The sequence below is a fragment of the Pimephales promelas genome, chromosome 18 (genome assembly GCF_988280905.1).
Source record: "Pimephales promelas chromosome 18, fPimPro1.hap1.1, whole genome shotgun sequence".
NCBI lineage: Eukaryota > Metazoa > Chordata > Actinopteri > Cypriniformes > Leuciscidae > Pimephales > Pimephales promelas.
In genome coordinates, this window is record NC_142786.1 from 10,682,118 (window position 1) to 10,823,208 (window position 141,091).

Genomic DNA, 141,091 nt, shown 5'->3' on the forward strand with positions numbered 1-141,091 from the left:
AATTAAAACGATCAAGTCCTTCTCAAAAATATCCGATTATGCAATAAACTGGAATAAATCTTCCATCCTCCCTTTACATAAAACCAAATGGGATGTGGCACCCTATCAATCACCTATACCTATATGTCATGATCACATCACTTACTAAGGCATTAAGATTTCCTCCAGACTGTCAGAGTTGGTAACACTCAACTTCACACCACTGCTAAAAAAAAATAGAAGACGATTTGCTCAGGCGGCTCAACCTCCCAATCTCCATAATCGGCAGGATAGCAGCAATAAAAATGACGATTTTACCGAAAATTAATTACCTATTCTCAATGATTCCAACCCACCCCACACTCACTTGGTTTAAATCAGTAGACTCCATTATAACTCGCTTCTACTGGAAAAATAAAACGCCAAGGGTAAAACTCACTACACTACAAAAGAGTAAGGTTCAAGGAGGACTAGAAGCACCAAATTTCCAATATTACTCAATGGCTAACCAATTGCAATACATATACAAATGGATTCACCCCACCAAATCTGATATTATATGGCTAGATATAGAACAATCACTATGCAAAGATTTAAATATAGCTGACATACCGTTCCTCACCAAATCAATCAAACACGCATGTTTTAATGCAGTAACTATAGCCACCACTCTGACAGCCTGGTGGAAATTTCACCAAATCACAAATTCTACACTAGCTCCATCTAATCTCACCCCACTATGGAACAACCGTGACTTTATAAGCAATAAGAAAAACATTGAATTTTCACACATGGGCGGAAAGAGGCATCACCCACATTAAGCATATTTTCAAATACAACACATTTAAACCATTTCCACAACTGGCCCAGGAGTATGGCATCGGGAACAACGAATTTCTAAAATACCTACAAATCAAATCTTCTGTCCTGACAAAAATAAACATCAGAGATACAAATTTAGAACTTCCACCGGTAATATCAGACTTGGTCAACATTTCCTCTCCAAAGAAACTGCTCTCTAAAATATACCAAATGATGTCAAATCAACTTCAGTCCATATACTTACCAACAATAAAATGGGAAAACGATCTTTCAATAGCCCCTGATGCCAACTTCTGGACCCAAATCTGTAAAAACATCTATCTCATGTCCAAAAATGCGAATCTTCAGTTAATACAATACAAAATACTTCACAGAACACATTACACAGGCGATAGATTAGCTAAAATTGGTTTCACATCAGAAGTTTGCACACATTGCAATCAAAATTCTACAGATACATACATCCATGCAACCTGGCACTGCACTCCAATCATACACTTTTGGGAAGAGGTCACACAATTATTATCCACTATTAGTTGTCTGCCACATCCCACTGTCGCCTTCCCTTTGCTTGCTGGGAGATCTCACAATAATCACTGATAAAACTATAAACTCTAAAATACTCCTCATAGCTCTAACCATCGCCAAGAAAGCTATCCTCATGAACTGGAAAACCAGAAATAAATTACACATTAACATTTGGAAAAATCTTATTTCAGACTTCATTGCAATGGAACTCGCATCTCCTCTTCATAATTACACATCTGAAACTGACCTCTGCCGTTTCGGACCTCTTACAGCTATGAATCCTCTCTCTGTTCTTAACTCCGACTCCTCCCACCTTCTTAACCAACCCACGAATATTTGTGCATTTTAATTGCTTGAACTTGTCTCTGTCATCATTGTTATTACTATCTTTACTGTTACCGTTATGATTACTATTTTCACTTGTATTCTTTTTGTTTTTGTTTCATTGTTGTAATTGCTGTTGTTGCTGTCTTTTGCTCTCACCGTTGTGATCACCACTGCCATCATCATTGTCATTTATTATTATTATTACTATTATTATTATTATTATCATCATCAATTTTCCCATTGTTAATGCTGTAGAATTAGAATGTAGAACTAGAATTAAGTGCATTTAAAAAACATTTAAAAAAACACGCCAAACACCAAGGCAGGCAAGACAGGCGAGAAGTGGTTTCAACAGGACAGCATCTCTGGCCCAATTTGAGACACTCTCGCACTGTACTCCCTCTTTTAATGCACTTTAGACATTGCACATAACACACACACACAAAAATAAATAAATAAAAAAATCAGTAAAATAAGGAAAAGATAGGGACTGATGAGATGTGGGGGGAGGTTATCTTATATTATATTATCTTATTTTATTATATCATATTATATTTTATACAGGATTGACAATGGCAATTGTTACATAGGAGGAAGGATGGAAATAAAAATCTACAAACACAATATGGGCAGTATGGTGGTAGTGGGCAGTGGGATGGTGATGGTAATGACAATGGTAATAAATAATAAATGGTTACTTTGTTTACACACACATACACATACCCACACTCACACCCGCTCACATACACACTTAGATCAAACACTTAAATCACGCTTGCCACTGCTTAAATCATGAATTTACAAGTTTTCTCACTACTGCACTATGTTGGTTTGTTTGTATGTATGTCTGACTGTTAAATAAAAAAAAACAACAAAAAAAAAAAACCATATATATATATATGAAGAGTTCAGATGCAAAAGCCTCTAAATGCCATTTGAAATTTTCTTCTTTAATGATGATTTTTATCAAACTTGTATATTTAAGTTAAATAATTTCACTTAAATTACAATTAATAGGTAATTATCATTGCCATTTAAGTGAAATTACTGAACTTAAATATACAAGTTTGATAAAAATCATCATTAAAGAAGAAAATTTCAAATGGCATTTAGAGGCTTTTGCATCTGAACTCTTCACATAGATATATATACACATATACACACACACATAGATATATATATACATACATATACTGATTGGCTTCATCACTGTCTCCTCTCCACCAGTGAGCTGGTGTGTGGTGGGTGTTTTGGCACAATATGGCTGCCAGGTGGATGCTGCACATTGGTGGTGGTTGAGGAGATTCCCGCCTTCTATGTAAAGCGCTTTGAGTGCCAAGAAAAGCGCTAGGCTATATAAATGTAAGACAATATTATTATTATTATTATTAATTCTTTTCCGTTGTAGTTTGCGATACGGTGGCCGTTAAGTGAACTACAGCCAGACACTTAATCCTTGTGCTCGCACTAGTGCACATATAACACACAAGAAGCTGAATGTGATTCAATGCCCAATATACTCACGGCGAAGTAGTTTTTCATTCTTTGCTTTGCAGTAAAAAGAAGTTGGAAACACCTTTGCAGCGATAAACTGTTAACGAACATCCCGAAGCGTTCTACCATGCTGAGAGAGAAGTTTAGATGTTTAGAGTATACAAGTATGCATTCCTCTCAATAACAAGATAAATACATAAAAATGACAGTGGTAAGAAAACATCTAGCATAAAGCAGCGAGCATCTGGTTATAGCGATTCACCAACAAAATATGTAATTAAGGGTGCGTTCACACATGTAGTTCAGTTTGCTTCGTCCGGATAAAAAAAATGTATCGGCTACCTGATTGGTCAGCTATTATGACGTATTGCCCATTTTGAGAAGGAATTTCCGGAACATCCAAAACAATGTTGTGTGCCGGGATAAAAGCTCTCGTTGTACGTGTGTAGCCTGCATGATGGTATTTTGAACAGCTAAGAACTCTTAAAGAGCTTATAAAATGTGTGAAGGAGTCAAAACAGCAGCAGGAATCCCTCTGTCACACACACAAACAAAACATCTGTTGCGAGGAGACGTGGTTCTGATGCCTGTACCTAACTGTGAAGGCAACAGAATGAAAAAAACTGATGAAAAAAAAAAAAAAACGTTATGCATGCGCATTCTGTCCTTTTTAGGGTCTCATCTTCCCATTTTTGGTTCATTGACATGTCTTTGCTCCATGTTGCGTTCATATATCATTCGAACCGCATCAGAGTTCATTTGGAAGTGGCTCGAGGCCCATCTTTTCAGCGCATCTCGATCGGCTTGTTCGGTGCGCACCAGGGTTCGGATGAGCAATCGCTCTAGGGTTCGTTTTAATCGAACCAAACATGTAAAGAGTGAACACACCCTAAATTACACTGTTATGAATATACATAGACATATACACTAGACCTCACCTTGGGGTTCTAAGCATGCGTTAAAACCGCCGCCATCTTGGAACAGGGGTCTTGTCATAGGAAGTAGCTAGGTAACGCTGCTATCTTTGCCTTTACGTCGAATTCATTGATGGTGGCGGACTTTTGCGCAGCGTATGATGTTCACGGATGAAATCTAAACTAGGAAGAATGTTTTTTTTTTTTTTAAAAATGTCTTTCTGGAATCAATGATAAATACATGTCTGACCGTTGGAACAAACCAAAAAAAACAAGAAAAATCGCATTCATGATGATTTATGGTGATTTTATTACCGTTACACCTGTGTCTACTACATTGACGCTGATGCATTAAAGTGGAGGGGCTCCCCTGTTTCAAGATGGCGGCTCTATTGACGCATTCGTTCCAATGAACTGCCGTAGCCAAGGTGAGGTCTAGTGTATATGTCTATGATGAATATAAAGTATGTTTGATGCTATAGACTACATAAATCTGGCTATATGAGACTTAGTTTACAGCCCCTCAACAACATGGCCTAGATGTTTACACATTATTGATAAGTTAAAAAAGGTGTGGACTATGAATTTTGTGATCTATAATTAGATGCAAACCAGAGGTTTATTGCTCCTAATTCAACTCAATTAATAGTAATAAAAATTAAAATAAATCAATACATATTATTTTTAAAACATTCAGTAAAACATCACTATTCACTAAAACTCAGCATTTAGCAAAGCTATAATGTCTGCATTTCAGTTTAAAACGTGCTTATCCAGCTACAGTCTTTAAGCTCCCAGTTAACAACCGGCAGTCTCAGTTAAACAATTAGTGCACTTATAGTGTGTAGGACTGTCTGAGACTACAGCCACATAACTACACATCACGAGCATTGGTCATAAAATTAAGTCCTACAATTAAAAGTTGAGGATAAGAGCGGTTTTAACGACCTCTGGACTAGTTCAGACTGGGCTGGCCTGTCTGAGGCTGTCTACAGACACAAACAGCACTGCCGAAATAATAAAAACACATGAACGAAAGACCAAAAACACTATTAAAGAGCCCACGGGTGATGCCTTGTTTTGTTGGCTTTCTGATTGTGATGATGGAAATAAGGGAATCATTTGTGGAGCATGAGTGCATGCGAGCGCGTGGAAAGAACAATGGAAAAGCCGCAGACGTCGGAGGACCAGCACCAGGACAGGAAGTCAGAGGGCGGTGAATGGGACTAATTCATTTGTACTGTTACTTCAACCTCACTTCTCCTTTTGTAAACATTACAAGCAATAAACGGTGATCATTTTTACATGTACACCTGTAAATCTTTGATTTTCTCGTTATAGCTAACTTATGCTAACATCTAAACCTGAAAGTGATGTCAAGTCCCTTGTCCTTACCTTACTGATACACACCGGCCCTTTAGTTAAACAGACATCAAACACAAACGCAGACTTGTTAAACACTCATATATAGGCGAAAGTTATAAATAGCAATATATCAGCGAGACAGCATAAAGGTCATGTTTAAAATACTCTCAGATTAAACTGCAGGGACAACTATATAAAAAAGCCATTTTTAGGCTGATTTCATCGAAAACCAACACATAAACACCGCAGTGGTATCAAAACTTTTTTCTTTTCGTTTGACCATCCCGACCAGCCTAACACAGTCACATTTGTGCAACCAACAGTGTGAGTTTGGGGTGTGAATCTTTGTCTCAAAGAGATGACAGTTTTTAACGTAATTAACTTCTTTATTGAGGAGAAAATAGGAACAAGAACATTTTTTGTTTAGAGGACATGGGCGAGTGTATGTGCCTAGCACAGATGGCATCGGTCTCTTTGTAGTGAGAGTCTCAACAGGACCTCTATAAAGCAGGAGACAATTAAGACGGCTCATTCTCAATACAGCACCTTTACAAAAAGACTATACAAATGTACATACATGCCAGGGTGGCTTAAAGCCTTTTGTTCAGTGGAAAAGAAATGGAGAACGAGAGAAATCATGGTTGGAATCAGGCAAAAATGATATAGAGATGTGAACATAAACTATTCAATGTGTGCAAAATCCAGAAAAAAAGAGGGATCTACAAATTTTCTGTAACAGTTTTCACAGTTTAGATTCAGTTTAAGCAAAACTGGCATGAATGAGGTATGTCTTATGGATCCTTTTTAGCAGCGTCTGATCAGGACCTAAAATCAATTTTGGCTCAGAACTGGGTTGAAGTAAAATGAAACGAAAACGCATGATTGTCAACGATTGCACGTAAATGTGTGATGTAAGGAAGCTTAGGTATTTGAGTAACAGTTTGAACCGGTCATACAGAACTAGTTAAAAATGGTTCTGCAAAGATTTGAATGTTAACATCAGGCTACAACCTAACAGAGTTATCAGACTTAATTAGCTTCAACGTACAACATCCCTTTCAAAACAGACACACATGCATATCAAAGCTGAACCGGCTTATCATAATGTTTGTTTTAACACACACAGAGTCTGGGTCACATTCACTTGAACCGGATTACACAGACCTATTGCACCCCCTCCTCTCTTAAGAACTGGAAGACGGAGGAAAAGTCTTTGTTAGAGTAGCCACCAGCACACATGGCGCGGAAGATCTGGTGTGCCAAAGAACCGAGAGGAATGGGGGTCCGAATACTGGTCGCAGTGTTCTGAGCAAAACCAAGATCCTGAGAACACAACATTGTTATAGTCTTTAATATATAGAAATAAATTATATATATATAATATACTCACACACTAAAAATACACATACAGTACATATAGCCATTTATAATAAATGCTGACTAATAAAGAATGTCACTATAATTTATGTTTGACTTATACTTGTATTTGTCATTCAATTTTAACAATATTCAGAAAAACAAAGTATTTATTGTATAGTGAGGGGAAAATAAAATACATGTTTATGGTGTTATAATGTTTCATTTTATATTAAATGGTATTGTACGTTATTTCTGAATATACTTATCTGCGTTTTATTTTTGATTTTTTTTGCAACAATGCATTTTTTTTCTTTCCGGGAAATACAGTGTATAGGCTTGCTGCGATAGTCTGTGTTTCCGTTGTGTTACACAGTGTTCAGAAGCACACCGATTACATCACTCGCCAACCGTGGCAATTAAAAAACGTAAACACGTCTGCTCAATAGACCTATCAGTAAGCCCCTCCCCTCAAATGCAGATGAGCCAATGGCAGTTGAGTATCAGTTTTGCACGGGGACTGGAACTCGGACGTCTTTAGGTTTCAGCGCCATAGAGAAACATTGGAAGATCCAAAGCTCTCATTGGTTTGGTGGTTTTTATGCTACAAAAATGGTAAAACGATATGCCTGGGATATTTGTAACACTGAATGCAGATATCCTGATGGGCAATGGAATTTATTTTATTCCATTTCCTAAAACCAACCAAGACAGAGGAAAATGTCTGCTTTGGATTAAGCTGCGTATTAATCTAATGATGTGGGCGCATTAACCTGGTTCCCTAAGGATAAAACCCCAATCCCAATGAAGACGAAAACATTCATTTTCTGGTTGTTATACTCTCATTAAGTTACAATTAAACTTAGTGAGTCCATGCTAACGTGCAAACCTTAATAGCTAACTGTTCTCATGTCATGTACAGACTGATCAACAATTCAGTGCCTCTCCATATTAAACTGGTTAAATGTAATTAAATCTAATCTGACCCTGCGGTATATATATATGAACAGTGTTGTTCATGGATGTTGTCTCCTGCGATCGTGACAACCGTGATCTCTTGCTTCCAAACTAATCTAGTTACACACCATATGTATTTTAAAATCTTTTATATGGCATATTTAAGTCCTACTTAAATGCAACAATGTAAGACAGTAAGCAACTGCTTGTTTGTCCAAGTTAGCAACAGTAACTAAGGGGGGGCGGGGCTTACCGATAGGTCAAATCACACACATATATATATATATATGTTTAAAAGAAAGAACAACAAAAAAAAAGCCTTCACTTACTTTAGCCATTAACAATGTGCCAAAGCCTCCCTGGTAGTTGTTTGCGGACGGCACCCCTTCCATTACACCTGGAACGGGGTTATACGTGTCGCTGGACCAACATCGCCCTGAGCTCATGTTCAGAATCTTCGCCAGCAGCTTCGGATCCAAACCCAGTCTGATCGAAAAAGAAACAGAGAAAAAGGTCAAAGGACAGAGGTCAGACAGACTACTGACCTTTAGGCTCAGGACTAGATCATCCCTAAGTGGAAAGTGGGCCTGGATAATACAGTATTGATATTTAACAGGAGCTGCAGTTCATCATTTTCCACTCTCTCGCTTGTTGTCCCCCACACAAATGCAGGGGTAATAAAACTCTGACACAAGCAGCTGTCTTATTAACTCACCCCCACCAATCTGTCCCCCTATAAGAGTAACCGTGGTGATTTCAGTCCTGCATTTAAAGTAGATCTGAGTGAAATGGCCCTTGCTGCTTTACAAATGATTGTGCACCTAAATAACATTGAATAATAAAGAAAGAAACTGACAGACAGCAAACACAACTATTTGTGACATTTCCTAAAGAAAATGGTTGCCATGATGATAAGTGTGTGGTTGCTAAGGCATTGTTAGGTGCTTGTTTACTGTCAAAAGCGTTCATCCTCATGTCTCTATGATGATATTACAAAAAAGTCATGAAGATTAAATAAAAATAAATGTGTGCCAAGTTCTTAGAAATATACTCTTTTGTCTTGATGTTGGTTTTTGATCTAATCACTCTAAACATATTGTTCAAGACATCAATTGAAAAACAATAGCATATTTACTTTACACTTTGAATATTATGAATATATTATGAAACACTTTTTTGAATATTTCATTTTTATACAAAATAAATCATAAATACACCCACACACACTCGGCTCACAGTTGCTCACGGCCCATGCGAATGCTCCACTCATTAACCACTCACCGGAAAAGCTAATTCCGTTCAAATAACGTGGCGACATGAAACTTCTATGTATTAGACTTGTTTCCGTTAGCAATAGCCCTTATGCGCTGTAACATGGTGTGTATAGCCGAGCTGGGCAATGCTGGTAAAATTACGCCACCCTCTCGTTTACTGATCCACTCTGTGCTATCTGCTCACATGCTCCGATAATAATAATGGCTTTGTAGGACTATACATTTTTTGGGATAATTGGTCATCTGTTAAATCTGATTCATAGAACCTAATAAAAATATATATATATTAATTTTTAATATGAAAATATTTTCTGCACAATTTTAGCGTGTTACTTTCAATAAATATGTTATTTTATTTACTGGATTGTATTTGAAATAAATCAGTATCATTAAAATGATTGAATTTCATTATTCTTTGTTAATATATAATTTCATTTCTCATTTCATTCTAATTTTAATACCATTATATTATAACCCTCCGCATTTAATATATGAAATCATTTTTAAAAAGTATTTTTGGTTTAGGTTTTTGGCCTATATTTATTTCGGCCCATAACTTTCATTTCTGTGCATCCCTAATACACACACACACACACACACACATATATACATACATATACATGTATGTGTGTGTATGTATTAGGGATGTTCACTGTTTGAATGTTCACTCAACATGAAATGAACTTGGATTGTGAGAAAGAGGTCGAATTATCTGATAACATAGATGATTTAATAGATTTTAAAGTATTGAAAATACTAAGAAATAATAAAATATTTAGACTTTGTCCCTATCATTATGATAGGGACAATGAAGATAGATTACGACAATTGACTTACTGTGGCATTTTCAACTTTATCCTAGAAATTAACTTTATGTGTTTTTGAATAAATGAAGAGTCAGAGAAAAAGAGCCCCTGTCCCTATCAGGATGATGAAGAGAAGAGGGATAAAAGAGGGAAATCTGCGTATGATGTGTAACTGGGCAAAGAGCTGCCGCCTCTTGCTTTAACAAGAACATAAATATGACCACATCAAGAGCATCTCGACACACACGCGTGTGCGTGCACACTCACGGCGGAGAGACAGTAAAGTGCGCTTTTTAGCTTTCTTATGTCTATTAAACTATGATGAGTGTTTAAGGGCAGTTATACAGTAACTCCACCTGTCTCTCATTCAGTGGGCCGCGCCTTCATATACACACACACACTCACATACACCAAGCCTTTTATAAGTCTATGCAATAATTAAGATACAAGGGCACACAGCTGTGCATAAAAAGTCTATTTCTTTCCCTTTTCTATTATTCCATCCATCCGTCTGTCTCACTCTGTCTGTTTTTACAGACTGTTTTGGGAAATGTAATCTCAATGTGTGTGTTTGTGAGCTATGTTGTCATTTGACAGTTGTTTTTGGGGGGTTTTAATGTCTGTAAACAGCCCACTGACTGACCTCGTATCAATCTCCTGTTCTCTCTCACTCTCCCTTTATGTCTGTGTCTCTCGGTCTCTTGGGGACAACCGGTGACATATGTTCAACATCGTCTCCCTCCTTCCCCCAGCTCACACTCATACACACACTCTCACACACATACACGCGTTCTGGGTCAGTGACTGAAAAGGTTACCGCCTCAACTGCAACCTGGCTTCTCTGCTAGAACACAAATCACTCTCTCTGCACGGGAAACGTGTGTGTGTGTGTGTGTGTGTGTGTGTGTGTGTGAAGAGGAAGCACCTTCACAGTTAAAATGTTTTGTATAGCACTCATCACTCTCTATAGCACTCATTCTTCATATATGGATATTATGCAAAGCATTTAAACATCAAATTTACATGAAAGAGTCACTTTCTAAAGACGCTTGGGCAGATTTGGAGTGTAAAGTGTTTGCAGGTTAATACCATGGCAGCGAGGGAAAGGAAAACAGATGTGAGAGTCTGGTTAAACAGGATGGGTAAATTACAGTTTAAGATTAAGGAAAGGAGGAAATAAACTAGAGGCGTTTGATGTTTGATCACTGCATTAGAAGGGGGCCCCATTTTGTTAAAGACTTATGTTTATACACTATGCCTCTTGTTCTCATTTCATCTTCATCAAACCCTGATGCTCTCAAGATTATAAACACAGTCTTATAAGCAAACACACAGAGGCCACAATTTTATTAATGTCTTTAAGAGGCAACAAACGAGTTTATTACCAAATGTCAATTATCTTTTTAAACATCTGTACACAGGCTGTGTGTTTGTGTAGTGGATGAACTTTCAAAGCCTCTCAATTTAGTGTGTATGTGGCATCATTAAAAAATAGGGCTCATTCTCAGTTTTAGCTACTGTTTGTAAAGTGTAGACAGCAGCATATGCATGCATAAGTGAAGATAGATGGAGAAAGAGCGAGCCAGCAAGAGGGGAGATAACGGTCGTTTGGGGACACTTCTTTTCCAAACGAAACATCACGCATGACTAGACACTCAGCATTTGTTGGGGGGGGGGGGGGGGGGGAAATAAAATGACTTTCTACAAAGAGGGAACAGTGTCCCATTACTCTTTTAAAAGTGTTAGAGGCAAATCAAATGTTTTTTTTTTTTAGGGGGTGGGAGGTTTGATTAAAATCATATAGGCCAAAATGTTGACACAATATGAATTCAATGTTGAATGAAGCACAGCAAACACTTTTCAATTATTGACCCAATTGGGTAACACTTTACAATAGCGTCCATGAGTTAACATTAACTAGTTGTTAACCAAGTTAACATAAACTAACAACGAAACATGCTTCTAAAGCATTAATCTTAGTAAAATTAATTTAAACTAGGGCTGTCAAATGATTAATTGCATGCAAAATAAAAGTTTTTGTTTACATAATATATGTGGGTGCACTGTGTATAATTGTTTTATTTATATATATATATATATATATATATATATGAAGAGTTCAGATGCAAAAGCCTCTAAATGCCATTTGAAATTTTCTTCTTTAATGATGATTTTTGTCAAACTTGCATATTTAAGTTCAGTAATTTCACTTAAATAACAATTAATAGGTAATTATCATTGCCATTTAAGTGAAATTACTAAACTTAAATATACAAGTTTGATAAAAATCATCATTAAAGAAGAAAATTTCAAATGGCATTTAGAGGCTTTTGCATCTGAACTCTTCATATACTGTATATATGCTTGTATATATTTAAGAAATATTTTCATTGTATTATATATAAATAAAAATATTTTATATATAAATAATATTTTTTTTTTCTTAAATATACATGCATGTTTGTGTATTTATATATACAAAATAATTATACACAGTGCATCCACATATATTATGTAAACACAAACCTTTATTTTGGATGTGATTAATCGTGATTAATCATTTGAAAGCCCTAATTTAAGCATTTACTAATGCATTATTAAAATCAAATTTCGTATCTGTAAATGTTATTTATCGGACCTGAGCTAACTTGAACTAACAATGAACAGTTGTATTTTTATTAACTAATGTTGACAAAGATTAATAAATACGTTAACAAATGTATTGATTATTTAATGTTAACTAATGGAACTTTATTGTAAAGTGTAACCACTTACTGTATTGACAAATAAACCATCGGATTATTATTTTTACACAAATTTCAGTGTTGACTGCATTCAACCTTGTAACCAAAGTTATTGTAAAATAAATATTTACAACAATTTTTCTCGAATTTTTGAGGAAGTTTGCAATCATGTTACATTGCATTTCTATTTAATGTATTACTTTAATGTATGTATTTAAATTGTATTACTTTAATTTTATACAAAATGAATACTTAATTTAGACGTCCTCCATTTTGGCAACAGGGAATCAAAACTGAAAACAAAAAACAATGCAGGATAAAACCAGAAAGAACAAAAGAAACTACATGAAAGGTGGACATATTTTTTAATATAATTGTCCCTAGTGAGAGATTAATTATTCATCCCTTGCAGCCCTTTGCTTTCCGGGGGAAAAAGAAAAAAATAAATAAAAATCATAATATCTTAGTCGAACATGAATCCTCTTTACATTCTCTATGTGCAGTTTGCTGCATGAGAAGACAGGCTGCAGTGCAGCATGGGAGATTTATGACAGTCAGGAACCCAAGGCATCTAAATGAGTCTGCATAAGTGTATATGAGTGTGCAGATGCCTACACCCCTCCTGATATCCCTGAAAAGAGGGATAACATCACTTGGTGTGTGCTAGATTTTAAGATTGCACTCAAGTGAATATGAAAACATATCTCATATACAAGTAAATCTGTTGAATCTAACCTGTATATGCTAGCAAAACTGCCTACCAATATCTTCTGTTATCATTTTACCCTCTTCTCACTTTAAAAATATATATTTTTAAAAATCATGTTCTGCATTCTTCAGTACTAATAAGAAAAGATAGTGCCTACACATTGCCACAGGATGTCTTTTAAATGGAACAAACTAAGAACAAACTCTTTTAAGCTTAAAAACAATAGGCACATGGCGATCTGATATAACAAACAATGGTGTCTGTCATCCCTGTTGTCAAACGTGGCGAACCGAATTTAAATGAACGAAAAAGAGATTTGAGAGCGGATGGCAAGATTTTCAGTGAAAGCCTCAAAGGAGCCACAGCACTAAAATGGAGCGATGCAGAGAAAGGGTCATTATTATTATTATTTTTTTAACATTTTTTTATTAACATTTTTTTTGTGCAAAATCACCGTAAAAAGACCCCTTAAATTTCAGTCTGTTTCTTACACAAAGTTATCATGTGGAAGTTTAAAGCAGCTTGAATCTAGAGCAGAGAACATTTGATCTACTTTTAAAACTTTTTTTTTTTCATTTTAGACAGCACCCTCATTCTCATTCTCTCTCTCTCTCTCTCTCTTTCTCACACACAAACACACACGCACACACATCTTCACCTAATTCCGAGGTTCATGGTCTCCGCTGTACCAATCATGCCAATTGCTAACAGCATGTTGTTGCAGATTTTTGCTGCCTGAAAGAGAAAATAGCAAAACATCAGTTTAGCCATAGAAGTAATTTACTTTAAAGGATTTGTAGTAACCTTTGGTCTTTTTTGTCATTACGTTAGAAATGTGTTATGTATAAATTAACACGAGGAGTCTAATGCCATCTAATAATATGCCACTAAAAAATGCCACATCTCCACCACAAAGTTGTTTTTTAGTATTAAATGAGTATATATATCTCATATCACATATATAATATAATATTATATCAAGCTACTATGAATACATACTGTAACTTTCAGAACTTAAAAGAAAAGAAGCTGCAAAAACTTTGACATAAAAAAGATCAACAAAACATTCCTAATGGTCAGTGTTGGGCAAAGTTACTTTTAAAATGAATGCATTACAATATTGCATTACTCCCTAAAATTTTTCATTAATTGCATTTCTTAGTAACTTATAATGAAAAGTAATGTATTATGTTACTTTTGAGTTACTTTTCTCACCTGGGCTGGGCTTGCTCGTTTGCTTTTTAATAACAAAAAAAAAAACGAAACAAAAAATTCTATTTTTGGCTATTTTTGGCCTCAGGCTGAATGAAATGGACATTATGGTTGTACAGTAGAGGCCGCAGCTCAAACAAACCTTTCTAGATTGCAGAACAATATGACGCAGGCGAAGAAAGCTCAATACTCTTCAGCAATAAAAATTGATATGTGATGTGTATCTAAAATAATTTCTGCTTATTAATATGGTTGAACTGGATCATCGAAAGTTCACAAATGCTTTGCTGCATACCTCGGTTGTAACGAGTGGTTATTTCAGTCAAAGTTGCTCTTCTATCAGTTTGAATCAGTCGGCCCATTCTCCTCTGACCTCTAGCATCAACAAGGCAGGACTGCTGCATACTGGATGTTTTTCCGGTAACACTTTATAATACTGTATCTTACTTACTGCAGAATTAATAAGGAATTATTGACGAACTAATAGGTAATTCTTCATTAACTACTTCTTCACTACTGTTAACTACTAAGGAAGATGAGTTAACTAATAAGTATGTAATATCATTTTATGATTGTGTTAAGTATCAGTTAGTTAATCAATAACTAATGAATTCTGTCATACCTCCTGAAGAACTACTACTAATTATCTACTAATTAAGGTTCAAGAAAAATAACTAAGAAGTAACTACTGAACAGTCATGCAAAACTAACCTCAGATTATTTGTATATTTTATATACAGTACTGTGTGTGTGTCTGTTTTCCTCAGCATAGAATGCCGTAAGTAAATTCATGTATTTGAGGCAACGACTGAGGGAAACTGAAAGTATTGGGAACTTTTTGAAAGTATTGGGAAGTAATTAATAAATAAGTATCAAATAATTCTGCAGGAATTACTTAGAAGCTGGAACAGTATTCTAAAGTGAAAATATAGGGAACCCATTAGTAATTAATAAAGAATTATCAAATAATTATCCAGGAATTAGGCTACTTATAACCTGAAACAGTCTTCTAAAGTGAAAATATAAGGAACTTATTAGTAATTAATAAATAATTATTAGATAGTCCTTCAAGAATTACTTAGAACCTGAAACAGTATTCTAAAGTGACAATATAGGGAACCCATTAGTAATTAATAAAGAATTACCACATACTTCTGACTCAAATCAAACTTACTGTAAAATTTTTTATTTCGTTTTAACATGTATAATACTGTTTACATTTAAACTCATTTAACAAACATTTTAGAATAAAAAAAAAATACTTGACTCCATAACCTGCCCATAACAGTGCACAGCTCTGAGAACAGATTTCAACATCTGATGTAAATAGATTTAGCTAGCTATAGGGTAACTGACATCGTGTCCTTGTATGTTGCTAAAATGACTTACAGCACAGTAACAGCACATAAAACAAAATGATTTACAGCACAGTAATGATTTTATGGATTAAATAAAACGTACACAAATCTGTATTTCGCTAAAGAAATGCACCAAATCGGCGGTGCTGAGAACTCTCCAGAGGAGGATGCAAATGCCCGCGCTCTTGTGTCACCAAATCACTGTCAAGTCAAGTCACCTTTATTTATATAGCGCTTTTTACAATACAAATTGTTTCAAAGCAGCTTCACATAGATAACAGGAAAACAATGTTATAATAGTATTGTTAAATTAAATGTTAAATGTCCCCAACTAAGCAAGCCAAAAGCCAATAGCGACAAAGGCGAAGAGAGGTGAAAAAGGCAACAGTGGCAAGGAACCAAAACTCCATCAGGTGACAGAATGGAGAAAAAAACCTTGGGAGAACCCAGGCTCAGTGTATGTGGCTACGGCGATATTGCCAAAACTTGAATGGTGCAAAAGAATTTTAAAATGTATAAGAACTAAGTATAATAATAAGGTGTAATATACATGATATGTTTTTGCTTATTTGCAGATTATAGCCTATAGGTAAATGTCTGCACTTATCTTTCTTATTAGTGCTGAAGAATGACAAACCGACTACAGTGTATGACTGTTAATTAGTTACTTCATAGTTATTTTTCTTGAACCTTAATTAATAGATAATTAATAGTAGTTCTTCAGGATGTATGACAGAATTCATTAGCTATTGATTAACTAATTGATACTTAACAAAATCATAAAATTATATTACATACTGATTAGTTAACACATCTTCCTTAGTAGTTAACAGTAGTGAAGAAGTAGTGAATGAAGAATTACCTATTAGTTCTTCATTAATTCCTTATTAGTTATGCAGTAAGTAAGATACAGTATTCTAAAGTGTTACAGTTTTTCCTTTTTCACACCATTCTTTGTAAACCCTAGAAATGGTTGTGCGTGAAAATCCCAGTAACTGAGGAGATTGTGAAATATCCCGACCAGCCCGTGTGGCACCAACAACCATGCCATGCTCAAAATTGCTTAAATCACTGTTCTTTCCCATTCTGACATTCAGTTTGGAGTTCAGGAGATTGTCTTGACCAGGACCACACCGCTAAATGCATTGAAGCAACAGCCATGTGACTGGTTGATTAGATAATCGCATTAATGAGAAATTTATCAGGTGTTCCTAATAATCCTTTAGGTGAGTGCAGTGTATATCTTCAGTGGAATTCTCAGGACCAAAAAATGTCCAATTGTGGCAGCCTTTTCGGTTCGACACCATTAACGGCTAAATTAATCTGCAGTCAGAGTTGTTTATGTTCATTATTATTGTAATGTTATGTGCAGTGGTGGAATGTAACGAAGTACAAATACTTTGTTACTTTACTTAAGTAAATTTTTCACGTATCTTTACTTTACTTAAGTAGAATAAATAGTGCATACTTTTTACTTTTACTTCGTTACACTTTGCAGCAATTATTATACTTTCTACTCCACTACATTTCTACAACTTCTGTTACTTTTTCATTACATTTTCTGATCAGTTTTTCCCCGGCCAAATCGTCCGTTCGTTGCAAGTTTGTCTCACCAGTGACGTTTGGTTGCCATAGCTACATCAACCCGGTCACACTAAATGCATCTCGCACGCATCGTGCAATTTATACGCGAAAATTAGTTTTTACGTGCATAGGAAACGCACCATGTGTTAGGATTATGGCAAGCAAAGAGGTTCAGAATTACACCATAAATTAATCGCGTTTACTGCCAAACATAGTTATTAACATATAGTAAGGATAAGCATGTGATGTGCATATTGCCTTGCAAGCTTGTCTCAGAAATGGTGACATTTTTTTCCACCACTATTGAACATCATTATACGAGTATTAGGTTGAATCAGTTAGAATTAAATGTTTTATTAATCATTAGAAAATAGACATTAAGAGAATAAATTGTTATGCAAGTACTTTTACTTTTAATACTTAAAGTACATTTAAAATCAGGTACTTTTTACTTTTTACTTAAGTATGGTTGTCATTGTGTTACTTCTACTTTTACTAAAGTAAATATTTATCTGGTTATTTGTACTTTTACTTAAGTACTGAAATTCAGTACTTCCTCCACCACTGGTTATGTGCTTTGAGACATAATTTAACACAGTCTCTCGTAACGCTGTGAATACTCTGCTCTGGCAATGAACGTTCATTGTGTTTTGGTGGAGGCATGGCTTTGGAGACTTTGACTGTCATGCTTTCACAGCTAACTTGCTTTTTCTAGCCTCTCCGAAGTTGCCAACCTTACCTTTAATGTCTTTAAGTAGAAAGTATACTGTCTTTGGCATTGCAGAAGATAGATCACGGTATTCTTTAAAGTAATGTTGATGTCACCATAACGTTACTACATTATAAATTACAGTCTAAAGGACATTAATGTTTGCGTATATTTACCTGTCCACTTCCCACTTGGCCACAGTATACTACTTCTGCTCCCATACAGGTGAGCAGCTCCTGTGCAGCATTATATTCCTCCTCGACCCCGCCTACCATGAAGGTGAGTTTAGCCAGACTAGCTGCCCCAACACCTGGACAGAACACAGTCATCATTACAAAATTTGCTAAAAATCAATGATAGCCATTTAATTCAGTGCTGTGGTGGAATCATTATATCAAGACGGTTATGTCAAGATACTACATTAAAATAAAACAAAATAAATACAACAAAATAATTAACAAGAAATATTCAATATATTTATGCTATTTACATGGTACTCCAAAGTACTTCTAAGAAAAGCATGGTACAAAAAAAAAAAAAAAAAAAAAAAGACACTAGTACAGACATGTTACATTTTCAAAGATCCAAAGATTTTTTTAAGATGTAATCATCATTTAATTTGTACACTTATTATATAGATTAGACACTTAAAAAAAATCAAAATCAAATGGAACTTGCTAATTTAACTAAAGCAGAACAGGATTCATTCAACATTGAATGTGTGTGTGTGTTTTGGGGCAGAGGAGGGTATTAATAAGCTGTCTGGCACCAGCGGGACAACATTTGAGTGTTTGCCTTTAAAAGCCAATTGTCCAAATCATCCTTCACAACTCTCTAAGGACAAGGACCCATTGTCCTCCTCCCCACAAACACATACTCTTGCGTACGACAGCTGTGCCTAAAGCGACACTCCTCCCCCTAAGTGAACACGCCCCCTGGGGTATGAGTGACAGCTCTAAGGGGTAATTAACTTTACACTTTATCATGTTCAATTAAGCGCCACGCCTTAAGATGACCAAGTGTGGCCAATCACGTTAAAGCGTGCCATGTTCTACATGGGAGGGGTGCTTTTAATGCTGCTGACATAGATACGCGTGTCCAGGGATTTGCCCGATTAGAATGCAATTAAAGCAATAAAATTGGCCAATTTTTTTTTTTTTTTAACATTACAACCTCATCTGCTGCATTAAAACCCTAAATACCCACATAAACACACACACACACACACAACAATCCAATTCATCCTAATTTATATCAAACACTGGATACAATGTGATCTGGGAGAAAAAAAAAGCATACAGTGCTTTGAGATGAGTGGTCTGTTTGTGTGTCAACACTAATGAATAGGCTGTTTATACTGAGAAGCTAATAATGTTGAAGTTAATTATTAAAGACTAAGAGAAAAGAGCTGATGCAAGATAGATCGAGTAAACAGGGGATGAAGAAAGAATGAGAGAAAGGAAAAGAGAGTTTATGACTTCCCCTGTATTGATTTTGCCTTACTTATCAGCCATCAATAATTCTCTCATTAGCTCAGCGTGTCTGTCATTTCCCTTATCCCTTATTCCCTTATAGTAAATGTGTGCGTATTTGTGTTCTTTGTTTATCGATAAACAAACATTAATATGCAGTTTTATCTTTTTAAAAATGTGCACACTATTAAAAATAAACTGATTTATCACATTAGCATATTTACAAAGCTAATAATAATCCATGTAAAGTCAATGCAGGAACAAAATGCAAACACAGAGGAATACAAAAATACAAATATCACACCAAAGGAGTAAAGTATAGTAGTTTATTACGTGGCTCTTTGAAATACATTCTGCATTCTGCAGTCAATTATGTATAATGTCTTCTAAACTGTGTTATTGAAACTGCAAAATAAATATTTCAAATGGTAAAATGTGTTCAACTGACTGACCGAGCATCTCTTATTGATAGCTGAAAACATAATCCAGTCAGCCAAAGTACTCAAGTAGAAAGTCAAATCGAAGTCTATAACAGCAAATACATAATGAAGAAACCCACATGAATGGGAACGCTGACAGAGAGACGTACACAGTTGTTTGTGGTGTTAGTTACCCCAAACTCTTTCCAGCATCTTAACCATTCAAAAAAGCCACTTAAAGCTTTAAGTACTTTTTAAAACACCAAAAACATTTAATTAGTACCACAGTTACATTATTTGTGGATATGAGCCTCTTTTCCCAGGCAGTGCAAGACGTTGAACCACCTCAACGAGCGTGTAGATCTCTGATCTTTTATTGTGTGTGAATAAAACCCCAATGCAACCTCTTGTCATCTTTCAACAAACCTCTAGAACTGCGGAGAGTAATAAAGACTCTAAATTACTAAATCATTTCTTTTTCCAGCCCACCCCAACAGACGCATACACACACAAACACACTTGCGATCTATCAGCTAGCCTCCTGAGCTGATCAATAACTTTTTCTTTTTGACTGTAAAAAGACCAGCATTGATTGCAAACAGACAAAAGGGATTCGAAAGTGATTGTCTCTCTAAACGACTGCGCTGGCAGGGCATTAAAGAGATCTCGAGAGAACATTCTAGGAACTGTTCTTATTGTGTTTCCAATACGAGAAACACCGCTGTAAAAACATTAGGCAAACCTCAATAAAATAGACGCTATATCAGAGGATGTCAATGATTCATTCAGTTTTACAATCAAACCTATATTTGTCCACATTGGATAATCAGGCCTATAAAGGCATACAGTCCTCATGCCACTTAAACTCCTCAAAATGAGTTTTCAAAAGCCAGTTTAATTTTTCCTCATACTGCACTTTTTATGATTTTCTCTCCCTCATGTTCCAAAACATTTCTTTCCCTCGTGTTCCAACTATAAAAACTATTGTTTTTGCATATAATGAAGACCATTGGGGTCCAAAACAATACTGCATGAAGAAAAAGAAAAGAAAAAGAAACAAACATCAACACTGACACATGGGGCATCAGGCTCCACAAGGCTGCACAATTTCCCCCCAAATTTTGTGATTAAATATATAATTATTATAAATATAATATAAAATTAAAATACATATTTTAAAGATAAATATAATAATTATATTGAATACATCAATACAAGTATGAAATCATATTTTTTGTGATTTTTTTTGTAGACAACAGACTATTTATAAGTGCTTCTCGTTACAAGTTTGGGAAGATGGTTGGCACGTTGTAGTCTTAAATGCGTGTTATAAGTGACTTAAAGGGTAAGTTCAGAAGGCTGGCTCACTACACATTGGGACAGTGTTGAACAACATCGCTGTATTTAAGGACAACATCAGAGGTAATATCTTTCTGACATTACTTGTAATATTATTTGAACATTTTGTTTGTTACATATAAGTGCTCAATTAAGCACTGTAAACAATTTAAAAATGTTAGCTAGATTATGTTCATTACCTGTCATGTTTACGCTGAAATGTAATGACATAATTAAAAACATAAAAACATTCCTGCTTCAGAACTTCTGGTTAAAGTGCAATGTGTAATATTTCTGAAGATCTATTGACGGAAATGCAATATAAGATCCATAACTATATATTTAATGGTGTATAACGACCTTACTCAATGAAACGTTATGTTTTAATTAGCTTAGAATGAGACATTTACATCTACATAACCGCAGACACCCCCTTCTATGAAGGTTGACATATTGTGACGTCTTGTAGCCGACAGCGAACAAACAGCATTACAGAAACAGTGTTCACACCTTGAAAGAGAAGCCGCAGGAAGCTAGAAGCTAGCCATAGACACCGCGAGAAGTGACTTTTCCCTTGTCAGTGGTGTAAAATATGTAGTTGGATTGTTTCATGTAACTTAGTTCTTCTCCCTCACTTTGTAATGGCTTTGACAATCAGCTGATTAGTACTATTGACCGTAAAACAGTAACGTTACAGGAATCATCAACCCGTCGACTGCGGTCGACAAAAAGATCTTGGAAGCATTTTAAGTCGATCATGAAGAGTTTTCAGAACCAGAGAAAGAAAAAAAAAAACCAAGCTTTTTATTCATTATTATTTATTAATTTGTGTGTAGTAAATGGTGTCTAGGGGGTGCGCGCGCTGTTACAATCACATAATTTTTGCAGTGCGCACCTTTGCGCTCATGAAGACGTGTCAAGTACGTATGCTTTACACTTTAACCAGCTCAGCCACAGCCCTAAAGCATAACAGCTCATATTACCCAGCTAAACTTTTACTACTCTGTTAGAAAAAAAATATGTAGTTGGATAGTTTCATGTGGTTCTTCTCCCTTGCTGTATCATGGGTTTGCTATGCACTGTAAAAATGAATATGCTTTATCTAATCAATAAAAATGTGGCAACAGATTACAAGCAATATCATTTATTAAATTGAACAAATTAGAATTGAGTAATAGTTAATACAATTAACATTCTAATTAATTCTATTTTGTACAATTTAATTAATAATATTGCTTGTAATATGTTGCCACAATTTTATTGATTAGATAAAGCATATTTTTTTCAGTGTGTGGGGAGAAATGTGCTGGTTACGTTTGCGAGACAATCGGCTGATTACTATTACTATATTATACATTAAGACCCTTGATCCTTACTTGACTATGGCTTTGTAAACTTTATCCATGATGTGGTTTATAATGGACTGTGGTTCAGAAACAGTGACAATATAACACACTCGTGGCTTACTTTGGCTATTCTCTGCTGTCTCAGACGACAATATGTTTGTCCTGTTTGAGCAACCATAGCTTCTTCAAAAGGGAGGGGTGAGCAGTGGCCTGAGACATTAGTGAAACTCGCAACCGAACCACTAGATGTCGCTAAAATCTACACACTGCACCTTTTAAGGGAACATGCTCCCTGGTTTTCACAGTGAATCATGGGAGTTTTTAGGGAGAAAACATTTCACTGCCCTGAAAGGATTCTGCGATTGAGACCACTCTTAAAAGGGCCAACTCGCTGGTCAATGTGCAGACTACTAGAGAGCTGTTACTGTTAGGACAGTAACCTACTGTCTCCACCTGCCCATTGTTAAATTATTCGTTTAGACTTGTGTATATACCCCCCATTTTAGATCAGTCTGTTCTTCTTGATTCTTGTTGACTACCTGTGGTTTTCTGTTCTTCTGCATATTTGCAGACTGATCTCATGAAATAGCGTGTGTATGCCACGCCAATTCGTATTTCCATTTTTGGCGTGCTATCAAGACGCATAATCGCCTTTCAGCGTGTTTATGAACGCCGTTGACTTAACGTTATATAAATATATGACTTACCTCAACCCCGTCCCTAAACCTAACCATCACTGGGGTTAATGGCATTTATGACTGTTCCCTTACCATCCTAGGAAAGAAAAAGATATGACTTACCTCAACCCCATCCCTAAACTTAACCGTCACTGGGGTTAATGGCATTTATGACTAGAGATTTGACTGCGTGTACAGACACGCGGAATGACGCGGACGTTAATGGCGTAGACATATACGCATACACGCGGATAGCTCAAAATGCGTAGAGATAACACGCCACCTGGCGCGAAAGTGGCGTATATGTTTACGCAAAAGTCATGATGTCATGTTGATATTTGTATGATCTCTTGAATATTTTGGTTTATTATTAAAAGATGAATTCTCGGACTTTGAAATTCTCCTTCGTTTGATTGAACCACATCTTCACAGAAGAACCGACCTTCATTATGAGCTCAATGGATAATTCAGCCCGCTCCCCAGAGGGATTCTTACACACCATATCTGGATAACAATCTATTCCATCTGAGTCAACCACTACGTCAGACCAGGTGCGAAAGTCAGCACCCAAGACTGTCTGGGTAGAAATTTTAGAGGACTTAGTCTGCGTGGAGTTGGGTCCCACCCTTGCCCTCAACCCTGAGGTAAATTTGCTTTCTACGAGCTCAAGTAATATAATGGACTCCCTGGTTCCCTCCTATTCTCAAGTCCTTTACCATCTGCTGGTCCTGCCCAGCTCCAGGTCACCTCAGTCTCCAGTGGTCCAGCCAAGCTCCTGCTCCAGTGGCACCATACAATGGTCCACCTTGGGCCTCCCAGTCCCCAGTTCCACCTTGGTGTGAGAATCCCTCCATCTCTGGCCCCATGCCTCCAACCAACAGGCTCCACCTTGACTCCATGCTCCCTCGTCTCCATAGTAGATCGCCATGCCACTGGCTCCGCAAGGCTCCCTGGTACCTCTGGCACCACCTTGGTCTGAGGTCGCCCTAGCCTTTCCACAGGATTCCAGGCCTCTGGCTACACCTCAAACCATTCGGCTCCCCCGGGCTCCACCTTCCAACACCACCGTTGTCCTGTGTCACTCCAGCTTGAATGCGGCCTTCTGGGTCCCCACCTCCGCCTCAGTCCCACAAGCTGTCAGCTCTGCCTTGGCCTTCCAGACCAGCAGTGTAACCCGGATTTCCCAGTCACCCAGTTTTTTAGTGTTTGCGCCTATCTGTTACCATAGTAATCTATTGTGTCCACTTGCCCATTGTTAACTTACTCATTTAGTCCTGTGTCTATATATACCTTGTTTAGTTTAGCCACACCTTGTTTAGTACATTCTTGTTGACAATACCTGTGGAATTCTGTTCTTCTGCATATTTGAATGATCTCCTGTATTTTAGTTTATTATTAAAAGATGAATCCACTTCCATGCTTCACGGTTGGGATGATGTTCTTGGGGTTGTACTCATCTTCCTTCAAACATGGCGAGTGGACTTTAGACCAAAAAGCTCTATTTTTGTCTCATCAGACCACATGACCTTCTCCCATTCCTCCTCTAGATCATCCAGATGGCCATTGGCAAACTTCAGACAGGCCTGGACATGTGCTGGTTTGAACAGGGGGACCTTGCATGGGCTGCAGGATTTTAATCCTTGACGGCATAGTGTGTTACAAATGGTTTTCTTTGAGACTGTGTTCCCAGCTCTCTTCAGGTCATTGAACAGGCCCCGTCATGTAGTTCTGGATTGATCCCTCACCTTCCTCATGAACATTGATGCGCCACAGGGTGAGATCTTGCATAGAGCCCCAGACCAAGGGAGATTGACTGTCATCTTAAACTTCTTCCATTTTCTAGTGATTGCGCCAACTGTTGTTGCCTTCTCACCAAGCTGCTCGCCTATTGTCCTGTAGCCCATCCCAGCCTTATGCAGGTCTACAATTTTATCTGATGTCCTTACACAGCTCTCTGGTCTTGGCCTTTGCGGAGAGGTTGGAGTCTGTTGATCAAGTGTGTGGACAGCTGTCTTTAATACAAGTAAGAGGTTCAAACAGGTGCAGTTAATACAGGTAAATAAGTGGAGAACAGGAGGGCTTCTTAGGCCCAGTTTACACGAGAACGCTCGCGGGTGAAAACGTAAAAATATTTTATCAGACGTGCCTTTCGTTTACACGACAACAGCGTTTTTGAGGCTCAAAAATGCAAAAAAGTGAAACCACCCTCCAGAGTGGAAATCTTAAAAACGCTCCACCGCCGCGTTCCCGTGTAAACGGTAAAAACGCAAAAGTCTGCTTGACGGTGAAAGTTGTACGCAGGTGCGTGGACTTGGTGTTGTTGTAGTATGCACTTCTAGCCGCCTGAAGTGCATACTACATTGAATTTCACACACTTTTGCGTCTCCATTTGCACGCGGATTTCCCACACAAAACACTCGTCTAAGCGCTGAATAAAAAAAGATGACGTAACGCCACTTTTGCGTTTTCTCTTCAGAATCGTTTCCGTGTAAACATAGCCTTAAAGAGAAACTAACAGGTCTGAGAGAGCCGGAATTTACTGGTTGGTAGGTGATCAAATACTTGCGTCATGCAATAAAATGCAATCGAATTACTTAAATCGTACAATGTGGTTTTCTGGATTTTTGTTTTAGATTCTTATATATTGTTTTACATGCCTAAAAAGGCATGATTGTATGTCACAGAAGAAAGTAAGTCATACTCACTATGAGGGTGAGTAAATTATGGCATTAGATTGTTATTGGCAATAGTTTATGTGAATTATCCCTTTAAGAAACCGTTTTGTATTTTTTGGCTTTTGATGCAGTGGGAATGCTCTAACTTGCGTAACAGGAACAAACATATTTACTAGCTTCATGTGGCTAAACCTTATAATTACAACCAAGAGGAGATATTTTCTCAGACAAATTAAAACTCCAAGAAAACTTAATACACTTCATTTTGTATATAAAAACACAGACACATGAGAACTTCACATGGATTTATAGTTTCTATGCCAGCAGCTCTTGTGGCATACTGATAGAATCACAGAGGCAAAAAAGTTTACAAGCCACCACACAAAAATGTAAACCTTCTCATGGTCACAAGAGAGTCTTGCACATACAGAGGCAGCGATTGGATAATCGTCATCATTCAGATAAGCAGGACTTTAATCACCACCATCGTAACCCACATCCATTGCATGCGACCACACGGTCCCTTTGAGTGTGGACAACAAGTGAAGAATGATCTAGAATCAATGCTCTCCCATACCAGAAGCCATCAGTGTATCGGCTCCTGGATGCTGATTAGCGGCCCTTTACACATGCTCCCCTAATAGTACCATCATCAGCTTTTTAAAAATATCCATAATTGAGGACTTAAAAGCTGCTTAATAACACTCATCTTTTACACACACATCTTTGATCCACAGTGACGGTTTAAAGTGTGTGTTTGGGGGGGGGATTGAATGACAGTTCCTCGACAGGGGGCATTAAGTGCATACCAGATGACGCCAGAACATGATGGACAGCTTTAATTCCCTTCTTAGTGTCAGTCATGTACAGATAATGCATCAGACTATACAGACATTGAAAGAGTTAGGCTTAAAATTGCTTGAAATGGTAATATCCGATTACTCTTTCCTGCTCAATCAGACTCAACGATATAACACAAACACACACACACACACACACACACAGTGCTATAAAAGTCCGAGTTAGACAGCTGCTATGGGTCTGTTTCCATCTGGAGTTCAGGACAGACACAGACAACCCCCTTCACACACGTCTCCCAGTCCCTGGCCTTCCCAGCGAGGATCTTGTTATGCTAATTTCTCTGTCACTCACCTATCTATCAGCCAGCCTCTTCCTCCCCCACCTGCTCCGGCCGACAGAGGGCAGAGATATTAATGAGTGCACTCAAAGAGCCCAAAAACGGCACGGGGAAAGCTGATCTACATTAGGACGTATCTGGGGTCCCACCTCTCCATGAGTGATGTTTCTGGTCAATCTAAAAAACAGATTTTTTTATTGTGAAGGGGCATCTGCTGTCCCATCAGGATAGCGAAGATACCGTTATGAGTGAGTTATTAATACTATCAGCAAACAGCTTAACAGACCCCATTAATACTGAATACTAAGAAACATGAAAAATCTTGTTAGATTCACACATATTTGAAAACAGAAATAAAAAAAAGGAGATGTGATATGCAACATATGCTGGAGCACATGCATACATATAATATTGTATAAACAATTTAAATATATATAACAATTATCTATCAAAAAAGGCACTGAAAACTCTATTTTGGCAGATATTTAGGGGGTAGGGACTGCCAAAAAGGTATTTGTGTGAAAGAAGAAATATCATCATTAGTTTGTCTGATTAACATATTTAATATTACTTTTCATGTTTAGTTATTTTTTATTTGCTATGTGTGAAAATGAGAAAGTTTATGATGAAAAGTCCCCCACATTTAATAGTCAAAACTGGTCTGACTAAAGTACTGATTTAAAACAATTGTGTAAATATCTTCTTCATGTCTGTTTGGTCACATGAGGGACTTAGTTGACATATTAACACATAAACTTGTAATGCATTTTGAAAGGACCATCTGAAACCCTGAGACTGTTATTTTCTCCTTTATTAGTGCTGATCTACATATTGGCTTGATGGGTGAAGGCTGTTCCATTGAGACAGCTCATGCATGCAGGCTGTTAGATCAGTGATAATAAATGGGAGAGAAGAAAAGAAGACAATTTCACACTTTCAGTGAGGGCATACATTTGAGACAAGAAAAAAACAAAGGGTAGTTTAACTGTTAAAAGTGAATATGGCCCCGTTAGTGACCACGTCAGATAAATATACATTATGACTTGCGTATGTTAGTAAATACCACACTGACTTGAGGTTAAGCACAAACACTACCCTACAAAATGCTAAATAAACAGATTCAACCCAGTCCCACCACACACAAAACTGTCACACAAACGCTCTCTCGCACAGAGGGTCGAAGTTTTCCCACGTGAGCTTCAGGGTGAGAGTGAGCAACAGAGTGGCCGCAATCTCAGCAAAAACCGAGGAATGTGGGTAATTACTGTTAACTAGCCGAGCACTTGTTAGACGCGGCCATGGCCACACACCCCACGTTTCAGAGAGTGTGACGTTAGCCGGGGGTTTGTTGTGGGTCCAATTCTGCAACAGCAGACAGTGAGGTTTGTGCCTTTGAGTTTATTACAAATCTACGCAAAAGAGGACAAAGAGAGAGAAAAAGAAAGAGAGACAGAGTTCCTTCGTCATTTTACGAGTGTATTATTTGAGAAACATAGCCTGACGGGCCAAACCTTAGTGACGCACAGAGAGAGGAACACAAAACCAAGAGTATAAAATTATATCAAAAGAAAATCAGCTTTAAAAAAAATACAACATGCTTTCACACACACTTGAAAATTCTCCTTTCCACAACAGAGACCTGATGTGAGAAGACAGGCAATGGGAGATTGCTGTGAACCGGCACAATGGCGTCATGATGGCTGGAGTGCCACCTTCTGGGCACTCTGTTTAGAAGTGCAGCTGTGTTTTCTAATGCGGTCTGATAAATGTTCCCCGTAGACCTGATAAAAGTGTGGAGGCCATAAAAACTAAAAAAATTGTTGTCCCGCACTATTGACACCTATTCATTCTCTCAGGTCATAATCTGTTTATCTGTACTATGTTTGGATTAATTGAATGCTGATTGCTTCATGCAATTTGTAGTGTTGTATTTTTGATCTGATAGCACTTTTAATGTGATCTATAAAATGCATTTGACATGATATCGCTTTATTTTTTTTGGTCAAATGAATGGGCAAAAAAGGGAGAGTTCATTTGTTTGAATTTCTATGGAACAGAAAACTATATATATATTTTTTTTAATTATGCATCAACGCAATTATGCAATTGGGACTGATCCAAATGGGTTGCACTTTACTTTAAGGTCATGTAGTTACATAGTACTTACTCAAATAATTTAATATTAATAACATGTTACTTACTATAGAGTTATGGTTAAGGGTTAGTTACTTGTAATTATTCATAATATTTATTCTTAATATATTATGCATAAAGCTTTGGAAATTTGAAAATTTGGAATTATGATGCAGGAGTTGTACAGACTACTTTTATAACTCTTTTTGTCATCTTTGCATGATTGTCCTCATTCACTTTTTATAGTTATTGGACCTTTCTCACAACTTCCCTATTTGTGCCCGGAAATACACAATTGCCGTGGTAATCTTCTTCCGCTCCGGTCAGAACAAATAGCGCAAGCAAATAGAAAGAGTTTTTGCGTACCGGTCTTTTTTGTTATTCCCAAAAGCAGCCATATCTGTTGTTTTCATTCCTTCCCTCAGTTCCCTGTTGATGAAATTCGACAGAAATGGATTCAGGCTATCCGACGGGATGTTATTGATCCTGTGATCTTTTCTACTTCTCATGTCACAATTCACTAACCTGCCATTGTTTATGTTTATTATTTATGTATTATGCTTTGTGTATTATGAAGTAGTTCCCTCCCCTCCCTTTTTTGTATATTGATAACATTTGGATATGCACGTAGTCTATATTCTCTTTTCCCCCGAGAGTTTTGCATGTTGCTTTTTTTGTCCAAAAAATAAATTCACTAACATGCCAGTTCATGTTCCACTTTATAAAGATCCCGGGCAATTTGTATGCCGCGTAATAAACACATAAAAATATACACCACAATATAAATAAGAACACACAACAGTAGGCTACATATAAATTTAAAATATTAAAGGTATAGCGGAGGATCTTTCTGAATTTTAGAGAAGACCCGCCTTCTCCAATTTTTTAAAAATGCACATGCACTCCCGAGAGGGAACGCCTATTACGACTTACACAATTATGTTGCAAATTATAAACTAACTCAAAAACATCCATAAAAAAAGACAAAATGTCAAATGCCCTTCCGTGTTTTATTTACTTATTATACTGATCGATGTGACTCAAGTGACCGAGGACTCAAGACATGATATGCAATGGAGAAGTAGCTTGTATGGTTAACACATTGGAATTATCGGAAATGAACACACAAGGTTTAAGAATATTTCAGCGTGATACCATTTACCATTTGGTCAAAAGGCTACTTTAGACAAATTGAGATGTTTACCATGTCTACGCGGTGCATGACTTGTGCCAGGGCTAGCATCGCTAATCATAGCTTACATTGACTTTTACTAGCAGTGATTTTAAATGGATTTCTCCAAATAGCATGACAAACTTTACCTGTCTAGTAAAATCTTCACAACTGCGGCATCAGTGGTGAGCCCAACCTGTGCTTTTAGCGCACACCAGCATGTGTAATATTCACCCAAAATCACTCTGGTCTTGTTTCTATTTTCTATAGCCTTTCTCTTCTTATCATACACTTTGTATACATTTTTTCCTATTTCGACCCTCAGCCATTTTCAAAGCAATGGCTGAAACCGTAACTCATCACACATACCGGTAATACACCTGAAAGCGAAGCGAAGCATTTTTTTACGAGCAGTTCATTCATACCTATGCAAGATCGCTGTGAAAATACAGACCGGAAGTCAAAACACAACGAGCACAATGCTGAAAAGGGGCGGGGCTACATAAGGTCTATACCATTCTGAGTATTTAACAATCTGATTGTACAAGGCATAAATTAATATTTGTATAAATTGTTCTTCATCTTTGATAGTTCTATAGCAAGAGCAGTGCAAAATAAGAGCCTAACTGTTGAATGACAGACTTCTTTTTGGTATTCACATTAAAACGCAGTTTATTGTAAATAATAGTCCCTAAATATATATAACTTTCCACATACTCCACCTTCTCACCTTTAAAGAACGTATATTGGGGAGAATGAGCTTCAGTTCTGAAATCAATAGTCATATCTTTGGTCTTAGATATATTAAGCTGCAGACAAGCATCACCACACCATTTTACAAAGTCATCAAAAACTGGACCATGACAAGTTTAAATTTTTTTCGAAGTTGTGAAGACTCTGATCAATTTTCTCTTCCCCGAGTATGTTTTTCTGATGTGTTGACGGTTGACAGGAACTTCGCTTCCACAACGATTACGTATTTCCGGTTATTGTGAGAAAGGTCTATAAGGCACACTATGCAGGAATTCCGTTTTTGTCAAACAACGCCCCCTAGAGTCACTGTGGAGAATGAGTATTTAATGATAGTGTCATAAACACCACTCAAGCAGAGCGGCTCTGCACTCACGGCCTGATACCACTTTGAAGCTGTTATATTAAGGTACAAATCTTGCATAGTGTGCCTTAAATAAGAGATGTGTTTTTGAATTCAACCTGAGCTCTCGTGTCCGCTGCTATCAGTGTCATGTACACATAGAATCTCTTCTGGTGGCATGCACGCAGTATTAACTCGGATGGCGCTCTTCAACCTATCGCTGTTGCGGAAAATCTCTATTCATTCCGGTGAAATCACAAAATAAAATGCACAAAAACTTAGAAAGATTGACTTATAAATCAATCAAAAAGAGTGCCAGGTCAGCATCACTGTTGCATCTAGTGGTGCTTTTTAGCTCGCGCCAACAAGTGAAAAGCCCAACTGAGTGGGACTCTTGAGTCAGATTCCCAACTGAGTCAGATTCTCTTTTCCTTTTCCTAGTCTCTTCCGACTGCGTTTTCTTTGCTTTTTTTCATCGTCGAGTATAACGTCTGAAATGGGCGCAAGCTAGGGCTGCACGATTATGACAAAAATCAGAATTGTCGATTATTGCCTTGCAATTATAATTGCGATTATTAATTGCGATTATCACAATTTAAATTGAATGATGTTTTGAACAGGTTTATGCCATTTTTCGAAGTGATTGCATGCAAATTGTTATATCAAAATAAAACGCCTGAAAACTCCTGAAAAACTTTCGATTCCTTTCCATGGTTTAAAGTAACACCAACTAACTTTTCCTCTTCGGTCACCCTACTGGTTGGAAACGAAATTGTCCATTGCCGCTGTCGTAAATAATTTAGCCTATCGTCGCACGCACACTCGCTGTTTACCCAGCACTGGCTTTAGAATGAACGATGTCCACAGACAAGGTAGTGTATGTTACATGATTTCATGAAAGGATGATGTATTGCAACATCAGAAACGAAGAAAAACAAAATAATGACTATTATAGTGCTTGATGTAAAGCAGTCGAATTTTGTAGTTCTTTTTGTGGTCGGGTTCCTACCCGAACCCCGAAGTTACATAGTGCCAGTAACAGTGATACAGACCCCGTCAGGCGACGGCAGGAGTGCCTTTCACCCTGTTACGACTTGATAAACCACTGATAAGTATTTGGAAACTTTATTTTAAGTAAACAATGTTAGATAGTGTTGCTTTAATGCTAATTATAATTATAATGTTACACTAACTAAAATGAAAACAATGGGGAAAAAACCCTTAAGATAACCTGTAAAAAAACACATTTTAAGCACACAGAATAATGTAAGTGGACTTTTTATAATTGTGCCTTTGAACGATTACATAATTGTGGCATCCATAATTGTAATCGCGATTACAAATTCGATTAATTGTGCAGCCCTAGCGCAAGCGTCTTCGTGCTTCATTTGTTGTTGTTGATGTGTGTGTGATGTCGTTGCCGTAAAACATATCATGATTCTCACAAGATTTGTCGGGGGCACTCCTCTCAAACTTTACTAGCATTGCTAGTTAAAAACTTATCGGCATCTCTAAAACGTTCCAGGATAGTCTTTAAAATTCTACTTTTTTGCTTCATGATTCACTTTTTTCACTTTATTTTGCAAAAAAGTTTTGTAACAAGTTTCTGGTCTCTCCATTTGGCTTCCAGCCAAAAGGAAAGAAGGATATAATGTGGGGAAAATGGCAAATCGTAACAGCTAAGATGTTAAGGAGGGATTAGATCACAGTCTAGTCCAAGGGCATGGACACATACACCCATTCACTTTTTTATAGCCTAGTCCAAACACAGGCTCTTTAAAATCTTGTCTGCACTACAGACGCCAATCAGTAAACATACATCCAGCAAAGCTTTAATGCCTGAGGAGTTTCCCCACTCACACAAGTTGTGCATCTTAAACATGTGCTTGTCCAGGGCAGTTTCTCAGCTCTTTATGGCCTTTTATCTACATGAAAGGCCCAGGCACTGGGAGAGCCAACATTACGGCTCCATCAAAGTGAAATCTACTGACAGCGCTGTCCTCCATACCGGCTCAGGCCATTAAGGGCCCTGTCACAGAGCCTTCCCAGAGAATCTGCATAATATAACTGCAGTGTGCTTGTGTTTCTGGAAAATTGTAGGTTTCTTTATATTAACTCTACAGAAATTGATTTAGCTGCACTGACACTAGAGGCTGGTTCACACTAAAAGACTTTTAAATTCTCAGATTATCAGATTTTCGAAACGAAACATGACGATAAACAAACAAAAAAGAAATTTAACAGATTTAACAGTTGTGTTCCAATAGTATGTCGAGTGCTGCAATCAATGTGACCAGGACAGTACATCACACACATAACAGATTAATTCACAAACAAGTCCCAACTGTGAGCACAGGAAATCTTGCAAAATATCTTATGGTCAAATGTGACTTTAGAGTAAACAAATATGGTGAAGAAATTTGGACTGTTTTCAAGAAAAATCGCTAGCTCCGTTAGCTCGCTTTCTGATTGGGTATCGTTTTGTTCCAGGTGACAATCTACAGAGGTTGTGCGCATTTGTCGTTGGGGTTCCCCCACAAAACAGGATTTCTGATTGTAAATTTCTACATGTTGGATATTCACAATTTGAGATCAGATATTCTTCCAAGCAGATTCAATCACTTTTAACACAGATCACACCACAAAAAAAGTGCCACTGTTCTGCAGAGTTTGGCTCCAACCCTAATCAAACTCTCTTCACATCTTGATAGCAATCATTCATAGAAGTGTTCTAAATATTTTAGAAAATGTCCATTTATCTCCCGTGGAAGTCTTAGGAACTAAAAATAATGTCCGTCCAATCATTGCATTCAGTCCGATGCAATGATACGATGTCCTACTTCCCTGTCAACATGTATATCCATACCTCCAAGCTCATGCGTTGCATTATAGACACAGTCACTGAGAGCCTCCTGAACAAAAAAACGAGTTTACGCTATGTTCATGCCATCATGTCGTAACTGTAAATACAAGATGGCAGCTGTGACGTTCTACTCAGACATGATCGCATCCTCAGACTTGGATTTTTTGTGTTTCTATGTCAACACTATCAATGGAGAAATTAATCTGCAGCAGTCACGTGGTACAAGTAAGAGCTCTGTAAATTGATTATGTTCATTATTATTCTAATTAGGGCTGTCAGTTAAACTCGTTATTAACGATTAACGACCAATTAACGACCTTTTAACGACCTTTTTGGCCTAGCAACCTTTGTAGCCTTTTTCACATGCTTTTGCAACAGGACGTTTTGTTGCTTGTCCATGGCTTCATCGACCAAAGCGCAAGCGGATCTAGCTAGACCGGAAACAAAACAACAGGCACGCCGCACACACTTGCTTGGGCTTGCGAGCCGGCCAAATAGTTGGTTAACGTTACGTTTTGAGTGGATGACGAGCATGAGACGCCGGAATGGATGCCAATACGATTCTGATTGGAAAGTTTTCTAGTTGCCAAATGGTTCCATTGATAAGACCAAAGTGATCTGTTCGTTTTGTCGTTGTGAACTGAGCCATCATCTTCACAGCACATCCAGTCTGAAATACCAACACTATCTCACGACCAATTCGTACGAATTCGACGCATGATTAAAAAGTGGCTAATTCGTACTAATTCGTACGACTTCACTCGTACTAATTCGTACGATTTGTCTAAACCCACGTGACGGTTAGGTTTAGGGGCGGGGTAAGGGGTAGGTCATTCGTACGAATTCATACGAATTGGCCAATTCCTAAAATATGTACGATTTAGCAAAATCGTATTAATTCGTACGAGTGAGGTCGTATGAATTGTTACGAATTAGCCACTTTTTAATCATTCGTCGAATTCGTACGACTTGGTCGTGAGATCGGGTTGGAAATACCACTTGATTGTGGCCGAGCACACACACAGCTGATGCGACTTCTGCGCCCCCTCGTCAATATCAGTACCTCCTCAGTATTTCTTTCACCCTTTTATTGACAGACAGTGTTACATTGTGTAAGAGATTATTTGCTTCAAGTCAGAATGTCAGTGTCAAATTGAACACAGTATATGCCAATGTTTTTTTCAATAAAAAAACATTTGCACAAAGCAAGCCGATCCACTTTTCCATGTTGATAAGAGCATTAAAATGAGAAGAAAAAAATAATAATAATGGGGCAAAAAGAAAAACAAGAGACATTTAGAATACATAAAAACATTATGCGACTAATTGTGATTAAATACAGTGGTATGAATAAGTTTTGGCACCCATGCTAAAGTTGCCTAAAAAGAGGAATAAAAAAATCATCTTTTGGATACTGATCTTAATGGAAAAATGAGGAAAACTCCAATCTTTAAGGACACCAATTTTCTTTGTGAATGAATAATGTATCATAAATAAATAAATGGTTTTCCTTAAAATACAGGGTGCATAAGTCAGGGCACCCCTATGTTAAATTCCCAAAGAGTCAGGCAGATTTTTATTTTTAAAAGCCAGTTATTTCATGGATCCAGGATAATATGCATCCTGATAAAGTTCCCTTGGCCTTTGGAATTAAAATAGCCCCACATCATCACACACCTTCCACCACACCTAGAGATTGGCACGGTTTTACTTCAGTTAGCCTAATAGCTGGTTTGATTTGCATTGAAAGATGATCTTATGGAAAGTACCCCATGCCAATCTCTAGGTGTGGTGGAAGGTGTGTGATGATGTGGGGATATTTTAATTCCAAAGGCCAAGGGAACTTTATCAGGATGCATATTATCCTGGATCCACGAAATAACTGGCTTTTAAAAATAAAAATCTGCCTGACTCTATGGGAATTTAACATAGGGGTGCCCTGACTTATGCACCCTGTATTTTAAGGAAAAAACATTTATTTATTTATGATACATTATTCATTCACAAAGAAAATTGGTGTCCTTAAAGGATGGAGTTTTCCTCATTTTTCTAATTTTGGCATTAAGATCAATATCCAAAAGATGATTTTTTATTCCTCTTTTTAGGCAACTTTAGCATGGGTGCCAAAACTTATTCATACCACTGTATTTTAATTGTTTGACAGCACTAATTCTAATGTTATGTGGTTTGAGACATGAGGTAATTTAACACAGTCCGTGATGAGGGACAGGCTCCGCTGTGTGCATTCGTGTGATTTGGAGGAGGGCAAGGCTTTGGAGACACTCTGAAGGGATCAAATGCTTTCAAAGCTAGCTTGCTATTGCTAGCTTCTTTGAAATTGCCCACCCTACCTTTGAGGTAAACAATTACAAACATAAATTCAAACATAAATGCGTACTAAAAGGGACTAAAATTAGTAAAGACATTTTAAAATTAACATTTTTTTTTCTTAAATTATAAAATTGAAACTTTCTGAGGCTGAGCTTACAGGTTAACTTCAGTGATGCTATATCTAACTGATCTTTAAATAGAGCATTAGCCATAGGAACAAACATCTAAAGCTTTCTATACAGGAAATCAAAATGAGTAACGAAAATATCCAAAATGACGTGAACAGACGATATGTACATATATCTGTAGCACATCTGTGAACCTACGGACCACAATAAATCCTAAATGACACGTGACACTGTAACTGCATCTCCAGCACTTCCAAGAAATCAAAACAACGTGATCTTGTCAATCAAACTCAGAAGAAAATTACATTGGTGGTAATAAGAGGTTGTTTCCAGATTGGTCATACCTCCTGACACCGGAGCATCCATGAACACTGCACCCCTCTTTTCAGCAGCAACAGCCATCTCCTTGGACACTGATGGGTCGATGGTGCTGGAGTCAATGAGGAGGGTGCCTTTTTTTATCTTCCTGAAGAAGAGGACAAAATCAAGGAACAGAAGTCTAAAAGCTTAGGAATATTCAAGCAGGTCTATTGTGTTTTGCAAACCAAATTTAGATGTTACGTTGGCCTATATTTTATGATGGATGGATGTTTTTTTTTTAGGATTTTTTTTTTCATCTGAACCGCTCATACCAAAAATATTAACTTGAAATACAGATGAGCATTCCAAGTAATGTCAGAGCTAAACATTTACTTGTCTATATATATATACTTGTCTATATTATATATATATATATATATATAATAAACAAATAATTTAAATAAATATTGTGTAAAATCATTTTGCTACCTGGCAAAAGCTTGGGGTCAGTAAGATCTTTTAATGTTTTTGAAAAAAAAAAGTATGCTAATCAAGGCTGCATTTATTTGATTAAAAAAAATGGTAAAAACACTAATATTGTAAAATGTTATTACAATTTAAAATAACTGTTTTTTTATATTTTACTTTAATATATTTTAAAATGTCATTTATTCCTTTGATGGCAACTCTACATTTTCAGCACCATTACTTCAGTTTTCAGTCACATGATCCTTCAGAAATCACTCTAATGTGCTGATTTGTTGCACAATAAACATTATATATTATTATCAATGTTAAAAAACAATTTAATATTTTTTTTGGAATGATACATTTCATTCATTTTGATGAATGTAAATGCAATTCATTTTTGGGATTATTTGATGAAAAGAATTAAGGTTCTTGCTAAATAAAATATACAGTCCTTTTAAAAAAACAACAACAACAACAACAACAACAACTGTATTGACCCCAAACTTTTGAAAGGTAGCGTATAAACCAGTCATCAGCCGTTAAAAAGCAAATGTTGGCCAACTACTAGTGTAGTGTTGTAAACTATTGCTCCAATACTATAACATATAATGTTCCTTTAGAATTACATTTTACATGCCTCCCCTCCAAGCTCATATTCTCCTGTAAAACACCACAGACCAGATTTTCCCAGATTTAAGCCTAGGAAACAATTCTTAGACTAAAGTTAATCATTATAAATAATCTAGACAAGAGCTGTGCAGATTCATATATGCAACTGAAACTAATTTTGCTATAAAAGTAGGAATAGAGCACTTTCTCCAATAGGTTAAAAATCAGTAAATATGGATTTAAAAGTTAACACTGCTGACAGTTTATTCAGAGAGGACGTACTTAAGGATGCCATTGGAACCTGTGTAAACCTCAATGACATTGGGGCTGGATGGTAGCATGGTGATGATGCGGTCAGCTTTATCGGCCACATCAGCGGGGGTATCCAAGATCTGAGAGGAAAAGCAGGGAAATTATTCTCATAGACTCATTCACAGATCTGTACAGTCTAAACATAAAGCAAACAAGGGAACGATGGTGATTTATTTTGTTTCGAAAGCATTTTGTGAGAAACATACACTTATACCTGTGCTCCTGAATCCTGAAGCTCTTTGCAAGACTCTGGGAAGACATCAGTAGCAATGACAGGATATCCATGCTTCAGTAAGTTTCTAGCCATAGGTGTCCCCATGTTGCCCAGTCCAATAAAACCCACTGGGGTCTTGGAGGCCATTGATCTACTACAAGATACTGAAAAGCCATACACAGAAAAAAAGTAAAATACAATCTTCTCTATTTAAACTAAAAGTCATAAAAGTCAAATAGTGTACCACAACGGCAGCAGAAGATGTTTAACATAGGGATGAATCAGTAAACATGTAAAAATCAATGTAATGTCAGTATATCAGGAGTCTAATCAATCAAATTAATATAATACAACATTGAGCACATCTTTGCTAGATAAACATACATTTATTTAACCATCACTATCAATAGTTTTTAAAGACATTAAAAAAAATGTATTGTCTAAATTTTAGACAATACATTTTTTTGAATGTCTTTAAAAACTTTTGATAAAATTACTAAATGAGGTGACAAAAAAAAAAGAGCAAACAGTGACTTGGTTAGTGTGCACAATGTCTGTTCACATATTTTGATATGAAAGTACTGTGTATGTTCACATAGTGTGCAGACTAAAATACAAATCAAATGTACATTTCCAAAGTGCTCTGTGCAACAACGTACATTAGCGGTGCTTTAATCCCTTTGCACTGTCAATTTAGAATGAATGCAGAAATAACATACCCAAAGTGAGCTCCACATGTGTATTGCTTCTTTTATAAAAAATCCGACCATTCCGCCACCCTCTAAACAAAGCGGCCATGGTTATTTCTCTTGACCTCAGAGCATTGACAGTGAACGAGTCAGGAACTCAGGGGGCGGGCTCTATGATTGACAGCACCATTCCTCCAATCACTGATAAGGATTTGTCGGCGATATATCATCCTATGGATATCATGCAGTCGAAGCAGTTTCTCCCCAAGTTCATCCTGCTACGAGTTGATACTTCTTAAAAGATTAAATATGGCTAGACTTTTTAAGCTTGCAATTAATAAATAAAAAAAAACAAAATAAATTTTCCAAGAACACTGACTGCACCAATAGTTTAGGGTTAAACGTGTACATTTCTTTAGTAATTTTAGTTATGTCTAATTTTAGTTATGTAAAATTTTTCTTTACAAGAAATTGTTGTTTGTGAGGTTAATATTCATAAATGATTTTAAAATATTTAATCCAGTATTAAGAAAGTAATGACAAATATTTTTTTTCATAAGACCTGGGAACTGTCATTTAAAAACAATCCCCAATATTAGTGTTTCGTTTTCTTATGGATTTTGTAAATGTCATTACTCACATTTTAGTGCATTAGATTCGTGATTTGCTTGCTTATCACCCTATTTTTTATATACACATATTCTTTATACGTATACTGCAAAAACAGCCGTACATATCTAGGAATTTTGAACTTAATCTAATTTCACACTAAATATATTAAATGATCAAAGATTGCATACAATGACCATTCCAAAACGTATTGGGTAATGATTGGCATTTTTCCATAATGTCCATGCATGTTTTGGTGAAGCAGTGTTATGTGTTTTGGTGAGTCGGACTGAAAGGATTCGTTTACGAATTGAACTAAATCAGTAAGCTAATATCAGAACATTTGAAGTGAACCAAGTTTTTTTTTTTAACCGGCTCCAGTCGGTTCCAGTCCGAAAGAACCGAATTTGCCGAAAAGAGTCGGACCCCCCAGTCCCGTCCTTATTTTGTTGGGGTTATTCACTAACCAATAGTAAACAGCGAATCTCTGTGACAAGGGTAAATAAACCAATCACAGTGCGCAACCGACCGGAAGTAGCAATGACGTTTCAAGATTCCCAAAACATGTTGACACCCGGTTCAGCAGCTACATGACAGACTCGCTTAATCTGCGTTGTCTTGCAATCTAACCAACAAGAGTTACAGATCTTCAAGTAAACATGGATTACAGGTATAACCGATTTATTGAGCGATGACTATAATATGTACATATAGCGATAATCTTGGAAATATATGATGGAATTGCATGCGGTCCATCTCGATGTATTTAGGGGTGGGATTGCAGTGGAGTGATTAAAACTCATTTTATCGGCTCATCCTTTAAAGACACCGGCAGTGATTATGTCGAATGATATATAGAATAAATGCTATATCATCTAACTTAGTATACTTCTAACTATCATAAAACCCGCAGTGACTTGATAGTTAGCAACATGATGCAAGTGATATGTATCTAGAAAGTGGCTTTTGGTTTAAGAATATCACGTTTTAGTAAGATCAAGAGTGAGTGTTACGTGTAATGAGTTCAGTACGCCTATGTCATTTTCTATATTTCTTTATTCGAGCTGTCATTGAAGTGAAAGGCCTGAACAGTGATGACATCAGCATCAGCAGCCACTGGCATCTATACAGGCCTTCTCGGCATCGCCCCATCCGGCCTGAAACAGGGCAGGTCTTCTTCATGCAGCTCCACTTAGGCCTGAACCAAATGTATGTCAGCTAGGAAATACTTAAGCATCTATAACATTTTTATTCAGTAGAATGATATATAGTTTATTGCAATTTGAGTAAGGCTTAACACACCATCATGAAATTTTCAATAAAAAAACTCCTCTAGCCTTTATAATATCATTAAACCTTCACGGTAACATCATGAACTAAATATAAACTTATGTGAATATCTCGGGAATTAAAATGAACCAGGAGAGATGTTATTTAAGCTTCATGTAATACTTGATATTGATTGGTTAATCACAACAAAATGTTTCCAAAAACTTCCACGGCAACATTGTTACCTTTCATTTAGCTGTGCCTGTGTTATGGGTTTTTCCATGGTCTAGAAGTAATGTCAAGCGCTGTCAAATCAATTATTCTCAGTTAAGCGCATCTAGCATAAAAGTTTGTTAAAAAAAAACAAGTATGTATGTATGTGTGTGTATATATATATATATATATATATATATATATATATATGTATGTATATATAGTTACACACAGGTTGGTTTCTTCAAGCATCTTGGAGATGTTACCACAGTTTTTTCATGTAATCCCAGACTCGATGGTGAGATCAGATCTCCATGTGGAGAATAATGTATGTTGTCAGACACCTTGTGCATACAAAACTATCTCTGGATTATTACAATTAATGGCAAAATTAATATTTGGAAATGTAAACTGATATTTCCTACTGACATTGGTAAATTATTTATATAATAACTGGCTTAAACTCATTTTTTTTTTTTTTTTGATGAAATACTAACATGCCAAATGACTTTTGCACAAAACTGTGCATACACAAACTTTTATGTTAGATGCAATTAATCACAATGAATCAATTTGACCGCACCAATAATTAATTTCAAATCAAATCAGTATTTCAAGTCCATTTTGTTATTTATTTGGTAAATAGATAAGTAATAATGCAAAAAAATAATTTTAAGAAAACTCCTTCAAGGTCATAGAGGTCCCAGTTGGGGTTTATTTTGCAATAATGACCGAACATTATCTCCGACCCTTTTATTATATTTTATTATATTATAATCCGACCCTTATATTTTGAAAGAGAAAATCTCAGTCTTCATTATCCCTTTGTGAGTTTTTATTCCTTCTTGTTTCAGATAGACCAATCACAGGCTTTCCTTGAGCACTTATGTTGTCGTCAGCCTGTAACACGGGAGTATCTGCAGGTGTAGGAGGAAGTGTTGTCATGGAGACATCCAACTTTGCCCATGTCATCTTCCAGAATGTTGGGAAAAGCTTCCTCCCGCAGGCAGCGCTTGAATGTCATTACACACTCACCTCTTTCATCACCCCACATCCAAAAGACTGGGTTGGCATCTTTAAGGTTAGTATATGTGTTATTTCATCCAAGTCCACAAATATCTGGTCTGTGCATGGCCTATCCGATTTATTTTCTCGCTCTTCCTTTTATGTTGAAATTTAATGTCGCACTTAATCAAGAGGAAATGAGTGCACGGAAACTTAACATCTTGTTAAGATACAATGACAGTTTATGACTCATGTTAAAAGCACTTAAAATGAACCAGATCTTTCCAGACAGCATTTAGAGTGGTGGGCTGCAGGGGAAAATGTGGATTGGAAAAAAGATGTTTAATCCACTCAATATCACTCGTTTTTGATAGTTAAAAGGGTTGCGGTGTGTGTGTGTGTGTGTGTGTGTGTCTGTTTGCATGCATATGCTGTTGTGCTGGATGCTGTTGCCGTTTGACAATTGAATCCTTCCTTATGCATTTTCTTTAGTATTTTCTTTAGTCATATTTGTGTATGCAGTAAGATCTATGTATAATTCATATTTAGATTAGTATTTAGACTTATTATAGACCATAATAAAAGCGATGGATAAATTCTGACAATATCTATGGACTCATATTCAAATAATCAAATAATGAGGAAATATAGGAATTATTCTCAGGCACGCACACACATTTAATACACGCCTTAACCTGTGCTTTGTACTTAGTGAACAACAGGCTCCCTCTAGTGGTATCGTGAAGGTACTTCTCTGTACAGACAGCGGTGAATTGCATAACAGTTTAAAAATTACTTACATTTTCTGTTAGCTAAAATATAATTAAAAGGATTGAGCTCGTTTTTCAATTAAAAAAAGGAAAAGTTCAGTTTTATACTATTTAATGGAATATTTTCTAATATATATTATTATTATATCTAAATAACTGTATTTGATATTTTTATTTGTATAGTTATAAGTAGCAGCTTTTTAATTTGTGCTTGTAATTTCCCTGTGAATGTTGTATAAAGTCTTCAGTGGTTTTAAAAAATGGGAAACTCAAACATAGTATTCTATGCATATTCATAGTATTCTAAACAACAAACATAGTATTCTTTATCAAGGAGGATGTTGAGGCATGTTAAATAAATAGGCTACCTTTAAGCAACTCTCAAAAATGCTGTGTAATCATGCATATACACATACATAGGTTTATGCACAGACACACACATACACACGCACTCAAACAGGTATATAATTAAGTTGTCGCGCACATGCCGAACATGTTCTTATGCACTTGATTTATAGTTATGTCAGCCCTCTTATTATTTAATTTATCATTGATCGGTCCTGTATGTACAAGCATGGCTTGCTTGAAACACACTCGGGTGCCTTCTCTCTCTCTTTCCTCTTTTCTTCTCTGTAATTAATAGGTGATTTCTTCACAGATGACTGTGTGCCAGATGAAAGCAGAATACTTTCCGTAAAAAAAGAGATTACAGATGTGATAAATTGTAATCAAAGTAAATGTCAAGTAGAGTTGTGAAAAATTATGAAGACAAATTGCTGACTGTGTGTGTGTGTGTGTGTGTGTGTTTTGTAACTGTAAGATATAACTGTATTTGGCATGATTATGATGGTGGATTACAATCTGTATTTAATTTCCATCATATTTTATTTAAAATAAGCAATAAAACCATATAATCACTCATTTGCGCACCCACAATGGGTGGTTTTGGAGGTGAAGATTTTACACTTGCTTCAAAGGCAGAAATGATGTAATCCACATGCACACACAATTTTTGAGTAACCACACAATTTTAGGCCCCTTTGAAGCCATTATAAAATTTTCACCTTTTCCCCGGTCTTTTTTTTCCATTACACCCTCCTTTTCCAACCTTACACACACGCACACACACAAACACACACACTGTGCCCCCTTTTCGCTGCTGGCTAATTAGTGCAGAAGGGAGGCTAAGTGTTTCCATTCCACCCTGATCTTATTGATGTATATAACCTATGAAATTGATATGACAGAAAGTATTAGGACTTTAGATCTCTCGCGGAGACTGTCTGTGTTTAATGTTTTGATAGCAAGTAATGTTTCTGTCTTTTTTCTCCCTCTCTTTCCATCTCTGTTTTGACTGAGTGTTCCTTCAACTTTTATATAGTCTGTGTTTATGTAGTTTCACATGTATTGTTATGGCCAAGCTAGTCTAATGAACTAGTCTTTGATTTATATGTTTTACTGTAACTGTTTTTTAAAGGCCTTCATTGGTCTGGTCACAGAAATTTTAGTTCTCACTTCATGTTTCCTGTGTGTGTTTGTGTGTGTGTGTTAGGTGGGCTGGAGCAGTGCACGAGACTACTATACGTTCCTCTGGTCTCCCATGCCTGAAAACTACACCGAGGGATCCACTGTTCACCGTACCATCATCTTTCAGGGTATGCACTCACACAAACACACCTAAAATCAATATGTAATGCCTTATACAACTCATTTTACTTCCATATTTTTGTTGAGAATTGATTGGATGGTCAAACTTGCTTTTATCTATCATTGTGGAAATAGGTGTTATAATTAATTACATTATGACTAAAAATGAGTTTGTTAGTTTAGTTTTTTTTTTCTTTTTGCAAGAAACCAAGTTGATTATTTGTATTGTTGTTGTTATTTTAAGTAAAAAGATGTAATCTTTTCATAAAGAAACAGTTCATCCAAAAGGAACTTTTTTTGTTTTGTTGCTGCAAGTAGCTTTTCTGTTATATGTTAGTAGGCCGATGTGTTAAAGGGATAGTTCACCCAAAAATTCTGTCAAACTCACCCTCATGTCGTTCCAAACCTGTAAGACTTTCGTTCATCTTCGGAACGCAAATTAAGATCTTTTTTGATGAAATCTGAGAGCTTTCTGCAGTCTCAATTGACAGCTATGCAACTGACACTTCAAAAAGTTAATGAAGAGATCGTAAAACTAATCCATATGAATTGAGCGGTTTACTGAAACTATCGCTTTATATGATGAACAGATTGAGTTTACAAATCTATTCAAGTCACATATCAGTTGTGGTTAACGTAAGCTCAAATATTTTCGCTTGACATGTGAGAACCAATGAGGTTCATTCTCGTGTGTTACGCAGCATGTTTGAGCTTCAGCAAGAACCAATGAGATTCATTCTCATGTTATGCAGCACATTTGAGCTTCACCAAGAACCAAAGAGATTCATTCTCGTGTGTTACTCAGCATGTTTCAGCTTCAGCAAAAACCAATGAGGCTCATTCTCGTGTTACGCAGCACGTTTGAGCTTCAGCAAGAACCAATGAGGTTCATTCTCGTGTTACGCAGCACGTTTTGAGCTTCAGCAAGAACCAATGAGATTCATTCTCAAGTGTTATGCAGCACGTTTGAGCTTCAGCAAGAGGTTTGTTTTCGTTTGTCAAGCAGGTTCGGTTGAGCTTCTGTTCCTGTCCCCTGATCAATGTTTATATGTAAATAAATGCCTAAATTCAATCTTTTCATCATATAAAGTGATCGAGTCACTTCGAAACAAATTGGACTAATCCGCTCTGTTCAAATGGATTATTTTTATGATCTCTTAATGAACATTTTGAAGCGTCAACGTTTCAGTTGCGTTGCTGACTATGGAGGGACAGAGAGCTCTCAGATTTCATCAAAAAAAAATCTTCATTTGTGTTCCGAAGATGAACAGAAGTCTTACAGTTTTGGAACGACATGAGAGAGTTATAAAGGACAGAATTCGCCTTTGGCTAAGCCACGTCCTAGAATGTAGATTGACCAATCACAGCGCAGCCAAGAACGAGCTCCCACAGAGGTCGGACACTTTTTCGCAGCGCTCCATTGATTTTCAACACAGGCGTCTCATACTTTTGGTCTCGGCAGGCTATTACCGTCGTAGTTTTATCAAAAATGTGGTTAAACATTGTGCCTCGGGCATTTGTAACACAGATACGCGTTTCCCAGAGCGGTTGGAGGGGGGTTCCCAAAACCGAAGTCAAATCCTGACAAGTGTCGTCTTTGGATTAAACTGTATGGACGTCCTCAGTCAGCTAAACCCCTCAAACATCAACAAGCACATCTTTTTTTTTACTTCTAACCTTACTGTGAAGTTATACTAGTTAGGTAGACCGTTTTATAATGTTTTAGGTTATGATTTCGGTTCTCATACCGGTTGTTGATACGCTAGCACACGCTGCTAATAAATACAACATTATACTCGTGTAGTCCGTTTGCTTTGTAATAACGATTATAGAAGTGAGTAGAGACCTACCCAGTTTTGCATGAACAGTGTTGCTCCCTGATATTGTTAGTCCCAGCCTCCGTCTCGATTAGGATCTTCAGTGGTTCATTTTTTGAATGTGACCGGTAACATTATGCTTTTGCCTCTAGCCTATTTGGATGCCTTGTTGTTTCTTGCGTTTCACCTGTACGTCTTGAATATAGCCTCCGAACGCATATTGCAGCCCCTTTTGCCCACTTCTATCGGACACTTTATTTGCTGCTTCATAAAAGTTTGATAACATTTCAGTTATCAAGTTAGGAAGAGCTGTCACAGCTGTAGCAACAGTAACTAAGGGGGCGGGGCTTAGCCAAAGGTGAATTGTCCTTTTTGGGTGAACACTCTCGAATATTTTGAATTTGGACTGCAGTACCCGTTTCAACCACTAGCAATCAATACTACATAATGCCTCTTTGTTTGACAGTTGGTGCTAAATTAAACTTTGATGTTTTTTGTTTTTTTGGGGGGAGATTTAGTGTTTTATGTTTTTCTTTGTTTTCAAATGGCTTTTTTGTTGTTAGTTAGAGACTATATTCAGGTAGACAAACTGGATAATCAAATACTCTGGATGGTGTTTCCTAGGTTATTACGTTCCCCGTAGTGATGGTGAGTTTTATCAGTTCTGCTACGTCACACATACGGGTGAGATCAGAGGTGCGAGCACGCCGTTCCAGTTCCGCCCAGCTACGCCCACAGGGGAGGAGCTACTGACAGTGGAAGATGAGGGGAACTCGGACATACTGGTTGTGACAACAAAGAGCGGACTACTTGAGGTATGCAAATCACACACACAAGAGTGCAAACCTTTGCCCTGTTCCATAGTGAGGTACTTATTAGAGTGATTAAAAATAAATGACATTCATAACGACAATGAATATATTCATAAATATTTGTTTGGTTCAGTAGTAAAAAGCATCGATTAATGGTGTGTTCACACTTGTTAGATAACTTTGCTTGGTTCGCTTCCGGGCCAAAAAAACACACAAAAAAAACATTTAGTCCTGATCCGCTTGGAGTTCACATTGGCATTTTAACACCGAACCTAAAGATACCGAACATAATAGCTTAGGGATATGTTCACAACCTGATTGGTCGGCTTTTATTATCTATATTTCACGATGGAAGTTACCGAACATCCACAACAAACTATGCTGTGTGCTGGGATAAATGAGCTTGTTGTGTGTGTTTAGCCTACATATGATGGCATTTTGACTAGTAAAGGAGTCAAAACAGTGGCAGGAATACCTCAGTCACACACACAAACAAACATCTGCTACGCGGTTCTGATGCCTGTATCGAACTGTGATGGCAACATCACAACTATTACAAAAAAGCAGGTATGCTTAAGCATTCTGTCCTTTTCAGGGTCTCAGCTTCCTGTTTTTGGTTAGTTTACATGTCTTTGGTCCGTGTTGCGTTCATATTTCATTCGAGTTCGTTTGGAAGTGGTCCGAGGCCCATCTTTTCAGCGCATCTTGGCCCGCTTGAACAGATTAATCAAACCAGAGTTCATTTTAATTGAACCAAACATGAACACACCCTAAAAAGTACGATTACTATCAACATGGATTATTTTAGCCATCATTTGTGTGTTCTTATTGTTTATTACAGTATCAAACTTTATCTTATCAAAAATGAAGTTTTAAACATTATCCAAATAAGTTGAGTTCTTTGTGGCGTGGAGAATTGCTGACTTTGAGTGTCCAAATCAAGTCATCTATCATGTAGGTCGCAAGTCAGCTCACTAGTTTTTGGAACAGATCTTGTGAGTGTTATTTTTTGGCTTACTATCTGTGTTTGTGAGCAGCAGCGTGTGGAGGAAGTTCAACAGGAGTGCAAAGAGCTTCAGAAAGCACTACGCCTCCTCACGCAGGAGAGAGATCAGCTCCAGGAGCGGCAGAGACAACAGAACCAGGTACTAAACACACACTCGCATATAATGGTGGCCAGCCAATGAAGCAGCAAAGATGGCTTGCACACACACAGTGTTTGAGCAGCATATAACACACCAGAGATCACAAGTTCAAGTTATCCGCACATCAAAGCACTCTCCTGTGTGTGTATGTTCACATTTGTGCTTCAAGACTTTCTGTCTCCAAGTGTAAAACGCCTTTCTGTTTGACTGACGGTGAACTTACTCCCACAGAGCACTTTATCTTATCAGATAATGGCTGTGCGTGTCTCTGTGTGCATTACTGACCTTCCCCGTAAAGTCGTGTGATTTATCCATACGTAATTCTGATGGTGCTGTGGATGATTTACTGAGAGTAAGAGAGCTGGGAGTTTGAGAAACGGAGAGAGACAGAGAAAAGCTGACTTGGGCAACTGTTATCATGGCGGTGCCATGTCGACCACAGAGGGTAGACGTGACGTCAATCGTGAACACACAGCCAGGAGTAAATGTCCACCAAAACCACTCAACTGAAAGGAGACCTGCCCATTCAGTGGGACAACAGCAGCCAGTCACGCGATTTTCTCTCTTTTCCTCTCTCTGTCTCTCTCATCTTCGGTTTTTCATACTTGATTTGGTGATATTTAAAGGTGCTGTAAGTGATTTCTTTTTTGGAATGCCACACATAACATGTGCCTGATAGACATTGCTGAAAGGTGTCCGGAGAATTTACAACTGTCTTTTGGGACAGCCTAGTGCTTTGTGAAAATTTAAAAAAATTGTCTTAGAGGCCTTTCACACAGAACACATTTTTGCTATTAAAAAAGAGAAACGTTTGGTAGTGGAAGGTCTAGCTCCACGTTCTTAGTATGCTGTGTCATGTTTGAGACGCTACAGAAGACACAAACACAGTGGTGAAACACATCTGTTTTTTTTTTTTTATTATTGTTTAGCAGAAACAATCTTTAACTGTCAATCATTTTGTGTCTTTGGGTTTGCAGGCATTCAATTGGCTGATCTGCCTTTGGAAGGCAGGGTTTTGAAGAGAGGGTGTTTGTCATAATGTCAAGTTAAATGCTTTAACGTCTTTTCAAAAAATTTTTCATTTTGTTGGTTAATGTTGATGGCGCTATATTTATTCTTTCCCATTAATAACTAAGAATTAATTTTCATCTGCATTTTCTAAACCTTGTTTTCTTTGTTGTACATGTAAATTAGTATTATCTGTCCTTTACAAAAGACAGGAATGCGACGGTATAATGGTACATGTATTATATGTTAATACCATGTAACTTTTAATGTAGGCGATATACACTACCGCTCAAACGTTTGGGGTCTGTAAGATTTATGTTTGTGAAAATATTGTGAAATATTCTTAACATTTTCTTTTGCAATATATTTCAAAGGGGTCATGACATGAGAAATCAAATTTGCCTTGATCTTTTGACATATTAGGTCTACATCCTGTTAGTTGTATAGCTTAAATGTCCTCCTTATCATGAACAAAGCATTTTATTTAATCAAGCTCTAAAAATGGCTTGTTTTGATAATGCGGGATCTGTGATATCACAAGTGCAAAAAGATTTCCATAAGACATCGGGAAATAGTACATCATCAGACCATAGGCCCCGCCCACTGGCATTCAGTTGCTTAACGGCTGACATTTGCCTACACTGGATGTGAGTGTCTCATCACATCAAATAGAACTCATTATAATCACTGACGCTGTCAACACTGGATATAGTATAAAGATGATCCAGTTTTTGCATCCAGTTTGCATTACGAAGTTGAACGAAAGTCTCATGGGATTGGAAAGAAGTGAGGGTAATTAAAGGTACAATATGTTAGTCTGGATCCCAGCCCGAACCCCGCCCACACATTTTTTGGTCGGGAACGATCCATTGAGGAGTAATTATGATATAATCAGTTCCAATCAAATTGCCAGGGCGGGCTTTATACGATGATGGACAGATGATATGCAGTTACGTAATCATCACTTTATCGAAAAGCGATTGGGTTGAACTGATTTCCCTCAAAGTTGACTGCAGCTGGAGAATTGAGACGCTATCGCGCTTGTTGTAAAAGAAATCGACAGCGCATTAATTTTAAAAGACGAACAGAGAACTGCAATCAAGGCATTTGTTGATCGGAAAGATGTGTTTGGCGTCCTTCCTACAGGATTCGGAGCAGTATCAGACTCACATTCTGACAAGGATATGATTATGATGAAGTCAGGCTAACAATATGTAAGAATTTTGTAATAAAATATCCAAAAATCACTAGCACAGTATGATACATTTCCTGCAGTACTTGTGTAAGTCTCCAAAGATATTTTATTTCAGAGAAATTCCTATATTAATTAAGTGGTTGTCCCAGAAAAAAATGTCGCCTGTCAATGAAGCAATATCCGCGCTATCCCTGGTTTCCATTCATTCTGCCATAGCCATGAGGTAACCATGGCGACAGACGTGGACAACTGCGTAGTGCACGACGTTTAGCGGCACGCAGTTCTTGTTTCTTTCCATAGACATATACACTAGACCTCACCTTGGCTACGGCAGTTCATTGGAACGAATGCGTCAATAGAGCCGCCATCTTGAAACAGGGGAGCCCCTCCACTTTAATGCATCAGCGTCAATATAGTAGACACAGGTCTAACGGAAATAAAATCACCATAAATCATCATGAATGTGATTTTTCTTGTTTTTTTGGTTTGTTCCAACGGTCAGACATGTATTTATCATTGATTCCAAAAAGAAAAAAAATTTTTTTTTGTTTTTTTTAAAACATTCTTCTTAGTTCAGATTTCATCCGTGAACATCATACGCTGCACAAAAGTCCGCCACCATCAATGAATTCGAAGTAAAGGCAGAGATAGCAGGCTTACCTAGCTACTTCCTATGACAAGACCCCTGTTCCAAGATGGCGGCGGTTTTGACGCATGCTTAGAACCCCAAGGTGAGGTCTAGTGTATATGTCTATGGTTTCTTTCAAACATAGATCATGGCAAGTAGACTTGAAGAGTCTAAAATGAGGATCAATATCAGTGTGGCGTTTTTGAGATGCTGAGAGCTCCATGTCCGCGACTAACTTGGACTTGACAGAGCTTCACGAGTCACGACTTGACAGCTTTATTAGATAGGTGAGCAAATGTACATAAAACAAATCAATGTTATATAACGTTCGCTCAACATGATGAAATGTTAGATATGTTATTCTAATGTTGATCTAGCTTACTGCTAGTTTTGTATATCAAACGAACTAACACGTAGGATAACATATATAACTTTCAACAGACATTTAAATGCTGTTTAGTGTGATAGTGTAACGTTAAACCAAGTGAAGCAGCGCTGCGTTACCTCAGACGTTTAATTCATATAATAAACTGACCTGTGTGATTAAATCCAGCACTTGCAGGTAGTTCGTTGAATTAATGTCCTTATTCCTTTACTCGCCTGTGATATCTGTTTCTTTAGCAACCTGCTTCATACCACTGTAATGTTAAAAAACATGAATGTTTGCACTCACCCATAAACATTATTAGATCCATCAGCTTGACATCAAGTCCCATCATTCAGCTCATCACTGCGTCATCAACCTACGCCTTATTGTTATTGTTGGAAACTGCGCCCCCTTGTGGCAAAAAAATTACATATTGTGCCTTTAAAGGTGCCATCTGACATAATAAATCAAATCCTACTCCATATTCCATAACAGATGGGGGCAGTATAACTCCAGAAAATGAGTTGTGCTCCTACAATCGCGCATGTTATTCAAATCATTTGACATGATAGTAAAAGGTTGGAAGACCGCAGTTTCACGTGGAGCATTTGGAGATTTTTAGAGATCAGAGACTCAATGAACAACATCTCAACACTAAATGATGAAGACCGCCTCATAGACGCCTGTCTCAAAAACAAGCTGGTGCATTTCGACGACATGGGAAAATAAAAGCTTGGGCAATTATTTGAAGTTTATGGTATTGGTTTTTTTCATATTACACTTTTATTGTTAGTTTGAATTAATTTGACAGACAGCATTCGCTGATGTTGATCAAGCTAGCGCCATTCAGAGCTGCCAACTCTTAACGAATTCACCGTGAGACACACGCAATTGACACTTAGCAAGCAGGTTAGTTAAGCTCTCAGATTCTGTCAATTTTATTATGGAATTCAAAGAAAAAATACCGTTTTGGCGCTTGTACATGTTACACCACAGATCCAGCGCACGTGAAACGATCGTCTCTACTAGCTAATGGAAAAAGAACATGAACTCTGTTGAAAGAGACAGTATGCTACAACTTACCAAAATGTATTCCTCATGCATAATATCGATTTTTTTGAACTCTTCCCTGAACTGAAATGTAGTAGTGGGCTGTATTTCCACACGACTGACATCAGGTTCAAGTACACACACAAGCCGGCGCGAGCGCGACTCACTCGTGTACAGCAGTTTGGCTGGTGGTAACGTTGCCCGCCCGCATACCGCCTCCCATGGCCGAAACTGGTATTACGACACCTGCCGGGCCGGGGCTAGTAATTTAGCATGCTAATTTAGGTTTATATCTCGGCAGCACTATAACTTGTCAGTTTTTTAATGACATCATTGCACTTATTTCTTCTCATTCTTTTGATGCGTGTAGCTCATTTTTCGGATATTTTTACCTCAATTATTCCATATGACACCTTTAATGACATAATTTTCACTTTTGGGGGAACTGCCCCTTTAAACATGTTTGGCTAATTTAATCTATTTATTATTTTGTACCATGTTTAAATCCTGTCCACAAAATTGCATTTTTTCCTCAACATCAGCGAAGAATATGCAAAAAAAAAAAAAAAAAAAAGTCATTCCATTTGGTTCTGATGTGGTGCCGATGTTTGCGTGCACAGCAAGCACATTAAACTCAAAAAGGGCCCAGAAAACACCAGGATATGATTTGGTTGTTTTTTTTTTTTTTTTTGGTCTTTCAGCGCCCCCTAGTGTTTTTTTTCTGGAGACCCTTTTGAAGTGTGTAAGTGTGAATTATGAGTGTCACAAAGGACAAAGAACACCACAAATAAAACATTAACACTTTTATAATTCTCTCTCACACCCCAGTCACACAAACCCTTTCATATGCCATAAGTGTGCGTGTGTCTGTTAAACTGTCAGATCTTACATATGAAAATAGATTTCCTCTTTATCCTGAAAACATAAGTGTATATTTTGTGGCTGCTAATTTTACGACCGCACATTTTATTTGCCTGTGCTGCAATTCCGAAACATCATGGGCCGTAAAACACCACTAGTCACCAGATTAGCCGGAGGACAAGGCGTGTATGCGTGCTTTCAGAACCAGATGTTACTGTGATTTACTGATGACGACTGTTAAATATGAGCCACCGCAACAAAAGTGAAATTGAAGCCCCCTTCCTTTCATTCTGACATTATACTATTGGAAAAATGTAGTTTGGGAATTGACTGAATCAGGCTAATTCCTGGAATTTTTTGGTCATAGTTTTCTTCTCTTCTCTTTAAGTGTCTTGTAAACTACCACATTATTAAAAGTGTCTATGAATTCTGTCATTCCCTACAGACGACCCTTTGTTGTTGTACTAGACTAATAACATATAAGCTGTTTGTTAGAAGAATATACAGTATATATATATATATATATATATATATACAGTATATATATATATATACAGTATATATATATACATATATATATACAGTATATATATACATATATATATATATATATGAAGAGTTCAGATGCAAAAGCCTCTAAGTGCCATTTGAAATTTTCTTCTAGAATAATCATTTTTATCAAACTTGTATATTTAAGTTCAACAATTTCACTTAAATGGCAATGATAATTACCTATTAATTGTTATTTAAGTGAAATTACTGAACTTAAATATGCAAGATTGCTAAAAATCATCATTAAAGAAGAAAATTTCAAATGGCATTTAGAGGCTTTTGCATCTGAACTCTTCATATATATATATATATATATATATATATATATATATATAGTTTAAAGTAATTGGTTGGAACGCTTTTGAATCTAATTTGGCAGTTGCATCTTTTTTGCTGTTGAGGATTTTGATTGGCTGGAAGCTATGCTAAACTTATGATTGATAGCATTTGCTGTCCAATAGCAGGAGCTGCAGAAAGTCCTGTGTGAGGAGAAGGAGGAGGCTCAAGCCAGAGTAAGACAGCTTGAGCAAGACCTGCTAGAAATCACACAAAAAGCTGTTCTTAAAGAGACCGAACTGGACTGGTAAGGCCCATACACACATTACCTGACATTAATATTATTTACATATTTACAGTGGGTTCCATATGTCTGAGACAACTAGTTAAAATGCTTTAATTTTTCGATTTTATTTAAGTCTGACTGCATAGTCAGATTTTTTTTATTTCTGATTGAATACTGCCTTACATTTGAAAGAAGAAATTTCTGTGAAGCTGCTTTGAAACAATATATATTGTGAAAGGTGCCATAAAAATATTTTTTTCTATTATCAGCATAATAATTTGAGGGAAAATTGATTTGAAGAAGTAAAGGTTTAATGCATTATGACAGCAATACTTATAAACCTGATGATCATGTTCTCCAGAATGATTTTAGATTATCATCCAAAGATGAGTGGAGGTAAAAAACATCTAATCATTTGTACAAAAAAGTTCACTTGATCAATGTCACTCACAAATTTGATTACTTGACAGGTGACAAAAAAAAAAAAAATCTTAATTTTATTCCATGATGTTTCGGTTATTTTCAGGTTTGAATTTGATTTTGAATCCCAGACTTTTATTCTCTATGTTCTATATATGGAAAGGGGAGTATTTATATGCTGCATTTCATTTTTTGTGTCATCCAGTTTAAAAAACAGGCTGCAGAAGGTGATTTCTGAGAGGGACGGTCTGCAAACTCAACTGAAGAATGAAAGAGACGAGAGGGATCTTAACAAAGTGAGTGTATGTAGGATCTACAGGTTATAAAGTGTGATTAATCAATCGTATGACATGCATTGATCCACATTGCGTGTGCACACTTGCAGTCTCATGTGCGTAGCGCCGAGCTGGAAAACACAAAACTCAGTGCAGAGCTGCAGATGCTGAAGGCAGTGGAGCTGAACAGAGAGGTCACCATCGCACGGTACCAGGAGGAACTGCACAGACTACGCACGGATAGAGACACAGACCCCACTTATGCCGTAAGAGACGTCTGTTTAAAGAATATATGAAGACTTCCAGTGCCAAACCATTTTATCACGCTATGTTTAGGTTCAGTAATTTCACTTTAATGGCAATGAAAAGGTTCCCAGACAGCAAACTGACATTGAATCAACGTGGAAACGACGTCTCTCATGACATTGAAACAACGTTGATTTTGCTCATCGAATTAACGTTAAACCAACGTCAGACGCGGCATTCTTCAGAGCTAAATGAAAATCGAAAATTGGTTTGCTTTTATAACGTTGAAACAACGTGTTGATTTCAAGTTGATTTTCCGTTAGTTTTGAAAGAATGACGCGCCTGACGTTGGTTCAACGTTAATTCGATGAGCAAAACAATGTCGGATCAACGTTGTTTCAATGTCATATTTCCACGTTGATTCAATGTCAGTTTGCTATCTGGGTTGTTAGTCAAACCAGTCCGAAAACCAGTATCTGCATCAGTATCTGGTGTGACCACCATCTCCTTCACATAGAGTTGATCAGGTTGTTGATTGTTGTCTGTGGAGTGTTGGTCCGATGGTTGTGAGGCCGATTGGATGTACTGCCAAATTCTCTGAAACGCCTTTGGAGACGGTTTATAGTAGAGAAATTAACATTCAATTCACAGGCACCAGCTCTGGTGGACATTCCTGCATTCAGCATGCCAATTGCACGGTCCTTCAAAACTTGGGACATCTGTGGCATTGCGATGTGTGATAAAACTGCACATTTTAGAATAGCCTTTTATTGTGGCTAGCCTAAGGCACACCTGTGCAATAATCATCCTGTCTAATCAGTATTTTGATATGCCACACCTGTGAGGTGGATGGATTATCGCGGCAAAGGAGAAGTGCTCACTAACACAGACTACGTTTACATGCAGCCAATTTTCGGGTTGTGGTCGGGTTGAGGTCACTATTCGGGTTTCTGAAACATTAGGAATAACCTGTTTACATGCGTGAGCAGAGAGAGTTTCTCCTGTATACATGGAATTGCAATATCCCGATGTAAACGGTGACGCGCGGTTAGCGTCTGGACGTACAGACAACCTTAAGATGCAATATGCGTCATTTCCGATTCTTCTTCCTGTATCGAAAGACAACAACAACAGCAGCACGCAGATAATAGTTCGGGGCAGATAGCGATCGCCTTTGTTTGCGCTTTGATGCTGGTAATGTTACTGACCTAGCTCCAAAAGTATGCTGTGCTGTGTCTAGGGTTGGGAATCGTGAGAAATTTTCCGGTTCCGGTTCCGATTCCGGTTCCGCCAAACGATTCCGGTTCCGGTTCCGGTTCCCATTCAATTAAAAATATTAGTAAGAGAAAAATCCACAATCCTTTTTGTGTTTATTTCTTATAGTACATGACAAATTAAGTTTAACAGACTGGTAATGTAAACAAACTCAAAATATTATTAAGCAATCTTTGCAAAAAAAGAAAAAAAAATTATATATAAAGGAAATTAAAAAATTCTGCATTCTCTATAATAATTTAGACCTCTCCTTTATTGTATCTCCAACAGTGAAGAATACCCTCTCAGAAGGAATAGTATATGCTTTAACACACATATGTGTGTAGAACAGATTATTTTTTAAAACGGTTTGAATGATTGATTCATAAAGACTTTACTTATTTCATTACTGGATAAATCGGCGCTCTAGCAGTTAATAAACAGAACTGCATGCGTCTTGCGGAAGAACATTGTTGCCGGAGCTACTTCTCTCTGTTTATGTCCATGAGGAGTCACGCAGGCATTGGGCTACTCCGCAGCAGCTGCGATCCGCCGGCCAGTCTAAAGAAGTCCGAGTATTAACGCTTATTACAGGCTTTACGTAGTGATTCAAGATAAGACAAAAACACGGTTTGAAAAAAAAAACATTATGATGCACTCGCTCATTGTATATATTTTGTAAATTCTGAACACAAAAAATATACGGACTGCATCTGTTTTGACCACTACCGTCAATGTTTACTCAAACTATAATCTCACTAATTCTGTAACGGAAATCATTTGAATATGTGAAACAAATAAATATTGAGACTGTGTGATTGTAAAGCAGTTTCATATCGACAACTGCTCTCTCTCTCTCAGCGCAAACAGATTTGAATGTAGGCTAGAGAGTGACTCGGCGGTCGGCGCGCGCAGCGTGCGTGTGTCTGTGTGTGACAAATGCAGCGCGTGTGAGAGCAAATCGCAACTTCAGTGGTGAAGTTTTTGTCATTTAGGAATAAGACGGCGTCTTCTACTCCCAGCACTTCGCCCACATGATGATATCGCATCGGCATCAGAACCGTTTTCGGAACCGAAACTTAGGAATTTTGCACGGTTCCGGTATTTTTTCAAAAACACAACCGGTTCTGGAAAAGAACCGGTTCTCGGTTCCCAACCCTAGCTGTGTCTCACCTGGTCTCGCCATGTTTACTTCCGGTATTCTTCGCGCGGATTTTTGTTTATGTGCCGAGAAGTTTCTCTACTCGAAAGACCGAGATTCCTTGCGAATAGAACATGCGCAGAACACAAATCACTTTGCGGATATGCCGATACGCGTGTACATGACCAAAAATTTGGGTTAGAAAAGGGGTACCCCAGGTTAGGGGTGTAACGGTACATGTATTCGTATGGGCTATATGCACGCATAAGTTCCGCATTTGACGTAAGGATGCTCGTCCATTTCCGGTTGTGTAGATTAAAGCGGAGGAAAACCGGAGAAAACGGGATTATGGCAGAGTCTTCAATATTTACTGTCCTCCCGTCTTTGAAACGAAACGTACATACGTTTAGATGTAATTTTATATATAGTTATGTTTATTTAATATAATTTTAAAAAGAAGCATAAACACAACGAGGGGTGTCTGTTTTATCTGTTTTTGTGACTAACGTTTCATTAGTATAACCATGGAGTATAAAATTCAATATAAATTCTCGGTATTGCATTGGACTCTATGATCGGCGGAAGTTATCGAGCATCCTTAATCCTTCACCGGAAATAACGCCGTGCATAGAGCCCATTGAACCGTTTCGGTTTGAGGCTTCCGGTTCGGTACGCATACAAACCGAACGATTGCTTGGACCATTTTTCCTGCCGGCAAAATTCGTGCTGACGCGGCCAACACAACGTTGCGCAACATCAAATGGCAAGCGTAATGAAAGCAGAACGAAACTGCGCTACTCGTTATGTGCTTCATGGATCGTTTATCAGTTCGGACCAGCAACATCTGTGCAGCGCGAGCCGATCTCGATCAAGCAACACTGTTACACAGCGTTGAGAGATCCGGTAAAGAAAACATTTGAATTCGCCACTGAGGTAATAACATCGCTGCGAGATCTAGTGAGAAGCATTCACATTTCTCCGTTATTAACCGTAGATCTCTATTAGATCAAACAGCGCTGTCATGGAAACCAGGAGAAACATTGTGCCGTGAATGAACTAGTAATACTTTCGTCCACAGACCAGCAACATTCACCATGGATTTAATATAGTAACACTAACTGGAACCAGTTTGGCTGGAATGGTGAAATGCTTTCAAGTACTTCACACATCTTTTTCCAGCACTTCAAAATTCAAATATTATATAAATAAATATATATTTAAATGTTATTTTTAACGTGCATTATTTGTTCATCCTTCAAAGATGACCCCCATTTATAAACCTGAAAGTTTCAAGATCTAGGAAAACTCATACTTACTTAAAAATATTTTTTCTTTAAACAAATAGGAAATTTCTCTGGTATTTCTTTCTTTTTGCTGTATCGAAAATGTACCGAACCGTGACTTTAAAACCGAGGTACGTACCGAACCGTGATTTTTGTGTACCGTTACACCCCTACCCCAGGTATAATATCCCGGTTTTTAAAATCCGGGATATGAGCAAATTCGGGTTTTTGCCGGTGTTTACATGGCCGTTCGCGACCGGGTTATTGCTAATATCCCAGTTTTTAAACTGGTTATTGGCTGCATGTAAACATAGTCATTGATTAAGACAGATTTGTGAACAATATTTGAGAGAACTTTTCTATTGTAATATGTTTTATAATGTAATTTATTTATTTATTTATTTATTTTTTATTATTATTATTTATTTCAGGCAATGGCACAAAAGTACAAGGCAGACAAAATGTTTGTTAAGTCATACAGTGCAAAAAGAAACAAGAAACAAAAAAACAACAAAAAAAAAACAACAACAAACAAAAACAAATCTAATTCTTGCGATGAAAAAGCTGAATTTTCAAATTATTACTTTTTCATAATATTACTGTTTTACTTTATTTTGAATTAATTAAATGCAGCTTTGGTGAGCTGAAAAAAATATATCAAAAATCTGAGTTATTCCTTAATTATTGCACTTCTACTTCTGACTGGTTTTGTAAATCATGCGTCCTCTTTCTAAGTCATTTGTGTGCATTTCCAGGGTCTCAAAGAGCGGTTGCGTCAAGCTGAGGAGCAGCTCCAGGCCATGCGGCAACAGGCAGCCATGTTGGGCTCTGAGTTACGTGACGCCTCTGGCGGGCGGGATCGCACCATGGCTGAGCTGTACCGTGCCCGCCAGGAGGCTGAGGACCTACGAGCCCGTTTAGCTGAAGCCCAGGAAGAATGCAGGCATGCTCAGAATCAGCTGGACAGGATGAGAAGCCAGGCATCACAGGAAGTGGTAACCACAACTGACCTTTCCTTATGTTTATTTGACTGAGAAGATCTATTAATAACAATATAAAAAAAAAACTCATGGTTTGTTTAGACACAATGTGAACTGAGAGATGACTCTTATGCTTTATTTTAATTTCAGGGCAGGGCTGGAGTGGGTGTGGTGTCAGAGCTGGAGGCGGAGTTACAAAAGGAGGTTGAGGAACTAAAGCTGCGTCTGAATATGGCTGCAGAGCATTACAAAGAGAAATACAGAGAGTGCCAACGGTTGCGAAGACAAGTCACCAAACTAACTCAGCAACAGGAGATGCAGCAGGGGGTGAGCTACTGCAATTGTGGCTCCACCCAGTTGTAAAGTTCATGAAAACGCAACAATTAATCTTATGCTCTTAGAATGATTAATGACCTTCAATCAATCAATCATTTATTTATAGAGCACATTTAAAACACAACCGAAGTTGACCAAAGTGCTTTACAAGGAATAAAAGAGACACAGATATAAAACTGCAATACAAACTTAAAACCAAACGAGACAAGAAGGCACTCAAAAAAAATAAAATAATAAATAAATAAAAAGAATAGAAAAACAGAGAAAACAGGAAGACAGATTACAGGGTGTTAAAAGCCAGGGTGAATAGATGAGTCTTGAGTTGAGATTTAAAAGTACAGATAGATGGAGCTTGCCTAATTGCAGGAGGAAGGCTATTCCACAGCTTCGGCCCAGCAGCAGCAAAAGCACGCTCACCATGTTTTTTGAGTTTAACTTTAGGGACTGTAAGATGGCCACGGTCAGAGGATCTCAGGTTTCTAGAAGGAGTGTACGGAGTCAGAAGATCAGTTAAATATTGTGGAGCCAAGTTATTCTGAGTTTTATAGACAAATAATAAAATTTTAAACTCAATCCTATACTTTACTGTGTGCCAGTGCACAGACATTAAGATAGGTGTTATGTGGTCAAACTTTCGCTTCCCTTCAAGTAGTCTAGCGGCAGTATTTTGGACCAACTGTAGACGTGAGATGGAAGCCTGAGAAATACCATAATACAGACAATTACAGTAATCAAGCCTCGATGTAATAAATGCATGAACAGCTGTTTCTAAATTTCTCCTGGATAAGACGGGCTTCACTTTACTGAGAAGGCGAAGTTGATGAAAGCATGATTTGACAACCGAGGAGATCTGTTTATCAAAGTTTAAACTGGAGTCAGACATCTATCTGACAGGTAAGAGTGAAACCATTGTAAAACAGAACCGCAAAGTCCTACACAAGACTCCAAGCGTGACAGAAGAATGTTGTGGTCGACTAAATCAAAAGCAGCACTAGCAGGACCATTTGTTTTCCTGAATCAGTGGTGAGATAAATATCATTTAAGACTCTTAAAAGAGCAGATTCAGTGCTATGTAGTGCTTTAAAACCTGATTGAAAAACTTCATTGATAGAATTATTTAACATGAAAGGTTGTAATTGAGCCAATAAAACTTTCTCCATGATCTTTGATATAAAAGGAAGATTTGAAATGGGTCGAAAACTGGAAAGAGATGAAGGTTCAAGATTAGGTTTTTTGATATATGGTGTTATCGCAGCATGTTTAAGGCAGACTGGAACAGTGCCCATATATAAGCATTTATTAATGACTGATAATAGACCTGGACCAATTGCATTAATAGTTTGTTTGATGAAATGTGAATGAACAATATCAAGTGGGCTTAAGGCAGTCCACAATTTCCTTACGGGAGTGCAAGTTGAGTGGCTTGAACTCATACCAATAGTCAGTCAATAGTGGAGAAGAGGACACAAGAGTTATGCCTATTTTTCTCAATCAGATCGGAGAGATATTTACACTTAGCAGCTTTGGCTGCCCTCTGAAACGTAAAAAGTGAATCTCTCATAATTTCATAAGAGACCTGTAATTTGTCCTTTTTCCACTTGCGCTCGGCCTGTCGGCAGGCCTGTCTGAGAGAGCGCGCTGATTCATTAAGCCAAGGAATTGGTACTGATTTACGCTTTAATGGAGCAATACTGTTCAAGATGGAAGCACAAGTAGAGTTAAAATAACTGAGATGTTCGTCCACATCCAAGTTATGTAGAGTAGATTCCGTTTCAGAAGAGTTCCATACCTCGTTAAATGCTACCTTGAACTCCTCACTGGAACGTGTTGTAAAGTTACGAGACATACGCCCCATGGACTGATTGTTTAGAGTTTGACCAGAATATGGAACAGAGAAAGATACAGGCATATGATCAGAAAAATTGGCATTGCTAATAGTGATATCTGAAACAGATAGTCCATGGGTTAAAATCAAGTCCAAAGTATGACCCTGTTGATGCGTAGGGCCAGATACCCACTGAACAAGGTCAAAAGACTCAATAAGATTTAAAAACTCCCTGGACAAAGTTAAAGATGTACAACAGACATGAATATTAAAATCACCAATCAGTAGTATTTTATCATGAGCAATAACAATATCCCCCCGGAAATGCAGCAAATTCATTAATAAATTCTGAATAATGTTTGACCTTGTAGAGCATGACATCACGTTCTGAGCGAAATCTTGCACGTGTTTTTAGGACTCCAGCAGGAATGATGCCTCTACAGAGACCACACTGGAGTTACACACCCCAGATGCAGAGACACCTCCCACAGGTATTGACATGCTCAGAAATGAATCTCCATCACACATCATCAAACTATTTCCGTTATATAACCGAACGTTCGTAGAAGTTTACAGTAATAAAAGATTTCAAAAATATTAAGCACCACCACCATTTTCAACATCGATGATAAATCCACATATTAGAATGATTTGTGAAGGATCATGTGACACTGAAGACTAGAGTAATGATGCTGAATGTTCAGCCAACGTAAGACTAAATTTCATTTTTACATTTTCATTTAGAAAGTCATTTTCAAATTGTAATATTTTACAACATAACTTTTGAATTATATATATTTATTTCAATAGTTCGTAGTTGTGTATTCTGAAGCATATTGATATTTTTATTGTAACTGATCTCAGAAAATGTAAAGTACATTTCATATATAGGCCAATATATTTGTTATTGGTTTCAAAATGTACATAATTGTTTGTTATTGGCTGTTATTGTTATTGTCATCTTATGTTTGAAAGATCAACATCCTGCTGAGATCAAACCTTCAATGCAAAGAGATGCCGAGAGACAGAGGGATGATGAAGGTAGAACTGGACAGGAGGAGGAGGAGGAGGAAGATGATGATGAAGAGGAGGAGGAGGAGGAGTGTAGCGTGTCAGTAGAAGCTGAGCTTGCCAGCATGGAGGAGAAATGGAGAGAGCAGTGCACCGTCAATGAAAACCTGAAGCTTCTGCTAGCCAATGAGAAGAAGCAGTTTCAAGTATGTAAACACACACACACACACACACACACACACACACAGGGGCACATGCACGATTCAGGTTCCTTTAATCCCACAGAGAAGAGCCAGCCACAGATACTTACATTAATTTGCGTAAGATGTCCGTGCACACGAGAAAAACTTCCACGGGTTGATTGTTTTATTTTAGGTCTGTTTCACTGAGGTATCACATTTCCGTCAGTCGTCAGTTTGTGTGTGTGTGTGTGTGTGTGTGTGTGTGTGCAGCAGAACTCATAAAGGACAGAGCTGGCCAAGTGGAAAGGGGGTCATAAAGGTCTCTTCTTGTCTGAGTATTTAGACAAAGCTGGAGACACCATCAAAAGGAAAGTCTTTTATTTACAGCATGTTTAAACGCGTACACACTTTCTCACCGGATGCTTTATGACTGTTTACTTCAGAGCAGGGTAAGATCTTAGTAAAGCCATTTCAACTAAACTTCAAACCCAAACAGGCATATACAAGATTTGTAAATGCCTGTTTCTTTAACTCAGAAAGAGAGAAATAGAATGAGATCAGCAGAAAATAAGCTAGTAGTCTTTGCTTTCTTTCTCTGTTAGATGATAGATCTCTAGTTACAAAGACATAGTAAGGAGGTTGCAGGCAGCCCATTTATTAATTTGTCTCAGTTATACATACTCTCACTCAAACTTGACGTCTCCGTTAATAAACTTAAACCTACACTCTTATATAGGACTGGATTTAAATTTAAAGGATAGTTCACCAAAAATGTTTTAAACACGAACCCTAATTCGCAAGCTATGAATGATTTTTTTCTTCTTCTGTAAAATGCAAAAAGAGATATAGATAAAAAAATTAATAGATTGTCCAGGCTCTTTTTGATACAGAGGTGAATGTCAAAATCCAAAAATGTCTTTAATGTCTAATATATACTACCGTTCAAAAGTTTGGGGTCAGTACGTTTAAAAGAAATTAAAGGGGTGGTTGATTATGATTTCACTTTTCTAACTTTAGTTAGTGTGTAATGTTGCTGTTTGTACATAAACAACATCTGCAAAGTTACAACTCTCAAAGTTCAAAGCAAAGGGAGATATTTTCTTTTTAAGGACTACAACAAAAGGCTGGTAGGGACTACATGACATTCCTCCCGGGTTAGTGACATCACAAACCCTTAACATTTGCATAAACCCTTCCCCTGGAACACAATTTATAGATTATCATGACTAGAAGATAACTACACACACCGGTAAGCTACATAAATTAATCTACTGCTTATACAGTAGATTATACTACTTCTTGAGTCTCTCCATTATTGTCTAACTCCAGTTTGAACATAAAAGGCTAAACGTTTTGGAAATTTTCAGTGCATGTCTGTGTGAGGTAAAAGGACATGAGCTCGTCACGCCCTCTGTGCCTGGAGCAGCAGCTCATTGGCATTTAAAGGAACAGACACAAAAAACGGTTTTAACATGCTATATAAAAATATCTGTTGAGTATTTTGAGCTGTTGAGTATTTTGAGAGTATTTTGGACATCAAAGACTTTTTACATCTTATGAAAAGGGCATTAGACCACCTACTTTTATTCTGCGAGGACACATTAAATTGATCAAAACGTGACAGCAGAGACATTTATAATGTTACAAAAAATGTATGTAATACTTTATTTTACAGTCACTGTAACATATGTTACATGTTTTATTTACAATAACTCACATATGTGACCAAATTTCATGAGAGGCTACTAAAAAATGTCTTTAATTAAAGGGTTAGTTCACCCAAAAATGAAAATGATGTCATTATTGACTCACCCTCGCGTCGTTCCAAGCCCGCAAGACCTCCGTTCATCTTCGGAACACAGTTTAAGATATTTTAGATTTAGTCGGAGAGCTTTCTGTTCCTCCATTGAAAATGTATGTACCTTATACTGTCCTTGTCCAGAAAGGCAATACAGACATCATCAAAGTAGTCCATGTGACATCAGTGGGTTAGTTCGAATTTTTTGAAGCATCGAAAATACTTTTTGGTCCAAACATAGCAAAAACAACAACTTTATTCAGCATTGTATTCTCTTCTGGTTCTGTTGTCATTGCTCGTTTCCAATCACGATTCCAGACTGATCTCATGAAGTAGCGTGTGTATGACACGCCAATTCGTATTTCCATTTTTGGCGTGCTATCAAGACGCATAATCGCCTTTCAGCGTGTTTATGAACGCCGTTGACTTAACGTTATATAAATAAATGACTTACCTCAACCCCGTCCCTAAACCTAACCGTCACTGGGGTTAATGGCATTTATGACTGGAGATTTGACTGCGTGTTCGGACACGCGGAATGACACGGACGTTAATGGCGTAGACATATACGCATACACGCGGACACACGCGGATAGCACAAAATGCGTGGAGATAACACGCCACCTGACTCGAAAGTGGCGTATATGTTTACGCAAAAGTCATGATGTCATGTTGACGATTCCAATGACGCGGCTGACGTGTAATCTTGTGCGCCCGAGCTTCGTTTACAGTCTGATGGAGACGCGCGCTGTATTCAAGCTTTTCTATATTGTTTGTATTTTGGTATTGCAATATTTAAAAAAAAAATGGTTTGAAAGTGTGCGGATGTCCTAATCGTCCTAATCGGGCGCACAAGATAACACGTCAGCAGCGTCATTGGAATCGTGATTGGAAACGAGCAATGACAACAGAACCGGAAGAGAATAAAATGCTGAATAAAGTTGTTGTTTTTGCTATGTTTGGACCAAAAAGTATTTTCGATGCTTCAAAAAATTCGAACTAACCCACTCATGTCACATGGACTACTTTGATGATGTCTGTATTGCCTTTATGGACAAGGACAGTATAAGGTACCAACGCATTCTCATCCTTTAACGGCATATAGAACGCTATATGACAAAACGGCGCTATACTACGCACATGGCATCCGTTATCGTTAATATAACACGTGCTGTGAGGGCTAAGTTTAGGTGTGGGGTAGGATGTGCGTGTCATATTCACGCTAAAGGATTTATAACGTCTTGGGTTCGCGTGTTATCTTAACGATAAAGGGTGCCATGTGCGTAGTATAGCGCCGTTTTGTCATATAGCGTTCTATATGACGTTAAAGGATGAGAACGGGCTGAAGGTACATACATTTTCAATGGAGGGACAGAAAGCTCGCCGACTAAATCTAAAATATCTTAAACTGTGTTCTGAAGATGAACGGAGGTCTTGCGGGCGAACTAACCCTTTAACCAAGTGAGATAGAGGAAGCACATGCAGGGCTTGTTGACTGAACGGTCACTGTCCCAATTGGAACAGTGCTGTGTCATCATGAAAGTCTATCAAATGCATGCGTTTTTAAGTCTTGACAATTTAAATGCTCAAGCACAAGAAGACACAAAAGATAATTTGTGCATGATGTGTGAAGTTTTGTGTGCGCAAACTGCACATCTGGAGCACGTGCCCATAAAGCTGCATATGACATCGCACAAATGCTGAATTGAGCTCTCTTCTTCAGTTGAATTTTTTTTAGTTTGGTGAACTATCCCAATTTAAATGGATAGTTCACCAAAAATGTTTTAAATACAAACCTTAATTCGCAAGCTATGAATGATTTTTTTTCTCTGTAAAATGCAAAAAGATTAATAGATGAACGGACAATTTCACACAAAATGATGTCTAAATGCCAGCCTTGGTGAGTATCATAGTAAACATAATTGGTTGGCTGTTAGGTAAACGTAACCAGTGGAGAAATAAAACGCATGTGGACAGTCTCAGTATATTGGATCCCTGCATTATATCTTAAAGTGACAACAGCCTAATATTCCTGCTGCTGTCTGTGTTTTTTAATGTTAATCAAACAATCAAACAGACTGACTGCAAAAAATTAGTGCTCTTGACAGAATCTTGCATTTCATCTAAAAAGTCTGCAGAGTAAGATTAAAAAAAAATATATATATATATATATATATATATATATATATATATATATATATATATACTAGCAAATGGCTACTTGAGCTTAAGTGTGTCCATATAGAGGGTTGCCATCTCCCAGCTTTTGAGTGTGCCCTCTGTAAAATTGTTTTAAAAAACCTTGAACCAGTCATTTCAAAATATTGATCTAAATTTGTTGGTCAGAAAATGTCAGAGGCATAAATGCCAGGCATTTAGTTGCATTTGGAGCCCTGACGTCCAAATTCTGTGATGCATTAAATATCAAGGTTAAACTTCTATAACGACTTCTCGTCTATGTTTACACAAATTCTGGAATTTAAAGGTGTGTTGGTTAAGTTTTGTAACACTTGAGGCAGCAAAGCAGTTGGAGTCTGTATGTTTTAGCTGCCCAACCAGGTCGACCAACAACATGATGAGTAATTGATCTATGACTTTTTGCAACTCTAATTGGTGCCCACACTTCACTTTCAGGTGCAGCTATAAAATATATGTCCAGATGCCACACAAAATTAATGATATGAATTCATTCATAGACTCAGTTGTCAGAGAAGGACAGAGAGGTGTCCGCTCTGAGGGAAAGTCTTGTGGTGGTGACCAGGGAGAAGGAGAGACTGGAAAAGGTAAGCGTTTGTTCTATAAACCTGTTCTTGTCATTTATGTTCTAATGAACAGTTTGTTGCTATATACTTGTGTCTTTTGTTATTTATTTGCTATTCCAAAGCTGGTATTATTAGCTCTATCGGCTAAATGTTAACGACTATGTTTAAATATTAAATACCTCAATTTGATTCTCAGCAACTTAAGACACTGAAATCAGACTGAGTGTGAGTGTTTGAGCCCCAAGAGTCACAGCTAAATGCCACATTCAGTTCCCTGATTACCCATCAGCACTTGTGTTAAATGTTAAATGTGTGAATAATTCTTCTAATCATGGCTTATGGATATGGGGTCAAAGGAGAGGGGAAGAAATAACAGGAAAAAGAGTAAAAAAGGAAATTGAGTTATATTCTGTTTAAGTAGTATTTAAAGACTGGTATTATTGACTATGCGTTACATTAGTACTCAAGATTTCAATTTCTTGGTTGGAATTTATTGGCCAAAGGCAGTTTTATTTAGGTTATGTAGTGTTTAAATAGCCTGTGTCTCATTTGTAACAATCAAAATGAGATTATTGCAGTTTTGTTTTTTGAACAGCAAGCCTATTCTCATGAAGCCTTTTGCAATTTCAGTCATTTTTAGTGGTTGCAAATTTGTATTGAGTTTTACTGATGTTAGCAATAAATAAAAGTGTTTCCTGTCAGGTTAGCCTGGGAAAACCCAGATAACTTCCGGCAAATTTAGATTTGCCCTGAAAGTTAGTAATCCGTCGAAATCGCGGCATCAATCAGAAACGTTGGGGCGGACTTTAGACGATGACGACAGCGCTGGGATTTTGAAGCTAGATTTTGTAGCCTACATTACAAATATGGATGCCGCCGTCGAACATCACTCATTCGAATCAGCTATCGCGTCTGTTTTAAGCGATTTGAACATTTCCTTTTTTGTTAAAAACCGAGCAAAGACCAACACTCGGAGATGTTTCTCCGCCAGGCCGCAGCTCTGCATACATCATCCCCTTCATCGCTCTGATTGGTTTTAGGTCTACCTGCGATGTCTGTTGGTGACGCCCCTCTGAAAATGATTTGTCTATACAACTGAGAATGGTCTGGTTTTAACCAGGCTACTGTCGGGTGTGTTGAGAACTTACTTTGTTATCATGTGAGATGCATTCTACAAATAATTTCGTTGACTCTTTGTTTCTCTTACAGGAGTTGCGGCAGTGTATGAACAGAGGAGAGACAGCAGGAAGTCGAAATTCAAAGGTCAGAGAGCCAGTGGTGCTGCGTTACCCACTACCGTATCCACAAGACCCACCTCCTCTTCCACTGGTACCCCAACAGCCTGCTGAACTGCAGTATGGGAACCCCTATTCAGAGCAAGAGACCCGAGGTGGGTGTGCCCTTCAGTCTGCTATATTCTATTCATTTATTTTACAAACTCATTTCCTGAAAAGTTTGGACATTTTGTAAAATGCAATAAAATCCACAATCTGTGATGTTTGTTAATTCTCTTAAACTTTATTTTTAGACTGACAAAAATACAAAGAAAAGTTTTCCAATGTTTTCACTGGTCAACATAAATGTATTTTGTAAATATAGTGTGTATCAGCCATTTTGATGGCTGAAACACACTACAAAAAAGTTGGGACAGATGCAAAATAAAAGTGAAAAGATTATAGAATATCCAAGTTAAACTCTTTTTAAAACAGTCCTCAATAATAGAAGACGGTATCGTGATTGACTGTAAAAAAGCTTTTCAGTTTTTGCAAGCAAAGATGGGTTATGGCTCATCACTTTGTGTCAAATATCATGAGAGAATTGTCAAACAATTCAAAAATCACATTTCTCAGTGCAAGATTGCCAAGAATTTACGTCTTTCACCATTGACTTTCATCAACGACAGATGCAAAAGCAAACATCTGTCATGGTATGAGGTGCATCAGTGCAAACGGCATGGGAGACTTTCATGTGTGTGAAGGTACATTGACATGGAGGCGTATATTGGGATTGTACAGTCAGAGACATAAACTGCCATCAAGATGACATCTTTTCTGGGAAGCAAGACAATGCCAGGCCTCATTCAGCATGTGCTCAACTGTGGTTTTGTAGACACTCTACTTTTTGTAGAGTGGATGTGCTTGACTGCAGTCCAGATCGGTCTCTTATTGAAAATGTGTAGCCAATCATCAAAAGCAGAATCAGACAACGACGACCACCGACTGTTGAGCAGATGTCTTATACCAGGCGAGATTAGGCAAAAATTCAACTTGCAAAACTGCAACAGTTAGTATCCTCAATTCCCAAATGATTCAAATGTGTATTTAAAAGGAAAGGTGCCCAGACAGCAAACTGACATTGAATCAACGTGGAAACGACGTCTCTCCTGACATTGAAACAACGTTGATTTGCTCATCGAATTAACGTTGAACCAACGTCAGACGCGGCATTCTTCAAAGCTAAATGAAAATCGAAAATTGGTTTGCTTTCATAACGTTGAAACAACGCGTTGATTTCAATTTGATTTTCCGTTAGATTTGAAAGAATGACGCGTCTGACCTTGGTTCAACGTTAATTCGATGAGCAAAACAATGTCAGATCAACGTTGTTCCGATGTCATATTTCCACGTTGATTCAATGTCAGTTTGCTATCTGGGTGGTGTGAAGGCCTCATTATGCTTCTCCGTCAACTCCACGGCGTAGCTACGTCGTCACTACTACGGCGTCGTGGCCGTTTTATACTTCTGCGTGAGGTTGTGGTGCTTCGCGGTGCATTTCGCCGCCAGAACGCTAGGGGGGTTCGCGAATCTCTTTGGTTCCGTGCGCCGCGAGCGAAAGAGAGATAATGTTGTTGCAGCTGCCAGCTGGAGCTAATCGACGTTGAATAACAAGACGACACTAAACTTTATCCCCACAGAATCAACACGGATGTCCAGGGCCCGTTCCACCCATAGACGGTAAAATAAAGGTTCCACCCGAGCTGCCATAACGATACCTGTTCGGAATGACTTGAAGGATTTTTTCAGTCTCCACATGGAACTGTGCTATGGCAGGATAATGTGTCCCGTGGCAGACTTGGTTAGTACTGTATTATCAATGATGTAACCGTGAACATTGTATTGATAATAAACAACAAACTGTGTTTCAAAACAAACGTTGATTTATTGATTGATTGAAGTTTATTGCGAGAAAGAAAGAAAAGAATATAGACATATACAGTATATTAACAATGAAATAAAAAAAACAGTTTATTTTTAGTTTAATTCTTTATTTAACGTTACTTTCTTTAAGAGTGTTATAATTAAAAGAACGAGGGTGCAAATGTTAAAAATAGCGCTATAACAGGAGGGGGAAATCGGAAAAGCTACACTCCTGAAATTATGTTTAATCTGACCAATCAAAGCCCTTGCTGTCTGTGTCGCCTCGACGCGTAGTTACAAATTTTTGGAGGTGCACGTCGAGCTACGGCGGAGGGGTCGGAGAGGGGTTCGCGTCGACGGATAGGTGTCTGCGGGGGTACGCCGTCGATTCGACGCAGAAGCATAAAACAGGCTTGAGACAGTGGCAAACATGCCTCTGTCCCAACTTTTTTGGAGTGTTGCTACCATCAAAATCAAAGTTTGTTCATATTTACAAAATGCAATTAAGTTAGTCAGTGAAAACAGTAGAAATATTTACTTTGTACTGTTTTTACTTGAAATTGTTTCAATTAAACAAAGGTTCAAGAGAATTAACAAATCACAGATTCTTGATTTTATTGCATTTTACAAAATGCCCCAACTTTTCTGGAATTGGGGTTGTAAATAAATAATAAAATAAGGTTTACACATTTGTAACACATTAATTAACTAGTAGTTAACTAAATTAGTTAACATTAGCTAACAATGAGCAATAGTAGTACAGCATACTTTTACTAATACATTTTTAAGATCAAATCTGTTAACATTAGTTACTGCAACTAACATGAACATGAACATTTTTATGTTCTAACCTTCAGTGCCGGTTTTAGACTTTTCGGGGGGCAAATATTAGAAAATATATTTCTAAAGTGTATATAATATTTCTTGTAAATAAATTTCTTTTTAAAGGGGTGAAACAATCTCTCCCAACTAATGCTGTAGTAAGTTTAAACTATACAGCGAACCCTCTCATTTGGTACATTACTATAATTAACTTACTTAAGACATAAGACATGACACATTTCAGGAGTTCTACTGCAACTTTCAAAACACCTTTTGATATTCATGCATGTTTTTTCATGCTATAACTTGTATTAAAGACAAAGTGGTAGAAAAGACTTGTGCTCTGTGCTGCCGCTTGAAATGAAGCGCAACAGCAAATTGTCACGTCACTTTAAAGCATCACGTCAAAACCCTGGCTTGAACTACGCAGTGTTGGGTAAGTTACTCTAAAAAAGTAATTAATTACTAGTTACTAATTACCTCTTCAACAATGTAATTAGATTACTGTACGAATTACTCTCTCTAAAAAGTATTTAATTACTTTTAATTACTAATTACTTTCAAAATCCCATATCAATCTCAACCAGCTGAATAATACAAGGATAGACATCTGTTTTAATTCTTTCAAATAAATACTATAAAATTGCATGAATTATCCTTAAACTGAACAAGGTGAAGAAGGTAACATTATAAAAACATACTTTTTTAACATCAGACAATATATTTTGATGCTAAACCCACTATTTTTTTGTGTCTGATCTCATTACATTTCACACTTTTTCCATACATATTTTACAATAATTTATACGAATTTGTACGAGTGCGGTCGAAATATTTAGACACCTCATAAAATGCATACGAATCGCTGTGAGATCGGATTGATCTATACACAATATTTACCTCAATTACATCAGAAGTAACTGTAAATAAATTACAGATAAATGAAGAGTAATCCCTTACTTTACATTTTCAAGGGAAAAGTAATTAAATTATAGTAACTAATTACTTAGTAGCTAGTTACACCCAACACTGGAACTACGGGTGATTAATAGGTTCAAATACAGCATGCTTTTTTGACACTATTTTTTAACTGTTAATGCGTTGTTGTTGCGTTAACTCCGATAGCCCTGAATTCAACATGAGACATTTTCTTCACACACAGTATAAATTGCAGTCTGGCACGTTAACCTCCATTCCCTCCCCCAAGGCCAAAAACAAATACACTATTTGTTGATATATATATATATATATATATAGTGTAGTGTATTTGTAAGTAGATTATCGAGAAAGTTTCAGTATCTAGCTACTTATGTAATTTGTAACAACCCTGTTCAAAACTTGCTGAATTCTTGTTCCTCAGATGGAGCAGATGGTGCATTATCCCCAGAAGAAACCTGTCGCCCCCCTCCATTGGCTCCACCACCTTGGGGCGGGCCTGTGGTCTGCAGTCAGCCATCACGCAGTCTCAGCCCCCCTGACGGCCTGGAGAATCCCCCTGAAGAGCGGCCTAGTGTAAGGACAGTGGAAATATTTAGAAAGCACCACAACAGCTTCTGTTGTGTACATTATTTTGGCAGCTACAGAGATGTACTATAGAAATGATCTGATTTAATGTAACTTCAGACTACTATATGTAGTGCTTGATGGGTAGTGTGTTTTAAAGGGGGGGTTGACTGCTTTTTTTTTTTTTGCATGATTGTGTTTATGGGGTGCAATATAACATGCATTCGTGGTTTTTCGTTTTTAAAAAGTCTTATTTTTCATAAACTTCACGTTTATTGTCAGCCGCGCTCTCCTCTGTCCTCGAACGAGCGGTTGACTTCCTGAGTCTATGAAACCACTCCCTCAGAAACACGTCATGGGCTCAGATTGGTTAGCTTGGCCCGGTGTGTTGTGATTGGCTAAACTGTCGCTTACGTTGTCCGGAAAGTTAACGCCCATTACCTTTACGGGTGAAATGGGAACGTCATGAGCTCCGGTCCAGATGTAAATATGCGTCGAACTGCAGTTACAGTTTAAGGCAGGATCAGACAGAGAAAGCCGTGATGAAGAGAGTCAAACAGAAGAACCTCACCACACACGGCTCTTAATAAACGTTTGTGAATTATAATTTGCTACATTTTTTAACTTTATACACGTTTGTTTTACACAATAGCATCTGACTGGCAACAATAGCAACTGACTGGCTACTAATGTCATACTCAAACAGCGGTGGCAAGTTTACGTTCTTGATCAAATCGAAAATAACGTCATTAAACATATATACATGAAAAATACATTTACAACATTAGCACTTATACAAAATTCATGTTTGTATGCGTTTGTCGTAGACACAAAATAGCATAACTGATAGCCTAGTGGTAATAAAGCTAGCGCTGGCATTTGAAAAAAACTAAAACAAGGCAACGTCTGGAATTAAAAATGCAAATACATTTAAAATGGTTAAGTCTTAGCCTACTTACAGGTTGTGGCCCAACAACTGCTGCCTCAGGTTTTAAAGTTGGAACTGCTTCATGTTTCTGTAACAGTTTCTTGTTGAATATGGTGTTGAACTCGTGGAGATTCTGAAAGCTGTCTTCCTTAAAATCATTTATGAGTAAAATAAGTCGTGTGGTTAACATAACTTTGACATTTTTCACGTATTCTGCACACACTCACACCCCAAGCTGACTTATCTAGTTTGTTATTAGAAACTGCTTCAAAACATTATAACAAAACGTCAAAGTAAATTCAAGTTATGTTTACCACAGGCTTTAATTTTACATATAAATTTGAAAAAAAAAAAAAAAAAAAACCATTGAATAAAACCCCATAGAAAAAATCTTAAAGGAACCAGCAGCGAATTAGACTTCCGGATTCTGACGTTATACCTTCACCACTCTATATTTTATATATATATTAGGGCTGTGCAAAAATTAATTGCGATTAATCGCATCCAAAATAAAAGTCTGTGTTTACATAATATATTTGTGTGTGCTGTATATAATAATTTTGTATATATAAATGCACACACATGCATGTATAAATTTAAGTGTGTTATTCATATATAAAATATTTATATCTATATAATATAGTTTTTGTATTTATATATATATATATATATATATATATATATATGTATACAGTATTTAAGCACAAATAATTCTTAAATATATACTGTACATGCATGCATATTTATATATGCAAAATAAATACACACACACACACAAATATATATTATGTAAACACAAACTTTTATTTTGGATGCGATTAATCGCAATGGGCTATATGCACGCATAAGTTCCGCATTTGACGTAAGGATGCTCGTCCATTTCCGGTTGTGTAGATTGAAGCGGAGGAAAACCGGAGAAAACGGGATTATGGCAGAGTCTTCAATATTTACTGTCCTCCCGTAATTTTATATATAGTTATGTTTATTTAATATAATTTTAAAAAGAAGCATAAACACAACGAGGGGTGTCTGTTTTTATCTGTTTTTGTGACTAACGTTTCATTAGTATAACCATGGAGTATAAAATTCAATATAAATTCTCGGTATTGCATTGGACTCTATGATCGGCGGAAGTTATCGAGCATCCTTAATCCTTCACCGGAAATAACGCCGTGCATAGAGCCCATTAATCTTTGCACAGCCCTAATATATATATATATTAGGGCTGTGCAAAAATTAATTGCGATTAATCGCATCCAAAATAAAAGTCTGTGTTTATATAATACATTTGTGTGTGCTGTATATAATTATTTTGTATATATAAATACCTATGCATGCATGTATATATTTAAGAATTATTTGCGCTTAAATTCTGTATATATATATATAAATACATAATCTAAATTATATAAATATAAATATTTTATAAATGAATAACACATTTTCTTAAATATATACATGCATGTGTGTGTATTTATATATACAAAATAATTATACACAGCACACACAAATATATTATGTAAACACAGACTTTTATTTTGGATGCGATAAATCGAAAATTCATTTTTGCACAGTCATTTGATTAACGTATCTATCCATATCGATGTTGAAGCTTTATGTAAGCTTCAGAGATAATAACTGGGTGTTATTGTCAGTCTTTAAATTGATATGTGGCAATAATTTTTTGTCGCTCTTCAGCAACCTCTTCTACTTCTTCCTTTCTTTCTGTTTTCGACCTTTCCTCTTGACTTGCACCTTGTCGTCCTTTGATTCTAACTGTTTCCCTTTCTTTTTCTTTTTCCGTCTTCTCTTCCTCACTGCCCTCTGCATTCCCCGCACCCTCAGTTCACAGGTGAAAACAGAGGTGGTTAATTTGCATGAAACGGCAATTAAGGCTTTTCTCTTTTGAGCTCGTTAGTGGATTAGAGTGACGAGGGGAGAGGCTCGTTAGAGAGAGATGTTGACGAGGGCTATGCTAATTGGCTGGGGGTGCCGGCCTGTGATATTTGAGGGTGCAGATCGGCACTGACCCCTTTCTCCTCTTTTCTCGTTTGCTGCGTTAAAAGCCCATTAACCTTTGCAGGAAGCCGGCTGTGTGCAGACAGGCGTGGCTTTTCATCGAAAGTGTGTGTGGCTGGGAGAGATCGTAGCTGTTATGTCTTAATAGAGAGGCGACAGCTAGCTAAATGTGTCCGCTGAAGAACATAGTATTGTTATGTCTCAGTCAAGAAGAAATGATTTCATTTTGGTTTTATATCTTTCTTAGGGAGGTGATGGTGAGGCCCCTGCAGTCTGTGATCATCAGAGCCTGGAATCTAATGAGAGCCACACAAGCTTCTGTTTTGACACCAGGTAAATGTTTAGAATTGAATGTTACCATACTACTCATACTATGTTTGCAGTATGTTTACTGTATGGTGTTTGTATGCATAGAATACCTAGAAGTGCTATATTTACCAAAAACTGTGGCACACTGTACAAACTACCGTATCCCACTTGACTCTCCATTTCCAAAGTGAAGAATGACTAGTAATATCAGTTTTTATTTTATTATTTTGAAACGTAATATTTTATTTTGTGTACTGAAATTAAACTAAAACTTGTACTTTAAAATGAGAGCAGAAAGCTTTAGGTCAGGGCTGGGTAACTCTGGATGTCGATATCTGCTTTCCTACAGAGTTTAGCTCCCATCCTGATCAAACTCACCTGCCTGTAGCTTTCTATTAATCCTGAAAATCGGGACCGTTTCCAAACCCATACGACTTTCGCTCATCTTCGGAACACAAATGAAGATATTTTTAATGAAATATGAGAGATTTCTGTCTCTTTATTGACAGTCTATGCAACTAGCACTTTGCAGCTTCAAAAATAGAGAATTGTAAAAGTAATCCATTTGAATTGAGCAGTTTAGTCCAAAATTTCTTAAGAGACACGATTGCATTATATGATGAGCAGATTTAATTTGGACACATGCTGCTGGACAAAACTGTCAGAGAACGGTCATTTGCTGAATAAACATGCAGGTTGAGGTCATGTGACGATGAAGCACACAATTTTTGCAGATGAATAGTTTGCTCTATAAACTCCTTTAAATAATATATATATTGTAGATACTACAGTATGTTCTTTGTAGTGTGCAGTGTTTTTTTTTTTTTTTTTTGTGGAAATCAATGAAAATGAGAAATGTTGCCTTGGCAACTACACTGTAGCTGAGTAAAAGAAGTGTATTTAAAAATATATTTCAGTTAATGTTTATTTTATTTCAAGTAATGCATTTGTTTTTTTATTATTTTAGTTTAAGTTAATAATAATAACCCATGTAGTGCATTAACCAATAAGCTTTGAACCAACCCTGGAATTGATAAGTAAATATATATTTTAATCTGACTGCTAAAAGTACACAAAATTGGGATAAAATGCTTTTTTCTTCCTCTGAGATAACAACTGAGTACCAATTGTTGAATTGTGACAGTTTAGCATACTACGGTTTAAACTAGTGCTGTTAAGTCGACATAAAAACATAAACGTTTGTAAATGTATATGTGTTTACACACGTGTGTGTGTGTATATATCATATATATATATTTACAAACTTTTATGTTAGATAAGATTAGTTGCGATTTATCAATTTGACAGCTCTAGATGAAAATGGTTACTCTGTCATAAGTTTCTACTGTGAACTTGCATGTACGCAGTAAACAGTACTGTGTAGTATGCAGTAAGTGATAAGCAATATCATTTATTCCAAACACTTCTCACATTATTTAAAACACCTTCTTTCTGTCATCCTCACTCAGACCTGACGTTCACAAGCGATGTCCCCTTTGTGAGGTGATCTTCCCACCACACTTTGAGCAAAGCAGTTTCGAACGACACGTCGAGTCTCACTGGAGGGTGTGTCCCGTCTGCAGCGAGCAGTTTCCCCTAGACTGCCAACAGCATCTCTACGAAAAGCATGTGCACACACACTTCGATGGCAATGTTCTCAACTTCGACAACTTGGATTAGAGATGAAAACAATAGATGTTTGCTTTTAGTTCAATATAAAACGCCTCAGGTGATTCAGGGTTCGAAACACGCTGATATTGTCACTTTGTTGTAACTGCTGAACAACTCATGTCAGGAGGACTCGCCATCAGAATATTTGATTTGAACATAAACATTAATTTAGGTACAGAATACTACATTAATGGTCTTCAGGTGTTATAGATGTGAAAAAATAATGTAAAGCACTTTTTTTTGTAAATTTTGTGTACTACTGTAAAATGAGAGCAGAGAGCTTTAGGATATTGTTTATGAAAATGAAGTATTTATTTGAAAGGACCAATGATGTAATGAAGTTTATTCGGCCAAAAAAAAAAGAGATGGCGATAATTAATAAAAACCTATTCACTAAAAATGACTAAAACTGTTACCTCGGAGGCAGTGAACCTTTTCTTTGTGAAACACCATTTACTAATACACTAATTTAAAGGTACAGATCACCTACAAATGAAAATTCTCATTTAATCATCCTCATGTCGTTCTAAAACCATATGAAGTTCTTCTGCGAAACGAAACGTACACATGAACTGGAGCTTTTAAACTTCAAAAAGGGCACAAAAACACCATAAAAAATCATACAAAATAAACATATTATGTCTAAACATATTTAGGTTGAGCCAAAGAACTGAATCAGTTTGATCTGTGAATGAATCATTCAGACCGATTTTGTGGCTCAAGGAATTCATTAAATTTATGAAGTTTGAAAGCAGTCCCATTTATTCTACTGGTACCTTTTTTCAATAATCCAGTTACCTTTAAAATGTCCTATTTTTACATGATAATGATGACAAAATAATAGTTTTTAGGTGAACTCTTCCTTGAAGCTCGGCTAAAAAAAAAAAAAAAAAAAAATCCTTAATCCAGAGAACCACTGTGTTAAAACTAAAGCTATGAATTCAGCAGCAACTTTTCAGTGCATCATTGGTTCAAACATCTTGCATTAAACCAATTAAACGTTTAGATGGAGTTATCATTTCCAGCATTCTATCAGACATCTATCTTACATTTAAATAAAATAAAATCCATTTATCCAACACCGCTGATGCTTCATACTGTAAGTATGCCAGGACGTTTAACCTAGGGTTGCTCTGTGTCTGTGTGTATCAAGTGTATGTTTATTAATAAAGAATGCTACAAGCAGCAGTTTATTAAACTGAACGTTTCTCCTTGCAAACCAATCATCGCGTCGACACTGTATGGACAATAAAATGCAGAAACAGGCACCATACTTGTTTGTTTTCTTTATTTTTGTAACATTGTCCTAAAGTTTACATTGCAGCTTAAGGATAAAGACATCTCAAAAGAGTCTCTCACTCACTCGCTCACAAAAACACGCATACATCATCTTGCATACAAATTGCCTCGGTTCCACAAAACATTTTCCACAAAAACATACAGTACGAAAATATAATTTCAAAAGCACTTTACAAAAGACTTGCAATACAATACATTCACTATATAGTATATCAAACTCCCTCCAAAATAAATGCATCTCAGTCACATTACTACATTGTAGGTGTGAGGAATCACACGGATCCTATCCAGTAAAATCATGTTTAACAGGTTCTAGTTTGTGTGTCAAAGGTGAGACCCAATGACTCGGTAGCCAAAAAGAGGTACAAATGTGGTTACTGGTACAGCGTCAAAAAATACACACATATAAACAAACATGACACCGGATGAATTGGAAAATAACAGGACAGTGAGTCATCAACAATGAGTCACTCATGGATAGGCATCCAACACTGTCTTCATTCCCTAGCTTCAGTTTTTGGCATCTGAATTATAGAAACTATCCATTCATTCCCCCCCCCCCCCAGAAAAAAAAAAAATCATAGGTATAGTCCTCAATTTTAATGTTTAAATACAGATCCTGGTCCCAAGGGCCATTTGACACCAAATATATGGACAACATGGAACATTTTGTCCAAATCGACTCTAAATTCTCTGTCCCATCTTAGCACCTCTGACAAAAAAAGTACCATGGTAAAAGTATTACCATGTTTTTGGACATGTACCCTGAGAATACCTTAAAGTACCATATAAATACCAAGGTATACATATCAAAGATCCATGGTAACACAATCTGATGCCATCACTGTACCAGCATCTTGTTTTTCCAAGCTTCATATCTGGAGATTTGGCAGTGCCATTTTTGGTCCGTGTTGTTTAATTTAATGACCGACCCTTACCGAGAAAAACAGACTAGCGGATAGGAAAGCTTACTTGGTTCTTCTCTGCACAAAAAGTTGAAGCTCTTAAAAGTTGTTGTACTTGTGTAAACTGTGGTATGCTTTATTTGGCGGACAACAGGACCGATGTAAAATCGTTCAAGAATTAACGTTGAGAAAATATATTCAGGCGTAGCTATGCATCTGGCACTATCGAACTGTAATACTAGCAGTAACAATATAACGTAAAGATGTAATACTTTTGACAACAAAGATTGTAACAGTAAGACTACAAGCCAAGAGACAGCAGAGCAGCTTAGCCGGAAGTCGTGTCATGCTAAGCAAGCCTAGAATACAAGGCAAGCAGAGGGCTAACAAATACATTTACACAAAAACAACCACAAGGACAGTCCCAAATGTGTCAAAAATAAAAGCGAATCAACAGCAACGACCGAAATAAGGATCTTACGAGCTAAAACTGACAAAAAAATACTGCAAGGCTGAGTACACAAACAGAAGTTTAGGTCCTCTTTAAGGCTCCTCCACTAACAGGCACCAACCAGATACCCAGATGTGACCCGTTGTGTTTGGCAGATCATCCATGTTTCTTTTTCAGTTGGAGAAGAATAACTTGGCACTTCTGCACTGCTGGAATATAAGCAGCAGGGGTAACAGGGCAGAATAAATCTGCCCTTTGTCTCTCTTCAGGCTGTCGTTGCACCGCATTTCCAATGCGATTATTGTTGGCTTCGACAAAAGTGTGATTTCATTCGGGGATCGTTGGATAAAATATTGCTCAGAACTCAAATACAACTAGATGCATGAGCCACATAACTGCTTGCAGTCGTCTGGAAAAGGCCTCATGCAGAGAATTGAATTTTACAATGAAGGTGCTGTCTTCATTCTAGCCACATGCAAAACAAACTTTGGAAAGCCAACTTTACACAGTGTAAAGTCAGCCGTTTTGATAGTGTGTGGAATGTTCTGGAACGAAGTGAGTGGAAGTGAGTTTCTCCGGTTTCCTGGTTTGTTTGTCAGAAAGTTGGCAGCTGTATTGTGACCTGAGATCAATGTCCTTCCAATTCAGACAATAAAAGACGGTTCTCTACAAAACAAATAAAAATATGAAATGGTCCATAAAAAGGAGATAACGTTCATGTTTAAAACATAATATAAATGTTCTGCAAAATATATAATGGAAAATAAAATATTTGGATAATACAACTTAGCTACTAATATATATAGAAATGTCTTTATATCATTTTATATGTACACGTTTCAACATACCTACTGTAGTTGAACAACAAAAAGAAATGACCTAGAATCTCTCAACTCTTCTTTTTCGATTTAAAACCATTTTATCTGAATTGACTTTAATATCGGAAACAATGGTTTGTTGTCCTAATCTTCAGAGTAATTTTCATTTGTGGCTGCGCCACTTAAAAATTAAATAAAAAGAAATGATACTTTAAAAAGAAATGATATACATGGAATGTGCAAATGTACAAGTATATCTACATACATATATAAAATCACACACAGAAAGAGAAAAAAAGAACAAAATCAGCACTTGATCCCAGTTAACATGATACAGAAATGTAAATGAAATGATGAATAGGTAAACGTGAAAATGACTGTGTATCACAGGGGTGGGTGGAAGTTGATGGTGTGATGTCTAAGGCCTTGAGAGGTTTTATAGCTTTTCCCACAGCGACACTTGAAGGGCTTTCTCACACGGATCTGTGTCCTGTGTCCGTTTTTAGCATGGTACTTAATACCATTCACATTCTGGAAGAAAGAGAAGTTAGAGGAAAATGCAAGAATAAGACCAAGCCTAAGGAACTTTCCTGAAATTAAGATCATTTAGTGTAATCATCTGCAGCTTTCCCATCTTTACATAAGAGGAGACCATCTAAATGGCATTTAATGTGACCAACTACAGTTTTATTATTTTTTTAATAGCTTATACCACTATAATACTATATATATATATATATATATATATATATATATATACACACACAGAGAGAGAGAGAGAGAGAGAGTAGTCAACATTTGAAGTGGTTGCCTTTCATCAAAATTATACATGAATTTTGAACAATACCCATAATTGTCTTAGAACTACTTTGATGAACTTTTTTGATCCACTTCAAATGTTGACTACTATATATATATATACATATACACACACACACACACACACACACACACACACACACACACACACACACACACACACACACACACACACACTCTATATGGACTAAAGTATTGGGACACTGGATCATAACACTTGGCCATGAAGTGTTTCTGTGGGAAGGTTTGACCATTAATCCAATAGACAGAGCATTTGTGTAGTCAGGCACTGATGTTGGACGAGAAGGTCTGGCTCGCAATCTACATTCCAGTTCATCCCAAAGGTGTTCGATGGGGTTGAGGCAGGCCAGTCATGTTCTTCCACACCAATGTCACCCAACCAAGTCTCTATGCACTTTGCTTTGTGCACTGGGGCACAGCCATGCTGGAATAGATAAAGGCCTTCCCACAAATTTTGTCCAAAATGACTAGCTATCCTGAAGCATTAATGTCCCCCTGTAGTCAATAATTTTATCCCTTAAAGGATTAGTTCACTTTTGAAAAAACTTTTACTGATAATTTACTCACCCCCATGTCATCCAAGATGTCCATGTCTTTCTTTCCTCAGTCGAAAAGAAATTTAGGTTTTTGATGAAAACATTCCAGGATTTTTCTCCATATAATGGACTTCAATGGGAACCGGATGGTTCAGGGTCCAAAAGACAGTTAATAACTGTTTCAGATGCAGCTTCAAATGTCTTTAAACGATATCAGACGATGAATAAGGGTCTTATTATGCGAAACGATCGGTTATTTCAAAACTTATTCCAAAAATGTAACTTTTCTAAGGACAAATGCTAGCCTTGTAATATATTGTGAGGCGCGTTTGCAACGTCACGTAATACGTAATTACGTTCAAAAGGTCACGGGCGACGTAGCCGGAAGTACGGAATCAAAATCGTCCGACATCGTTGTTTTACCTTTTAATTCCTTTTTTGTAAACGGCGTTTGAGTTAGTTTTCACGTTCAACCTATGCGTTCAACTTGTAAACACTCTGACTCTGTAGTTCTGGCTACGTCGCCCGTGACCTTTTGAACGTAATTACGTATTACGTGACGTTGCAAACGCGCCTCACAGAATGGAGAAAGGCTAGCATTTGTCCGTAGAAAAGTTACATTTTTGGAATAAGCTTTGAACTAACCGATCGTTTCGCATGATAAGACCCTTATTCATCGTCTGGAGTCGTTTAAAGACATTTGAAGCTGCATCTGAAACTGTTATTAACACTATCTTTCGGACCTTGAACCATCTGGTTCCCATTGAAGTCCATTATATGGAGAAAAATCCTGGAATGTTTTCCTCAAAAACCTAAATTTCTTTTCGACTGAGGAAAGAAAGACATGGACATCTTGGATGACATGGGGGTGAGTAAATTATCAGCAAAAGTTTTTTCAAAAGTGAACTAATCCTTTAAAACTCATCTTTGATCACCAAAAGGAAATATTTAAATGTTCATTTAATATGTAATATACTCGGAACATTTAATATTGAATATGCTAATTAGCCACGCCTCCACTCATGCCAGCTAACAGATTCACACGGCCAACTTACTGAGGTAAACGCTGCACAATGGTGTCACTCTTTACAACGTCGGACGCATAGTGGTAATTTAGAAGATTAGCCTAGCCCTTTTGCTTGAATATGTTATCAAACAGCTTATAATGTGTTGCTAATGTAACACAAACTATGTTCCCGTTCGCCATCTCACTCAGCCTTCAAACAATTGCTTTGAACAACTCAGAGCGTCAGTGGAGAAAGGCATATAGTTCATCATCATAACATCGTAGTATGCATCATACACCCGCTATATTGCTAAATCTAACCAATCTAATCTAATCTAATCAATAAAAAAATATACAGGGATAACCTGACATCTCTCTCGAGACTCCCCTGCTAGTTCGCTGTTAATGATATGCTAAAGCCACCGGCACATTCCCATGATTGTTTACAAGGTAGTTTGTGACGTCAGAAACACCAGTGATTTCAAACCGCGTTTTTGAGACTGTCATTTTTACGCTGCAGTTTTAAGGAGAAAATATTCAGCAAAGGTGTTGACTTGTGAATTTGCACATGGTTTGTCTTAAAGCACATTAAAAACACCACACAGACATATAAACAATATTAAATACTTGATGTTCACCACAGGGGGGTTTTAAGATTTCTCTTCACTGGAAGGAGCCTTGCCCAACCCCGAAACCTATTCTATGAAGCTCCCGCACAGTTTTTGTGCTTATATTAATGCCATGGATGTTTTGAACACTTCAGACATGCTGTTTTAGTACCATTCTTGAATTCACTGAGCTCTTTAGTTTTTCTAATTGATTGTATAAACCTGTGGCAAAGGGTCTGATTGAAAAGCCAAAATTCAAGTCCCAATTTCTTTGTCCACATAGTATATATATAGTTGTGAGTGGAGTACCTTGTATCTCTTCTTGCATCCTGGAACAGGGCATGCAAAGGGTTTCTCGTCGCCTCCGTTCATACACATGGAGCTGAGGATGGATTCTGAGCTGATGGCGCTTTCTGTAGTCCAGGACTCGTCGCTGTCAGAGTCTTCATACTCCACTTCCTCCTCATCACACTCACTGCCTGAGGCGCACCAAAAAGTTAAACTCTTTAATTAGTCATTTATTTGCTTCATATATTAGCTGATGAAAGAACTAATGAGAACTGAGAGTGTAAATGTGCCCTTTGCTCCAATTATCCAATGTTTCTTCATTATGGCTCTAATGTGTTTTTATTGCCGCAGTTCAGTTTAGACTTAAATGGGTCATGAATTGAGAAATCAAATATTCCTTGACCTTTTGACATATAAGAGGGCTTAGTAGAAATTACCCTGTTAAAAATATCCTGTAAGTTTCAGAACTTAAACACAACTTCCACATTAGTCCAAAAGCAGCTTTTATATAAACCAAGCTGTCAAAATGACTCGTTTCAGATTTGTCTCAGTATGACATCCTAGTGCAAGGAAAGACTGCCTCTGCAGACAGTTTGTTTGTTCATTTAATTTTACTCTGGATTCGCTTTTTAAACAAGACACAGTTTGACGCAGACTTTTCAGAGAGACTACCCTATTTGGATTCGACAGTTATGTCGCAACTCACAAGTGTGTGAGAGTAACAATGTTTTTTTTACCACGTGTCACTATTGATTTGCCTGATACAGATCGTTTGATATGTACTCACTTTATTTTCACTTTACTGAAAAAACGATGAAAGAATAACAGTGAGACAAACGATGATACATTCATTCATAATTTGTTTACATGAAACACTGCAAGTTATCCTTTGTGAACTGTAACTCAATGTACAATGTAAGGCTGAATTTTACCAGTTGTCATTTTTCAACATCAGAAACGTGTAATGGCGGAGACGCTGAAAATTATTTTAAAATGCAAAACTGTTACCCAATCATAGCAGTGGGTGTTTAATTCCAAGACTTGATTTCGGCCCCTCTAAGGGTGTTTTAAAGAAAGGGTCAAAAACTTGATAGAACCAAAAGCTTGGATTTAAACCAATGGGAACTTTTGAGGGCATGCACACTGACATTGCATATTCATATCAGTATATATTCATATATAAATCTAACTTTATAATCATGTAAAATCCCACAAACTCCAATAACCTGTAGGTGTGCTGCTGCGGAAGGAGGACGAGGGTGTGATGGGAGGGGTGACGGGTGGAGTTAGGCTGCCGTTGCTATGTCGCGGAGGCGTCGCTGTACTGTTACGCGATACACCTCCCGTTACTGATATAGCAATTTTGGGTTGGACCTTCTTCTTTTGAGTTTCTTGCTCTCTGCGGGCTGCTTCAGTCATGAATCTTAAAAAACAAACAAACAAACAATAAGCCAAATTAAGAGATTGAATGTGCAGGTACTGGTGTAACTGAGGACTATGTTCATGGAATTCATTTAAATCTTTAACCCTCAGGTGCTCTTCGGTCATTTCCGACCGAAAAAATTTATGTTTTGAAATGTTAAAAATCACAGCTTCATCAGAATGTTACGAAACTTGGTGACTTTTATTCCATTGGGTATGTGAACACACAAAAAAATTGAGGTCATGATCCGAGCATGCTAAGTGGTCGTAAAAAAAATAGTCCCACTTGTGCTCTTCGGTCAAAAATGACCGACCATAGGAAATGAATGGGAAATTGACAAAAACACAAAAACTTTGAGAATTTTTGTGTGTACAATCTACAAATCGGCCACGATGCAGAAAAAAAGTGCTCAGCATTGAAGGGGTGACACTCTAAAACATCAAGAGTGCAAAACAGACATACCCACCCACACACACACACACACACACTTTTATACACAAAAACACCAATAAATTGTGATGAAAAAATCTGTTTTGAATTTCTAAAAAATCACTGCTTCATCAGAAAATTACGAAACTTCGTGACTTTTATGGCAACATGTATGTGAACACACAAAAAAATTGAGGTCATGATTCGAGCACTTTAAGTGGTCGTAAAAAAATGAGATACACTTCTGCTCTTCTGTCAAACATGACCGACCATAGGAAATGGTCAAAAACAACAATCTACAACTTCAAACTACAATTTGCAATCTACAAATTGGCCATGATGCAGAAAAAAGTGCTCAACAATGAAGGGGTGACACTCTAAAACATCAAGGTTGTGATATTGACACTCATCCACACTCACAAACAGACGCACACACGCACAAATAAACACACACCTATATGAACCACCAGTGGCGGCTGGTGAAAATTATTGTAGGGGGGGCTGAATAAGAGGGGGGTCTGTGGCTTCCCCCCCAGAAAATTTTGAATTTAGTAGATGTGATTTCCTGCATTCTGGTGCATTTTAGGCCTTAGGCCATGCCCTTACCTATACCAATAAAATAACTTAAACCAGTCAATACCAATGGTCAAATAATACAATAATAATAATAACAGTTTGACAGTTAATGATAATGAACAAGTTGCATGTTTATTATGCTCTGTGTGCTGACAGAAAAAGTGCAAACGCATAATATTGATAAATTATAATATAGGTAATACAACAACAAAAAAAAATAGGTAATACAACAATCTAGTTTAATCAATCCCCAGCTGTAGACTACATATTTTTGACAAATTGACAATTGGATAATGGATAACAATGTGTTGATACTAGAGAAAGAGAGAGAGAAAAGGCTGTGAAAGAGAGGGTGGGACAACATTCTTGATTGCAACACCCAAGTATGAGAAGAAAGTTGATTTTAACTAGTATGAAACACAGTAATCTAGCTCAGAACTTAAAAACATCAAAAACAAAGCAAACACACAGGTATTAATATTCCTATAACTAATATCAAATGTGTGTAAAACAGTGTTTATGTGTGTGTGAGTGAGTGACAGAGCGACTAACTTTACATTATTTCCACTCGACGTCACTGGCGCTGCCATTCTTCTCTCATCTGAGGTAAAAAAATGTCCCGTGGCACAGTGCACTCCCCTAATCTGATACTGTGGGCGATATTTTCAGCGCCCCCAAACCATAAAATTTGACGGCGCTGATTGGCGAAATATAAACTTTTTTGCATAGCAACCGGGGAACCATTGGCTTAAATTCCAGCACTGTGGGGCTGAGCGAACTGGCGCCCTGAGAAGACAGCCTATTGGCTATACTACTACACCAACATGATAAAAGTAACGAAAGTGAATGCAAATATCATTCTGGTGAGTTCAAAACACTTTTCAAAGTAAAACCATTATTAGCATATAATTAACAAAGATTATTTTTCAAAATGATAAATTATAATATATATTAAAAAAACAGACAGACAGGTCGAAGGGAGGGCGGCGCCCCAGCGCCCTCTATGGGCGAGCCGCCCCTGTGAACCACTGTGTCTGTAATAGAGCAATGTTGTGAGAATATGTGAAATCTATTCAATAATTAAGTCATAATGCAGGAAAAGCTCACAGCAGTGAAGGGGTGACACTAACTTCAATACTGAAATTAACACACACACACACACACACACACAATAGAGTTTGTTTGTTTGGTTTTTGTACAAATTCAGAATAGCATTCTCTTTCTAACACAATGTTTAGATTTGACTGTAATCATAATGCAAAAACTAACACTTTAAATCACTATTAAAAAAAATCTAAAACTTGATAAGAAATAGTCTTTGAGATTGTTTAAATATATGTTGAAATCCACCTATAACAAAAAAAAAAAAAAAGTAAACGTGTCCATGAACAGCTGGGGAATTCACATGCCTCTCCATAGAGAACTGTACATTTCATCTAGTGGTTACAACATGGTTCTACGCTTTCTCTCCATACTCTTACCAGATGGCGCTAATCTGCCTTCAAAAAAAATTTTTGGAAGGCCTAGTCTCTATTTTAACCTAAAATACTGCTTAAAAAAAATAAAATAAAAAAATGTATATATATATATAAAAAGTTTGTATTATTTCCAATGGCAAAAATGGACCATAAATATTGCATAAATATTAATAAGTAACATCAAATTGGCTCAAAATACAAAATTAAAAAGAAAAAATATAACTGAACAAAAATAAATTGCATTGGTTTTACTGGGATGGAGAAAGTTTAATTTTTAGGTGTTCGGTCACTTTTGACCGGGAAGATAACAAGTGTGACTCCGAAACGAAGGCTAGTGATTACACCATGATTCTACGCTTTTTCTCTATACTGCAACTAGATGGTGCTAATTTTCTTCAAAAAAAAATTTTTTTCTGAAGGCCAAGACTCTATAGTATACTAAAATACTGCATTCATAATTTTTTTTAAAAAACATTATATATATTTAGAAAAATATATATACTTTTCCATGGCAAAAATAAACCATAAATATTGCATAAATATTAATAAATTCAATCAAACTGTCTCAAAATACGAAATTAAAAAGAATAAATATTATAGAACAAAAATAAATTGCATTGGTTTTACTGGGATGGAGAAAGTTTCATTTTTAGGTGTCCGGTCACTTTTGACCGGGAAGATAACAAGTGTGACTCCGAAACGAAGAGCACCTGAGGGTTAATACAAAACAGAAAAACTACACTTGTAGGTGTCAAAAAACCTCCCAAGTGCTTCATGTATTTATTTATTTATATTTGATGCATATACATGTTATTTTGAATTTCTATATGCAAGCAATACACTACCATTCAAAGGTTTGGGGTCAGCAAGATTTTTTAATGTGTCAACGAAGCTGAATGACTGACCCCAAACTTCTGAATGTTATATTAATATAATATAGTTTTCATTTTATAATATAATTACAATTTGATCAATATTTGAAGCAAATTATACTACATATTTCAACATACACACCTATTAATGTAGCTCAGGGCAACGTATGTGGGCTGCTGCAGCTCCTGCCTCTCCAGAACTCTGGGATCTGTATCTGATAGAGACACAAACATATATCACTGTAAAACACACCGGATGAAGCTGAAGTTAAAGATGTAGACATATAGGTCAAGGCAAACACTGTGTATCCAGTATTACATTGATGATCACATCTTGAAACATCCTGAAACATTATTTTGTGTTGTGCTTACACAGTAAGTTTAGTCAAACAAGTACCCCTAATGCCCTGCAGGTCCAACACAACCACCACCACCACCAAACTTTTTCCACTCTGCTTGTGACAGCAGGCAGCTTCCAGTGCCTGAGGCACACCAGGCAATGCTTCAAACGTTCCTCTGCCAAGTATGTGTGTGTGTCTGATTATAATCTGTATCATGGCCTAAGACTGCCCTCATGTGGCTAATGATGACTGATCAGTATGTGTCTTATTTCTACATACTTGCACAAAATGTTAACAAAGTTATTGTTTACCATAGACTGTATGTATGTGTATGTGTGTGTGTGTGTGTGTGTGTGAGAGAGAGAGAGAGAGAGAGAGAGAGAGAGAGAGAGAGAGAGAGAGAGAGAATTGTAGGATGTTAACTGCTGCTTAGAGCTCATTAAAACATAAATGGTGCACAGAAGACCTCACAAAGAGAAAAAAAAGACACACTGTTGAGTGTGTGTGTGTGAGTGAAGCTGGCACATTCTGCATGATTATTTTACAGAGGTTTCAATGACCATGTGGAGAAAGAAGAAAAAGAAAAGCATGGTTTTTCACATTCAAATGGTTGCATTGCATGTGTGTGCACAGTTATATTTGTGTATAACAGGCAGCGCATATAATAGGTCCCACATGTCTAAATGAGGTATTACTCAAAGCCATTAAAAGCATTCCAGCATGTTCACTTAACCATTATTCTCCTTTAACATGGAGCAACTTCTACGCACACTTAATGCTCAGTAGAATGTGCCAGATTTTGCATGTGAATAAATATATTTTGCGTTCTGTCACATTTCACACAATTTGTAATTGTAATAAGCATGATTTGAACCCCAAAAGACAAATGAATGGTAAAAATATACGTTTCTTTGACGTCTTTAAAGGAAACCAGTCAACCTGTGTCTGCTTCTGCCTTAATCTAATCAGAGTGCTTTTTGGTGTCAGCAGTGCATGGATTAGGCCTTCCTCACCTCATAAAGAGGACACACACACACACACACACACACACATCTGTGTATCTCAGGTGGTCCACTGAGGTGGTCTTCATCAGTGGTTTAATAGCATTTCCGAATCATTTTACCTGCTGGTGTCGTGTGCCTTTTCAATCTTAAACACACTTCACATTTAGCAATTAAGAAATGAAAAACAAGTGAAAAATTCAAATGAATGGTTAAAATGAAATACAACAAATAGTAAATTCTTATCTGTGGGCTATCTATCAAAAGTTTCTCTACTGGTATGAAAGTATATTTTTAACCATGAATCTTAAGTTTAACCTACACGTCCGCATTTTTTACCCCATTCTATATTTATTTTCCCTTAAACTTTGCACAGATACACAAATTAGCGTCACAAATTCACCTTCAAGGAGTTATCTAGAGTGACATCCTTGCAAAACATAACAATTTTATATTGGGGTTTGTTGAAAAGTTGAAATAAGAGTTTAAAGAGCTACAATAAAATGAAATTACCCACCCTCATGTTATTCCAAACTAGTATATGACTTATAGAACATAAAAATAGACATTTTGAAGAATGTTTATGCTGCTCATAAAAATAAAAAATCAGTGGCTGGAACCCCAGAGTATCCTAAAAAGTATCCTAAAAGTTGAAAGTTTCATTTTTACTATATTACAAGTCTTTTAATTGGTGTGATAGATTTGTTAAAGGAACATACTGTCTTAAATCATATATGGCAGCCTTGGTTTACTTTCACTGTCATTATATGAAAAATGATATATGAAATGTCATTTTATGAAATGCTGTTTTTTGCTGGACATTCCGCAATTAAAATCTCCTTTGTGTTTCATGGAAGAAGCCAGTTATATTGGTTTCAAAAACATGAGGTTGAGAAATGATGACAGAATTTTAATTTTTTGTGGGCTGAAATGCTCTTTTAAATCTTCGTAACTTTATTCTGGTATTATGCGCGGGGGAAGTGTAATTATGTGTGCCAGGTGCAGAAAAGTGACGGGAGGGGAGGGCAGAGTTGATGTTTTCCAATTTTATGATTTCCCTTCACCTAGAAAATGGAGGCACACAAGGTCTTTCCACAGGAAAAGTAGCAAGGAAATACAGCAAGAAACACACACACACACACTTAACATTCAGTGCCTTTTAAAGTGAACACCCTGGAGTTAATTTTCACATTTAGCAAAATCATAAACTTTCAATAGAGGCCGTCATAATTCAGTACGAACAACAACCATCCTTGAGGCAGCAGGAACTTGAGTTGAAAGCATCACTCGTCACAACCAGTAGCAGTAATATTGCATTTTAATGGGCCATGACCAGTATTAAATCCCTATGAAATCTTTATGTAGGGCTAATAATACTGGGCCAACTGTGAGGACATTAAAGAACTTTCTCCCATAAACATGCCTTTTATTCACAGCCATATCATTAAATCCTCTCAAACCTCACAGGGCTATTTACTGCTGTCCTGAACACTGATATGGGATCAGGTGGATCTAAATTAGACGAAAATACATCCTTGTAAGAACATTTTGGATTAGCTGGAATCTTTTTAAGAGGGCTGAAACCACCAGAAGAGCAAATGTGCCACCCTGTGGTGGAGAACAGCACAATAACCAACAGAGAGCAATATGTGTGTCCCTGTTAGTGTGAGTCTGTGCGTAAGTCAGAGGAGCCTGGCATGGAGCGGCATTGCAGGAATGCCGGGTTTGTTTTCCAGACGGCTAATTAAAAAGCAGGGGAGTGTTTTAATGCGCTGGAGAGCAGCAGGTCTCCGGATGGAGGGAAGGGGGGAGGAGGGGGAGACAGGCGGGAAGGAGGGGATGGAGAGAACTCTAAACGAGTCTGTAATTACACTTCTAGGAGCTCAGCAGGATACAACGCTCCAAACACTTCCGTATGTACACGCAAACACACGCAAGCTCAAGGACGAGCACACATATGAGAAAGGAAACAAAAACATAAGCTTTCACACACAAAATCATGCACACCAGCACATACAGACAAACACACACTGGGTTTTGTTTGGGACTAGGAAAGCTGGTATAATGGGTTTTCCACTGGATCTCACTAATTGGCTCATAAAGAGGCCCGAGGAGTCATTTAATTTCTCTTACTCACACAATTAGATCATAATGATCTGAACAGAGATGAACAGAATAAGCTTCTATAATTATCTTTGTAATTTCTTGATATTAGTTTCATAAACTATTAGGCTATAGCAATTATTGTGACTATTATTTCAGACAGATGCCCCCAAATCCATTGTATAACTTCAGAAAATGATTAAGAAACACATATGGACCGAATATTCACCATAATATAACTCGGTAAACAGAAACAAAATTGAATAATAAAGATGCAACACTTCCCTTATATGGATATGCCATGATTATTCATCACCAACCTCAACCAAACCTCAAAGCTATATTAGTTATACTACTCTTCAGGCCTCAAAAGAATAAAACATTTACAAGCTAGGGCAAACACATATTGTGTAACAAGCCTGACATCTTCTGGTCACTGAAAGAAACATGCCCAACTTTATTCCTTATGGTTTTATATGTAGGGTTATATTAAGAAAATAACAGCATTTAAAGCAGTATGCTAGGGTAGGAAGAGCACAATTTCTTTAAATAGTTCCAAACAGCGCTCATATATTGTTTATCTTTAAAATTTTAGTTACTTGTGAAAGAGTTGTGTTATGTTAGCGGTGACCATTAAAAATAGCTCGGGCTGATGTTTTGTTACTTATCGCTTCCAGTGTTTCACTAAAACCCTTCATCGTTCACTTAAGTTTAATTTAGTTACATTGTTGCCATGGCTATGCTGTCAGCAGAAAATGATTAGTAACCTGCATTGACGCAATGCTCAGATAATATTAAAGGGGACCTATATGGAAAATTCACTTTTACATGGTGTTTGAACATAAATGTCTCGGCAGTGTATGTACACAACCACCCTGGCCTATAATGATAAAAAGATTTTTGTTATTTCTTTTGTTGTTTGATTTATATTAACAGCATATATAACAGTAGGTAGCTACTGTATATTAAAGGGTCACTCCACCCATTTACATGGGCTTTCCATTGTTAGAAACACAGTTATACTATTGAATGGTCGTGCAACACTCTCTCATTTTCCCCTGACACGAGAGAAATCTGCTATTTACCTTTTTCACTTCCTCCTACAATGACGCAAAAATCGCCATTTTACGTCATTGTAGGGGGAAGTGTAAGAGAGGGGGATTTCTGTAAAGACTACAAGCACTAGTTCCCACCTTTTCAGACCCACCCATGGACCTAATGCGCTAACAGACCAATCACAGATCAGTGCCAGTGTGCATTTGATTACACCAGCAGAAACGCTTTGAAAATATGGACAAAGCTGAATACGCAGACTGATGCATTATGGAGGATTGGTGTCTAGGGCTGTTGGAACGAATTTCGAAATTCGAATATAATTTGAATATTAAAAAAAAATCAATACTATTCGAATGCTAAAGTTACTATTCGAATATTGCTTTTATTTATATTTAAAAATAAAAATATACTTCCGAAGTGACCAGGTGTAAATGGCCCCTTATCGCTTTCTTATTAACAATAGGAGAGTGCGGGACTAGCTTTCGCGTGGCACATTCGCAAGGTCTCGTTCACTCCCTCTCTGCCATGCACGCGCCGCGCGCTATGTATGTTATGCGCGGATTCCGGGAGATTTTAACTAATTTGCGGCCATCAGGGAGACGCTATCAATATGCGGGAGACTCCCGGAACTTCCGACGAGAGACGATCACATCACCTCAGATTTGAGCCCCTATTCATCAAGCCAACACGCCGCAATCTCATCATTTCTTATCATTTCAATACAGGAATCAAATGATATTACCAGGGCTGTTGCCGCTCTCCCTTATTGCTGTCTTTGCTGATTTTGAAATTAGCCGATGATCAATAAAATGCAGCTCAAATCTGTTGCTTTCGGTGACGTGCACTTCATTACATCTGATCTGTATAGTGCGGGAATTGAAGATCGGATTTATATCTGTTTTGCAAAAACACATTTATGTGACCAGGTGTAAATGGAATCGTTTTGATAAATCAGAGCCATCCGATTTGAGAAAACGCATGAAGTGGCCAGGTGTAAACAGCCCCTAAATGTTTATTGTAGTAATGTTAGATGTCCCTCTAGTGGGCCGAACGTGTAACAACAACCACAGGCTATAGTAGCGTTGATGATCCATAAGAATGTGTAATGTCGTAAATATTAATAATAGGATAAATTTGAGCATTTAATATTCGAATATTATTTGAATATTACATAAAATAAGGAATGGAATTCAAATAGTATTATAGAGGAAGATTGACAGCCCTAATGGTGTCAGCCATCTTTTTTGGAAGGTAAGCTAGCAGGCTCTTGCTCTGTGGAGGAAGCTGAGTAGTAACTTTAGGGGTTACCGTCCTCTTTTTCCCGGACATGTCCGGCCGTCGATGTCCGGGATTCAGCTTTTGCTTTCTGCAGTCGCCATTCATTGTTTACATGTACAGCTTTTGTTTCAATCTAACTGAATTCATTTTGATTGGTGAATCTGAATGTAGTGTTTACATTAACGCTAAATATGTGATCGGTTGATGTGCGTTTTTAGCCTGGCTGCGCCCTCCTACGCACTTCCGCTCAATTTAATTTTACTTCAGTACTACGTCTGGGACCGCTCCATATCCTTAGGTTTCCAGAAATCAATTTTTTGTAGGACCAATCAGCGAATAGAGGGAGTGGCTGAGAACAATGACGTTGATGTAGTGCGTCAGTTTGAGTGCAGTAATGGCAGCGGAGAAAGACGTGAGAAAAGCCAGTCGGTCCGTCGTTGGTAAAGAAACTGCCGAATATACAGAATTTAAAGCCGGATTGTTATCATCTCACCTCTTGTTGCACAACGGAGGACAAAGTGAAGGAGGCAGAAAGGTTGGAAGTTTGTGCTGGGCAGCTCGTGCACAATGACCGTGACATTTTTGACTTTAGCCTGGTGTTCGCGATGTTCGGAAGCCCCGAGTCCTGGCTGCTAAACTATTGTTGGAGATCCGCTCAGGAGTCATGTCAGTCGCTCATATTCCCAACTGTAAATTTACTGATTCTTGTGATGAACATTTTGAGCCCCTTTGTGTACTCGTGCAGGAGGTTGGTTGTTGTAAATCATACAAATTGGTTGTGATTTAAAAAAAAAAAAAAAAAATTCATAAATAAAAATTTGAAAACCCATACTTTGGAGACTATATTTGATTTTCAGTTTTAGATGTCAGTGGTTAATTTGTTTTAATGAAAAAAACAACTAAATGCCATATAAAAATGTACAAACACATACTTTGAAGACCATAATTAAGGTAATTAAGAAAAAATGAAATTTTGGTAATTAATATGAAAAATTGTTGTTTATTACACATCTGCAGACAGACTGATCATTCACTGTAACTTACAGCATTTGCGGCAGATCAGAAATCGACCACAGCGGCGTATTTGTAATGATTAGACACAGCTTCGACCATTGACTGAATAATCACTGTCCTTCATGTCAAATATACATTTCGAATTAATAATTGTTTCTAGATTAACAAAACCTGCAGCTCTCGTTGACTGAAATCCTATTGTAAATTTAATCCTCTGATCATTTGGAGTTCGGACTTGTTGTTTCTTTTACTGTCTATGGTTGTTTCGGCGCATGACATACGTCACTCACGACCACACATTAGCGATTGGCTATGGCAGATCGTGAGTGACTCTGGGCAGATCCAATAGATTTGAACTTTAATAGTGAACATTCGCCTACAAGGAAGGAAACGTTTCTCAATTGAGGGAGGCCAGACTCTATGTACAAATGAAATGTACTAGAGTCTGGTTGAACCAGGCTAGTGCGTTTTAACATTGCTAAGAAAATTCCCGCTCTTCCGTAAGAGATAAGATACCGGTAACTTGCATCTCACAGCTGTCTCTCATCGGTACTCAAGTCACCGGCCGTGCATTGTTCTCCACACGGTCTTCACTCTTCACTCATTCTGCTCGCCACAGTAAACATGATGAATGATGACTGTAGAACGCAAAAGCCAAATCCCGGACATTTTGGGCGATCTCGAAACACATTTTTGGGCAGACTCATCGCGGAGACTCACTAGTGCCTAGACTGGTTGTTTAACTACTGTCCGGTTACTGGTAGGCGTGGCCTCCTAGGGCAGCGAAGCAAGTGCATTCTGGGAGTTATTGTCTTTCATCCACATTAGCCAAAAATACATTTTCTGGCTTTTCTCAGTCTAGAAAGCTCTAAATTCAAAAATAATTTCACAGTTCTTCTAAATAAATTACCCATTTTTAATACACATTCATCATTCCAGAGGTGGAGTGACCCTTTAAGCTGCTTTCACTTTAGTACAAAGATTTAGTACACATGCGATTTCTTTACTTGCCATTTATGTTCACAGGCATAACCAACTGTGTGTATATGAACTTTGTGTGTTTTTGACATAACCTTGTGTATTTAAGCGCAAAGTGAAAGAACTTGGTTTAAACTCACAGGATGCGCAGTCTGTCATCCAGCTTTCTAATTATCAGATGTTTAGGCTGATACTGCTTTAAAATACAATCAGATAATAATCTTTCATGATGATGAAGAATTGGCAATGTTACGTGAGAGTGAACGCGATAGAGATGATAACCAAAACTAGGGGTGCGGGGAAAGAAATGTATTTGTCACGGATACACCAACACCAGCTTCAGTGCCAGACACCTTCACTCCGCCCACTCGATCTGCTTCACCGGAATTCTAATCATCGTCACCTGTCACCACCACCTGCCTGCAATCCTCACCCAATCTACCCTCACTATTTAAGACACCTCAGTTCACACATTCATTGTCTGGTCTCGTCGACACATGCGACAAACAGACTCCTGCTAACCTGATCTCTGCTCACCTGATACTTACCTGCCCGAAAGTCTTCATCCAGTCCTCCCGTCCTACTAAACCAGTCCTGTTTCCATCCTGCTGACTCCCGTCTTCCGCCTGTCTCCAGTCCCGTTACATCTGCCTAACCAGTTCAACCGGATTTGCAAACCTCTGATTCCAGTGACTCACCTGCCAGTCTTAACCGTGCCTGTTTCAATAAACTTGCAAAACTTACCCTTCTGTGTCTTCCGACTTTTCGACAGAAGACCAGACCAACATGATGCAAACACCGACTACCACGACCGCCACTGCTACTCAACCGTCAGCCTCAACTATTCTACGGATCGTTTCATCCACCCCCGCTACTTCCACCATGCCTGTTTCTTCGTCTGCCTCTGTCAGTCCCATGGCCCAGCCAGCTCAGGCGAGGAGGGGGAGTGCAACGGATTTATGCTACAGTGCGAGCTATACATGGAGATGAATCCACATCAATTTCCAACGGAACGATCTAAGGTAGCGTTTGTCATTTCCCTGCTCAGTGGACGAGCCCTTCGCTGGGCCCACGCCCTATGGAAGGATCGTGGTCCTGTAGTCCAGACTTTTCCTGCTTTCTCAGCCCATTTTCTAGAAGTTTTCCCTCAGTCTGCCAATGCTATCTCCGTACAAGATCAAATATTCCGGTTAAGAAGGGAAAATCATCAGTTTCTGCATATGCTCTCCAATTTCGCACTCTAGCAGCCACCGTTGGATGGAACGAGTCGGCGTTGATTACAGCCTACCGACATGGTTTAAATCCTGAGATCCGTTTACAGCTTGCGATCTACAATGATGTCTAGGTCAGGAAAATATCATCCAACGATCCATTCGTGTTGACCAACGCCGCACTGCCTGTCAGCTCGACTGTCCTGCACCTCCTCCTTCTCGCCCCTCATCAGGCTCAAGCCCTCCAGCACCAGAACCTATGGAGATTGGATCCAGTCATCTGTCTTCCGCTGAACGCCAACTTAGGATTACGAACCAGCTTTGCTTGTACTGTGGGGCCGCCGGTCATCAACTTCTGACCTGTCCAGTTAGTCCACCCCGGCCGGCGGTGAGTACAGTTCGTCTTCCACTCCCTATCTCATCAATGAAATACACTTCAGTAACCATCACTTACCGTAAACACTCTCTTCCAGTACAAGCGTTGATTGACTCCGGTTCTGCAAGAAATTTCATATCTCTCTCCACTCTCCAACGCTTCCAAACTCGTCAAAAAGCTATTCCTCACATTCTTCAGATCCGGTCCATCCTCTGAAAACCTCTTGGTCCCGGGCGAGTTGGACATCGTAGTCCTGAGGTGTTAATGCAGATCGGCAGTCTTCATCAAGACAAAATATTGTTCTTGGTGCTGGAGGGTTCTACTGCTGAGATCATCCTGGGACACCCGTGGTTGGAGGTTCATTCACCCAACATTCAGTGGTCTACCGGGGAGATCCTGCAGAACACTGTTTCCATCATTGTCTACAGAATGTACAGAAAAAATTTCCGCCTTCATCCACTCCGGACTCTGAGATACCCATAGCCTCCACTTCGGTGGAGAGCCCCAACGTTCACCTACAACCTGAAATCCCTCCTCCATACCAGGCGTTCCAGGATGTCTTCAGTTAGCATCTGGCGACTACTCTACCACCTCACCGGCCATGGGACTGTGCGATCGACCTGCTGCCTGGGGCGGTACTTCCGCACGGTAAGATCTATCCGTTGTCCATCCCGGAACTGAAGGCCATGGAGGAGTACATCCAGGAGGCGCTACAACAGGGATACATCCGTCCTTCGACTTCCCCTGCCGCTTCTAGCTTCTCCTTCGTTGGGAAAAAGGACGGAGGCTTGTGCCCCTGTATCGATTACCGGACACTCAATCAGTCAGTCGTGAAGTTCCGTTATCCCCTTCCTCTGGTCCCGGCGGCTCTAGAACAACTTCGAGGTGCCCGTATGTTCTCCAAGCTTGACCTCCGAAGCGCTTACAATCTGATCAGGATCCGTAAAGGTGACGAGTGGAAAACCGCGTTCATTACACCAGCCGGACACTACGAATATCTTGTCATACCCTTCGGTTTGTCCATATCACCAGCTGTCTTCCAAGGCTTTATGAATTAAATCTTCCGAGATTACCTGAATCAATTCGTCATCATTTATATCGATGACATTCTCATCTACTCGGCCAACCTGTCAGAGCACGTCCATCATGTCCAACTGGTCCTTCAGCGCCTGAGAGAACATCATCTCTACTTGAAACTGGAGAAGCGCGAGTTCCATCAGTCCACCATACAGTTCCTGGACTATGTCATCACTCCTCACGGTATTACCATGGACCAGAGGAAGGTGGACGCTGTCATCCACTGGCCACTACCCGCCACCCGCAAAGAACTGCAACGATTTTTGGGATTTGCTAATTTCTATCGCCGCTTCATCAAAGGTTTCCGTTAGATCAGCGCACCCATCACCTCACTACTCAAACATGGGGCCAAGTCTCTGTCCTGGACCACGGATGCCATCAACGCCTTCGAAGAGCTGAAGAGGACCTTCAGTTCAGCTCCTACCCTCGTCCTTCCGGATCCAGATCTCCCCTTCCTAGTGGAAGTTGACGCCTCCACTTCAGGGGTAGGAGCTGTCCTTTCCCAGCGGCAGGGGAATCCATTCCGACTCCATCCATGTGCCTTCTTTTCCAAGAAACTGTCCCCAGCGGAGCAGAATTATGATATCGGCAACCGGGAACTATTGGCCATCAAGCTTGCCTTGGAGGAATGGAGACACTGGCTGGAGCGAGCTCAACACCCCTTCGTTGTCATCACCGACCATCGTAACCTGGAATATCTCTGTGAAGTTCGCCGACTGAACCCTCACCAAGCCCGCTGGGCGCTCTTCTTCACTCGCTTCAATTTTACCGTTACTTACCGCCCAGGATACAAGAATATCAAAGCTGATGCTCTATCCCGCCAGTCCCAACCGGACTCGAGTCCACCTGTTCCTGAGACCATTCTCCCTCCAGCCATAGTGGTCAGTCCCATCCAGTGGAGCCTGGACGACCACATCGCCGAAGCCATCCAAACAGAACCTGCTCCGTCGGGAGGTCCAGAGGGACGGATTTATGTACCATCACGACTACGTCTGTCCCTCATGGACTCAGTTCATATATCTCCGGGCTCTGGACACCCAGGCAGCCACCAAACCCTCTCGTTCATACAACAACGCTACTGGTGGCCTAATATGACCCAGGATGTCTCCCGGTATGTCAAAAGCTGCTCAGTCTGTGCCATGTTTAAAGTACCTCGCCGACTCCCAGAGGGGAAACTTGTGCCACTACCGTTACCCGCTCAACCCTGGTCCCACCTAGGAGTGGACTTCATCACCGACCTGCCTGTTTCCGACTCTCATACTTGCATCCTCGTGGTAGTCGACCGTTTCTCAAAAGCCTGTAAACTCATTCCACTCCCCGGGTTACCCACCGCCTTTGAGACTGCTGAAGCTCTATTCCAACAAGTGTTCCGTCACTTTGGCATCCCTGAGGATATTGTATCCGACCGTGGACCCCAGTTCATTTCATGTGTCTGGAAGGCCTTCTTCAACCTCCTGGGGGTCACGGTCAGCCTCACTTCCGGGTACCATTCGCAGTCCAACGGCCAGACTGAGCGAAAGATCCAGGAAATCGGGAGATACCTGCGGTCATACTGCCATGACCACCAGGACAGCTGGATTCGCTATCTGCCGTGGGCCGAGTATGCACAGAATTCGCTTCGCCAATCCACCACCGGCCTCACCCCGTTCCAGTGTATACTCGGTTTCCAACCTCCATTATTCCCTTGGTCCGGAGAGCCTTCTAGCGTCCCAGCAGTCCATCACTGGTTCCAGACGAGCGAGAGGTTCTGGGAGTCAGCACATGTCCATCTTCAGCGGGCTGTCCGGAGACACAAGAGCCAAGCCGATGCCCGACGTTCCTCAACGCCTCAATACCAGCCCGGGCAATTGGTATGGCTCTCGACTCCGGCAGCCCTGTCGTAAGCTGAGTCCCAGATACATAGGTCCGTTTGCCATACAGAGGCAGATCAACGAAGTCACCTACCGGTTATCACTCCCTGCTCAAGTGTATTTCACCGTCCTTCCATGTGTCTCTGCTCAAGCCTTACACAAATCCTCTCACTCCTTCTTCCTTCTAGGGTCTGGTGCTGAAGACGTGCCTCCTCCTCCCGTGGACCCTGAGAACGATAACATCTATCGAGTTCACGAGATCCTCGACTCCCAACGACGGGGAGGCCATCTGGAATACCTCGTCGACTGGGAGGGCTTTGGTGCCGAGGAAAGGTGTTGGGTTCCTCGTGAGGACATTCTGGATCCCGCTCTCCTTCAGGACTTTCACTCTGCCCATCAAAATCGTCCAGCCTGGCCCTCCATCCCGCCCCCAGGTCCGCCTCCGCTCTACCTCCCTCCTGGACATTTTTGAGGAGCGTCTGGAATCCGCTCCTTAAAGGGGGGGCTATGTAACGGTCACCAGCTGGAGTGTCCTTTTGAATCTGCAGAGGGCACTCCAGATAAGACTATCACTCACAAACTACATTTCCCAGAACTCACTGCCCGGACTAATCATCACTGATCACATTCACCTGTACCTCATTCACTGATTGCATTCACCTGTGTCTCATCCTGTTAGTCTGTCTACATATACCTTGTGTTCAAATTCACTGTTTGCGAAGTCTTGTACGTGTTACACTGCATTTCTGAGTGTTCTCATGGTTTTCTTGTCTCCTGGTTTTTGATATCGTTCCCTGGATTTCTCTCTTGCCTCTGGTCCCTGCCTGTTTTGTTTGTTTCTTTGTTCCTCTGTTTTGAACTGCCTATCTGTGTATGACCCTTGCCTGTACACTGGATTACCCCTATGGATTTCCCTCAAATAAAGCTGCGTTTGGATCTTCATCTCCAAGTCTTGGAGCAGTTTGAAACAGTTTGTTTCTTTTGTAAAAGTTTCCTGGATATAACTTTACTATTTAATGCTCATTTTTCCTTACAAATTATATTATCAGCATTACAATGCGAGTAAATGTAGCCGTGTAAAATGTAAAGGATGATGCCACCCTTCTAGAACAATGTGCATTTACGTTTAAATTGTAACATATTTAATGGGCTCTATGCACGGCGTTATTTCCGGTGAAGGATTAAGGATGCTCGATAACTTCCGCCGATCATAGAGTCCAATGCAATACCGAAAATTTATATTGAATTTTATTCTCCATGGTTATACTAATGAAACGTTAGTCACAAAAACAGATAAAACAGACACCCCTCGTTGTGTTTATGCTTCTTTTTAAAATTATGTTAAATAAACATAACTATATATAAAATTACATCTAAACGTATGTACGTTTCGTTTCAAAGACGGGAGGACAGTAAATATTGAAGACTCTAGGCTTTAATCTACACAACCGGAAATGGACGAGCATCCTTACGTTAAATGTGGAACTTATGCGTGCATATAGCCCATAGCATGGAATTAAAGTGTGTAATTAGTGTTATCTCACTATCTTAGCCTTTTTCAGTGCATTAGTTGAGGTAATCTGATATTCGTGATTCTCATTTATCAAAACACTAACATTGGTACCGTTTTGGAGAGAAATTGGGTATTTTTTTAATCTCTCTTTTTAACCCCCATCTCTTGGTGTGTGTGATGCTGAACTATCATATGAGTTTCTAAAGGTTTTTGAATTATTTCCACAGTTATAAATCTTGATATTTTATGTGCAACAATAGCATGCTCAGGCCCAGTGGCTTTTCGCCTAATTTTAAATGCTCCCCCCCCCCCCCCCCCCCAAATAATATGATTTGATGCATTTTAAAAAGATGAATGGTAGATATTCTTAAATCATTCTTACAAAGAACAAAATATAATGTGAATTACAGTATGTGCATTTTTTTAAATAAATTGTAGTGCACAGTGTTTATTATAAGGGGTAGAATCCGCACCTCAGTACTCACTACTCACTACTCATCAGTACTTTTAAATAAGCAATTTTTTTACTCTTACACAAGTAGTTTTTTGGACAAGTACTTTTTACTCTACTCACACAACATTTTTTGGAATGTATTGGTACTTTTACTTGAGCATGTTTTTTCAGTACTCTTTCCACCACTGGTAGAACGATAGTTTCAACCTTTCAGAACTTTATTTTCAGTTTTGAATCATGGCAGGATATAAATCCCATAACCTTGCTTTATTTCAGAAGACTGTGTATAATGATTATAGTCAGTTTTAAAGGGCATTTGCTTTATTATATTGAGTTGACTGAAATGGGAAGAAAATTTTCCTACCCCTAACCAAAACCAAACAGATGTTTTAGTTTTTGACAGAGTATTAGAGGCACGGCTGTAGAGGCTTCGTCCTCTTCTGGAAAGTGGGTTGTGTCACCTGTTACCTACGACATGTAAATTCAATAGAGAGGAAATGAGATAGGCATGTCTGAACAATTTTCCACTGTCACAACACTAAACAACAGCTTACCAAAATACATGTCTGAATACCCGGAGGACCATCTCGCTGACACGGGGAGGGTATGACATAATGCAAAATTCCATTCGGCCTAGGCAACTATCACAGTTATACCCAATGAACTTTTCGCTTTCTTTGTTTGTTTGTAAGCATGCATGTCTTTCTCAAACTCACCCTGACCAGTATCAAGACCCACAGCAAAGTTTTGAGGAAGCTTTGATACTCATGTCAAATTATCCATATATTTTATTCAAACCATATGTCAATAAAGCAAATATATAATTTAGTTTTCTATTTGGGGCAACAAGACAGCTCTTTCGTGCTACCATTTGATTAGGCTACCTAATGTAAGTGAACATATCTGACGGACAGTCTGCAAACATCTCTCCTGCATGTCGTGGTAAAAACACTACAATTTTACCACAAGGAGGCAATATTACATAAGTTCATGTAACTTTGTATTCCCTCAAAATGTCAAGAAAGAATGACTGCATGGTCAAGACAATTTTAACATGCTATAAAAAAAATATCTGTGAGGTATTTTGAGCTAAAATTTCACATACACACTCTGGGGACATCAGAGACTTATTTTACATCTTGTGAAAAAAGACATTATACCACCCATTTAACATCTGAGATGATGTTGCTTGTATCACTTAAATGACATGGAGGACAAAAAAAAAACTATATATCAATCATATCAAGTCAAGTCATCTTCATTGCATTTTTAATATGTAGATTGTTTCAAAGCGGCTTTACAGTGATATAAAACAGAGATTATTTTGGCTTTATGGCAGCTCTAGAATATAATTATTTTCGAGCTAAAGTTAGTTTTGATTGATTCACTTCCGACCGCAAACACAACACTGTTTTAACAGAAAACGGGTTAGTTCACCCAAAAATGAAAATTATGTCATTAATGACTCACCCTCATGTCATTCCAAGCCCGTAAGACCTCCGTTCATCTTCGGAACACAGTTTAAGATATTTTAGATTTACTCGACGAGCATTCTGTTCCTCCATTGAAAATGTATGTACCTTATACTGTCCTTGTCCATAAAGGCAATACAGACATCATCAAAGTAGTCCATGTGACATGAGTGGGTTAGTTCGAATTTGAAGCTCCAAGAGAATACAATGCTGAATAAAGTCACTGTTTTTGCTATGTTTGGACCAAAAAGTATTTTCAATGCTTCAAACAATTCGAACTAACCCACTGATGTCACATGGACTACTTTGATGATGTCTGTATTGCCTTTCTGGACAAGGACAGTATAAGGTATACATTTTCAATTGAGGAACAGAAAGCTCTCTGACTAAATCTAAAATATCTTAAACTGTGTGCCGAAGATGAACAGAGGTCTTACGGGCTTGGAACGACATGAGGGTGAGTCATTAATGACATAATTTTCATTTTTGGGTGAACTAACCCTTTTAAGTTCTCTCTATGCAAACAAAAAAAAAAACGCGATGATGTGCACATGCATATTAAGAGTTATAGGTATGCGCGTTTAAACATATGTGTGCAGGCATATTTATAATTTATAAATTAAATTAAAGCTTAAAATTTATAATGCAGAATTTTATCGCTTCGGCGTGACCTCATGAACTAGAATTATCCAACAACGATTATCTGTACAGAGGTAAAGGGAAGGAGGCCTTCACAGGAGAGAGAGTAGTTGACACTACAGGACTGCATTGTCGTTGTGTCCAGATGCAGGTCCTTCATCAGATCTGGACACTGCCTGGACTGCGTTAAACCTCGGGATCAACAGAGAGACTAATATTAGCGTAGATGCCATTCTTCTTATGATGTAATGAATACATCAGGATTTAAGGGAAGTGTTCCCAGTTCCAGTTGACCTAATCTATGCAGCCTAACATTGAATTATAGAAGTCTTTAGTGTGTTATGTGTATGCTAGGTCAAAGAGATGTGTTTTTAGTCTAGCTTTGAACTGAGTGTTTCTACTTCCCAGACAATGTTAGGAAAACTGTTACAAGATTTAGGTGCTAAATAGGAAAAGGATCTAACGCCAGCAGTCGATTTTGATATTCTACTGTAGGTATCAAGTACTGGGGAGCTAAACCCTTAAGTGCTTTCTAAGTAATCAGCAATAATTTTAAATTTATAAGATGTCTAATAGGCAGCCAATGCAGAGTTGACAGAACCGGGCTAATATGGTCATACTTCCTGGTTCTGGTAAGAACTCGAGCTGCTGCACTTTGGACCAGCTGTAATTTGTTTATTAAGTGTGCAGGGCAACCACCCAGTAGAGCATTACATTAATCTATCCTTGATGTCATGAATGCATTAAATAATGGTTCCGCATTTATCAATGACAACATATGACGTCAATTATATATATTTTTAATAGGGCTGGGTATTGACACAAATTTCACAATTCGATTCGATTTCGATTCACAATCTTGCCATTCGATTCAATTTCGATTCCGATTCGATTCAATATTAATTATTTTGGATATCACTTACAATAAATGGCAAATTGTCTCAAGGAAATCAAATCTCTTAACTAATGCTGTAAACTATGGGAGTCTAGTTGTAGCCTACTAAGCTTCATTAGCCTAATATGAAGGTAATAATGAACTGTTTTGTAGCTATACAAACACTTAAATTACACTTTTTTTGTTTTTATAATAAGAAGATTATATGAAATATAAACATTTAAATGGTGGCTGTCATAAAAACTTGCCAGATTTATATGCATTAAATATTTAAGAACATTAAGATTATAATGCAAGTGTAATATGGTGTATATAGTTAGCAAAATGCTCCTCTCCAGGGTTATTTTTTTCTAGCTGACTAACGAGTGTATGTGGGTTTTCTGAGGTAAATATGACGATACATGACATTGATTGCAAGCTGTTCAACTGACGTCTTTCCACGGTTGAAACGCTGAATGAGTGAATCAATGTGACATGATACGGATTTCGATAAGTTGTACTCTATCTTTTAACACACTTTCAGATGCTCATTCATTTTTATTTCGCGCGGTAACTGGTATTATTAAGCCGGAAGAGAGATCAGCGCTGCTGCTTCTCTTGAGCTGCGCCAGAGCGATTTCACGCCACAGCGCCAAAACGTTATTTATGTTTTTGAATTTCTAAAGAAAATGGACGTAATTTGAAAATTGAGACGTTTAATATCAATAGTAACAAAGGACAAAGATTATGCGCGCAGCCGCGATACATTGTTCCATTCATTCAAATGAAACAGGATGACTAATCGATTCTTGAGATTTAAGAATCGATATCGGTTAGTAAAAATGAGAATCGATTAATATCGAGAAATCGATATTTATTAGCCAGCCCTAATTTTTAAGATGGAAAAATAGGGTTTTACCGATACTATTCATGTGACTTTCAAATAAAAAAAGATTGGTATCAAAGAGCACACCCAGGTTCCTAACCAACGACAAAGTTTTTTGTCCAATAATTAGAATCTCTGTTTGTTTGTTGTTGTTTTTTTTTTGTTTTTGTTTTTTTTTTTTGGGGGGGGGGGGGTCAGATTTAAGTAGTGAGAAATTACTAGTCATGCATTTTTTTATATTAGCTATGCATTCTGTTAATTTTGTAAATTGGTAAGTTTTGTCAGGGCTTGAAAAAATATAGAGCTTAGTATCATCAGCATAACAGTGAAAACTAATGCCATGCTTCCTAATGATATCTCCTGAGGGTAGCATGTACAGAGTTAACAGCAACGGTCCAAGTACTGAGCCTTGTGGTACGCCATGCTGAACTTGTGATTGATAAGACATCTCTCCATTTACTGCTACAAACTGATAACGGTCAGATAAGTATGATTTAAATCATGCTAATGCAATTCCACTAATGCCAACATAATGTTCCAGTCTATTTAAAATAATGTTGCTTTCAATAGTATCAAATGCAGCACTAAGATCGAGTAACACCAATAGAGAGACACAACCACGATCGGATGATAAGAGCAAATAATTTGTGACTCTAAAGAGAGCTGTTTCAGTACTATGGTATGGTCTAAATCCTGACTGGAAATCCTCACAGATTTCATGTCTTTCTAAAAAGGAACATAGTTGTGAGGATTCAGCCTTTTTCTAGTATCTTTGACAGAAAAGGTAGATTCGAGATCGGCCTGTAATTGACTAATTCTGTATGATCAAGTTTTTTTAACAAATGGTTTAATCATAGCCAGCTTAAAAGTTTTTGGTACATATCCTAGTGACAATGATTAATTAAATGATATTGAGAAAAGTATCTATGACCTCTGGAAGCATCTCTTTCAATAGCTTAGTCAGTATAGGGTCTAACATACATGTTGTCGATTTTGATGATTTAATGAGTTTATAAAATTATTCCTCTCCTATAGCAATGAATGAATTTAATTTTTCCTTTGGGAGACTACAATGTACCCCCTGATGCGATGCTGTAGTAGAAGTTAATAAAGTCATTATTGTTGTGCTGCTTGGAAATATCTGGGCTTGAAACTTTATTTTTAGTCAGTTTAGCAACTGTTTCAAATAAATACCTCAGGTTTTGTTTAATTTCTTATAATAGGGTTGAAAAATAAGCAGATCTAGCAGCTTTTAAGGCCTCTCTGTATGTAATTGAGGCCTCTCTTATGGCCCTGAGGGCCAGTACTAATTATAACGCCATTGCCAAGACGCAGAAAGCACTTGATGTGAAACCGCAGTGTGCGTGTTATGAACCAAACCTGCAGTTCATCAGGTAATCAGCGCCTATCCCCACTCACTATACCATAAATTGAATGGGCCTCCTCCTCTAACTGCTGATACTATAACTGTTTGAAATTATACTGGTAATTTAACATAAAAAATATTACATATAAAAAGAAGATTTGTCAAATTTGATTCCGTACCGAGTTTAAAAGGCACATATTATGCCCCTTTTTACAAGATGTAATATTGGTCTCGGGTGTCACCAGAATCTACTTGTGAAGTTTCAGCATAAAATACCCCACAGTTAATTTATTAAAACCATTTGAAAGTGACATTTTTGGGACCTGTTTTAAAAAGAGCTGTTTTGGTGTGTACCACCTTAAATGTAAATGAGCTGCATATCCCCGCCCTGCTTTTGGATGAGGGCGTCACTTGCATTACTTATGGCAATAAATAGTCGGTAGAAGCAGAATGGCTGAGAGTGAAAGACCCACTGTTTTAAATGGCATTCAGCAGTACATGTTTGAACCGGAATCAGACCCAGATGATGAAGAGATTCCGGCAGAATAAACACAAATGAGAATGGACCAGGATGTCTCGGAATGGTTATTTGATACATTATTACATTTATGTATTTATAGAGTTGTAATCGCGTACACTCTGCAATTATGAATGCGCAACACACACACAGACACACACACACTGTGATAAGGTTGATGCAATTTTTTGAAACTACAAACACAAGTACTGTGATAACTAGAGCCCGACCGATAAAGAAATTTGAAGGCAGATACCGATACAAATATTTGTTGGTTTTAAAATCCGATATTCCAATATATCGGCCGATATTTATTTATTTATTTTTTTCAGAAACGCGCAACAAAACATTAAAGTCCCTGTAAAGGCAATTCTACAAAAAAGTTCTAAACACATTATAAATGTTACATATGTATTGCTAAAACATATTACAAAGACTGTGAACTGTGAAGTACTGAAATGTGGAGTTAGACCGTTAAACAGTTTTTCACCATTGCAATTTTACGGATTAATTAGGCGGGGCTAAAACAGGGCTCGATGACGCACTGGAGCCCATGAGCTGCTGGACACCCCCCTATTTGATGACGCACAGAGGGTGCTTCTCATTTCTTATTTGTGCTTCCTCGTTTCCTTTCCTTGCTTCCTTTCCTTGCGTCTCAGCTCCACCCCCTGTAGGACGCGAGGGGAGGAAGCGAGGAAAGGAAAGGAGGACAGAGGAATCGAATAAAAGCTTTTTTATATACATTGGAGTACTTGATGACTCGAGCGTCACTCCACAGTGTCATCAGCAGCGCTAAAAGGATCTGCCCTTATGTTGTTAAAGTTTGGTTATTTAATAAATTAATAATAAATAATAATAAAGATAGGCTATACTGTTGAAATATCAGAGATGTGTGGTTTATATAAACTGCAAAGGTAAAGTATAAATTAAAATGATTGTGACCGATGTGAAGGGGGAGGAGAATTGACACGTGCGTCACGTTTAGTCAACATAACAGTTCCGCGTAGGATGCACCTGTGTATCCTCGCTTATAACTCCTCAGGAAGCCTCCTATCTCCTCGATCCTCGACTCCTCACGGTGCAATTAGAGAATTGAGATGTCCTTCAAGATGGCTGAGCTCGATCGGCTTCCGGGTCATAGGAGGGAGGACGGAGGAGCGAGGAGACGAGGAGGGATATTGAGAAGCACCCATAGTCTGATCTCCCACTCTCCACACACACTCCCCGAGCACATTCGCATTCACCCGCTCAATTAGTGTTAAACTCATTATCCGCTCACCGCTCCTCTGTAGTGATCGTTTAACACTGGATCGTTTTATAAACTTTCCTCAGAGACAACTTGGATTCACTGATAATCCGCTGTTACTGGTGAACGGGGCCGAAACGACGCTCTCACCCCTCAGTGTTCATCCTCCCGTCTCCAAAAGCTAATCAGCTAATATCACCGTCAACAGCTTTCCCGCTAGTGGGCGTGGTTTCAGCGCAGCCAGCGGACACGCCCCCAGCGTTTGAGAGCAGAGAATCTGCAAATTTTTTCATGATTTTGATAGCTTATTTTATGTACTTGCCGGATTTTTTTATCATTCAAATTTGGCTGGGTGGCTAATAACACATTTTTCTGTGGTATGACAGACTCAGAACTCAAGACACTCATACAACGAGCGCCAGTACATCATTATTACCGGTATTACAGACTTTGTTGGATTCTGTCATGTACAATCTAGCAAAGTCCGTTACAATAATTGTAATTATTGTAAAATAAAATAACGATTTTGTGGACAGTTACACTGTATTGAGAAATAATATTTTTACAGTTTTCATCAATAATTGTCATTGTTGAACCCTTGCTCTTATTATGTTTTTGATTTCTCAGTTGTCATTATTTTAGCAAATAATTTATTTGATATTTTTTGAGACAGTTTGTTTTAAGAAGTTTCAAAGAGTTAGTAAAAGAGTAAAGTAAAAGTAAAAAAAAAAATATGTAGGCTATCCATTTTTTATTAAGTATTTATTTTGTATTTATACATAACCTCACTGTATTAATTTATAATGCATCATTATTGCGTGATATTTGTGTCAATAATCATCAAGCACAGGTGACTCGGGAGGGGCCCCCAAATCAAATTCTGCTTAGGGCCCCCAAAAGGCTCAGGCCGGCTCTGATGGCTCCCATCTCTTTATGTGACACTCCCACTTTGCCTTTGGCCATCCTATGAATGCATATGCATGACACGAAAAGCACATTTTGCCATTTTCAGTTCCCCCAACGCAAGTATGTACGAACGGGACACACAGAGATGAAAGCACATGTGCTTTCATCTCTGTGTGTCACGTTCATACATACTTCGCAATGGTTTTATGCACACTTTGCGAAACAAATACGCTTTAGCGTTAGTAAAAGCATTAGTAGATCTGGCCCGCAGTGTGCTCATTGTAATACGCAGACACTAACTTTGACTTTGTGTGTGCGGTTTCCCGAAGTGATGAAAGAAAGGATTTTTTATGTCAGCTGTCTAAAATATAGGTTGTCTCAGTCAGGCTTACACATTAATCTCCCAGCACTAATAGTGAAGAACAAACTAGCACTAACTCAAGCATAGAGGTGCTGCTTAATGATTTAAAGTTATAATTTTATCATGACAATCACATACAATTTTGAATTTAAATTTTAACAATCTACTTCATGACTGGCAAACTGCCAAACCAAGCCACAGCATGGGGTTTCAACTCAATAGGATTATTATTGATTATTATTGTGCTCATTAAAACAAGAGCTCTGAGATCAAATCCAGACCCCTGAGGGAAATCAGACCAGCTGATCTTTTATGAGGCTACAGTGACAGACACAGACTGGGTTGCAGGTGTGTTTCATTTCTGACAGAGGCCTTCCATTGTGACGTCTGCAGTCAGTCACTATGGAGACAAGTGCGGCACAGCCATCAAAATAAGAGAAGCACAGCAACAACAACAACAACAACAAAACTACAAATCTGTTAAATATAAGCATAAGTTTTCCATCACAGATTAGAAATTCATCCAAATATTCTTTTAAGAAAGGTCTTAGTAGGGGTATTAGTAAGGTCACTGAATGCTAAAACAATAATTACCATAGACAATATATATTTAACATTACGCCTTGCATTGATGTGAAGACAATACTTTTTCATAATCATGTTATAACAACTACATGTGCTTTCAGAGTTTCAATTTGAATTATTAAAGCAATAATTAGAATCAAAGTGGTAAATTTGGCATCTCTTTAATCACAATTTTAGAGGGTTGAGTTTTCTTTTTAGAGTACCAAGTTTTGCAGTGCACCTCTTAAACCTAAAGTTAATTCTGTTTCATATAATGATCGCTAACTTGGGATTAATATATTTATAAAACTTTTTGAATGTATATCTTCATGCAACTGTTAAGCATCTAAATAGAGAATCATTCCTGTGGCAGTTGACAGACAGACAGCTTGAATACACAACATTAGCATAAACAATGGATCTCCACAGCAAGCACTAATTACGATAGACATGGCAAGCCATATTTACATTTATTCCATTAACAAGAATGTATTTTTACTAGTTACTAGCATAGATTTATAGACCTGTCACGATAACTACTTTTTGTTGGGTGATATATTGTCCCAGAAATAACTGTAATAAACAATATTAGGCTACGTGTAATTGTAACAATATTACGTGTAATTTTAAGACCATTGTATGCCACTGATTATATAATTCTATCATAATATAACTGCATAATAATGCAAGTAGGGAAACACACTTTCAAATGACAACGAAAGTTTACTTTTTAAGAATATTTAGAAGTGTACAGTGTATTTAGAATACACTGAAGTGTCAAAAAATTAAATATCCTAAATTTAAAACTTGAATATACCGTAACTTTATAAGTAGAAAAAACAAACACAAAATGCACAAATGGCACTTATATTAAGATTTTTCATCCTAAGATGTTTATATTGCAAGTAGGGGTGCGTCCATGGTTAACCGGTTAAACGATTAACCGTTTAAAATTGCATAACAGAGTGAAACCTTTTTGCTCGGTTAAGTGGCGTCAATACATATTTGCACAAAACTTTTGCGTTTTTTTTCTGAATGTCGATAAAAAAATATTGTGAAATGACAGCGTTTCCATTAACGATGTTATGCGACTCTTTTTTTTTCTTCCGCGAAAAGTCATTCCAAAAATAATGGCAACGGACGTTGGTAGAGATTATTATTATTTATGGAAGGAGACATGGTGTGTTATCCAAGCATAATGGCAGGGAAAGACACAAGAGTTCCTGGGTGTTTCTCCCTCATTTCTGCTCCGCGGTCTTGATTGTGGCATTTCTTTGAGGTTTTGTCTAGCCTAAGTTTTGCAATTAATTGCCAATAACAATGGAATAGATACATGTGACTATTGGGGTAATGATTAGTAGCAGCAACAGAATAAAAATGTATATACATGTAATACATGTAGTAATATATGTTGTAATTATCACTACGTGGAATTACCACGTTGGCAATCCAACACCCTTGGAAGTATAAGGTTCTATCTGCATTCTGAAGAGTTTTGAGATATTGAGCTTCAAAGTTTTTGCATTCCATATAGGAAAATGTGTATGGGGAACAAGTTTCTTTCAAACATAAAAATAACAGGGACCCTAAATGTACAAAACACATCACATAATGTAAATAAATTGTCACAGAATAAGAATGTGTATAACTCAATTTTGACAAAAATGTCAGATAGAACCTTATAATTACAAGGGGACGACTAATTGAATAGGCTGTCGCTATTTGAAAAATAAAAATGTATACATTCAGATGACGTAAAATATTGCCCATTATGTTTACTATGGCTGTCAGTTAAACACGTTATTAACGGCATTAACACAAACCCATTTTAACAGCGTCAATTTTTTTTTATCATGCGACCTTTTGTCCAAGCAACTTTGTAGTTTTTTTCACATGCTTATGCAACAGGACGTGTTGCTGCGCTCTGAAACCCATTGATTTCAATGGCTTGTGCCACGTAGGGATGGGACGATAACCGGTTTCACTATAAACCGTGATAAAATGTACTGACGGTTAGTATTATCGTTTAAAATTTAATTATCATTAAAACCGTGTTTGATTATCGCGATTTTAATAACTCACTGAATCCTGTCGGCCAGTCTGACACAGGCGTGCGTGCAGCACGCAATATTTTTTTAAAATTACTATTCGAGAAGGAATGGCGGAAGGCAGTGACTGTGCTCAGGAGATTTTTCAGCCTTTTAAGAGGACCAAATCTGAGGTGTGGTCATATTTTTGGGTTTTACAAAAGTCCTGAGGGAAACTTGATCGAGGATGGTCACCTTGTCTGCCGAACAAAAAGTCACTGCAATAGAAACACTTCAAATCTGCCGAGTCGTCTTGTGTGATCACCTGAACGCAAGGCAAGTTAACTTTGACCTCAATACCAAAACTACGTCTGGGAAACAATTGGGCACGAAATGTTGTTTTGAGTTGAAACATTTTATGTCACTCACTTGAAATAGACGTCAAGCTTCCGCGAAGAAAAGTTCGTAGCAAGTGGATTTGAGCCAAAGACGAACGAACAACTTCAAACAAGACTAAGAGTGATATTTTAAGGGATAGTAAAGTATAGATGCATCACGTATTAAACCGTGTAAAAATTTATTTTTACCACAATTACGGGGACATATTGAATTGATAATGAGATAAGCTAATGTTTTAAATCTTACCTGTTTATGAATTCATTTAGTAAAACAATCGTCCAGACGAGATATATCACACCAATATTATCAAACTCTGTAAACAATAAATCAACTCTGATTTCATTTTTGCACTACAATCAAAAACCGGAGACGCAAGACGGCAAGTTGTATTTGAATGAAACGAGAGCGCGCGTCCGTTGTGAATGTTATGGATGTGCGCTGTGTAATAATGCGTTGCTATTGACGACGGGATTGATAAAACTTGTTGAAATGTTTTCAGTGTGAGCATCAGTTCTTTTTGAGCACTTTCATAAATTTTTAACAAAACCGTGATAATATTGATAATCACGATTATTTTGGACACTATAATCGTGATATGAAATTTTCATACCGTCCCATCCCTAGTGCCACGCGAGGACGTTTTGTTGCTTCGTCAACCAAAGCGCAAGCGGATCTAGTTAGACTGGGAACAAAACAACATGCACGCCGCACACACTTGTTTGGGCTTGCAGGTGCCAAATAGTTGGTTAACGTTACGTTTTGAGTGGGTGGCGAGCACGAGAAATTTAGAAAAAATAATGGGACAAAAAGAAATCAAGGGACATTTAGAACAGATTAAAATGTACGATTAATCACAAGTTAACTATGACATTAATGCAATTAATCGCAATTAAATATTTTAATCGTTTGACAGCACTAATATTTACCTAAAAATGTATGTCCCCTACATTTTGCAGATGGCACTGCCTCTATCATCTTATCTGCTCTCTGATGGCTGCAAGACGCCCATGTGAACGCTTGCAGTTTCATTGCAGTTCTTTCAGTGTACCTATTAAATTATATTAAAATCTGTGGTTAAATATTCATTCCATTTATGTATATATCTAATATTCATATGTATACCATTTCTAGGAATATATTACTAGCAACTATTTAGCTGGAATATATATTTAATAAAGTTTGAAGTTTAGTACTAGAAAACTGGAACAGAACTGTTCTATTATGTGATGAATAGGCTATATATTCAATTCTGGTCCGGAATAAAGTACTAATAGCCAATCTATAAACTAGTAACACTAAAATTATAATTATGACTAGTGAAAACCATAAAATTACTAACATTGCTAGTTATTTCAAGCAACACATGTTAATACAGCTTGCCACACGTACAAGCAGGCCTAGATCTAAACAGAGGACCGTCTAGTAACCGTGCACCCGTCGCTGAAACCTGCTTATGACTATCTATCGACACTAACTTAAACAGAGTCAATGCTAATGTTATTAAATTTGCAGCGAGTTCATGCAAGTGAATTAGCGCGTCACTGCATACAACCCAGCCAAATGCTTAGCGCACAGGCGCGCCTTCTTGCCGCTTGAGAGCGACTGGTTAGCGGGACAGCAGGCCGAAAGCGGAGCGCTAACGTTACTCACCGATGTGGTTATCTTCGATATGAACGATGAGCTCGGCCAGGGACTCAAAGTGCAGCCCGCATCCGCCAAACCGGCAAACGTTGGAGAAGAAGGAGGCAGCCGCAACGCCCGTCATAATGGAAGTGTTGGCAATGGTCCGTGAGCTTGCAGACCGGCGGAGGCAGAGGCTGTGCGGGATGAGGTGATCTAATAGCCGGCAGCTCGTTGCAGCAGCAGCGGCAGCGGGGATTGCAGCTGGAGCTGTTTAGACGGCTGGCAGCCAATGGGAGGGGGATGGGGGGCAAAGCAGCATGACGGAGGAGGAGGAGGAGGAACCGGCCAAACAAACATGCTGCTGTTCAGTTCACCTGAGCGGAGAAAAACGAGGAATGCTTTACTGACAAGTGCCACATAAGCAACTATATTATTGATTATTTCAGTGCATCTTTTGCTGCCCTGCCTTTAAATGTGTAAGGTTTGATACTAGTGCCACTGTAACAAGCCAGATGAACTTAAAGTTAATTAAATTAAACTAAACTAACTAACCAAACTAAAACTAAATTTAAAATGATAATTACACAGGTATTACACAGGCTGTGACTCTTCCAAGTGTTCATAGAACATACTAGTATACTTCTATCTTTTCATATGGAATTGTAATGCAGTGTTCATTAATTTCACACCTTTTGGTAGCCTATCTTTAAAAAAATGATGTCCATTTCACAGAAAAGGCTTAAATCCTATTCTCAGACTGAAATAAGCTACATGTTTGAGCTGTCTTAACTTAAAGCAGCTTGCACTGACATACCTATCTATCTGCTCTATCTGTCCTAATTTAATTAACCCGTGTCCTTATGGTCATTTTTGTTATTTTCTGTATCATTATCTGTATCATGTTTACTTGGCACACGTGTGTATTTTTATTGGAATTTCTATTACTAAATCTATAGTTACAAAGTTACAAAATAGTTCCAAAGTGCACAAAAATGTCCCCATTGAAACCCATTTAAACTGCTTTCATTCTAAGGCGTCAAAATTAAAAAACATACAATCTTTTTTCCAGATTTTTTGGCATTTCCTCTGGTTTTGCCTATAAAGTAAATACTCACTTTATTCTTGTTTTCTGTTATAGAGCCAATTGGATAAAGTATGCAGCTAACATGTGTGCCTGTGTTAGTATGGATATCAGAGTGTGGTTTGTATGTGTGCAATAAAAAAAAATTGTGTGTGTGCATGTAATATTTGAGAGAGAAAAACTGTACTGTTCTGTACTGTGCTAAACCACAAATCCAGCCACTGTGTGTACCAGCAGAGCTTGGCTGTCGTCCAAACAAAATCTTACTGAAAGCTCGATATCATAGCATATCTGCCCCCTTTAGAGTGTCCATTGGTGTTAGGCAGGGAGGAATCTTGTCGTCTGTCTCATTTAATTTATATGAACTGTCAGGAGACTTAATGGTTGCAACACTGGCTGTATGATGGGTGGCATGCTGGTGAATCATCTTATGTATGCATGACCTTGTTATTAGTCCGAGTGGTGCTGGGCAGCAGGAGCTTCTTAATATGCTCTGACTAGGGGTGGAATTTGATATAAAATATAATTCCAGCAAAAGTGCAAAAGTTTTAAAATGCAAATTGGTTTCATTTTCCTGTGTTCATGCTAGCCAATAATTGTCTCGAGGTCTGCCAAAAGATTAAATTCCTTGGTCATTGTATTACAGATGATATGAATGATGATGATGACATAAGTTATATGCACAGGCAAACACCATAGTAAGTTTAGTTACTGCTCTACTCAAGTTAAAGTGTCTTTGTTCAAAGCTATATTATCTGTGGTCTTCCTAAAAATCCAGCATGCAGAAGTTAAAAGTTGCTTACAATGATGCAATGAGAATTTTACTCAAGGTTCAAGGAGGGAATGCTAGTCGGATGTTTGTATCTGTAGGAAACTAGGACCCAGTAATGACACTGAAAGCCCTTTTAAGAAATGTGATGTTTAAGTTTATGCAATGTCTAGATGAGTCTACCAATAGTACCATGGTGGCACTCTCAAATCCCTTTGTGTGCTGTACAGGAGACTGCAGACTGAGAGTGCTTTGGCTGAAATGTCTATTCTATGCTTCTTCTTTTTTTGTTTGCTTGTTTGTTTTTGTTTGTTTTCATCTGTCCTTTCTTGCGTGTTTTTTGGACACGAGTCTGGCAAATAAACTGAATTGAAGATGGCTTTGATTTTTTATTAGTTTTTGAGTTCAAAATGTTTTATACTTACCTCTACTTAAAAAGTAACATTTTGAATTGATCCACAAGGGCTATTCCAATGGCTTAAGCCCTCTCTGTGAAAACAGGCCTTAGTGTAATATCATCATTTTATAATTTCATTCATCGTTTGATTTATTATTCATAATTCCATATAAATTAATTATATAATTTTCTTTACAAAATCTTTGTGCAGCATTAAACTGTGAAAATTCACTTTTCAAATGCAGCTCTCTGTGCTGCTATTTACTGTATTTTGCATTTATGTTGTCTCAAGCACTCTACTGTCTCTCTCAAAAGGAGTAGTTACTTTTGAAAAAACTTTTGCTGATAATTTACTCACCCCCATGTCATCCAAGATGTCAATGTCTTTCTTTCTTCAGTCGAAAAAAATGTAAGGTTTTTGATGAAAACATCCAGCATTTTCTCCATATACTGCACTTCAGTTCGAGCAGGAGAGTCATCAACGTGCAAGAGCAAGGCGAGCGTTTGAGCTTATAAAACTTAAACTTTGTGTTTTTTTTTTTTTTAATGAGCGATCGTTTCGCTTGATAAGACCCTTGTTCATTGTCTGGAATCGTTTAAAGCCCTTTGAACAGTTTGCAGTGTCTTTTGGACCTTGAATCGTTTGGTTCCCACTGAAGTGCATTATATGGAGAAAAATGCTGGAATGTTTTCATCAAAAACCTTAATTTCTTTTTGACTGAAGAAAGAAAGACATGGACATCTTGGATGACATGGGGGTGAGTAAATTATCAGCAAAAGTTTTTTGAAAAGTGAACCACTCCTTTAAGTACGTAAATGTATGACCAGAATTTTTATCTTTTCAGTAATTTTGGTAATTTATTTCAGCTGTACAAAAACACAATTAGCAAATACTTTGTAAACACGCATATTTGAATCAAACACAATAGCATATCGTTGTCACTCCGGCTATAAAGACAGGAAGCAATAGCGAGTCAACACATTTTATTTGTGAACAAATATCAGTACAAGCGGATGTGGATACTGGTAACGCAGGGGCCAAGATGATCAGGTACGGTGCAGACGACAGTGCAGCGGTGACGATGGTGAAGACAAGAATCCAACACGACAACGATAATCCAACACGAAGACGAAGACCAGAACGCCAGCAGGGAGAGGAATCCAGAGCAACAAGACGAACATCAAACAACGATCTGACAAGGAATATGAAACAGTGGTGAGTATATATAGGGAGGTGAAATGGATTGCAGCTGGTGATGATAATGATGATCAGCTTGAGTGGATTAGGTATGACATACATTCATGCCCACTACACACATGCATTCACACAACAACACAAACACGAGACTAAAAGGAAGCAGAGAACATATCTTCCGTGACAGTACCCCTCCTCCTAAGAACGCCTCCTGGCGTTCTCAGACTCCCTTACCTGTCGATTGTAATCATCTATAAGGGAGTGATCCAGGATGTCCATAGCAGGAACCCAACTTCTCTCCTCCAGACTGTAACCTTCCCAGTCCACCAAGTACTGAAATCCGCGTCCCCTCCGTCTAGAGTCCAGAATACGATTAACCGAATAAGTGGTCTCCCCATACGAGTCGCGGTGGAGGAGGAACCGGGGCTGGCGGATTAATTTGAGCATGAAACACGGGTTTGATTTTAGATACATGGAAGGCGGGATGGATCCTCCTGTACGCAGGAGGTAGTTTGAGGCGGACTGCCACCGGACTAATGATCTTGGTGACAGTAAATGGGCCAATGAATTTAGGAGCAAGTTTATTAGACACGGAGAGGAATATTCTTAGTAGAAAGCCACACTTTGACCAACGACGTATACGGGAGGCCTTGACCTGTGGCGATCGGCCTTGGCCTTGGTGCGCGCCCCCACCTGGAGTAGAGTCTCACGGGCTCTAGTCCATGTGCGGTGACACCACTGGACGAAGGCGTGAGCGGAGGAGACCGCAACTTTGGATTCCAGACTGGGAAAAATAGGTGGCTGGTAACCTACGCTACACTCAAACGGAGATAGGCCCGTGGCCGACACTGGCAACGAATTGTGTGCGTACTCCACCATAGAGAGCTGCTGACTCCAAGAGGAAGGATTCTTGGAAACCATACATCGCAACACTCTTTCCAGATCCTGGTTGGCTCTCTCAGTCTGACCAATACTCTGGGGATGAAACCCAGAAGAAAGACTCTCAGTAGCTCCCAGTAATCTACAAAACTCTTGCCAAAATTTGGATACAAATTGGCTACCCCTGTCGGAAACCACGTCCATCGGGAGGCCATGTAAGCGAAAGACGTGATCTACGACAGTTACCGCTGTCTCCTTAGCTGAAGGTAATTTGGGTAAGGGAATGAAATGTGTCGCCTTCGAGAAACGGTCCACTACAGTCAAAACGACTGTGTTACCCTGGGAGGGTGGGAGGGCGGTAATAAAATCTAGAGCGATATGGGACCAGGGTCTCGAAGGGACAGACAGCAGCTGAAGTAACCCATCAGGGGGTCGATTGGAAGTTTTACCAATGGCACAAACTGAGCAAGCCAAAACTAAATTGTGAATGTCACGAGCCATAGACGGCCACCAGAATCGTTGCTTGACTTAAAAGCTAGTTCGTTTAACTCCTGGATGGCAAGCCACGTTGGAACAATGACCCCACTGGATGACCTCCGACCGTAAATTCTCCGCCACAAATAACCGACTCGGTGGGCAACCAGGTGGAGGCGTTACCCCTTCTAAGGCCCTCATGACCTTCGATTCGACCTCCCATCTGAGAGTGGAGACCACTAATGTCTCGGGTAAAATACACTCGGGAGTGGACGGGCGTTCGGACTGGTCAAAAATACGAGAAGGAGTCGGGTTTGATGTTTTTGGAACCCGGGCGGTACGAGAGAGTAAAATCAAAACGACCGAAAAAAGTGCCCACCGAGCCTGCCTGGAATTTTATCTTTTAGCGGTTCTAATATACTCCAAGTTCTTGTGATCGGTCCAGACGATAAAGGGAACCCCTGATCCCTCTAACCAGTGGCGCCATTCCTCCAAGGCTAACTTGACTGCCAACAACTCTCTGTTACCAATGTCGTAATTATGCTCGGCTGGGGACAAGCGATGAGACAAAAACGCGCAGGGATGCATCTTGTCGTCTACAGAAGAGCGTTGGGACAACACTGCACCTACTCCAACCTCTGACGCGTCGACCTCCACCAAAAACTGACGTGATGGAACAGGGGCGATGAGAATGGGGGCTGAAACAAAGCGGCCTTTCAGTTTGTTGAACACAGCCTCCGCTGTGTCCGACCACCTGAACCCCGTTCTGGGGGAGGTCAAGGCAGTCAGAGGAGCGACTAGTTGGCTGAAGTTGCGAATAAAACGCCGGTAGAAATTGGCGAACCCCAGAAACCTCTGTAGGGCCTTACGGGAATCTGGGCTTGGCCATTCCACCACAGCCTTAATCTTCTCAAGGTCCATACGCACTCCCTCAGACGAAATGATGTACCCTAGAAAAGGAACAGACTGTGCATGAAAATCGGATTTCTCTGCCTTGACAAAAAGCCCATTCTCTAGCAACCTCTGAAGCACTCGTCGGACGTGTTGCACATGTTCCTGGAGAGAGGAGGAAAAAATCAATATGTCGTCCAGGTAAACATATATGAATTGGTCTATCATATCTCGCAACACGTCATTGACCAGTGCCTGGAAGACTGCTGGGGAGTTGGACAGACCAAAAGGCATAACCAAATATTCAAAGTGCCCCCTAGGGGTGTTAAAAGCAGTCTTCCACTCATCCCCCTCCCTAATGCGAACCAAATGATAAGCGTTACACAAGTCCAATTTTGTGAAGATAGACGCTCTCTGTAACCTCTCGAATGCTGAAGACATCAACGGCAAAGGATAGGTATTCTTTATCGTGATGTTGTTCAACCCCTGGTAGTCTATACAAGGTCGCAGAGATCCGTCCTTCTTCCCCACAAAAAATAACCCTGCCCCCGCAGGAGAAGAGGAAGGGCAGATAAACTGGGTTGCTAGAGAATCAGAAATATATTTCTCCATAGCCTCCCTCTCTGGGACAGAAAGTGAATATAACTTGCCTTTAGGCGGAGACTTACCTGGCAGTAAATCTATAGCACAGTCATAGGGACGATGCGGAGGAAGAGAAGCTGCACAAGACTTACTGAACACTTCCTTCAGATTCAGATACTCCGCGGGCACGTTAGATAAATCCCCTACCTCCTCCTGAAACACAGACACAGGAACAGACGGATAAGCAGACATGAGACAAGACTTATGACATTCCTTGCTCCACTCCAGTACAGACTTCTGATGCCAGTCTACAAGAGGGTTGTGTCGAATGAACCACGGATGTCCAAGGACGATGGGTGCCAAGGTTGAGTCCAAGATGTAGAACGAAAGAGTCTCTGAGTGGTTACCGGAAGTGATGAGGGTGATGTCTTCGGTGGAAAAGGATATAGTGGGAAGTTCTTGACCATTTAGTGCGTGAACGGCAATGTTGTGGGTGAGGGGTTTGAGTGGAATCTGTAGTTTGAGTGCAAAATTATAATCCATAAAATTACCTTCCGCCCCGGAATCCAACAGTGCCAAACAGTTGTGCTGGTGTACTGACCATCTTAGCCTTACCGGGAGGAGCGTGGATGTAGATGTTGACGTAGATGAGGTCTTCCTGGCAGAGATCCCACCCGATAGTAGCCTCAAGTTTACTATCGGGCTGGGCCTTTTACTGGGCAATTGTAGGCGAAATGTCCTGATCCTCCACAGTAGAGACAAAGGCCCTGGGACCTCCGCCTTTCCCTCTCCTCCCGGGAAAGCCGAGCTCGACCGACCTGCATGGGTTCGTGATCGTTGGCAGGACCGACCACATCCCAGCCGCTGGATCGGGGACTGTCACTTCCTAGTGTGCGGGTGGACGCGGCTCGACGTTCGACCTGTGATACTCGAGCCTCCACCCGCAAAGCGAGATCGATAAGTCCCGTCAAGGTGGTGGGAAGATCCAGGGCGTAGATCTCCTTTTGGACGTGATCGGCCAACCCATGCAGGAACATGTCCCACTGTGCCTCCTCGTTCAATCCGCACTCCGCCACCAGGGTCCAGAACTCAATAGAGTAATCAGAGACTGATTTTCTACCTTGCTTCAGTTCCGCCAGGGCTGTAGCTGCTTCTCTCTCGGAGACGGCTTGATCAAATACTTTCTTAAGCGCGGCGGAGAGCAGAAGAAACAAATTGCAGCAGGGATCTTGATTCTCCCACACCGCCGTTCCCCAGAGTGCCGCTCTCCCAGTCAGCAAAGTCAAGACGAATGCCACTTTCGCTTGCTCTGTATTAAATGTGCGTGGTTGGAGTGCAAAGTGCATTGAACAACGTGTCAAGAACGACCTACGAACGGCAGGTTTGGGTGGCACGGGAACACGGAGATGTTGAATCTGCTGGGTGAGCTCGGACACCTGCGTCACCAGGGCTTGTACTGCTCTTCCTGTGTCGCTGATGTTCTTTTGCTGTGAATCCATTCTACGTATGCTGTGTTGGATAAAATTCCCCAGCGATGACGAAGCTCCGCTCGCTGCTTCCATTTTCAAGGTCAGATCGTTCTGTTACTCCGGCTATAAAGACAGGAAGCAATAGCGAGTCAACACAGTTTATTTGTGAACAAATATCAGTACAAACGGATGTGGAGACTGGTAACGCAGGGGCCAAGATGATCAGGTACGGTGCAGACGACAGTGCAGCGGTGACGATGGTGAAGACAAGAATCCAACACGACAACGATAATCCAACACAAAGACGAAGACCAGAACGCCAGCAGGGAGAGGAATCCAGAGCCACAAGACGTAGGCTACATCAAACAGCGATCTGACAAGGAATATGAAACAGTGGTGAGTATATATAGGGAGGTGAAATGGATTGCAGCTGGTGATGATAATGATGATCAGCTGGAGTGGATTAGGTATGACATACATTCATGCCCACTACACACATGCATTCACACAACAACACAAACACGAGACTAAAAGGAAGCAGAGAACATATCTACCGTGACAATCGTGAAGTAGACCTCTAATTGGCATTTCTTTACTGAAGAAAAATGTTTACTTCCTCAAACCCCGAAAAGATGGAGAACGTGTCAGGTGTGACACATACACCCATGTAAGGTGCTGTGTTCACAAAGAGCATGAGGAATGTCCGTTTGTGAGCGTGCGCTGACCGTCACTTGTTAATCATCTGTTAAATCTCCCTGTTATAAATGTTCTCTGCCGTTGGGCTATGTAAATACATGAGAGACTAAATGACCAAATATTTTCCATGGCACTGTTTTCAAATAAACAGACTTGCATAAACATGTACACATGAAATAGCCTACAATATTTTCTCTTCAGCTTTGTAATTTTAAATCCTGAAAAGCTAAAAAAAATGTACAGACATTTGTTTGGGATGTGCCTTATAATGTCATATTGCAGTCAGATCAAATTCATCCATCTGCCTCACACAAGATACACATAACATAAGCAGCCGACACCAGATGCCAAACTGTGAGGAGGACATTCCAGGTCAAAGAGTTCAGGATTTATATAGTTCCAAATTTGATTGATTGAGTCAGTGCAATATCATACTCATATGCAGTAAATCATTAAAGGGCACCTATTATGCCCCTTTTTACAAGATGTAATATTGGTCTCTGGTGTCCCTAGAATGTATTTGTAAAGTTTCAGCTCAAAATACCCCACAGTTAATATATTATAATAACCATTTGAAAATGTCATTTTGGGGCCTGCTTAAAAATGACCTGTTTCGGAGGTATACGGCTTTAAATGCAAATGAGCTGCATATCCCCGCCCTGCCTTTGGATGAGGGCATGGCAGTCGGTAAGCAGAAGGGCTAAGAGAGTGAGAGACGCGCTGTTTTGAATGTCATTCAGCGTACGTTTGAATCGGAATAGTACGAAGAGACTCCGGCAGAATAAACATAAATGAGAATGGACCAGTATGTTTCGGTATGGTTATTTGATACATTTATGTACTTTAGCGTTGTAATCGCGTTCCCTTTGAAATGATGGGCATGTGCAACACACACACACAGACACACATAAACACTAATGCTGGCGCAATTTTTTTGAAATTACATAGCTACACATACTGTGATAAAGTTTGCTACGTACAAGCGAAATTACATTTATGCGAGGGACGGGGACCTGTGGCGTCATGTTTACTTGTCATACGGGTGCTTCTGTGGCAAATGTGAGGAGATGGCTAACATACAGAACAACAACATATATGCAGTTTTTAATACAATATCTTTAAATATATATAAACGTGTGGTTACACACTATACAAACAAGGTTTAAATTATATAGCCTACAAAGACATCCTACGACGACAACAACTTTAGACGCATTTGTTGTTGAATTGGCTGACATTGACTGAAAAGACTATTTGCTCAAAAATCATAAAACACACTTACTGTTACTGGATGTGACGGTGGATCGCAAACAGTAGACGACGATCCACAGTTGAGGATTAACTTTTAAGCTACAACAACAGGATTAACCCACGAGTCGACGACAGAATACTTATGTTTCCAAGAGACATTACCGGCTGTCGTCGTTGAAACAATGGAGGATGATGTGTACAGATCACCGAGGGCGGGGTCTAGGCCACAGCCACACTGTCAATCAAACCCCTGTCTCCCTTTCTACGTCACAAAGAGCTGAATCTCAGAACCAGAGCCATGTATTCAGAGAGTTCTGACAGTCCCATAGACCGCCATTGTAACTCAGGAATGCGGAAGTAACGCATGTCATGGACCCGCCCATTAGTTCCAACCACTGATAGTTCCAGCATTGAACCCCATTCATTTTCAGTGCTTCCGATGTCCTCTCGCTGGTAAATTAATGAAATTACTGTATATTTTACTTTTACACACATTAGCCGACCTCTCGTGAATCTAGTCTGTAGTTATATGTTATGTAGCCAGATCTAGTAAATGTTTATTGGAAGATAATAGGTTAATTGCAGCGATAGCTTACGTGACCAACACTTCTCTAACGTTACTTATGGTAACCTGTGATGTATATATAATATAATAATATAATTTTTTATAACATCATATAAATATATAACATATTATTATTATATTATTTATAAAATACATAAAAAATTATATATATAATATTAGATATACAATATATATATATATATATATATATAATATTAGATATACATACACACACAATTGATTTATTTAAATGGTTTAGGGTTATACATGTGTTTGTGTAATGTATATAGGCATACATAATAAATACATATATATATATATATATATATATATATATATATATATATATGTCACGGGGTATGGTGCAGGAGAACAGGAGTGCAGACGGAAGGAGCGGGAGGAATCCAGATAACCAAAGAAACGTATTTATTTTCCACATACAGGCAGGAGGACGGTGTTTCACAGAGGTAACATTCAACATCGACCGACAAGGACTGACTAAAACAGAGGGAACTAAATACACACAGGAATCAAACATAATGGGGTGAGAACAGGTGAAACAGATGATGATGACGAGGAACAGGTGGCTGATGAGGGAGTGAACACGGGATAGGGTGACGAGAGGATCCTGGGAAGTGTAGTGCTGGAGACGCAGACAGGATGGTGCAGACGAAGACTGTGACAGAACTCCCCCCTCCCGGGAGGCGTGACCTCACGCCGCATAACAGAGGAAGGAGGGGGGACGAACTGGGGCCTGGGCGGGGCGTGGCCAGGGCGGAGCAGGCTGAGGGCGTGGCCAGGGTGGAGCAGGCTGAGGGCGAGACCAGGGCGGAGCAGGCTGAGGGCGTGGCCAGGGCGGAGCAGGCTGAGGGCGTCCCCAGGGCGGAGCAGGCTGAGGGCGTCCCCAGGGCAAAGCAGGCTGAGGGCGTGGCCAGGGCGGAGCAGGCTGAGGGCGTGGCCAGGGCGGAGCAGGCTGAGGGTGAGACCAGGGCGGAGCAGCTGGAGGGAGGACCCCTGGTGGAGCCGATGGTAGAGGGGCTGACAACACCAGGGGGCCGACTGACAGGGGCGGAGCGGATGGGAGAGGAGACCAGGGTGTAGCCGAGGGACAGTCGACATCGGGTGCTGAAGAGGGACCGAGGGACCATGGGGACACCGTAGGCTCAGGTGACAGAAGTGACGACAGGGGCACAGAGGGACACGGTGAGGCCAGAGGGAGTGAGGGCTGACGGGTGACTGGAGGGAGTGAGAAGTCCGACAGAACTGGGGGGGTGACCTGACGGTGCGGAGCAAAGGGAAGGAAGTCCAAAGGTGAAGGGAGGATGACGAGGGTACGAAGGGAGTCCGGAGGGTCGAGGGAGCCTGGTCGAGCTGGTGGACTGAGGGGCCATGGAGGAGCTGAGGGAGGTAGGAGCCACGGGGGAGCTGATGGGACAGAGGGCCGATGAAGTGTCCAAATGGAGGAGGTGTGAGGTGAAGGCCGGGGATCCAACGACCCAGCTGGGTCAGGGGAGCTGGCAGACGGAGGGGCTGACGGATGCCAGACGGGAGGAGGTGGGAGAGGGAGGCTGGGTGGGATACTGGTCTCTGGCTGGACGGTCTGGACGGTCTCTGGCTGGACGGTCTGGACGGTCTCTGTCTGGACGGTCTCCGGCCGGACGGTCTGGACGGTCTCTGGCCGGACGGTCTGGACGGTCTCCGGCCGGACGGTCTGGACGGTCTCCGGCTGGACGGTCTGGACGGTCTCTGGCCGGACGGTCTGGACGTTCTCCGGCTGGACGGTCTGGACGGTCTCTGGCGCTGGCTGGACGGTCTCTGGCGCTGGCTGGACGGTCTCTGGCGCAGGCTGGACGGTCTCTGGCGCAGGCTGGAAGGTCTCTGGAGAGCTGGACGGAACCAGCAGTGAAGAGCATACAGTCTCTGGTGGGCTGGACGGAACCCGCGGTGAAGAGCATACAGTCTCTGGAGGGCTGGACGGAACCAGCAGTGAAGAGCATACAGTCTCTGGAGGGCTGGACGGAACCAGCTGTGAAGTGCATACAGTCTCTGGAGGGCTGGACGGAACCAGCAGTGAAGAGCATACAGTCTCTGGAGGGCTGGACGGAACCAGCAAAGAAGAGCATACAGTCTCTGGAGGGCTGGACGGAACCAGCTGTGAAGAGCATACAGTCTCTGGAGGGCTGGACGGAACCAGCAATGAAGAGCATACAGTCTCTGGAGCGCTGGACGGAACCAGCGGTGAAGAGCATTCAATCTCTGGAGAGCTGGACGGAACCAGCGGTGAAGAGCATTCAATCTCTGGAGAGCTGGACGGAACCAGCGGCGAAGAGCATTCAGACTCTGGAGAGCTGGACGGAACCAGCGGTGAAGAGCATTCAATCTCTGGAGAGCTGGACGGAACCAGCGGTGAAGAGCATTCAATCTCTGGAGAGCTGGACGGAACCAGCGGTGAAGAGCATTCAATCTCTGGAGAGCTGGACGGAACCAGCGGTGAAGAGCATTCAATCTCTGGAGAGCTGGACGGAACCAGCGGTGAAGAGCATTCAATCTCTGGAGAGCTGGACGGAACCAGCGGTGAAGAGCATTCAATCTCTGGAGAGCTGGACGGAACCAGCGGTGAAGAGCATTCAATCTCTGGAGAGCTGGACGGAACCAGCGGTGAAGAGCATTCAATCTCTGGAGAGCTGGACGGAACCAGCGGTGAAGAGCATTCAATCTCTGGAGAGCTGGACGGAACCAGCGGGGAAGAGCATTCAGTCTCTGGAGAGCTGGACGGAACCAGCGGTGAAGAGCATTCAATCTCTGGAGAGCTGGACGGAACCAGCGGTGAAGAGCATTCAATCTCTGGAGAGCTGGACGGAACCAGCGGTGAAGACTCGGGCTCGGCAGGGCTGACTGTGAGCGCAGGCTCGGCAGGGCTGACGGTGCGCGCAGGCTCGGCAGGACTGACGGTGCGCGCAGGCTCGGCAGGGCTGACGGTGAGCGCAGGCTCGGCAGGGCTGACGGTGAGCGCAGGCTTTCTGGGGACAAGTATCCAACGGGGCCGGCGGATCGGGGGTAGAATCCCCTGGAAGCTCCCGGCGTCCATGTTGCTTTAGGTGGTCGGTCGATCTGTCACGGGGTATGGTGCAGGAGAACAGGAGTGCAGACGGAAGGAGCGGGAGGAATCCAGATAACCAAAGAAACGTATTTATTTTCCACATACAGGCAGGAGGACGGTGTTTCACAGAGGTAACATTCAACATCGACCGACAAGGACTGACTAAAACAGAGGGAACTAAATACACACAGGAATCAAACATAATGGGGTGAGAACAGGTGAAACAGATGATGATGACGAGGAACAGGTGGCTGATGAGGGAGTGAACACGGGATAGGGTGATGAGAGGATCCTGGGAAGTGTAGTGCTGGAGACGCAGACAGGATGGTGCAGACGAAGACTGTGACAATATATATGTGTGTGTGTGTGGGGGGGGGGATATATAGTACCTCGTATAAATGTATTTGTGTGTGTTTTCTGATGAATGGTTTAGTCTATGAACAGGGTAGGATGAAGGGCTACATTAGCCACTGAATTGAATCCCAACAGTTATGGATCATATTTAGGAACAAATATTTTACTCATTAACTTATCATCATCATCATCATCATCGTCATATCTTTATTCAGGACATACATATTAAATGGTCCATAGCACTATACAAAATAAAGTACATTCAAAATAGAAAAGATACCTAACAGTTAAAATTTACCGAACATTACTGTAAATATGGTCATTGCTATGTTATGAGAGCAGTCTATATCCCTCCCAAATCATTCATTTGTACACGCACAGCGTAATTATTTATATTTTACGTTGGTTGTCGTGATTGTTATCCTGAACGGGCCACCGGTCCACGGGTCTTTGCGTGATCACGGTTGGCTAATGACTGAATCGGAATTTATAAGCAAGATCACGGGAATCAACCTACATCCCAGTTGTGCTAAAATAAATATCATGAGACGTCCATCATCAGATGAATGACATGGAAAAGTTAAGTATAGAGCCGCTAAAGCCAGTGCAACTACCAATGCGAACATGAACACAAGCTTTTCCCTCCAAAAATATAGCCTAAAAAACATATAAGTTGTCACCCTGCCTCTCCAAATGCAACACTGACATTAATCAAATGCAATAAAAGCTTAAAAAGTACTTTGGTGTGCGTTTCATTTTATATTTACCGTTTAATAATGCAATCGCTGCTGTCTGTCCATTGAAGAACATGACGGCCCGCGTCTGTTTTGGAACTATTGGGGCTTCCATGAACCACGTGACAGCCTTGCGGCGACATCAAAGCGTGTCGCAACTCTCTGAATACATGGCTCTGCTCAGAACAGCTCGTTCTGAGGCAGTGCATATGATTTATTGAGATTGTAAAAAAAACACTGGGTGGATTTTTATCATTCTAGGATGGTTTTGCTCACACACTGCCAACACACATTTATGTTCAAACACCATGTAAAAGTGAATTTTCCATAATAGGTGCCCTTTAAGACCTTTGCAGATACTTTGTGACCTTACAAAGCATGGAAAAATTATAAACAGACATATGACACACACACAATCATTCAGATGTCCAACCATTGAAAATGACATTAAAAGAATAAACATCTGATGTCAGTCAAATGTTTCTTTTTGTTTGTTATTGTTCTCTATTTTTGTTCCTCTTTTGTATAAGTCACATCTGCTAAAAAAAATATGTTATTATTTTAATAATTGTTTTGTTAATTAAGCACAAAAATCACCAATTTGTATTCTGAAACAAAAGGTGAACTTTACACACTTCCTTTTTACAGTGAATTATATCATGGGAGAAACAGGATGATGTCATATGAGACTTGTGGGTGCATGCCCTCCGCTGCATTGTCTCTGTGTGTGAATGATTCATACTCAAAGATGTAGGAGTCAGCTAAGGCTGAGGCTTGATGTGACATCATTACCACTTCCTGTTTTGTGGAGTTGCTGAGGAAACAGCTACTAGCATTCTGAGTTACAGAAGGCTAATGAATCACGCTCTCTTTTTTCTCTCACTCCCACTTGTTCTGCCTTTTCCTTGCACTATTTCCCTAGCGGTAACCACGCTGTTCTGAAACATCAGACACACCCCTCATCCGATAATCTGAATGAATTCACAACATTCTTTCAAATGAAAACATGACATCTTAACACAACATGGTTAGACACTGTTAAACTGAAAACCTTTCGAGCTATACTTTATTAAATAACAAACTGTTTTCATTACATCAGGCTAATGTCATCATATAAAGCATCTCTGACAGATGGGGTCACACTTTGTGGCTTTACATTTTTTGTTTATGAAGCCTTAAGTTCTGAAATTTTGAATAAATAAGTTTGTCTTAAATTATCCCCCTTTAAAAAACACAATGGGCCTTGTTTCTGCAAAGTGAACTCGAAATACACAGAAAGCTAACGTCTCACTGACCAAATTTACTTTTAATTTGAACAGTCCAAAACATAGTGTACTTAAAGATGTCAGCGACCAATAAAAGTTTAAACTGTCTTAAATGACAATAAACTGTCACATGATGAGAGCTTTAATTTTAGTTGACCCCTCTAAAAGTTGATGTTAGTGACAAAGTTCTAAAGCATGCTTGATACAGACTGATACAACCATATTTTGTAGCCTATAGCTGTTATTAATTTGTTGATAAAAAGAGCTCAATTTGGAATTAATAATGATTAATCCACAACACCTAATAGCTATATTAACAGGCAACAAAATAAAATGAAACATAAATTTAAAGAAATAGTTTGACTAAAGCAAGCAGTTTATTTAATTGGAAATCCAAAACCCAAACAACAACAACTATCTGGAATTAAAAGAGTTAAGCCAAGAGCTAACACGCTCATACATGCCCTTTCTCTCTCTCTTCTCTCTATAGGCCTATCATCACACACCATTCGCTCGCTCATCGGGACCGTCCCGCGCACAGCTCCAGACAGCTGTTGGCGCAGCACGCACGGAGCGAAGCGCCTCCCATTTCCCTTTTTTCTCCCAACGCGCCAATGTCCGCATCGGACGCCCGCTACGTTCAACGGTGGGCGGGTGCGAGTTGTCTTAAAACCCCTCCCTTTTAAAAAACGGACCGCAATGATTTAGAAGTTCAGGAATCCCACGTGACGTCACCATGAGGTGATGTAATGCTTCTGTAAATAGATCATATTGTAATCGCGTTTCACTTCAGCGTGCTTCGTCTGAGCGCGAGGAGCGTTGCTAGTCTCTGTCTGCGTGCGTTTAGGTAAGTTAGTTTTACTGTTTTACACTCGCCTGTGAATGTGATTCCACAGTTCCGAACACAAATTGACCGTGTTTCTTGTACACGGCTGTTGGGATTTTTATTTTTATTTATTTTTTACTGTTGTTGTTGTTTTACGATCAAGTTAGTGTCAGTCAAAGTGCCGGTTTCATTGAAATGTTCGTAACTGTTTTGTCTATTTGAGGGGGTGTGACACCACCAAAAACAGATTAAAAAAAGAGTATTAGAATAAAAAGATGTTGACTATCCCAAAAGGGTGTCTTTGTAAATCTTTAGTAGTCTAATGATTGTCAACAAACTTGTCAACAAATAGCTTACGTTTTAGGCGAATGGCTGTTTGACAGTTTACTGTTCAAAGTCTGTTTGAATTTTACATGTTTGATCGGACACGTGCGCATGTTTTGAGGGAGTAGTGGGCTATTAGCATTAACTTTGGGTTAATCAAGTTATCATTTGGCTATTAGCTGCTATAATTATGAGCTATTTTTCCCAAAATATGACACCTGCCGACACGTAAAATTGCCTATTCCAAAGTGATTCATACAACTTCACGATGTTTTCACCGCTAAAATATCACATTATTGCCCCTGGTTAGAATGTCTGATCTTAGTTGTTTGGGTTTGTAAAATTCGTGACACCGCGTCCTCCGGTTTCGACATTACGTCATTCTGCAGGCCGGTTAGACATTTTAGCACCGTACCCGTCTTGCCAATTCAAACTCTGGCCCGGTTGAACTAAATGATGTCATGACTAGAGGAATGCTCACCTTATGAGTGACGGCCAAGTAGCGGGTGTTGTAAAATATATATAAAAGGTGCGACTAAGACGTATTGACTAAATAAGATAAGAGAACTCAAACAGGGAAATGTGAGCAAAATATGCAGAACTGAGAAAAATTGAAATAGCGCCAAGCGTTTGAAAAACTATATTTCACTAATTCAGTGTCATTTTTCTGCAGGCTATATCTATGATCTGTCTGTTATATATTTGTATGAAAGTATGTTGATAGATAGATAGATAGATAGATAGATAGATAGATAGATAGATAGATAGATAGATAGATAGATAGATAGATAGATAGATAGATAGATAGATAGATATTTGATGTTTTTATTTGACTGTTTGTCTGTTTATTTGTCATGAGCATTTTATAATGTCATATCCCATGTGTGCATGTGTCTGTCTGTGTGTGTGTGTGTGCATGTGTGTGTATATGTACGTTTAGGGGTTTTTTTAGATCACAGTGATGAATATTGATCAGAACAGGCCATATGTGTGCACTGCTCCTGGATGCTCGCAGGTAAGTGAAAAATGTTCAGTTTGCTGGTGGCTGACTGGCTGTGTTTTATGTATGCTATGATATCATACATTTTAGCCATCACTTGGAGTGCAGTAAATTGAAGTATTACAATTAGGGTTAGTTCACCCAAAAATGAAAATTAAGTCATTAATTACTCACCCCCATGCTGTACCAACCCCGTAAGACCTTCGTTCGTCTTCGGAGCACAAATGAAGATATTTTTGATTAAATTTGAGAGCTGTATAACTACCACATAGGCTCCTAAGGGACTGGCTCTTGACGGCCCAGAAAGTCAATGAAGAAAATGTTTAAATATCCCATGTGACTACAGTGGCTCAACTATAAGTTTATCAACAACGAGAATACTTTTTGTGCGAAAAAACAAACAAAAATAACGACTTTATTCGACTATTGCTTTTCTTCCTTGTTGGCCTGAAACGAGACTTCCATACGATTTCCACGACGCATGCGCGAGAACTGAACTGAAGTAGTTAAAGGAGATCGCAATTCTCGCGCATGCGTCGTGGAAATCGTATTGAAGAGCCAGTCCCTTAGGAGCCTATGTGGTAGTTATACAGCTCTCAAATTTAATCAAAAATATCTTCATTTGTGTTCCGAAGACGAACGAAGGTCTTACAGGGTTGGTACAGCATGGGGGTGAGTAATTAATGACTTAATTTTCATTTTTGGGTGAACTAACCCTTTAACATCAGAAAACACACGTGTATCTTTTATGTAATATCTTTCATGAAAAACAGCGGCTCTTTCAGTATTGTCACGGCCTACTATGTTTCTTGTTCTCATAGCGCTTTCAAAGAGAAGATCACCTAATAATTCACAGACACAAACATGAGATGACACTTAAATTCCCTTCTATTAAGTGTGACAATATGCTTTCAGGTAAGCGTGGGTACCCAATTATTCACACAAAAACACACGTTTTATCATCAACAAGTATTAATATTTTCTATGCAACCAGTATCAATACAGATCAAGGGCAGTAATAGAATAGCCTGTGAAAAGTGAATGTGTGTGTGAGTGTCATGATAGGTCATGCTCTCCATCTCCTTTAATTTAGGATTTAGACACTGTCTGTTACCCTGGAAACCCAATGTCTGATATATAAACATCAGCCCGACCCTTGACCTCCGGGGTCTGTGAGCCATCATTGCAGCGACAGAAACATTTACATAAAAAACAAAAGAAGAACTTTACCTTCTGACCCCTCTCATAGTAGTCTAGAAAAAGCAGTTTCGTTTAGACTACCTCTAAATTACCAAAACAACACGAGCAAAATCAGGCTCATGTTTATGACATAGGGTTAATTTTTAACATTTTCCCAGCATGCCAGAAGATTACTTGAGACAAGCTCTGCTCTTGACATTGAGTAGAGGGCTATAGTTTCTTTACATTTGTTTAGAAAGCCTGAAGGTTACTTGATATTGATCTACTGATCTAAAGTTTTCACTCTATGACCTTGAGAAATCTTCAATGCCTCCTCAGTTTACATGTGTTTAGTACATCTCATTGTTCAATTGGGTTGTTACTTCCTTTATATATTGCCAGTAGCATTTTATAAGAATACACGATAAACATGTATTCTTTGTTCATCTATAGATCAGACTCCAACTCCGACCCGTTTCTTACGGGACTGTGAGGAAGTAGGCCTCTTTACTGACCTGGAGCTTAACCAGTCACAGGTGGAGGAGGAGACAAAACCGGTGGGATGAAATACATGTTTCAAAAGCTTACACAAATGTGCAAGTAAATAAATGTTTGCATAAATGTCCATTCTGTATGAAGTAGTATCAAATAGTAAAACAATGTGTGTGTATGAGTTCATGTGGACGTTAGCGTGAAAAACAAAACCAAGCAATCAGATCAGATTATCAGATGATCATATTAAGTGTATTACATATCAAACAGTTCTCATACACACACAGATGGAGAGGTCAATAGAGAGGCAGAGGAAGGAGAAATTATATACATTTATTTTATTCAATTAAATCTTTTTAAAGTATTATATATATTGAATATTTAGCATATAAATGTTTTCTAAATTCTACAAATATTCTTGCTTATAGAACTTTTCTGCTCAGGTGTCTGCTCAGAACCAGCTTCACTCTGAGACACAACCACAGCAGGGTCAACATCATCAGTTTCGGCCTCAGCAACAGCAGCAGTGTGCTCTGGCCCATCTGAACCAGAACCAGCTCCACACACACAGCTCACAGACTCAGTCTCAATGCACTGCCACATACTCTACTTCAAATAAACAGTGAGTATAGCATGCATTTACCAGAATATCCCCATACTCTTCTTTTCTCATTGACCGGTTCTCGACTATAGAACGGTGAGTTGGCAGATATCCTGGATGGGCAAATGGTTTTATTTATTTGAATTTAGATATATAGATATTTTAAAATGTTGGTACTTTGTCTACTCTGCGGATCTGCATGTAGATATCTTATTTTCACTGTAAATAAAGCAGTTTTTACTTTTAAACCATCCAATGGCAATTCTGAAAATAAATGTGACAGTAGCCTACTGTTGCTATAGTAAACCAATAATTAATAGATAAATATTATCTATTGATAGATTGTCACGTGCGACTGTGGTGAATAAAACGCATGACCATAGAAATACTACAACAATCTTTACTATAACACTCAGGAAGTACAGGAGAACTCATGAGAATAAAGCAAATACAACCACTTAAAATTGACGAGAACAGACAAAGGAAACAGAATGACTAATCATTGAGTAACCAAGGAGGTTAACAAGAACTCGAGACAGGCAGATTGAAAATAGGACACAAAAGTGACATTACACCCCCATTCTCGTGCCATACAAGGTCCAACTAAGGAGGGAGGGAAGGGTTCTGGAGGAGGATGTGGAAGAGGACAGGACCAAACACAGTCAGGGGCAAACAACATAGTCCATGGGGAAGTGGAGGGAGGGAGTAGTCAGAGGGGAACCAGGAGCATGAGTGGCAATATAGGAACCCAGAGTCCAGCCAGGAAGATGGCCCACCGCAGTGTCAATTGAGGGAGGAAACATGGTCGAGAATCCCTCACCAACATCATAGGGACAAGCAAAGGAGATAGATCCGATGGTGGTTGAGCCCTGGACGCAGATGGGACACTGTGACACCACTGGACCTGGCAACCGCGACAGAGCCGCAGCGATGACCGTCCAAGGAGGAACCTTGGTACTGAAGGGATGAAGAGCAACTGAGGAGGTGGAGCCGAGGGGGGGAGGAGCCGAGACGGAAGAGTCTGGACAATGGGCCGAGGTAAGGTGATGGGATCAGCGGCTGGAGGCGGAGCCAGGGGACACCTTCTTCTAGGAGTAGCTGGATGCCGGAAGACCTGAGGTGGATCCACGACACAGAGGGGAAGCAGAGGAGGAGGAGCTGAGGGATTGACAGGAGACAGCAGAGACTGGGAGCTTGAAGAGGAGGTGGGAGAAGGAGGCTGGGTGGGAACTCCGGAGATGTGGGGGATTTGTGCTGGGCAGAACCAGCGGTGGTGCAGGACAGGAGACTATGCACCTTCAACACAGGAGATTTCTAACTAAATATGACGATCAGGGGTATATCAAGGTAAAGTTCTATTTCAAGTTCATCATAAAAATGAACTGCAGAAGTCAGCTGCATTTCACCCTCAGTGGTGGGAGTATGGGCCCTCGAACTCCATCAATGCTCCCATGCCAAGATGTCACACAAGCCCCTTTCACACAGAGATTCCGGAAAATACACAGATAATGTGACCCGGCATTTGTCCCGGGAATGTTTGATTTCGGTTCATTCACACTGCCAGTGATTTGCCAGGATCTTTGAGTGTGTTCACACACAACCCGTAACGATCCCGGAAAGGCACATGACCTCAGGATGAGACATGTAACGTACGTGTCGAAAACATGCACAAAAACAGAGAACACAGAGAAAACAGAGCTCATGGTCTCTGCTTCGTTCCAGTTTACTCATATTTGTTCGTCCTCTCTTTGTTGATGACGAACACAAACTTTCTTCTAGAGCAACAGAGTCGCGCGATGGCACGAGCGTCATCACTATGACACACCCCTTACAGCATTGGTCCTGGCTTTTGTTCACACAGTGCGCGTTCCGGGACTGATCCCGGCAATGTTACTAGGTCCCCAACCCGGTAGGGGCGCCGCTAAGGGGGGAAAAGTTAGGATGATTCTAAGGGCCCACACACTTTTAGGGGCCCCAGAGATTGATTTTATTCATTGAACGTGTGCAGCAGTACCTATTTTTTCAAGGGGCCCAAAATCCCTGGCCACACCCCTGCCGGCATCGATGCCGGTAATCCCGGGTCGTGTTCACACAGAAGGCGTTCTGGCAATTTCCCAGGATCAGTGCGCTGTGTGAAAGGGCTACAGTGTTGCCGGCTCACACGCCTGTTCAGACGCCTCTGGAGGCTCATGCTCTGGGGAAATGTTTGGCTCATACCCTTTTCTTAGCACTGGCTCATGCATCGTGGTAGCCTCAGTCCCTCCTTTTGAGGAAGGCTCGGTGTCGTATCCATGTGGCGGTATTATTGCTGGCTGGGTTCTAGATCTGTGGGAATGGGGCTGAGATCCTCTGCTGGGCAGTGTTGTGGGCCGCACCAAAATTCCACCAAGCACCTACACCGGGCAGGCATGCCTTCGTTTACGTGTTTAGGCTGGTCAGGTAGAGAGTGCACAGAGATTGGTCTGGGAAGTTTGTGACGCATGGCAGTAGTTGAAATTTCCTGGTGTGGGCCTAGGGGGTTAATGTAACACTCAAGAATTACAGGAGAACTCAGGAGAATAAGGCAAACACAACCACTTAAAATTGACAAGAACGGACAAAGGAAGCCGATAGAAACTAATGGTACGTTTAGACGACAACAATATACTTAAAACTGAGAAGTTTTTCCTTTGAGTTTTCCGCGTACACACGACACCATTGTCTTGTAAACAGTCCCAAAGGGTGTAAATACAAGAGGCAAACAAAGGGAACTGATAATGACAACCTGAACAGAATGACTAATTAATAAGGAGATTAACGTGAACTCAGACAGGCAGGTAACAGAATGAAAACAGGACACAAACTTGACATAGATAAACTACCAGCCCGTTCTCATCCTTTAACGTCATATAGAACGCTATATGCAAAAACGGCGCAATACTACGCACATGGCACCCTTTATCGTTAATATAACACGCGAACCCAAAACGTTATAAATCCTTTAGCGTGAATATGACACGCACACCCTACCCCACACCTAAACTTAGCCCTCATAGCGCGTGTTATATTAACGATAACGGGTGCCATGTGCGTAGTATAGCGCCGTTTTGTCATATAGCGTTCTATATGACGTTAAAGGATGAGAATGCGTTGAAACCACGCACTACTTCAGTGTTGTTGACAGTGGTGGAATGTAACGAAGTACAAATACTTTGTTACTTTACTTAAGTACATTTTTCATGTATCTTTACTTTACTTAAGTAGAATAAATAGTGCATACTTTTTTACTTTTACTTCGTTACATTTTGCAGCAATTATTATACTTTCTACTCCACTACATTTCTACAACTTCTGTTACATTTTCATTACATTTTCTGATCAGTTTTTCCCCTGCCAAA

At 38.9% G+C, this 141,091-nt stretch overlaps 4 protein-coding genes across 12 annotated transcripts in view; 2 read left to right on the forward strand and 2 right to left on the reverse strand.

Annotated features, from left to right (window-relative positions):
• Positions 1–5,794: 5,794 nt before the first annotated feature.
• Positions 5,795–39,707, reverse strand: hibadha (3-hydroxyisobutyrate dehydrogenase a). The gene is made up of 8 exons (XM_039678913.2): positions 39,548–39,707; positions 38,829–38,992; positions 38,585–38,694; positions 37,267–37,388; positions 18,315–18,448; positions 13,934–14,010; positions 8,072–8,228; positions 5,795–6,752 (listed from the first exon to the last, which is right to left on the reverse strand). The coding sequence occupies exons 1-8, from the start codon at positions 39,624–39,626 to the stop codon at positions 6,594–6,596; spliced, it is 1,002 nt and encodes a 333-aa protein (XP_039534847.1). The 5' UTR covers positions 39,627–39,707; the 3' UTR covers positions 5,795–6,593.
• Positions 39,708–40,660: 953 nt separating this feature from the next.
• tax1bp1a (Tax1 (human T-cell leukemia virus type I) binding protein 1a) lies at positions 40,661–80,789 on the forward strand. Of its 7 annotated transcripts, none has more exons than XM_039678881.2 (18): positions 40,672–40,796; positions 41,191–41,335; positions 42,463–42,689; positions 44,936–45,038; positions 47,472–47,662; positions 48,697–48,804; positions 54,927–55,048; positions 55,653–55,743; positions 55,833–55,988; positions 60,402–60,641; positions 60,777–60,953; positions 63,203–63,278; positions 63,763–64,004; positions 68,475–68,561; positions 69,750–69,930; positions 73,860–74,011; positions 77,197–77,282; positions 78,728–80,789. In XM_039678881.2, the coding sequence occupies exons 3-18, from the start codon at positions 42,495–42,497 to the stop codon at positions 78,936–78,938; spliced, it is 2,418 nt and encodes an 805-aa protein (XP_039534815.2). In that variant the 5' UTR covers positions 40,672–40,796; positions 41,191–41,335; positions 42,463–42,494; the 3' UTR covers positions 78,939–80,789. The 7 variants fall into 7 exon arrangements, with proteins under 7 accessions (XP_039534817.2, XP_039534820.2, XP_039534815.2 ...); XM_039678885.2 differs by having other exon boundaries at positions 54,930–55,048; XM_039678882.2 differs by having other exon boundaries at positions 42,467–42,689.
• Positions 80,203–118,584, reverse strand: jazf1a (JAZF zinc finger 1a). Of its 2 annotated transcripts, none has more exons than XM_039678915.2 (5): positions 117,618–118,584; positions 90,601–90,673; positions 86,907–87,103; positions 85,702–85,871; positions 80,203–82,250 (listed from the first exon to the last, which is right to left on the reverse strand). In XM_039678915.2, exons 1-5 carry the CDS (start codon positions 117,730–117,732, stop codon positions 82,101–82,103), a joined length of 705 nt encoding a protein of 234 aa, XP_039534849.1. In that variant the 5' UTR covers positions 117,733–118,584; the 3' UTR covers positions 80,203–82,100. The 2 variants fall into 2 exon arrangements, with proteins under 2 accessions (XP_039534849.1, XP_039534848.1); XM_039678914.2 differs by having other exon boundaries at positions 82,125–82,933; positions 117,618–117,817.
• Positions 118,585–134,005: 15,421 nt separating this feature from the next.
• creb5a (cAMP responsive element binding protein 5a) overlaps positions 134,006–141,091 on the forward strand; it is a 12,959-nt gene continuing 5,873 nt past the window's right edge. Inside the window, exons 1-5 of one of the 2 annotated variants that reach the window (XM_039678907.2) lie at positions 134,006–134,139; positions 135,383–135,457; positions 136,264–136,357; positions 137,075–137,178; positions 137,542–137,735. In XM_039678907.2, the coding sequence (XP_039534841.2) occupies positions 135,404–135,457; positions 136,264–136,357; positions 137,075–137,178; positions 137,542–137,735 (446 nt within the window). In that variant the 5' untranslated portion in view covers positions 134,006–134,139; positions 135,383–135,403. The remainder of the gene's footprint in view (positions 134,140–135,382; positions 135,458–136,263; positions 136,358–137,074; positions 137,179–137,541; positions 137,736–141,091) is intronic. The other variant, XM_039678908.2, reaches the window with a different exon arrangement.

Excerpts from the sequence above, each read along its gene's own strand:
- hibadha (XM_039678913.2), bottom strand. The coding sequence starts at position 39,626 with ATGGCCGCTTTGTTTAGAGGGTGGCGGAATGGTCGGATTTTTTATAAA. Across the intron at positions 38,993-39,547 it reads ACATGTGGAGCTCACTTTGG|TATCTTGTAGTAGATCAATG; the intron begins GTATGTTATTTC and ends ATGGCTTTTCAG. Across the intron at positions 6,753-8,071 it reads GCACATTGTTAATGGCTAAA|GATCTTGGTTTTGCTCAGAA; the intron begins GTAAGTGAAGGC and ends TTGTGTTCTCAG.
- tax1bp1a (XM_039678883.2), top strand. The coding sequence starts at position 42,495 with ATGTTGTCGTCAGCCTGTAACACGGGAGTATCTGCAGGTGTAGGAGGA. Across the intron at positions 55,744-55,832 it reads ACGAGAGGGATCTTAACAAA|TCTCATGTGCGTAGCGCCGA; the intron begins GTGAGTGTATGT and ends GCACACTTGCAG. Across the intron at positions 68,562-69,749 it reads AGAAGGAGAGACTGGAAAAG|GAGTTGCGGCAGTGTATGAA; the intron begins GTAAGCGTTTGT and ends TTTCTCTTACAG.
- jazf1a (XM_039678915.2), bottom strand. The coding sequence starts at position 117,732 with ATGACGGGCGTTGCGGCTGCCTCCTTCTTCTCCAACGTTTGCCGGTTT. Across the intron at positions 87,104-90,600 it reads GCCCTGAGCTACATTAATAG|ATTCATGACTGAAGCAGCCC; the intron begins GTGTGTATGTTG and ends TTGTTTTTTAAG. Across the intron at positions 82,251-85,701 it reads GATGCAAGAAGAGATACAAG|AGAACCGTCTTTTATTGTCT; the intron begins GTACTCCACTCA and ends TTTGTTTTGTAG.